General features: G+C 50.5%; 3 protein-coding genes across 9 annotated transcripts; 1 reads left to right on the forward strand and 2 right to left on the reverse strand.

Moving 5' to 3' along the window:
* The first annotated feature begins 282 nt into the window (after positions 1-282).
* On the forward strand, positions 283-78,131 carry DYNC1H1 (dynein cytoplasmic 1 heavy chain 1). 2 transcript variants are annotated; one of them, XM_047864560.1, is made up of 78 exons: positions 283-687; positions 9,209-9,296; positions 11,440-11,613; positions 11,851-12,106; positions 12,495-12,681; positions 14,265-14,536; positions 14,628-14,855; positions 22,553-23,629; positions 24,286-24,465; positions 25,914-26,063; positions 28,300-28,446; positions 30,940-31,080; positions 31,674-31,850; positions 31,988-32,098; positions 32,184-32,303; positions 32,795-33,034; positions 39,609-39,764; positions 39,892-40,005; positions 40,447-40,557; positions 40,634-40,843; positions 41,021-41,167; positions 41,375-41,541; positions 41,641-41,814; positions 42,750-42,915; positions 42,997-43,185; positions 43,278-43,472; positions 44,099-44,381; positions 44,606-44,706; positions 45,245-45,404; positions 46,453-46,696; positions 46,871-47,054; positions 47,342-47,554; positions 48,296-48,534; positions 48,706-48,862; positions 50,591-50,818; positions 51,300-51,530; positions 51,803-51,943; positions 52,370-52,603; positions 52,694-52,900; positions 52,979-53,100; positions 53,594-53,759; positions 54,714-54,877; positions 57,743-57,872; positions 59,435-59,568; positions 60,002-60,116; positions 60,221-60,382; positions 60,464-60,678; positions 60,791-60,995; positions 62,255-62,428; positions 62,542-62,661; positions 62,805-62,925; positions 64,037-64,232; positions 64,561-64,678; positions 64,767-64,982; positions 65,585-65,797; positions 65,908-66,035; positions 67,643-67,796; positions 68,463-68,609; positions 68,704-68,854; positions 69,365-69,618; positions 69,703-69,837; positions 69,927-70,021; positions 70,193-70,367; positions 70,530-70,605; positions 71,172-71,332; positions 71,530-71,641; positions 71,744-71,804; positions 71,892-72,015; positions 72,137-72,250; positions 73,143-73,313; positions 73,495-73,712; positions 73,807-73,910; positions 75,516-75,727; positions 76,104-76,257; positions 76,861-77,003; positions 77,120-77,288; positions 77,432-77,559; positions 77,780-78,131. In XM_047864560.1, the coding sequence occupies exons 1-78, from the start codon at positions 432-434 to the stop codon at positions 77,906-77,908; spliced, it is 13,941 nt and encodes a 4,646-aa protein (XP_047720516.1). In that variant the 5' UTR covers positions 283-431; the 3' UTR covers positions 77,909-78,131. The 2 variants fall into 2 exon arrangements, with proteins under 2 accessions (XP_047720516.1, XP_047720514.1); XM_047864558.1 differs by having other exon boundaries at positions 77,432-77,674; positions 77,707-77,806.
* Positions 78,132-79,385: 1,254 nt separating this feature from the next.
* Positions 79,386-93,810, reverse strand: LOC125168997 (uncharacterized). 6 transcript variants are annotated; one of them, XR_007153386.1, is made up of 8 exons: positions 93,670-93,810; positions 93,238-93,314; positions 92,199-92,268; positions 84,978-85,037; positions 84,039-84,169; positions 83,275-83,325; positions 80,323-80,862; positions 79,386-79,498 (listed from the first exon to the last, which is right to left on the reverse strand). XR_007153386.1 is itself a non-coding variant. In XM_047864561.1 (6 exons), the coding sequence occupies exons 4-6, from the start codon at positions 84,141-84,143 to the stop codon at positions 80,329-80,331; spliced, it is 690 nt and encodes a 229-aa protein (XP_047720517.1). In that variant the 5' UTR covers positions 84,144-84,169; positions 84,978-85,037; positions 92,199-92,268; positions 93,238-93,333; the 3' UTR covers positions 80,054-80,328. The 6 variants fall into 6 exon arrangements, 1 of the variants encoding a protein (XP_047720517.1); XR_007153385.1 differs by lacking the exon at positions 93,670-93,810 and having other exon boundaries at positions 84,951-85,037; positions 93,238-93,336; XR_007153387.1 differs by lacking the exon at positions 93,670-93,810 and having other exon boundaries at positions 79,386-79,501; positions 93,238-93,335.
* Positions 93,811-106,001: 12,191 nt separating this feature from the next.
* On the reverse strand, positions 106,002-111,806 carry HSP90AA1 (heat shock protein 90 alpha family class A member 1). The gene is made up of 11 exons (XM_047863969.1): positions 111,648-111,806; positions 111,102-111,263; positions 110,641-111,007; positions 110,142-110,275; positions 109,531-109,851; positions 109,160-109,325; positions 108,813-109,003; positions 108,550-108,697; positions 108,047-108,315; positions 107,351-107,684; positions 106,002-107,201 (listed from the first exon to the last, which is right to left on the reverse strand). Exons 2-11 carry the CDS (start codon positions 111,261-111,263, stop codon positions 107,092-107,094), a joined length of 2,202 nt encoding a protein of 733 aa, XP_047719925.1. The 5' UTR covers positions 111,648-111,806; the 3' UTR covers positions 106,002-107,091.
* Between the last annotated feature and the right edge of the window lie 28,055 nt (positions 111,807-139,861).

Here is a 139,861-nt window from a genome sequence, read left to right on the forward strand (position 1 = left end):
CTGTGTTGTTCAGCCACAGCACCGAACAAGAGAGATACAGTCCCTGACCACCCCATACCGCCCACGAGCCAAGCCAAGTTCCCATCTTCAGGGTCTGCGATGCGGGAAACGCGGGACGCGCCCAGCATGGGGACTACAGATCCCAGAAGGCTGCGCGGCGGCGTCGCCGGGCCCGCCCGCGCGCATGCGCAACGTCGTGACGCCGGGGCGGCGAGCGGGCGCTAGTGGCTGAGGCGGCGGGTCGCGGGCGGGGCGGACCGGCGGGCGGCGGCCTTTAGGGCGGAGCCGGCGTCCGCTCCCCTCAGTCGGCCGCGGCTAGCGGACGGTCGGGTTCCGGTGCCCGTTTCTCTCGCTCGCCGGCTCGGCGCTCGCTCTCGTGTGGAGCTGCGGCCGCCTGCCCAGCGCTCCCTGCGGGTCCCGAGCGCGGCGCCATGTCAGAGCCGGGCGGCGGCGGCGGCGAGGACGGCTCGGCCGGCCTGGAGGTGTCGGCCGTGCAGAACGTGGCCGACGTGTCGGTGCTGCAGAAGCACCTGCGCAAGCTGGTGCCTCTGCTGCTGGAGGATGGCGGCGAGGCGCCGGCCGCGCTCGAGGCGGCGCTGGAGGAGAAGAGCGCCCTGGAGCAGATGCGCAAGTTCCTGTCCGACCCGCAGGTCCACACGGTCCTGGTGGAGCGCTCCACGCTCAAAGGTGCGGGGCCGGGCGTTGGGCCCGGGGGGGGGGGGGCAGGGTCGGGGTCCGGGGGGAGGGTCGCGGCCGGGGCGGGAGCGGCCTCGGGGCTGCAGACGCCCCGCGGGATGGGGCCCAGAGGCCGCCCGGCGAGGCCGGCGCCACACCCCCTGCCAGGCGGGAGTGGCGGGGGTGCCCCCTTCCGGGTCGCGGGGAACGACGAGGGTGCTCCCTGTCTAGCCGTCACCCAAAACAATGGGATCGCTTTGTCTGCTCGGGCCTCAAGATGGCCGAGTTGGGTGGAGACAGCGTCTCCCGGGCTGAGCGCGGGCGGAGGCCGCATCCCGGCCTCCAATGTCACATGAGCTTTTCGGTTTCGATTTGTGGCCGCGCCAGGCCGGCCTCGGGAGGGATGTGTCAGGGGCAGACCCGCGGAGCCGTGCGCAGCCTGGGGGTAGGGGTCGGAGCTGGGGGGGGGGGGGGAGCCCTGGCGGGCGGGCGTCCCGGCCCTGCCCCGTCGGAGCCAGATGCTGAGGCCCACGCAGTGACAGGGCCGGCCCGGGCCCGGCGCGGAGCATCCCTGTTCAGGGTGGATGCGCGCTCCCAGGGCTGCCTCTCGGTCCGCACCGCGTCCCTGCCGCCTGGGCGTATTGCCCCATTTCACACGCCAGCAAACAGGCTCAGGCGAAGTGACGCGCCCAAAGCCACCAGCCGACTCCCCTGCCCGGGCTAGACTCAGCATCTCGGTGGCCAGGACACTGCTGGGTCTCTCTAATCACACCCTTGGGTCACTGGAATACTTAGGTGATCCTTAATGACCCTGTAACATTTGAGTCTAGTTTGCAGGTTTTTTTTTTTAAAGAGAGACTCACTTGGGGACAGGGAGCAAAAGGGTTGCACATTCCAGCGGTCTCCTCAAATAGGGACCTTCCCAAAGGCGGCTAGGTTCGTCTTGAGAATCGAGCTTGTCTTCAGGGAGAGCTTCTGGACTCACTAGGACCCCTAAGATCTGGCGGCACAGTTTGGGTGTGGCGCCGCCCGTCTGGGAACTCGGGGGTGTCCGGGTACATTTAACCTTGGTACTGAGGGGCTGGCCACCGTGTGAAAATGTTTGCGGGGCGGCTCTGTACTGTCCCAAGACCCGCTGTCCGGGTCTGTCAAGAACAGAACTCGCTACCTGTCTCCCGACCTCCCCCACCCCCCCACCCCCACGCCCATGCTAATGTTTATTTCTGATAGTTTGTTTCTTTCAAAGGCTATTCTGGGTACTCGAGAGAGGCTTCATTGTAGCTTCTGCTTGGGTGGGAGGGTGGGAGGGTCAGAGTGTGTGAAAGAATATGTTTTAGATTCACGTGGAGTGTTCAAAGCAGAGGAGCCATTCCGAGGTATTTTTAGACTATTAATGTTGTTTAGGGTTTTCTGTTATGTTTAGGGTTATGTTTCCAGCATGGAAACCACTAGTGTTAAAAAAAAAAAAAATTTCACCCACCTACTCTTTTTCAGGAAGAGTGTGTATTTAGTCATGATAGAAAATTTAAAGTGTACAGATAACGAAAAAATCACCCGGAGTCCTTCGACCCAGATATAACCACTGTCAGCATTTTGGAATCTGTCCTTGTGGTCATTTTTCAATGAATATACATTATTTTATTAAAGTGTGTCTTAATTTGTGTTAAATCACTGTATTTTGAGTAGTTTGACCTTGACCAATTCTTGATCGTATTTTCATTGCAGTTTATGTATGAAAATTGGTGGTTTCTACGTTGGGTCTCCGTTTCTTTTTATGGAAAAAAAATAGTTTTTGCTTCTAGATTGGCTTTTCTCAAACGTTGGAACCAAACTTTGCTAAAATTATTGGGAAGCCCTATTTCTGTAGTATGCTTTCTTGTGCAGATCATCTGTTTTCTCGATGGCATATTTTCATATTTCAGTCCAAGCATCCAAATCTTGGCTCCATAATGACTTGCACTTTTGAGCGTTGACTGAGGAATGAGGGTGTCTAAAATTGAAATCCTACCTCATTACTGTATGTATAAAAATAAAAAATACTTCCAATAATTCAACCTGTCTCTAATTTATTTTTCACTTAAGAAATTTAAAGAGAGAGTATATGGTCCCATCAGTCTTATTAGCATCCTGACTAAACTAGCATAAGGTATTTAGACATCAGTACAGACCCGGGCACTTGATAAGGAGGGCTGTCTTCCGGGTGAGTTTTGAGTTAGCATCAGCCTTTGTACATTTAATCAAATGTGAGCATCCAGTACTTAGTTGCAGTGAAAAAGTAGGTTTGCTTTATAGTGTGGAAAACAGATGTGAATTGTTTAAACGGAGTAAAGACCATCAACAAGAATGAAGTCCTGATGTAGTGAACAGGGAAATTGCTTTTATTATTCCCTTTTTTTATTCCCCCTTTTCATAGAAAGAATTTTCCAAACACTTGTAATTGAATATAGACGCATTTATTTTTATTTCTTTTTTTTTATGGTTTTTTTTTTTTTTTTTTTTTTTTTTTTGAGAGAGAGAGAGAGAGAGAACACATGCGTGAGTGGAGGAAGGGCAGAGAGAGGGGGAGACACAGAATCCCAGGCAGGTTCCAAAATGTCAGTGCAGAGCCTGATGCGGGTGGAGCTCCCAAACCCTGAGATCATGACCTGAGCCGAAGTTAGATGCTTAACCGACTGAGCCACCCAGGCGCTCCAGAAGCATTTTTATATGAAGATATCTATTTTTTAACTACCCCAGCTAGCTATAAACTTTTCTGCTAGAGTACAGTATTCCTTGAAGTGTAGAGTAAAGGTTGTGAATTTAACAGTTTATTTTGCTGTGAAAGGATTGGAGGGTTGGTGGGAAGAGGAATATCAAATTACAGCTCCTGGTCCGAAAAACAGAAACCTCTTGTCTGTAATTCCTGGCCTGTAGGAAATTGTTTTCTTCCTAGCGTACTTCTAAAATTAGAGCCAGAAAGGTCCTCATCACTTAATAGGCATTTTATAGATTTAATGATGTTCTGTAGCAGTTTTCACCTGAAGTGCGTTTTTGGTTGGGTGGTAAAAAGGTAGAAGCAGGTGAGAGACGCTTCAGCCTGCAGCTGGGGGTGCCAGGATTGTCTGCGGGCTCCAGCTTGTTGGTGACCAGGCTCAGATCTGGTGCTGTGGGTTTTGGGTTTCGTCTACACTCAGGTGTCTTAGCCTTGGACCTTGGAGCTTTAAGACTGAGAACAGTGACTGCCTTTGGTCACTGCTCCTAAGGTTGGGGTTCCAGTTTATCCTAAAAGACGTAATTTAGGGGTTTTACATCTTCGTAGTGCAGAGATGGCTAGGAACAAGAATGTGAAAGAAAGCTGGAACCTTTTGCAGTACTCATCTTCTTAGAGATATGGCAGTGTGGAAGGTTTTCATGGGGGATGTTTTTGCGGATTTTAAAAATTATTTTTCTGTGGACTTAATTTCCCTAAAGGATGAAGAAATGATGACTAAAAACTATGCATTTCTGGCCTTTGCTTATTCCTCCAAATGGTAAAGTAAAATGGTTAAGAAATTAACAGAAAGGATTTTCTGGGACACGACGCTGTCTTGTCCCTCAGCCTGGGTTCCTGCTGTCCTGTGCTGTCACGCTGTAGGTGTGCACCCTTTGTAGGACAGACCAGTCTGCAGCCAAGATAAGTTTGAATGCAGTGTAGCATAGGAAGTGACATCATGTGCAGCGTGGGGACAAAGCGTCATCACTTCTTCTTAAAAAGTAAAGACGGAGGGAAAGTCTGTTTGCCGGCATCGTGGAGTGTTATGTGGGATCCGCCCCTCCCTTCACATTTCAGTTTTTGTTTATTCTTTTTTATTTTATTTTGAAAGAGACAGCGTGCGGGGAGGGGCAGAGAGAGGGGGAGAGAGAGAATGAGAATCCCGAGCAGGCACCACACTGTCAGCGCAGAGCCTGATGCAGGACTTGAACCCAGAAGCCTCGAGATCATGACCTGAGCCAAAACCAAGACTCAGGACGCCCGACCCACTGAGCCACCCAGGCGCCCCCCTCCCTTTACGTTTCTAACGGTGTTCCGAATGGAAGTCTTCAGGTTCGAGAGAAAACTCAGACTTTCCCACCATGCCCTGAGCCTCACACCAGAGCGTGGGGTGGTCGTGGCAAAGAAGTCACAGCCCCTGAGAAGGAGGACGAAGGGGTGATGGATGTTGAGGTGACAGGAAAAAGCATCAGCCGCTGCAAAGGGGGAGCTGAAGCAAACATGTGAGAGAGAAGGGGGAGAACGTGTGACAGTGATCAGTCCAAATAACGTGGTGCTTGTATGCTGTGGATTTTAAGAGGAAAAGAAGACGAAAGATAAGCAGAACCAGGAACATGTAACAAGTAGCCTGGTAGTTTGAGCCAAGGAAAACAGCCGCTGCCTGTGCTGGATGGGACGAGGCTTGCCCTGTGGCTGGGGGAGGGTGGGAGGGCAGGGAGAATGGAGGGAGTGACCACGGACCCATGGAGTGGGGCAGCCTCGCCTGTGCCTTTACCAGTTTGCGGTGCTCCTTTTCCTTTGTGAAGCATACCCGGTCCCCCTAGGAGAGGAAGGGTGAGTCTTAAGATAATCGAGTGCACGTCTTTTTATATTCGTTAAATGAGACATAATGCTCACCTAATCACAGCGTAATGATACAAATCACTCTTGGTTTGAACTGCATTAAACCAGTCTTTCAGTAGAAATATACACAGATTAGTGCTAATTGATGTTTTAAACATCTCTACAACTCAGAAGTTAACCCGAGACACGTGCACAGGTCACTAAATATGTACTAATGTAGCTTGTAGCAAAGGAACTCATGTAGCAAAGCTCCCCACTTCTGTATTGGTACTTTGATTCTTGGAACGTATTAGCAGGCAGTACAGTGTTGGGCCATCGTGTATTAACCAGTAACTTCCCTGGCATTAGGAAACTGATTCAAACTTTACTGAAAGCAGTATTGCCTGCTAAAATATGCAGATTATGTTTGTATGTAAGCTTCTAAATATAGCAGGATTAATAGCTTCTTTGTTGTTAAGAATTATCCATGATCTTTCCTCGTCTGAACAATTTTAAAAAATGTTTCGGCAGAAGTAGAGTGTCAAACTATTATTATTTGAAAGATGTAATAATTTACAGGGAGGCAAAAAGGTTAATTATTTGTTGGCAGTTTATTAAACAATGATATAAGTTCTTTCTACTAAGAATCGGGCGTTTGATCTCTATGGAGAATAAGCATTAAAAAACGAATCCAAAATGTCTTCTATGATTTCCATAAATTATTATCATCAAGAGAAGTTAGGGTTTTAACAAAGCAGTAGAGGGTGCCTATCGGATACCCTTGTGTGAGGACGGGGTCTTTGGGCGTGCCTTCCTGAGCTCAGGCGGGGTTCTGTCGCATTGCGGTAGCCCTGGTGTAGGGCTGGGAGCTGGGCGTTCCCAGCAGTGTCGTGGCGGAGCTGGGCCGTGACTCATCGCCTGGCGTAGTGCCCGCTTCCTTTAACCCTGTCTGCGTTAGGAAGTACAGGCAGTGTGGCCAGATGCTGCATCCAGCTGACACGTTTTCTGTGTGATTTTATTTTGTGTAGATGTGAATCTTGTATCAGAGAAATTATTCACTGTTGCGTGTTTAGTTATGTCAGTAATTTCCTTTGATTTTTGAATATCACTTTTATTTCCTAGATATTGTTGGAATGCTATTTTGACGATATATATTTTATATAAATCCTAGAACAGCGTTCAAAAAATTGAGAGAGGAAATATTTCATAATCCTACCACCCTGACAATTAATTATTTTAGTTTGAGAGTATTTACTTATGCTCTGTTTCATGGGTTGGATTTTAGAGATGGCCATCATATGTGTGGTTGGTTTCAGGCAGTATGATCTATCCTATCTTGTGGTATATCCATATTTTGGTAGTTAAACCAGATTGATTTATTTAGTTTCTTTTATTTTCCCCCTAAGTTAGTCAGGTTTAAAAAACAGCTAGGCATTACCTGGCGTACAAGACTGTTTTGCCACCTCCTCTCCCTTCCTAAAATTATACTAAAAGTAATGTTTTGGAAGTTATTGTCTTCTTGACAGATATGCTAATATTTTTTATTTTCTAATATAAACTTTGTATTTGTTTCACCTTAAAGCTAATGAAGTAAACAGTTTTTGCTCAGACCCTGTATACCCAGATTTTCAGTTTTTGGTGCTTAAAGAACCTGTATAGACCTCCTAATACCCCACCCTCCCCCTCTGCTGTCCGTTGCACTTATTTTTTATTCTACATTTCAGTTCCAGTGTAGTTAACGTACAGTGTTATCAGGTGTACGATACAGTGATTCAGCAATTCTGTGCCCTATTCTGTGTTTACAATAAGTGTACTCTTAATCCCCTTCACATATTTCCACCCCCTACTCTGCCCATTTTACATGTTGAATTTGAAACCCAGAGGAAGAGGGGCGCCTGGGTGGCTCGGTCGGTTAAGCATCCGACTTCAGCTCAGGTCATGATCTCATGGTTTGTGAGTTCGAGCCCCGCGTCGGGCTCTGTGCTGACAGCTCAGAGCCTGGAGCCTGCTTTGGAATCTGTGACTCCCCCTCTCTCTCTGTCCCCTCCCCAGCTCATGCTCATGCTCTGTCTCTCAGAAAACAAATAAACGTTAAAAACAATTTTTTTAATTAAAAAAAGAAACCCAGAGGAAGAAACATGACTTTTCTAAGATCACTTAGCTAACTCTGCTGCCTTTGCTATTACATCATGACTTCAAAGTAAAGGTGAACTGCATACATCACGTTAATCCTTAGGTAGTAACTTTGCTGATGCCGCTACTTCACACATTCCCTGTCCTTGGCATTTGCTTAGGCAGTTCCGTGTGGCTGCAAAGATAATTCACCTGGAGCATTTAGGCAGCGAGTGCATTAGTACTAGATCTAGAGGTTTGGATTATTTCTAATTCTTTCAAGTTTTAAGTTTTCTTTTTTTTAAGTTTATTTATTTTGAGGCCGAGAGAAGGGGAGGAACAGAGAGAAAGGGAGAGACAGAATCACAAGCAAGCTCCGCACTGGGGCTCGAACTCACCAACCTTGAGATCATGGCCTGAGCAGAGACCAAGAGTCAGACACCCAACTGACTGAGCCACCCAGGCCCCCCACAAATTTTAGTTTCTCAGTTGTGGTTTTTAAATTATTTAGACATTTTGTTTACATGCATCTTGAGCTATCTTAACTATTCCATTAAGCTTGAATTCCAGTAAGTTTGTTTGTTTGTTTATGTTTATTTTTGAGAGAGAGTGCTCTAACAGGGGAGGGGCATAGAGAGGAGGGTTACAGAGGATCTGAAGTGGGCTTTGCACTGACAGCAGTGAGCCCAGGTGATGTGGGGCTTGAACTCATGGACCATGAGATCATGACCTGAGCCAAAGTTGGACATTCAACCGACTGAGCCACCCAGGTGGCCCTTCCCCCGCCCCCCCCCCCCCCCCCCCCATCCAGTACACTTTTCAAAATGGCCTCGCTGCATAATGAGCCTCCTGGGTGGCTCAGTTGGTTGAGCATCAACTCTTGATTTCGGCTCAGGCCATGATCTCATGGTTGGTGGGACTGAGCCCCTCATTGGGCTGCGTGCTGACAGCACGGAACCTGCTTGGAACTTTCTCTCTCTCTCCCTCTCTCTGCTCCTCCCTTGCTCTCTATCAAAAATAAATAAACACATACATCAAAAAATAAAAATAAAATGACTGCTGTGCTTAGTGTTTGCAGAGCCGAGTCTAGCATGGCCCCTGCCCACAAGAGCTCACAGTAGGGGAGTAAGATGCATCCATACATCAGCCCCGGAGCAGGCTCTGAAAAGTGGTATCTGAGCAGAGGGGAGGCTGGGTGAATGCCTCTCCGTGACCCCAGGGATATTCCTTCATAATGGTTTTCTTGACGGGTGTTTGCCCTGGGTGGGGCTTGATGAGGGACTGGGCAGGCCGTGGACTGGGGAGGACCCCTGGTTTGGAATCACAAACTTCTGAGTTCTCCAGACAGGTGTCTGAGGGCAATTTACTTAAATTTCTTACTTGGAAAGCATGGGTAATAATAGTCATGCCAACCCTTACGGGGTTGTCATGAGGGTTAGATGTGTGACATACCTAAACTATTTGATAAAACACCTGTCACGTAGTGAGTGTTGGGTTATGAATGGAGTGCACAGAGTGGAGAGCGCCTTCTGTGTTGGGAGTGCGAGGGTGAGACTGCTGGGAGGGGTGGTGAGCTATCTTACCAGGGCCAGACCCTGCTCTGGTACCTCCAACACCCCAGGTGCTCCAGTGCCTGCTGGACTTACAGAAAAAGGAGTAGAGGTACGGGGAGTTCACTACCTTGCCCAGGATTGCACAGCAAAGTGCCTGGGTCAGGATTCGGAAAAAAATGGGGAGGAAGGAAAAAGTCATGTGGGTGTTTCAATGTCAGGTTGCAGTAGGGTGAGGCTAATCATTCTCTAAGCTTTTGATAAATTAAAAATTGGTAATGGTGACTTGAATTGATACAGTATTTATTATGATTTGTAGAGGATGTTGGTGATGAAGGCGAAGAAGAAAAAGAATTCATTTCCTATAATATCAACATAGACATTCATTATGGAGTTAAGTCCAATAGGTGAGTAAAGTGAATACACTGTTGTCTTGTATTATAAGCTTGTGAGACGTGAATATAGATCTTAACTGACTTAGACGAAGACATTAAGAAAACACTCAAGATTTCTGCTCTTTAAATCAGTATCTTTGAGTTCACGTATTGAAATTCAGAGGATTTCCAAGTCAGTATAAGCTCTAAAATATTCTTATTTTAATTGCTATGTCATGGCATCCATTTTAGTATTGAGCCCATAAATGTATTTAACGTATATAATAACAATTCTGAGGTTATATCTGCATTTTCATTATTATAAATAACTAGTAAACACCTAGTAAAGATTCTTAGGTGGAGGTCTGATTTTTCTTAGTATAAAGAAAGAAAGCATTACCGGTTGAGATGCAGTGTGTCCTTAAAATCTTTAATGCATGTGACCAGATCTTTCCAATCTTCTAGAAGAGCGGTGCCAATTTACACTCCAGTAGACATATCCAACGTTTATTTATTTTTGGGACAGAGAGAGACAGAGCATGAACGGGGGTGGGGCAGAGAGAGAGGGAGACACAGAATCGGAAACAGGCTCCAGGCTCTGAGCCGTCAGCCCAGAGCCTGACGCGGGGCTCGAACTCCCGGACCGCGAGATCGTGACCTGGCTGAAGTCGGACGCTTAACCGACTGCGCCACCCAGGCGGCCCTTCAGTAGACATATCCAAATTTAAATATGTAAATGCTTAATTTATACTGTGTTTGCTTTTTAAACCTTTTTATTTTTAATAATTTCAAGCTTACAAGAGTTGCATGAACTATATATAGTTGATATCAGATATCAGTTGTTAACATCGCCCCGTTTGCACTATTGTTTTCTTTCCTGAACCATTTGAGAGTTAGTTATAGACAACCTGCTCCTTTATTCCTAAATACTTCAGCGTATGTCTTAAGAACAAGGATATTCCTATTCATAGCCTCCATACAAGTTTTAAATTCATGAAGTACGGGTACAATAGTATTCTTGATGTACTGTGTATATTCAAATTGTCTCAATAATGTCCCTTCTAGTAACTTCCTTGATCCAGACTCTAACTCTGTGTCTTTCGTGACATTGACATTTTTGATAAGCACAGACTAGTGGTGATTAGATTTCGGTTTGTACATTGTTGGCAGGGATGCTATTAAGACGTCTTCCTTTTCAGTGTGTCACCGCAGGAAACTTCAGTGACTTTTTAGAATAATATAAAGTGTTACGTATAAAGTACTGGCCTGGGAACAGAAAACTCAAATGCTATTTTTTTAAACTATTAATTTAACTACCTTTGAGCACCTGTTACGTGTAAGATATGGCAGTAGGTATACAGAGAAAACTTGGTTCCCAAGAAGCTTGTGGTCTTTTGGGAGGAAGATTGGCTTGGCAGACACACAACTGACTGTACTGCTTGGCGAAATCTTAGAAGTGCAGAATACCATGAAACAAGGAGATTGGAGAGAGTGATTCTGGTTAGGGGAGACCCCAAAGTGTTGTAATGCTGGAATTGGGTTTTGAGGTTTCCTTGGAATTTCAGCAGCTGAATGTAGATTTCTTAAGCAAAGCCACAGAGGTGCATAATGTTTAGAGAATGGGACATCTGTTCTCAGTTGTGTCTTGGGTAAGGAAGAAGGTACATAACGAGATAGAACCGGAAGAGTTGGTTTAGGCCAGGTCGTGCGCGGCCCAGAATGCCCTCTTGTCACTTTAACCTGTGGGTGGCTTTTGTTTATTCAAGCCGACGTGTGACTTAATGCCATAAACGAATGGTACCAGCTGGCATAAGATCAGAGTTAATTATGTCGTGACTTGTAACTTGCAGTTGCTATAGAGGTTCGTTTGCGTGAGGCCAAGATTATGAACTCAACCCTTACATATGGGACAGATTGACTTTGCCTGGTTTCATGGTCACGTGCCAAAACCTTAATCTTGATTCGATCGATTGTTCTCACATAAGCGAGTAAAGAAAGGTAAGCAATGTATTTCAGTGTCAGAAAAGGGACCATCTGATCTATTCTTACCGTGATTTTTAAATTACAACATTCAAATGAATTTTTAATTTGTGTGCGATACAGAAAGGGAGACAGTTACCAAAACTATTTAGGAGTGAGGCTCTTTGTTCTAATTTCTTCTTTTGCTTTCTTTTAGCTTGGCATTCATTAAACGCACTCCAGTAATTGATGCAGACAAACCAGTGTCTTCTCAGCTTCGGGTCCTCACACTCAGTGAAGACTCACCGTATGAAACCTTGCATTCTTTCATTAGCAATGCGGTGGCTCCTTTCTTTAAGTCCTATATCAGAGAGTCTGGCAAGGCAGACAGGTAAAAACCATTTTTCCTTTGTTGGTTTGAATGTCCTATTTCCCTGAGTGTTCTCAGGAGACCACGAGAGATAATGTAAAATTCGGGACTTGGGAAGGCAAGGCTAATATTCCAAAAGGACATAAATCTCTTGCTTTAATAAGATGCATATTATTAATGTTTGACAGACTTAAAATAATAGGGTCTCTTGGGAGACCAACAGCACACTAAGTTTGGAGTCTTTGTTAACTTTTTTAGGGATGGTGATAAAATGGCTCCCTCAGTTGAAAAAAAGATTGCAGAACTTGAAATGGGGCTCCTTCACTTGCAGCAGAATATTGAAATTCCAGAGATCAGCCTGCCAATTCATCCCATTATTACAAATGTGGCAAAACAGTGTTACGAGCGTGGAGAAAAGCCAAAAGTTACAGACTTTGGAGATAAGGTCGAAGACCCAACTTTTCTCAATCAATTACAATCAGGAGTTAACCGCTGGATCCGAGAAATTCAGAAAGTAAGAGCACGGTGTTGGATGTATTATGTAAAGTACTTCACTCTTTTTTAATGTCTCTCAGAAACTGGCCTGCATTTTTGTCATTGAGGTAAAGTCTCTGATGATGTTAGCGGTGCTCCCCTTTGTCCTGGGAATGCCCAACCGAGGGCTAACGTTGGCCCAGGTAGAACGGTCAGGGTACAGTGTGGTTATTTAAATGTTCGCCCTGAGAGAGCGTTGATTTCAGCTCTCTTATACCTTTGCTTTCAAGTTAAGCCACTTGCAATTGACGGAAGAAAATCTACTTGAAATACAAAAATCAAGTTGTAATGCATGAGTTTAATTAATGATATTTTTCTACTTTTATTTAAAAATAGTGAATACTCTTGAATGTTATTTATCTTTAAAGGTGACCAAACTGGATAGAGACCCTGCCTCAGGAACAGCCTTGCAGGAAATCAGTTTTTGGTTGAACTTGGAACGTGCACTGTACCGCATACAGGAGAAACGAGAGAGCCCAGAAGTCCTACTTACTCTGGATATCTTGAAACATGGCAAGCGTTTCCATGCCACTGTCAGTTTTGACACTGACACAGGTAAACGCTGGAACTAATGATGTGATCAGTAAGAGACTAATCTGGCTTTTGTGAGACCATACTGATAATTTCAGTGAAAATCAATGAATGGACCATCTTCCCTGTTTCCTCTCTCGTATCTCGTCTCCGTTTCCCCCAGTTCTAGGTAATGACGGTAATTTTCCCACATACCTTCCTGCCCCTTCAGGAGTCGTGAGGACATGTGCCAATTTCTAGACCTGAGTGTAGAGAGCCTTGGGAGTTTCCCTCCTGCTTCTCAGTTACTTGGTTTCTTGAGTAAGCAGTACTTTTTTAGCATAAAGTCAAGTGTGCTTTTGACAGTCCGGGCCGGGGGACGGTTGACATTAAGCGGAAGTTGTTTGGCCACAGGGCTGTGGAAGGAGAGCTGGTTGGGGCTTTCTCTTCCTCTTTTACCTGCCCCTTTTCCCTGTTCAGCCTTCCTCCCTGTTCTGAAAAGTGGCCAAGACGAGTTTACTTTTCTGAATGGACAGCAGTGTGAGTGACATTGTCTTGGCACACTCTGGGCACTCAACTGTTTGAATGAGCAGGCATGTTTGGGCATTTCTCTCCAGCTCTGCCCACCAGGGAATGTTAGAGCAAGGAGTCAGGGCTGCGGTAGTTGTCGTGTTCTTTTCCTTCCCCTCCAAAAAAAGGCGTGCTGCCCACATTTGAAATGTTAGGGGAGGTTCTAGGTAGAAACCTTCTAGTTGCTTTGGTCACATTGCACGTGTTACCTGAGCATTCAGTAATGCTGAAGGTTATGCCTTGAAATTTAGATATACCTCTGAAACTTTTACTCCTTCCCCCCTTTTTTTTTTTTTTTTTAATCTTAATGTTAGAAGAGTCAGAAAGTAGACTAGGACCCAGGTGTTTCTGTGATTCTGTGTCCGTAACACACTCCCTTCACTTGAGCTGTGGGTGTAACATTTTCATTTTAGTGTTCCTAAGGATGATAACACTGTAGTTCTTCTAACCTTAATGTTATTCATAGAACATTTCGATGGTATAGAAAGCAAGAAAAGAAATCACCCGCGGCCTTTAACGTATGCATGAGTTGACTGATGTTCTTAAAAAAGCAACAGTGAGGGGCGCCTGGGTGGCGCAGTCGGTTAAGCGTCCGACTTCAGCCAGGTCACGATCTCGCGGTCCGGGAATTCGAGCCCCGCGTCGGGCTCTGGGCTGACGGCTCAGAGCCTGGAGCCTGTTTCCGATTCTGTGTCTCCCTCTCTCTCTGCCCCTCCCCCGTTCATGCTCTGTCTCTCTCTGTCCCAAAAATAAATAAACGTTGAAAAAAAAAAAAAAAGCAACAGTGAGACCGTCCGTTAATTAACAGAGGATCATCCTGTTAATAACATGTTCCTTTTTTTCAAATATAAATGGTTTCGGTGTCACTGAATCTTCAGCAACGTGAAAGTGTTCCGTCGTGAGGCTGTATTTCAGTTTCCTTACCCAGTATTAAGCTGTAAGCAGTAGCCTCTTCATTGTATCACTTTCTTTAAATTAAGATGTGATTGACATACAACATTACGTTATACCTATGTTACCTTACATGCAAACCATTCACTGTTTCTTGGTCAATCCAGGTCTAAAACAGGCTTTGGAGACTGTGAATGACTATAACCCCCTGATGAAGGATTTTCCTCTGAACGACTTACTGTCTGCCACTGAGCTGGACAAAATAAGGCAGGCTCTCGTTGCCATTTTCACCCATCTGAGAAAGATCCGAAACACAAAATACCCCATTCAGAGGGCACTGCGTTTGGTGGAAGCGATTTCAAGAGACTTGAGTTCTCAGTTACTCAAAGTATTGGGCACCAGAAAATTGATGCATGTTGCTTATGAGGAATTTGAAAAAGTAAGTTTTAATATATCAGAAAACCAGCCTCAGGCACCGAGATGAAAACACGGCTGTAATAACAAGCCTCCTTTCTAAAATTATATCCTAGGTTATGGTCGCATGCTTTGAAGTCTTTCAGACTTGGGATGATGAATACGAGAAGCTTCAGGTGTTACTGAGAGACATCGTCAAAAGGAAAAGGGAAGAAAATCTAAAGATGGTGTGGCGAATCAACCCTGCCCACAGGAAGCTTCAGGCTCGCCTTGACCAGATGAGGAAATTTCGACGCCAGCACGAACAGCTGAGAGCTGTCATTGTCAGGGTCCTGAGGCCACAGGTATGCGTCGCATTTTAAAACTGCATCCACGGGTGGTTTTTCGAACCCCTTCTTTCTTTTTCTTAGAATGCTAATGAACTGCTGCTCCCTCTGATTCGCACCAGGTGCCTGCGTATTCCCTCTGCATCCTGTCCCTGTCCTGTCGCTGATGTAGGGATTCTGTACCTTCAGTCTGACTACTCCTCCCGTTCTTCCCTCCCTGCAAAATGCGTGAATTCCGGAGCCAGGCTTCCTGGGTTTTAAATCTTAATTCCACCGTTTAACGAGCTGTATGACTTGGACATGTTTTTTAACCCTTTTCCCAGATTCCTCATTTGCAAAATGTAGATAATGATTGCATATGCCTGAGATTTACTTACCTATTTATTTTAATTTTTTACAATTTATTTTTTAAGTACTCTCTACACCCAGCATGGGGTTCAAACGTTTACAACCCTGAGATCAAGAGTTGCACGCTCTTCTGACTGAGCCAGCTGGGCCTTCCTGTACCTGAGATTTATTAAAAGAATTGAATGACTCCTTTTCTTTGGACGTGCTTTTTTTTTCTTCTCAATTCACCTTTCTTTTTTCTTCAACAATTTCTTTTCTTTAAAAAATCCAGTCCAGATGGGGTGCCTGGATGGCTCAGTTGGTAAAGCGTCTGACTTCAGCTCCGGTCATGATTTCGCGGTTCGTGAGTTCGAGCCCCATGTCGGGCTCTGTGCTGACAGCCTGGAGCCTGGGACCTGCTTCGGATCCTGTGTCTCCCTCTCTCTCTCTGCCCCTCCCCTGCTCATGCTCTGTCTCTCTCTCTCAAAAATAAACATTAAAAACCAGTTTAAAAAATCCAGTGCAGAAAGAGAGTGTGGACTGATCCACACTTGACACTTGAACACCATGGGGGTTAAGGGTGCCAACTCCCTGTGTATTCTCGAAAATCTACGTGTAGCTTTTGTCTCCCTAAAAAGTTAACTGTTGGGGCGCCTGGCTGGCTCAGTCAGCGGAGCATAGAACTCTTGATCTCAGGGTTGTTAATGCGACCCCCACAGTGGGTGCAGAGATTACTTAAAACTAAAATCTTCAAAAACAACAACAAGAACAAAAAACTACTGATAGCTTACTGTTGATCAGAAGCCTTACTGATAACAAAAAAGGCTGATTAACATATTTTGTATATCATATATGTTATATACTGTTTTCTTACAGTAAAGTAAGCTAGAGGAAAAAAATGTTATTAAGAAAGCCATAACAGGGGCGCCTGGGTGGCGCAGTCGGTTAAGCGTCCAACTTCAGCCAGGTCACGATCTCGCCGTCCATGAGTTCGAGCCCCGCGTCAGGCTCTGGGCTGATGGCTCAGAGCCTGGAGCCTGTTTCCGTTTCTGTGTCTCACTCTCTCTCTGCCCCTCCCCCGTTCATGCTCTGTCTCTCTCTGTCCCAAAAATAAATAAACGTTGAAAAAAAAAAATTAAAAAAAAAAAAAAGAAAGCCATAACAAAAAGAAAATATACTGTGCTGGATTGAAAAAAACCGTGTGGGGCACCTGGGTGGCTCAGTTGCTTGAGCTTCCGACTGTGGCTCAGGTCATGATCTCATGGTTTGTGAGTTTAAGCCCCACATTGGGCTCTGTGCCGATAGCTCAGAGCCTGGAGCCTGCTTCACATTCTGTGTCTCCCTCTCTCTCTCTCTCTCTCTTTCTCTGTACCTACCCCGCTCATACTCTGTCTCTGTCTCTCTCTCTCAAAAATAAATATTAAAAAAGTTATTTAAAAAAAAAACACCTGTAAATGAACCCGCAGTTCAAACCTGTGTTTTCAAGGGCCAATTATATGCAGACGGGATTGAGAAGTTAGCCAGTACATGTCAAAGCCAATATATAGCCAATGTTATAGACTCTAGGTGGGTGCATCTGGGTGTTCAGTCTGTCATTCTTTCAGCCCTCTTGCAGTTGAAAAATTTTTGTAGTGAAACGGTGGGGGATCCAGTCTAGAAACCATGGCATCCAGGAAGCTTTATTCACTGCATTAGGAGTGCCTGCTATTTGGGGTACATTGTGGTTTGTTTTGTTTTGTTTTGCTTTTTAATGAACATCTTTTTTTTCACGTTTTTTAATTTATTTTTGAGAGTGGGGGAGGGGCAGAAAGGGGGACAGAGGATCCGAAGCGGGCTCTGCGCTGACAGCAGAGAGCCCAACGCAGGGCCCGAACTCACGAACCACAGGATCATGACCGGAGCCAAAAACGGACGCTCAACCGACCGAGCTACACAGATACCCCTGGGTACACTGTTAATAATGAATCCTCAGCATCTTTTTACTTAGTGCTCACTTCCTGATGTGTGTGCTGGTTTTAAGTGTTAGCCCCTTATTTTACATGTGGGAGATTTGGTTCTAGTACTGATTCCTTCTAGCCTAGGTCTGTTGTTGTTGTTTCTAAATCCGAGTTAGTTAACATAGAGTGCAATAACGATTTCAGGAATAGAATTTAGTGACCCATCTCTTACGTATAACACCCAGTGCTCATCCTAACAGGTGCCCTCCTTAATACCCATCGCCCATTTAGCCCATCCCCCGACCCACCTCCCCTCCAGCAACCCTCAGTTTGCTCTCTGTATTTAAGGGTCTCTTATGGTTTGCCTCCCTCTCTGTTTTTGTCTTATTTTTCCTTTCCTTCCCCTGTGTTCATCTGTTTTTGTTTCTGAAATTCCACATATGAGTGAAATCATACGATATTTAACTTTCCTCTGACTTATTTTGCTTAGGATAAGACACGGTAGCTCCATCCACATTGCATATGGAGGCAATTCATTATTTTTTATGTCTGAGTAGTACTCTGTTACATATATATATATACATATACATATATATATATATATATATATACCACATTCTTATTCATCAGTCGATGGACATTGGGCTCTTTCCATAATTTGGTTATTGTTGATAGTGCTGCTCTAAACATTGGGGTGCATGTGCCCCCTCAAATTAACATTTTTGTATCCTTTGCATAAATACCTAGTAGTGGAGTTGCTGGGTCATAAGGTAGTTCTATTTTTAGTTTTTGAGGGACCTCCACACTGTTTTCCAGAGCGGCTGCACCAGTTTGCGTTCCCACCAGCAGCACAAAAGTGTTCCCCTTTCTCTGCATCCTCGCCAACGTCTGTTGTTGCCTGAGTTGTTAATGTTAGCCATTCTGACAGGGGTGAGGTGGTATCTCAGTGTGGTTTTGATTTGTATTTCCCTGATGATGAGTGATGTTGAGCATCTTTTCATGTGTCTGTTAACCATCTGGATGTCTTTGGAAAAGTGTCTATTCATGTCTTTTGCCCATTTCTTCATTGGATTGTTTATTTTTTGGGTGTTGAGATTGATAAGTTCTTTACAGATTTTGGATACTAATCCTTTACCTCATATGTCATTTGCAGATATCTTCTCCCAATTTGTCAGTTGCCTTTAGTTTTCTTGCTTACTTTGCTGTGCAGAAGCTTTTTATGTTGATGAGGTCCTAGTAGTTCATTTTTGCCTTTGTTTCCCTTGCCTCCAGAGACATGTCTAGTAAGAAGTTGCTGCAGCTGAGGTCAAAACAGGCAGTTGTTGCCTGTTTTCTTCTCTAGGATTGTGATGGCTTCTTGTCTTACATTTAGGTCTTTCATCCATTTTGAGTTTATTTTCATGTATGGTATAAGAAAGTGGTCCAGGTTCATTCTTCTGCTTGTCACTGTCCAATTTTCCCAACACCATTTGCTGAAGAGACTGTCTTTTTTCCATTGGGTATTCTTTCCTGCTTTGTCAAAGATTGGCCATGTGTTTGTGGGTCCATTTCTGGGTTCTCTATTCTGTTCCATTGATCTGAGTGTCTGTTTTTGTGCCAGTACCATACTGTCTTGATGATGACAGCTTTATAATACAGCCTAAGGTATGGAACTGTGATGCCTCCAGCTTTGGTTTTCTTTTTCAGGATTGCTTTGGCTGTTCAAGGTCTTTCCTAATTCCATACAAATTTTAGTATTGTTGCAGCGCCTGGGTGGGCTCAGTTGGTTAAGCGTCTGACTTTGGCTCAGGTCACAATCTCGTGGTTTGTGAGTTCGAGCCCCACATCGGGCCCTGTGCTGACAGCTCAGAGCCTGGAGCCTGGTTTGGATTCTGTGTCTCCCACTCTCTCTTTGCCCCTCCCCTGCTCATGCTCTGTCTCTCTCCATCTCTCAAAAATAAATAAATGTTAAAAAAAATTTTTTTTTGGATTGTTCTAGCTCTATGAAGAATGCTGATGTTATTTTGATAGAGATTGCATTGAATGTGTAGATTGCTTTGGGCAGTGTTGACATTTTAATATTTGTTCTTCTGATCCATAAGCATGGAATGTTTTGCCATTTCTTTGTATCTTCTTCAGTTTTCCTCCTAAGCTTTGTATAGTTTTCAGTGTACAGATCTTTTACCTCTTTGGTTAGGTTTATTCCTGTATATTTTATGGTTTTCGGTGCAATCATAAATAGGATTAATTCCTTGAATTCTCTTTCTGCTTTCTGCTACTTCATTATTGGTGTATAGAAATGCAACTGATTTCTGTATGTTGATTTTATATTCTGTGACTTTGCTGAATTTGTGTATCAGCTCTAGCAGTTTTTTGGTGGAATCTTTTGGATTTTGCACATAGAATGTCATGTTGTCTGCCAGTAGTGAAAGTCTGACTTCTTCCTTACCGATTTGGTTGCCTTTTATTTCTTTTTGTTGTGTGATTGCTAAGGCTAGGACTTCCAAAACTGTGTTGAACAAAAGTGATGAGAGTGGATAGCCTGGGGTCTCTTAACCCTTTTTTCCCATGTACTTCTTAGCGTACATATTTCAAGAAGTCATTTACATTTTCTTTTTATTTGTAAGTCATGTGGTACATACCCTTTATATCAGTAAAATTAATGATAAACTTACATGTGCATGAATACGTTCTCAGAATGTTTTTATTGGAGTGTTTAGTAGTCTGTTCACATTTAACGTTGTCATTGATATGGTTGGATTCAGAGCTGCCATTTGCTATTTGTTTCCTGCTTATCTCACTTTTTGCTCCTCTATTTCTCTGCCCGCTCCTCTTGTGTTATTTTTAGTATATTATTTTAATTCTTCTATAGACTCGTAGCTTTATTTCTTTGAATTTTCTTTCTTGGTGATACTATAGGGATTACAGTATACATCTTTATCATGGTATGTATACACTCTTACTTCCAGTAAACTATAGGAATCTCATACCGTTATAGCTCTGTTTCTTCCTTGTCATGTATATTACATCTTTATGTGTTATAAACCCAACAATACAGTGTTATAAGTTTTGTTTTATTTTTTATTTTTTTAATGTTTACTTATTTTTGAGAGAGAGAGAGAGAGAGAGAGAGAGAGAGAGAGAGAGAGAAACATGAGTGGGGGAGGAGCAGAGAGAGAGGGAGACAGAATCTGAAGCAGGCTCCAGGCTCTGAGCTGTCCGCACAGAGCTCAAAGTGGGGCTGGAACTCTGAAGCCGTGAGATTATAACCTGAGCCAAAGTCGGATGCTCAACCGACTGAGCCACCCAGGCGCCCCATAAGTTTTGTTTTAAACAGTCACATTCGTTTTAGAAAAATTAGAAGAAGAAAAGTAATACATATAATCTTTTACATTTGTGCACATATTATCATTGGTCTAGTTCCCTTCATTCATTCGTGGACCTGAGTTACTGTCTGGTGTCTCTTCCCTTTAGTTTAAAGGAATTCTCATAGTATTTCTTGTTCCATAGGTCTGCCGACAACAAATCCCCTCATTTTTTGTCGATCAGGAAAAATATTTCATTTTCATACTTGAAGGATCGTGTTTCTGGATATAAAATTCTCGGTTGACAGCAAGTTGTAAATCTCCCCAGACTGTCCATTCTTAACAGTGCTCCCCGAGGGTCTCCATAATTTATTACGCCGGCCCTTCTCAGGCTCTCCCATTTTCCGAATCTCCCCTTGAAACATTGCTGTTCTGCTCCCACCTCAAAGTGCAGAATGCAGGTTTTCGCTGCCTGAGCTGGGGATGGGAACACCTCCGGGCAAGAAGGCCAACAGCTGTTATTTATCTGATTTGGTAGCCCTTTGTCATGAGAAAACACATCTGTTTTCTGCCTTTGTTGGCTGCCTTTGGTTTTTCTCCATTGTCCTGAAAAAACTACTTTGAATAATTTTGTTCAGTTTTTGCCCTCATACTACCGTTACTAGGAATACTTAGAATGTTTTTAAATGCAGAAAATAAAATGTATGAGTTTACAAAGGAGCAATTACCAATAAATTAGAAATTTATTAATTAAATTAATAAAATCTAGTCATCTGTGTGCTCTTCCATGAACACTTAAAATAGCAAGATCTAGTGAGGGGCCATATTAATACCATAATTTTGAAGTGATGAGCATAAGCAGGATTTCAAGATATAGGAGCACATGGGTGGCCCAGTGGATTGGGCATCTGACCTCGGTGCAGGTCATGATCCCACAGCTCATGAGTTTGAGCCCCACGTTGGGCTCTGTGCTGACAGCTCAGAACCTGGAGCCTGCCTCAGATTCTGTGTCTCCCTTTTTTTCTGCCCCTCCCCTGCTCGTACTTTGTCTCTCTCTCTCTTTCAAAAATAAACATTAAAAAAAAAAAGATAGGTACACACATAGTGAAGAAGCACTTTATTGGTGACAAAGCCACAGAACCTCAAGGGACTATGTGTGACTGTTGTATGTATTCATAATTATAGGAAATGCTAAATTTTAGTTAGGGGTTAGTGAAAATAATGATGATAATTTCCCCCAAATTCCCAGACCATCTGAATTTCATCCAAGACATCTGTGGACCCAGATGAAGACCCCCACCTGGCTTTATAATTCGGTGGGAGTGTGGGCAGGAGATATGTGTGGAAGTCTGACACCTGACGTAAAGCTCACGCTCTGTTCTGCTCTCTAGGGGGGGCTTCAGGGAGTGGAATGGGGGATTCTTCTCTCTTCCTGAGCGTTTATCTATCTATCCCTCTGCTGAGGTATTTATTCACGAATTATAATTAAAGTTTTCAGAATCAAAAGGAAGGGGCACCTAGGTGACTCAGTCAGTTAAGCGTCCAACTTTTGATCTCAGCTCATATCATGATCTCAGTTTGTGAGATCAAGCCTCGCATCAGGCTCTGCGTGGACAGTGCGGAGCCTGCTTGGGATTCTCTCTGTCTCTGTCTCTGTCTCTCTCTCTCTCTCTCTCTCTCTGTCTCTCTCTCTCTCTCTGTCTCTCTCTCTCTCTCTCTCTCTGCCTCTCCCCTGCTTACACGTGTGCGCTCTCTCTCTTTCCCTCTCTCTAAATAAATAAACCTGGAAAATCATTTAAAAAAAAAAAAGAATCAAAAACGAAGACTATGTTGGACACCGAGTTTGCACATAGCTCTCCTCTGAATTCCTGAGCTTTTCAGTGCAGTTTTAATTGTAGACAAAACACTGAAGAGGCAAATACTCAAAGCCCAGGTTTTAACATGTTATTTTAGCTTCTCAGGCACCAAAACTACATTGTCAGTAGATCTTTATGGGAAGAGTTAGAATATACTCTGTGGTATTTTTCGTGGTCTTGTTGAGTTGTGGTTCTAAAACATTTGGCTAAAAGTTGAAAACTTACAGAGCAGACTGGCTGCACTCCGGGTGCACAGCCCGATGGCAGTCTTTGTGCCGTCAACCTTTCTGTCACGAATCCTCCTCTTTCAGGTCACGGCAGTCGCACAGCAGAACCAAGGAGAAGTCCCCGAGCCTCAGGACATGAAAGTGGCGGAGGTTCTCTTTGATGCCGCAGACGCGAATGCTATTGAGGAGGTCAACCTCGCCTACGAGAACGTCAAGGAAGTGGACGGGCTAGACGTCTCCAAGGAAGGCACGGAAGCTTGGGAGGCTGCCATGAAGAGATACGATGAGCGGATCGACAGGGTGGAGACCCGGATCACCGCTCGCCTTAGGGATCAGCTTGGCACAGCCAAGAACGCTAACGAGATGTTCAGGATTTTCTCCAGGTTCAACGCGCTGTTCGTCAGGCCTCACATCCGTGGGGCCATCCGCGAGTACCAGACCCAGCTAATCCAGCGCGTGAAAGACGACATTGAGTCTCTCCACGACAAGTTCAAGGTCCAGTACCCACAGAGTCAGGCGTGTAAGATGAGCCACGTGCGCGACCTGCCCCCGGTGTCGGGCTCCATCATCTGGGCGAAGCAGATCGACCGCCAGCTGAGCGCCTACATGAAGCGCGTGGAGGACGTGCTGGGCAAGGGCTGGGAGAACCACGTGGAGGGCCAGAAGCTGAAGCAGGATGGGGACAGCTTCCGCATGAAGCTCAACACTCAGGAGATCTTCGACGACTGGGCCCGGAAGGTGCAGCAGCGCAACCTGGGCGTCTCGGGGCGCATCTTTACCATCGAAAGCACCCGGGTCCGCGGCCGAACTGGAAACGTCCTTAAGCTGAAAGTTAACTTCCTTCCTGAGATCATCACGCTTTCAAAGGAAGTTCGAAATCTCAAGTGGCTTGGTTTCCGAGTCCCGCTGGCGATTGTGAACAAGGCCCATCAAGCAAACCAGCTCTACCCATTTGCCATCTCGCTGATCGAGAGCGTCCGCACCTACGAGCGGACCTGTGAGAAGGTGGAGGAGCGCAACACCATTTCCCTTCTGGTGGCCGGCTTGAAGAAGGAGGTGCAGGCTCTGATCGCAGAGGGCATCGCGCTGGTGTGGGAATCCTACAAGCTCGACCCCTACGTGCAGCGCTTGGCGGAGACCGTCTTCAACTTCCAGGAAAAGGTGTGTTGATCTCCTGTTCCCTGGGAATGAACTGAACGCGGAGACAGCTCACTCGGTTCACCTGGTAGCTCTCTCACAGAAGGCCTTCCTGACGTGTGTGGCATTGGGCCGTGTGAGCTGAAGGGGAGAGGAAGCCCTTTTACTTACTGTGCTGTTTGATGGTGCTCTGGGAAGGCCGTTAGGTAACTGAGTTTAGAAACCAGCGGAGAGATGAAGAACACGGGAGTCTGACGGAGCAAAATGAGAGCTTTACTACTGATACAGCTACGCGGAGAATGGGGCTCTGGCCGTCAGTCCCCCTAGACCTAGATTTGCTTCCCAGACCCTAGCATAGCCGGATGGTCGTAAGCCGTCTGGCCTACAGGCTGGCGCTTGCGACAGAGAAGGCACTGAGCGGAGCAGACTTCTCATTCAGAGGTCACCCTTCCTGTGAGCAGGAGGGAGTAAGGGGGAGACCTTGATTAATTTCCATATGTTTTCCTTCCCTCTGTGGAAACACAGGAGTGGGAATAAGTGTTCTTACACCAACAGATAGGATTAGCTATTCATGGAAAGAACTCCTTTACCGTGAATATTTGTTCATTGAGAAGAATGTACACAAACATAAAGGAATAGAGTGAATGGCTGTTTTAAATAATAAATGTGCCTTCCTTTAGGTGGATGATCTGCTAATAATAGAAGAAAAAATCGACCTGGAAGTCCGTTCCCTGGAGACTTGCATGTATGATCACAGGACTTTCTCAGAGATCTTGAACAGAGTTCAGAAAGCCGTGGATGACTTAAACCTGCACTCCTATTCCAACTTGCCCATCTGGGTCAATAAGCTTGACATGGAGGTGAGGGATGGGAGTGTTATCCTGGTTTTCATTTTTCTACTAGCAATATAAGGGTGGACCCTATTTTGTAAGTTCATTAGTGACTGAAAAGTATTTTTCCATAGAAATTACCATCAGCGGTCCAGTTTCCCCTCCAGAAATCCCATTTAGGTAATGACAGAGCTGAGCTGTGTGGTTCTAGCGATACTCCTGTCCATTCCAAGTTGAGGCGGTGAGGTGGGGGGATTCTCTTTATCTTCTGAATACCTGACAGCTTCCTGCCTGCCCTTCCCTGCTCACCTGATAAAGGTCGTCTTCCCTGGCCTTCCCCTCCAGGCATCCTTCTCTGACACTCTGCCCCTCTCGACCACCCAATTTAAATGCCTGGGGGTGCCTGGCTGGCTCAGTCCGTAGGGTATGCAACTCTTGATCTCTGGGTCATGAGTTCAAGCCCCACGTTGGGCCTAGAGCTTACTTTAAAAAAAAAAAAGAAAAGGAAATGCCCAGTAACCACCTCATTCCTCTCGTAGAGGATTGGGGCTCACTCCTGTAGGGGTCTGCAGGGAGGTTAAAGTGCACATGTGTTTGAAACATACTTAACACCACATGTGGCTTTCTCATTGCTGGACATCAGAGAGCATCCGTGGAGAATCCCGGGAAGTGGGATATTTCATGACGGAGCTGCTCCATGGGCGGTGGTGGTTAGGCAGCTCTGAAGCACCTTAGTTATCCATTTTAAAGAGAAAGCCTGTGACCCACAAAGGTGCAGTGTATCCACACGTGGAACACTGGCGGGGAAAATTAACAAAACCCACTCTTCTGAATCTACTGAAAGTCTCGGGCTTTGTCACAGCTGCCCTTCCAGCATTCCCAGGAAGGTTTTGTGGCCCAAGACAGACTCTGCGCAAAGATGTATAGGTGTTCCGTTCGTAGGAAATTTACTTCTCTCGTTCTCGATCAAGCGAGACTTTTTTCTTCGCTTGTTAAAAGAAGATGGTCACCTGTATGTGGTGACTTTGCCATGTACATAAATATGAAATCATTATGTTCATCTGAAGCTAATAGAATGTTATATGTCAATCATATGTCAACTTCATAAAAGAGAAAATGGTTTATTCTCCGCATTATAGATTGCTAGTTTTATCTCTGAGGCTACCAAGAAACTACTTTTGTTTTATAAATTTTCTAGTACGTTGAGGGAACAGCAAGACTGTGACTACATCCGCTGCATTTGTATCCATCTCCTTGTCCCTGACAAATCAGAGGGTTGGTGGTTAGGTTAGCCCCCAGATGGAGGTCAGGGTCTCTGAGTCTGGGAGAGGCACAGGAGGGGGAGGGGGGGATCAGGCTGCGATGAAGGGTGTGGTAGCAACTGTCATCCTCCACCTGAAGCGTCGGCTTTCTATCTGACATGCTTGCCCACCTGCCTTTTGGAAGGACACTGTTTTCTGACACTACTTTCCCTGTAGATTGAAAGAATACTGGGCGTTCGCCTACAAGCTGGCCTAAGAGCTTGGACCCAGGTGCTTCTTGGACAAGCTGAAGATAAAGCAGAAGTTGACATGGATACAGACGCACCACAAGTTAGTCACAAGCCTGGTGGGGAGCCAAAGATTAAAGTGAGTATTTCCCATGGCGTCCGATTTGCTAGTAAATCGAACAGAAGGTTCTCCCCCTTGAAAAGTACCAATGAGAAAGCCACTTTACAGTGGAGAAACCTGACAGATACCACCCCACCCTCTGTGCTCTTTGTCCCCACACCTCCCAGACTCGTTCTAATCATGAGAAAAGGTCAGACATCCCTTACAGAACACCTCACCAGTACCCTTCCAAAGTGTCAAGGTCGTGAGAGAAAGACAAGGAGGAACAGAGATGTCACAGGTTGGAAGGGGTTAAGGCATGTGACGAGTAACTATGTTGTGGGGTCCTGGGAGATCTGACTGAAGTCAGGATTTTAGTTAGTGTTGTATCAATGTTAATTTCTTGGTTTTGGTAATGGTCACGTGTTAGATGTTAACTTTACAGAGAGTTGGTCAAGAGTGCATGAAAACTCTTCATACTTTCTTTGCAACTCTCCTGGAAGTCTAAAATAATTTCAAAAACAGACATTTTTTTTTAAATGGGAAATAAATTTTAGAAAAAAATCTACACTTGGGGGTGCCTGGGAGGCTCAGTCGGTTAAGCTTCTGACTTGGCTCAGGTCATGATCTCATGGTTCGTTGGGTTTGAGCCCTGCGTTGGGCTCTGTGCTGACAGCTCAGAGCCTGGAGTCTGCTTGGGATTTTGTGTCTCCCTCTCTCTCTGCCCCTCCCCCCACTCGCGCGCACGCGCGCGCGCGCTGTCTCTCTCTCTCTCTCTCTCTCTCTCTCTCTCTCTGTCTTTAAAAAATAAACATCAAAAAAAATTTTTTTAATGGAAATTGGAAAAAAAACTACACTGGAAAAAAATCTCTACTTTCCAGGCATACATGCAAGAAACCATTTCAAGTACTGAGGGTAACCCAGTACAAGGAAAATTCAGACTCTGACACTAAAATGCCACTGTTTTCACACAATCTTCTCAGTCATGGAAGAGTGTACCAGCACAGTGGCCTCCATGCAGGACAGCACTCTTGGTCCCCAAGCCCCCCATTTCCCATTTGAGTGAAGGAGTGGCCAGCTGGAGCCCAGCAAGCTGTCTAGAAAAGTGTGTTAATTCAAGCTCTGCTAGTAGGTCCTGTCTACTAATCTGGGCATCAGTTACAAAAGTGTCTGCCTTACAGTAGTTCATTAAGCCATACATTTGTTTTAGGTAGTTTATTGCATTTGTGTTCAATTTACCAGTAAGACTACCTCACAAAACAGAGGTCTAAAAGAACTAAAGGTAAAAACTTTGATGTGGGAGAAACAATTGGCTGCTTTTTTCCTACCCAGACGTTACCTTCTCTTTTTTTTTTTTCCTCTTAATGCTTGAAAAATGTTTTCGGTTTTGAATATTGCACATTTATTCCCAAAGCATACTTTTTAAAATACAGAGATGCAGACAAGCAAATGGGTCTGTGTAAGCCAGAGCAGTTACCCAGTGGAGGTGGAGGTGGAAATCTTGCTCAGCTTAAAGCAGGCACTGGCAGGTGGCACAGACTCACCTTGACTCCTAAACCTACGCCCGTGCTGCATGTCTGACAGCTAATGCCAGTCTCGTGTGGCTGCATCAGTGACACAGGGTTGTGAGGTCCTGAGGTCATTATGTCCAGAGATCACCACGCATATTAAAGCAGATGGTGCCATTGAGCACCCATTGTGTGTTCAGCACCTACGCACAGGGGATCCAGGAAGCGCCTAAGCAGTGCCTGCCCTCTGGCTTCTTATCCTCTGGGGAGGGCCGTGCACCCCACACATGGGCTACAGCAGACCATGACGTCCATTAAAGTAACAGACCCGTGGTTCAGACTCAAGTAGGTTCATAATTCAGAGGGAGAAAAATATTACGCATCAAAACCACTTTTTTTACTTTGAGAAAGTACTTTCCAGAAAATTCATTTAAAATTATTCTAATGCTTTGTATGATAAAAATAACTAAGCTGTAATTTGTATACTTTTTACCCAATTTTGAATTTAAACTTTCCTAGCACCTGATTGTACTTGAGGGAATTACTGAGTGACGATCACGTACGTGTATATCCAGTACCGTTTGATTGAAGGTAGCCCCTGGAGGCGTTCGGTAATTTATTAGTACATCAGTGCCATGCTTCAGCGTTGGATTTTTAATCCAGAAATGATCACCCTTCTTGTGAATCCTGATTCTGGTGGCACAAATGCATGAAAGCCTATTATCGAAATAGATACTTGAGTAAGAAATGAAATCTTCCCTTTACAGAATGTCGTTCATGAGCTAAGGATAACCAATCAGGTCATCTATTTGAACCCGCCCATCGAAGAGTGCAGGTACAAGCTGTACCAGGAAATGTTTGCCTGGAAGATGGTTGTGCTGTCTCTGCCCAGGATCCAGAGTCAGAGGTACCAGGTGAGCCTTCCGGGGACTCGCACCACATGGCCTCTGCCCAGGCCTCCCTAGGGCCCTGGGGCACCACCTCTCCTCCACATCCCTGGACATGGTGCTCTCCATACGTCGTTCAAGACTCCCGACTTGGGACTCTGCATTCTAAGGGAAAGCTAGAGGAAGGCTTATGTGACTTGGCATTTTTCCCCCGTGGCTGCTTTCCCAAATCGTTGCATCTGCAGTTCTGATTTCAGTAGTCTCTCAGCAATTCCCCCCATGAACCCGTCTTTTAATTCCTCTTTCTCCCCACCCCCACTTTTTAATATACAAGTTTGTAGATACACACAAAAGTAGAGGGAATCTCATGAGTTCACATCAGCCTGCTTTGTTTATCATGTGGCCAATTTAAATTTTTATTCCTTTCCCTCCTCCTTCTCCCCACCAGACTATTTTAAAACAAATCCCGGATATACTCTTTAATAAGAGTATCAATAATAATAACGTGCTTTTGGAGCAAAAGGAAAACTGAAAAGACTGTTTAGTTCCTGGTCTGAGCAACATTACTTCTAAATAAGACTGGTGGTTTTCAAATAAGCAGATTTCCATAACCTCTGTTGTAACAGGCTCTTCTAGAAAATCTCAGCTTTGAATATAAGCAGCATAGGCTCAGTTCTGAGGTGTTTTCGTGGTAGCAAGCCCCCTGTAGACTCAGCCTTGGTGGTGACCAGCTAATCCGAACCGAGCTATGAACCGTTCCTTTCGCTCTGGGAGTGTGCAGACTGCAGGATATTTCTCGTCAGGTGTCTGTTCACACTGCTGTCCTGTTGTCTCCACACTGAACCAAACAGAAGCCAGCCCCTCTTACGCTGGAGCCCGTGCCCCTGCTCTGTGGCCCAGCTCCCCTTCCCTCTGCTGAGCCTCCTGTCACCCTCTAGCCACCTTACTTCTCAGCTCCCCCTGGTGAAAACACAGAGAACTCGTCTGCACACCTGCTCTGGGTCCAGCCCCTCAGGCATCAGGGTCACAGGCGTTTCCCTGCTGTTATGGCAGGCTTCTCAGCCCTTGAGAAGTGGCAGTGGCAGGATGTGACGGTGTGCACCCCACCCCCACCTCCACCGCCTGCTTGATATGCTTGTTCCGCTTGGCTGTCCTGGTTTTCCTCCCACCTCACTGGCCATTGTCCTCTGCGGCTCTTCCTTGGCTCTCTCTCTTCCGGCTCCTACTGTTTGAGTGCACTCTCCATCCCCAGCACCTGTCTCACCTGGTCCATTGCCGGCCAGATGGGACAGCTGGGCTCATACCTCCAGCCCGGCCTTTATCCTGAGCTCTAGACCCATCTCCCCAGCCCGCCCCCCGGGCATCTCCACAAGACTCGTGGGTGCGAAAACTGAGTGTGTGTCTGACCCCCTCCCTCAGACTAGCTGCCACCCCCACTCCTTTTCTCTGCCTTCAGCCTGCTCAGGGCCAAGCTGAGGTGTCACCCTTGCCTCCCACTGTTTCCATCTGCAGAATTAACCCTGATCTTCTTTTTCCCACGTCCACTGATCCCACTGGTCCAAGGTACCATCATCCCGCACTTGGATTCTTAAAGTTCCCTTCTGACAGGTCTCTGTCTGCCTTTGCCCCCTGCTAAAACCTGTTTTCAGCACAGCAGCCAAAGTCTTAGATTTTATGTCAGTCCCAACACTTCTTCCCAGAGCCTGTTGATGGCCTCTCGTGTCACTCCCCATGAAAGCCCATGTCCCATGGCAGAGTGCTGGGCCCCACGTAATGTGCTGCTCGTTGCTTCTCTGACTTGAGTGCCAGTGTCTCCCTCGCTGGCTCTGTGCCAGACACACTGGCCTCTTGCTCTCTTCACATTCCAGGCAGGCTCCTGCCCCTGGGCCTTTGCACTTGCTGACCTCCCTGCTCAGAACCCCCAGTAGCAACATACTGACAGGGCTCACTCCCTCCCTCTCCTGGTCCTGCTCAGTGAGGCCTTCCCTGATCTTCCCCAACCCCACACTCCCAGCCCTCCTCTTTCCTGCTTTATCTCCGTGGTACTTCTCACCTGCTGAGAAGTATCTCTCCTCCCACAGAGTGTAAGCCCATGTGAGCAGAGTTTTTTGTCTGTTTCTTGTGCCCACAGCAGTGCCTGGCAGATAGCCAGCACTCAGATCATTGAAACGATGCATGTGTCATCGCTTCCATCATCCAAGTCGGTGTAAATATTTGGTCATGGAAATCTCCATTCTTTGGACATTGCCTTTAATGTTCTGCTCTCAGATGAGATAGGTCTCAAAGTGCTCTGTAGCGGTTTTTGGATTTTCTAACTTGTGCTTGATCTGATGTCCCTTCACTGGGTGATGAGTTGAGGAGGCCTCTGATTTCTTGTGGCTGGGATGTTCCAGCAGATGTTCCAAATGCCATTTGTATAGCGGGCTCTTCCTTCGGTTCGTTTGAATTCAGCGAAAGGTGGCTCTGAGATGAACATCTTTGTACACACTGCTTGTGTTTCTTCTGGTTCTGCTTGCTTAGGTGGGTGTTCATTACGAATTGACTGAAGAAGAGAAATTCTACCGGAATGCTTTAACGCGGATGCCTGATGGCCCCGTTGCCCTGGAAGAGTCCTACTCTGCGGTCATGGGCATCGTGACTGAGGTCGAGCAGTACGTCAAGGTGAGAAGCTCCCCGTCTCGTTGAAATACATTGCAGAGTGTGTTTAGACATAGTGAATATGAGGTCTGATGAACACGGGAGCCGAAATCTATGTAATGTGTGTCTAATATGATGTAATTGATGACACTTGCTTATTTTTTTTTTTTTTTTTAATTTTTTTTTCAACATTTATTTATTTTTGGGACAGAGAGAGACAGAGCATGAACGGGGGAGGGGCAGAGAGAGAGGGAGACACAGAATCGGAAACAGGCTCCAGGCTCTGAGCCATCAGCCCAGAGCCTGACGCGGGGCTCGAACTCACGGGCCGTGAGATCGTGACCTGGCTGAAGTCGGACGCTTAACCGACTGCGCCACCCAGGCGCCCCGACACTTGCTTATTTTAAAGCAGCCAGTGAATGGTAGGACAGAGCTTACAGAATATTAACTATTATTTTAGACAGCAATAAATGTTATTCCTTTTTAAAATAAAAATTTGGAGAACTTGAAGTGAATTTTTCTGACAGTATTGACAACAAGTGAGACGTGAACCTAATGCGTGTGAACATTCTGTAAGAGGCCCAGCTGTGCTATTTGACCCTCCCGTCCACCTGCAGGTCTGGCTTCAGTACCAGTGCCTGTGGGACATGCAAGCCGAAAACATCTACAACAGACTCGGAGAAGATCTCAACAAATGGCAGGCTCTCCTGGTGCAAATACGGAAGGCCCGAGGAACTTTTGACAATGCGGAAACCAAGAAGGAGTTTGGGCCAGTCGTCATAGATTACGGCAAGGTGAGCTCTGTCCCCCCGGGGCAGGGGGTGGAGGTCGCTGTCAAGACAGCGTCTGTGGGTGACAAGGACGCGTGGAAGCGTAAACACCCCGGCGCGAGGGACTGACTATCTGCTGTCCTCGGCTCGTCCACCCACAGGTGCAGTCCAAGGTGAACTTGAAGTACGACTCTTGGCATAAGGAGGTTCTCAGCAAATTTGGGCAGATGCTCGGGTCAAACATGACAGAATTCCATTCCCAGATCTCGAAGGTGAGGAGGCGGGATCCTGGCCGTGTCGCGAGTCTGCCGCCAAACCCTCGGCTCTGTGTTGAATTCCTGTGCTCTCTCCACACAGTCACGGCAGGAGTTGGAGCAGCACTCGGTGGACACGGCCAGCACCTCGGACGCGGTGACCTTCATCACCTACGTGCAGTCTTTGAAACGAAAGATAAAACAGTTTGAGAAACAAGTTGAGGTGAGCTCCGTGAACAGTTAAAATTCTCATCGTCACCTCGTGAGGCACGGTATCAGAAATTAGGTGCCTACAGGCCACCACCATCTCCCTGACAGCCACCTGATGGGCTGCTTGAGGGCAGGCACTGGCATCCTGGGGATCTGCATTTTAAACAGCTCTCGAGGTTTGAGGTCCACTGTGTTTTGCCTTTTAAAATCTTTTACTTTAGTGGTTGTTCTTCGAGTCCTCAAACTTGCATTCTGTTTATAATTTGGAAGGAGGGGGTGAACCACAGCCCAGCGTGCCTTCAATCCTGTCCGGGCCCCCCGGCTGCAGGCGGGCCTGGGCCCCGCTGCTCCCTGAGCGCCGTGCTCTCAGCGTGGAAGGTTTCTGGAGAAGAGCAGACGTTGTTGTGTGTTCCGTAGCCACACGCTGTCTTCCCTTTACGTGGGAGTCTGACGACAGTCTCTGTGATTCGAGAACTAAAACCACCTGTGTTCTGACTCGCGCAGCTCTACCGCAATGGCCAGCGCCTGCTGGAGAAGCAGAGGTTCCAGTTCCCGCCCTCCTGGCTCTACATCGACAACATAGAGGGTGAGTGGGGGGCCTTCAACGACATCATGCGGCGGAAGGACTCCGCCATTCAGCAGCAGGTGGCAAACCTGCAGATGAAGATCGTGCAGGAGGACCGGGCCGTGGAGAGCCGCACCACCGACCTGCTGACGGACTGGGAGAAGACCAAGCCTGTCACGGTGAGTCCCGCCAGCGTCACAGTTTGCCCTGAGCCCACAGCGTGATTCGGTGCCTTTTCGCCCAAACTTAAAAAGGCTTTGCTGTGGATTAGCTTCCCCACTTATGAGGACTCCTCCTTTTTGTAACTGAAACTTGCACGTGGTCTCTTTGAAAAGTGAAAGCCAATGGAGATCTCTTCTCACCCAGAAACCCCTCATGACGAGCATGTAAATCATGAGGTGGTTTTAAAAAAGTTTTTTGTTCCTAAGCTATCCTTTTATTGAGCACTAACTGTTCTGTGCAGTGGGGATGGAGCAGTGAACAGGAAGGACAGGAGCCCCCATCCCCATGGAGTCACATTCCAGCGGGAGACGCAGGGAGAAACGAGCAAGGAAAACGCGTGTTCGAGTCAGGTGGTGCGAGGTGCCGTGGGGAAGGGCGAGAGCTGGGAGAGAGAGAGCGGTGTTGGGTGTGCTGCCGGGAAGGGAAGGGGTGGGGGGTGGTAAGACCTGAGGGAGGGAGAGCAGATGGTGAGGGAGGACTTCCGGCAGAGGTGACGTCGAGTGCGAGGCTCGAGCAAGTACATAACAGCATACCTGGTTTTCCAGGGCAGAATTCAGTGTCATTTATTTATACATAGAAACATAGGCAGTAAAGAGAAGGGGGAAGGTGGTCATGGGACTTTGAGTGTCAATCTGGTTTTCTAGTTTGGGTGTCACTGATCCACACCAGGGCTGGTGACAGGTCTAGCCTCCCACCATCTACTCCGTAGAGCTCTGTGCTGCCTCAGCCCTGGCTGTGATGCTGCATCCAAAGGTCCTGTTTTGTGTTCAGTTTTGGTTCAAGGGCCTGTGTTTTTTTTGTTTGTTTTTTTACATGAGTCTTGTACTTGTTTTATTATTTTTTTTAATATAATTTATCATCAAATTGGTTTCCATACAACACCCAGTGCTCATCCCAACAGGTGCCCTCCTCAATGCCCATCACCCACTTTCCCCTCCTCCCAACCCCCCATCAACGCTGTTTGTTTTCAGTATTTAAGAGTCTCTTATGGTTTGCCTCCCTCCCTCTCTGTAACTTTTTTTTCCCCTTCCCCTCCCCCATGGTCTTCTGTTACGTTTCTCAAGATCTACATATGAGTGAAAACATAAGGTATCTGTGTTTCTCTGTATGACTTATGTCACTTAGCATAATACTCTCTAGTTCCATCCATGTTGCTGCAAATGGCCATATGTCATTCTTTCTCATTGCCAAGTAGTATTCCATGATATATATAAACCACATCTTCTTTATCCATTCGTCAGTTGATGGACATTTAGGCTCTTTCCATAATTAGGCTAATGTTGAAAGTGCTGCTATAAACATTGGGATACATGTGCCCCTATGAATCAGCACTCCTGTATCCCTTGGGTAAATTCCTAGTAGTGCTATTGCTGGGTCGTAGGGTAGTTTTATTTTTAATTTTTTGAGGAACCTCCACACTGTTTTCCAGAGCAGCTGCCCCAGTTTGCATTCCCACCCAACAGTGCAAGAGGGTTCCCGTTTCTCCACATCCTCTCCAGCATCTATAGTCTCCTGATTTGTTCATTTTAGCCACGCTGACCGGTATGAGGTGGTATCTCAGCATGGTTTTGATTTGTATTTCCCTGATGAGGAGTGACATTGAGCATCTTTTCATGTGTCTGTTTGCTATCTGGATGTCTTCTTTGGACAAGTGTCTGTTCATGTCTTCTGCCCATTTCTTCACTGGATTATTTGTTTTTCAGGTGTGGAGTTTGGTGACTTCTTTATAGATTTTGGATACTAGGCCTTTATCTGATACATCATTTGCAAATATCTTTTCCCTTTCTGTCGATTGCCTCGTAGTTTTGTTGATTGTTTCCTTTGCAGTGCAGAAGCTTTTTATCTTGATGAGGTCCCAGTAGTTCATTTTTGCTTTTAATTCCCTTGCCTTTGGAGATGTGTCAAGTGAGAAATTGCTACGACTGAGGTCAAAGAGGTTGTTGCCAGCTTTCTCCTCTAGGGTTTTGATGGTTTCCTGTCTCACATTCAGGTCCTTCATCCATTTTGAGTTTATTTTTGTGTATGGTGTAAGAAAGTGGTCTGGTTTCATTCTTCCACATGTTGCTGTCCAGTTCTCCCAGCACCATTTGCTAAAGAGACTCTCTTTTTTCCATTGGATGCCCTTTCCTGCTTTGTCAAAGATTAGTTGGCCAGATTAGTGGGTCCAATTCTGGGTTCTCTATTCTATTCCATTGGTCTACGTGTCTGTGTTTGTGCCAATACCATGCTGTCTTGATGATTACAGCTTTGTAGTAGAGGCTAAAGTCTGAGATTGTGATGCCTCCTGCTTTGGTTTTTTCTTCAAATATTACTTTGGCTATTCGGGGTCTTTTGTGGTTCCATACAAATTTTAGGATTGTTTGTTCTAGCTTTGAGAAGAATGCTGGTGCAATTTTGATTGGGATTGCATTGAATGTGTAGATAGCTTTGGGTAGTATTGACATTTTAACAATATTCTTCCAATCCACGAGCACAGAATGTTTCTCCATTTCTTTGTGTCTTCTTCAGTTTCCTTCATAAGCTTTCTATAGTTTTCAGCATGCAGATCTTTTACATCTTTGGTTAGGTTTCCTCCTAGGTATTTTGTGGTTCTTGGTGCAGTTGTGAATGGGATCAGTTTCTTTATTTTTCTGTTGCTTCATCATTGGTGTATAAGAATGCAACCAATTTCTGTACATTGATTTTGTACCCTACGACTTTGCTGAATTCATGTGTCCGTTCTAACAGACTATTGGTGGAGTCTGTCAGGTTTTCCGTGTAGAGTATCATGTCATCTGGGAAAAGTGCAAGTTTGACTTCGTCTTTGCCAATTTTGATGCCTTTGATTTCGCTTTGTTGTCTGATTGCTGATGCTAGGGCTTCCAACACTATGTTGAACAACAGTGGTGAGAGCGGACATCCCTGTCGTGTTCCTGATTTCAGAGGGAAAGTTCTGTTTTTCCCCATTGAAGATGATATTAGCTGTGGGCTTTTCTTAAGTGGCTTTTATGATGTTTAAGTATGTTCCTTCTGTCCCTCCTTTCTTGAGGGTTTTTATCAAGAAAGGATGCTGTGTTTTGTCAAATGCTTTTTCTGCATCTATTGACAGGATCATATGGTTCTTTTCTTTCATTAACGTGATGTATCATGTTGATTGATTTGCAAATATTGAACCAGCCCTGCAGTCCAGGAATGAGTCTCACTTGATCATGGTGAATAATTCTTTTTATATGCTGTTGAATTCAATTTGCTAGTATCTTGTTGAGAATTTTTGCATCCATATTCATCAGGGATATTGGCCTGTAGTTCTCTTTTTCTGCTGGGTCTCTGTCTGGTTTCGGAATCAAAGTAAATCTGGCTTCATAGAATGAGTCTGGAAGTTTTCCTTCCCTTTCTGTTTTTTGGAACAGCTTGAGAAGGATAGGTATTATCTCTGCTTTAAATGTCTGGTAGAATTCCCCAGGGAAGCCTGCTGGTCCTGGAGTCTTATTTGTTGGGAGATTTTTGAGAACTGATTGAATTTCTTCCCTAGTTATGGGTCTGTTCAAACTTTATTTCTTCCCGTTTGAGTTTTGGTAGTGTATGGGTGTTTGGGAATTTGTCCATTTCTTCCAGATTGTCCAGTTTGTTGGTGTATAATTTTTCATAGTATTCCCTGCTTGTATTTCTGAGGGATTGGTTGTGATAAATCCATTTTCGTTCGTGATTTTATCTGTTTGAGTCATCTCCCTTTTTGAGAAGCCTGGCTAGAGGTTTATCAATTTTATTTTTTCAAAAAACCAACTCTTGGTTTCATCGATCTATTCTACTGTTTTTGGATTCTATGTTATTTATTTCTGCTCTGCTCTTTATTATTTTTCCTTCTGCTGGGTTTGGGGTGTCTTTGCTGTTCTGCTTCTGGTTCCTTTAGGTGTGCTGTTAGATTTTGTATTTGGGATTTTTCTTGTTTCTTGAGATAGGCTTGGATTGCAATGTATTTTCCTCTCAGGACTGCCTTCGCTGCATCCCAAAGCATTTGGATTGTTGTATTTTCATTTTCATTTGTTTCCATATATTTTTTAATTTTTTCTCTAATTGCCTGGTTGACCCATTCATTCTTGAGTAGGATGTTCTTTTACCTCCATGCTTTCAGAGGTTTTCCAGACTTTTTCCTGTGGTTGCTTTCAAGTTTCATAGCATTGTGATATGAAAGTGTGCATGGTACAATCTCAATTCTTTTATATTTTTGAGGGCTGTTTTATGACCCAGTGTGTGATCTATCTTGGAGAATGTTCCATGTGCACAGGAGAAGAAAGTATATTCTGCTGCTTTGGGATGTAGAGTTCTAAATATATCTGTCAAGTCCATCTGGTCCAATGTATCATTCAGGGCCATTGTTTCTTCACTGGTTCTCTGTCTAGATGATGTGTCCATTGTTGTAAGTGGAGTATTAAAGTCCCCTTCAGTTACCACGTTCTTATCAATAAGGTTGCTTATGTTTGTGATTGTTTTATATATTTGGGGGCTCCCATATTCGGCGCATAGACATTTACAATTATTAGCTCTTCCTGATGGATAGACTGTGTAATTATTATATAATGCCCTTCTTCATCTCTTGTTACAGCCTTTAATTGAAAGTCTAGTTTGTTGCTTTCTTTTGACTTCCAGTAGCATGATAGATAGTTCTCCATCCCCTCACTTTCAATCTGAAGGTGTCCTCAGGTCTAAAATGAGTCTCTTGTAGACAGCAAATAGATGGGTCTTGTTTTTTTTATCCATTCTGATACCCTATGTCTTTTGATTGGAGCATTTAGTGCGTTTACATTCAGTGTTGTTATTGAAAGATATGGGTTTAGAGTCATCATGTTATCTGTAAGTTTCATGCTTGTAGTGATGTCTCTGGTACTTTGTGGTCCTTGCAACATTTCACTCACGGAGTCCCTCTTAGGATCTCTTGTGGGCCTGGTTTAGTGGTGATGAATTCCTTCAGTTTTTGTTTGTTTGGGAAGACCTTTATCTCTCCTATCCTGAATGACAGACTTGCTGGATAAAGTATTCTTGGCTGCATATTTTTCCTGTTCATCACATTGAAGATTTCGTGCTATTCCTGTCTGGCCTGCCAAGTTTCAGTAGATAGGTCTGCTACTACCCTTATGTGTCTATCTTTGTGTGTTAAGGCCCGTTTATCCCTAGCTGCTTTCAGAATTCTCTTTATCCTTGTATTTTGCCAGTTTCACTATATGTCGTGCAGAAGTTCGATTCAAGTTACATCTGAAGGGAGTTCTCTGTGCCTCTTGGATTTCAATGCCTGTTTCCATTCTCCAGATTGGGGAAGTTCCCTGCTATGATTTGTTTAAGTACATCTTGAGCGCCTTTCTCTCTCTTCTTCTGGAATTCCTATGATACGGATATTGTTCCGTTTGATTGAATCACTTAGTTCTCTAAGTCTCCCCTCATGATCCTGGATTTTTTTTTTATCTTTTTCTCAGCTTTCTCTTTTCCCATAATTTTATCTTCTAATTCACCTATTCTCTTCTCTGTCTCTTCAGTCCACAGTGTGACCACCTCCATTTTATTTTGCACCTCATTTATAGCATTTTTTAATTCATCATGACTATTTTTTAGTCCCTTGATCTCTGCAGCAGTAGATTCTCTGTGCTTTATGTTTTTTTCAAGCCCAGCAATTAATTTTATGCCTGTTATTCTAAATTCTTGTTCAGTTATGTTGCTTTTGACCAATTCTTTAGCTGTCACTTCTTTCTGGAATTTCTTTTGAGGAGAATTCTTCCGTTTTGTCATTTTGGCTAGTTTTCTGTCCCTTGTGAGTTTTAAAAGCTTGTTTTGTGCTCTGCACCTGTGAGCACTACAATACTAAAGTCATACACTGTCCAGGGCCTGGAAGGGCTCCTGTTTTAAGGAGATCTTCTCTGTCATTAATCCTGGCACTGTAGCTCAGGCAGAATAAGTATTGATCAACAGGTGAGATTCTGATCACCAAAATTTGAATATGTTTTCTTGCCATTTTTTGCTAGTAATGTGTTCTAGTTTAAATTTTCGATGATATTTTATATAGTCATTCTCAAGTTACTAAAATTAAGAGTAAGCCAATAGTACTTTAATGGTCAACTGGAGGCCGTTTCCCTGAGGACTACTTGATTTCTCATTCTTGTCTGCGGAACTGATGTAACAGCTGTGTGCCTCGGGAGTGCGTGGCCAGCAGCCTCCCGAGAGCCATGTCCCCTCGGGTCGGGAGCATCCTGCTCCAGGCCCCAGTCTGTCCTGACTCCTCTCTTCTCGTCTCCCAAGGCACTCAGTGAGACAGTGACTAAACGGAGAGGTGCTCCACCTTTCTCCTTCATACCTTTATTGACTTCAGACATGGAAGTAGAAGTTAACACTCAGTGATGTACATGAACTTTAAGTGTACATCTTGCTGAAGATTTACATGTGTGGACATGTTCAGGGAATCACAGATTTCCAGACTCCCAGCAGGTGCTTTCCACCATTTCAGACCCAAAGCATGCACCTGTCCTGGGACCTCGCCCTGCAATTGTGCATTTTGACTGCTTTCAGGGCAATCTCCGCCCAGAGGAGGCGCTTCAGGCTCTTACCATATACGAAGGAAAGTTCGGCAGGCTGAAGGACGACCGGGAGAAGTGTGCGAAGGCCAAGGAGGCGCTGGAGTTGACCGACACGGGGCTGCTTAGCGGCAGTGAAGAGCGCGTCCAGGTGCGGACCGCGGGGGTGGGGCTCCTCGTCCTGAGTCTGCCCTTGACCAGGGCCGCGTCAGGGGCTCTGCCAGAGCCGCGGTGGTTTCTGCATGCTTAGTCTCACTGTTCTACTGTCGTGATTTCAGGTGGCCTTAGAAGAACTGCAGGACCTCAAAGGCGTTTGGTCGGAACTTTCCAAGGTCTGGGAGCAGATTGATCAGATGAAGGAGCAGCCGTGGGTTTCCGTCCAGCCTCGAAAGGTACACCTAAAGGAGATGTGGTGTGTGTCCTCGTATGCTGACGGTCGTAGACCACTCAGGAGCTTCGCAGGCAGGGAACTGTATTGTGCATCCTCAGAATGTCACATGATGGTCATTTAGGATTTATCTGGACTGATGTAAAATTTGTTTGGAAACCATTTTTTTTTTTAAGTTTTGTTTTTATTTTTGAGAAAGATACAAAGAATGAGCGGGGGAGGGACAGAGAGAGAAGGAGGAAGAATTCCAAGCAGGCTCTACCCTGTCAGCTCCACCCGATGCGGGGCTTGAACTCATGAACTGTGAGATCATGACCTGAGCCACAGTCAGAGTCACACTTCATTTCCTGAGCCACCCAGGCACCCCCAGAAAACATTTTTTAAGATAATTCACCATTTAAAGAAAGTTGGCAAACTAAATATCATTTTGTGTTCCTCTTGACAGCTTCGACAAAATTTAGATGGCCTCCTGAACCAGCTGAAAAACTTCCCTGCCCGATTACGGCAGTACGCATCCTATGAGTTTGTCCAGAGGCTTCTGAAAGGCTACCTGAAGGTAGTGGTTCGGTGCTGGGGTCGTGGTGTCTGTTAGGAACACGGCTGCACGGTAACCTTGCTTACTCTCTCCGCAGATAAACATGCTGGTGATTGAACTGAAGTCCGAAGCACTCAAAGATCGCCATTGGAAGCAGCTGATGAAAAGACTTCATGTCAACTGGGTTGTTTCTGAGCTAACCCTTGGCCAAATCTGGGATGTTGACTTGCAGAAAAATGAAGCTATTGTCAAGGATGTGCTGCTTGTGGCACAAGGGGAGATGGCTTTGGAAGAATTTTTGAAGCAGGTGAGTAAATAGACTGATAGCCCCATTTATGTCACATTTCAGGCTGTGAGGTCAGTTTGAGCTGTGTAAAAACAAGAGCTTCATCTGCGGTCCTTTTGTCCCCATAGCACTTAGTTGCTTGTATACCTGGCAAACACCCACATACTAATAAGGTGCCCCTTTTTGGTTTTAATTCAGATAAGAGAAGTATGGAATACTTACGAGTTAGACTTGGTTAACTACCAGAACAAGTGTCGCTTGATCCGAGGTTGGGATGACCTCTTCAACAAGGTCAAAGAGCACATCAACAGTGTCTCCGCCATGAAGCTCTCTCCGTACTACAAGGTACCCTTGTTGGGCAGGCTTTCCCTCTCTGATCAGGCTTTCCCCTGAAATTTCTCTGTAATACTTTTGACTGGCAGTTACCAGAAGCCTGTTTTTTAAAGCGTGAGTCAAATAACTTGACATAACCTGCAGTTTTTTTACTAAGTTTTGGCCTATCTATGAGTGAATCGCTTAGCAGCTGGGCTCTGCTTCCCATCTGCCTACTAGGTTTTCGAAGAGGATGCCCTGAGCTGGGAAGATAAGCTGAATCGGATCATGGCTCTCTTTGACGTGTGGATTGACGTGCAGAGGCGGTGGGTGTACCTGGAAGGCATCTTCACGGGAAGCGCGGATATCAAGCACCTGCTTCCGGTGGAGACCCAGCGGTTCCAGAGGTATGGCCTCCAGCTTGGGTGCAAAGGAGCTGAGGGGTAGGTGTGACTGGTGACCCTTCTTCACGTAAAGGCTAACGACACTTTTGATTTGATTCGTAGTATCAGCACGGAGTTTTTGGCTCTGATGAAAAAGGTATCCAAGTCTCCCCTTGTAATGGATGTTCTGAATATCCAGGGGGTACAGAGGTCTCTGGAGAGACTGGCAGACCTGCTAGGAAAGATCCAGAAAGCATTGGGAGAATACCTGGAAAGAGAGCGATCCTCTTTCCCCAGGTAAGATGATTGCTTTGACTTGCGCTGAAGTCGAGTCCAAGTTCAGGAGCCTCCCCTCTCCCCTGTGGGTCTGTGTGTTAGTCGCTTTGACATCAGAAGTTTTGTTACTAGTAACAAAATGAATGTTACTCCCTTTCCGCGCATTTATTCCTTTTTTAAAAAAAATGTTTATTTTAGAGCATGTGTGTGTGAGAGTGAAAGGGCAGGGGGAGGAGCAGAGAGAGAGACGGAGACACAGAATCTGAAGCAGGCTCCAGGCTCCGAGCTGCCAGCACAGAGCCCCACGCGGGGCTCGGACACAACGGACTGAGTCACCCAGGCGCCCGTATTCCTAATTATAATGTTAAATGATTCCTCACTTTCTGTCTTGTGTTTGTTTATTAAGCTTCATTGAAACTATTATCCACCCTTTTAGGCAGCTTGCATCTCTTAAAAGTTTAGCTCTGATTGTTTTCCAAACGGCATTTCTTCCTTTCTGAATAGTTTGCTTACTGTAAATTGAACAGGCTTTTATTTATTTTGTTTGTTTTGAGAGAGAGAGAGCAAGGAAAGGAAACAGAATCCCAAGCAGGTTCCTTGCTGTCAGCCCGGAGCCCGATGGAGGGCTCAGTATTACGAATGGTGAGATCATGACCCGAGCCAAAATCAAGAGCAGATACTCAAGCTACCTAGGTGCCCCTTGAACAGGCTTTAAAAAAATACGTTCATGAAGTAAGATGAATGGCATGAAGTGCATGGAATCCCTCTTCAGTAGCTTGTTCAACAAACGTGTGTCCTTTGCTGAGGGCTGGAGGAAACTCGGACCTAGTTTAGATTGGAGATTGTCCATCAGCATCCAAGTCTAGTTTCCCTTCCTGTAATTTGAAGTTCCACTTTGATGCACCTTATTTATGTGTATGTGACATTTTACAACTTGAATGCTATTTTAATTTTAGGTTCTATTTTGTGGGTGATGAAGATTTGCTTGAAATCATTGGCAACAGTAAGAATGTAGCTAAGTTACAGAAACATTTCAAGAAAATGTTTGCTGGCGTTTCGAGCATCATCCTAAACGAGGATAACTCTGTCGTCTTGGGCATTTCCTCCCGTGAAGGAGAGGAGGTAGTGAAGTTTATGATTGTAACTTAGAATGCTTCTCTCCTGCCTTTGTACATCTTAATTCTTGTATCATACGTATTTCAGGTTATGTTTAAAACTCCTGTGTCGATTACTGAACATCCCAAAATCAACGAGTGGCTCACGCTGGTAGAAAAGGAGATGAGAGTCACACTGGCTAAACTTCTGGCTGAGTCTGTTACAGAAGTTGAGATTTTTGGTAAAGCAACTTCGATTGACCCAAATACCTACATCACTTGGATTGATAAGTACCAGGTAACGTGTAGTAGAAGTGGGCCAGCGGAGAGGCGGATGCACCGGCTGGTCTCCAAGACGATCCTTTGGGTCTCGTGTCTCCTGTCTTCCAGGCCCAGCTTGTGGTTTTGTCAGCCCAGATAGCCTGGTCTGAAAACGTGGAGACAGCTCTGAGCAGCATCGGCGGAAGCGGTGACGCGGCACCTTTGCACTCCGTGCTGAGCAACGTGGAGGTCACCCTCAACGTGTTGGCCGACTCGGTCCTCATGGAGCAGCCACCGCTGCGGAGGCGGAAGCTGGAGCACTTGGTTAGTCCCGCGCCTGCCTGACTCACTCCTCACCGGTTAGGCCCTGCCTTCAGTGCAGGCAGTCAGCGGAGATCACGCCTGGGAGCGCTCTTACTGGTGGTAGGGAGAGAAGGAGGTGGTGCATTTGTGAGCTCTCTGGTGTGGGTATCGCTCTACTCTGTTGAAAGGTAGCCTTGGGGGAGCAGGGGAGTTATGTGTACACATCCTGGGGAAGGGGAGGCGGGGAGCCTTGACCAGGATTTTTGCCTTTGCTTGTCAGCCCCTTCCCAGAGAGGCGCCCGGGTGTGCCTGCACCGGTGTTGCGGCCAGCCTGGAGGGGACAGACTGGGGACAGAGACAGCTGTTCTCCTGACACATTTCATGCTAGTTAGGTCTTCGCTTGACGTTGGGTGTTTTTGTTTGTTGATGGTTTGGTTTTGCTGCAGCTCTTGATTCTGTGTAATTTCATTGTGGGAATGACAGTGCTGTTTTTGGAAGGGAATTTGGATTTGGAACATTCACTGAAAGCTATTGCAACTGGATCTTGAATCTCAAAAGTCTGCTAAATGATCACGTGCCCAGGAAATGCAGTGTCCTTGCACTACTCCAGTTTATGACAAAGTCTTAATAAGTGACTCTGTGTTCAGATTACAGAGTTGGTTCACCAGAGGGACGTTACACGCTCCTTGATCAAAAGCAAGATTGACAATGCCAAATCTTTCGAATGGCTCAGCCAGATGCGCTTTTACTTCGACCCTAAGCAAACCGATGTGCTACAGCAGTTGTCGATCCAAATGGCAAATGCCAAATTTAACTATGGTTTTGAGTACCTGGGTGTTCAGGACAAGCTGGTCCAGACCCCCCTCACCGACCGCTGCTATTTGACCATGACACAAGCCTTGGAGGCCAGGCTGGGGGGGTCCCCTTTCGGTAAGTTACTCCACAGACCTGGACAGATGGAGAGAGTAAATGCAATTTGTAAAGATTAAATCAACGATTTTAAATGTATTTCTTAATTACGTAGCTCATACGTTCTAGAACCTCAGATTTGTCTGCAGTTGTTACACGTCCTTTGATTCTGTAAACAAGCTGGGTAAGGCTAACGATACCTCCCTGTGGACTCAAGTACTCAGTCACTCTTCTTCAAACAATAGGGCCGGCCGGGACTGGGAAGACAGAGTCCGTCAAAGCTCTTGGCCATCAGCTTGGACGCTTTGTTTTGGTCTTCAACTGCGATGAAACCTTTGATTTCCAGGTGAGAAGATTTCTGAGTCCACCTACAATCTAACGGCCTGAGAGGGCAGCTGGGGAGTACCACGCCTGGACCCCTCTCAGGGCTCCTGGCCTCACGGCTTGGCACGGCCCGTCTGGCCTTCTGAGTCCCAGGGATGGTGTGGTTTTGAGTGGGGTGTCCGACATACCTGCTTCGGTGTTGACTTGAGCTGCATTGTTTCTGGAAGAGACGGTTAGTGTCTGTGTGTGGGAATAAGTAACTATGATGGAAAAGATTTTTTTAATCAACAAAAAGGGGCAGAGTAAAAACAGCTCTATCTTTGGAATCGGCACAGGAGGAGACAAGGTGTGATGCCCTACGTCTGTACACAGACCATCGCCATTGTTAGTGAAGCACTTCTGTGTGCAGGCCCCGCACCTCCCGTGGGAACCTGATGTCACGCTCACAGCCACCCGGGGGGGGGGGGGGGGGGCGGTGGTAGCCCAAGGTCCCGCCGGATCAGGGCCGTGGAGCCCGCCCGAAGCAGGTGGTTTGAGCTCCTGTCTTTGTTCGGTTTCAGGCAATGGGACGGATCTTTGTGGGGCTCTGCCAGGTGGGTGCGTGGGGCTGCTTTGACGAGTTCAACCGCCTGGAGGAGCGGATGCTGTCAGCCGTGTCGCAGCAGGTGCAGTGCATTCAGGAAGCGCTGCGCGAGCACTCCAACCCCAACTGCGATAAGAGTGAGACTTCCCTTTTCCTCTGCACGTTACTTAGCGGCTGTGGAAGGAGAGTCCACGGGGGCTGGGTCACACCTGTGATTGGAAACGAGTGAGAGTTTCACTTCGCTCCCAGGACTCACTATTGCAGGCAGGGCGGCGGGGCCCGGGATAGCACTGCACGAGCAGTTTGCGTTCTCCGGACCAGAGCGGCCCAAAGCCCTAGCTGTCCTTCCCCCGGTGAGCGAGAGTCCCTGTGCTCCGTCCCTCACTGTCCGCCCGCACTGAGTGTTGGGCCGGTGAGGGCTCTCCCTGCTCCCCCTGCACGCCCACAGAGCCAGCCTTGCTGCCGCCTGTTGGCAGAGTGTTGTCACAGGGAGCTTTAGGAACACGCCCTCTGTCACCATAGGATGGCCTTCTGAGAGGCTTGAGGACTGCTTCCCCTGCCTCGGGCCACACGAAGCCGGGCATGCCCGGCGGAGGCAGGGTGCGTGCTGGAGGAAGCGATGACACCTGTGGCGGACAGGGCACATGCAGTTAATTTGCGGGGTCACTTTTGTCCTGCAATAATAGGAACTTGTCTTCCCAAAGGCCCTGTAGACCTCCTCAGTGGAAAAGGAGTGTCTGAGAAAGCAGTACCCGTGTGCTCAGTGTTCTCTCCAAGGAATAAAGTTCAGTTGTGGGCGGTGGTGGTTTTGGTCAGTCCCCTGAAAGGGCAGTCTTCGTGATCAGAGCCCATCAGCTCTGTGGCATGGATACGTTTTTATATCTGCACCTACCATTGCGCCGCATTTCTATCCCTGCATTGATCTTGTAACACACAGCAATGCACGACAGAATATGCACTCCCCGCCCCTGGTGACGTGTCCCACGTTCCCAGAGCTCTCGTGTAGGTGAGGTATATGAAGGTGGCCGACGTGCTGGTAGGAGGGCCAGAGAGGGGCTCCCCTGCGGTCCCGGCCTTTGGGCTTTAGAGGCCAACGGGGAAACAAGTGCTTTGTCTGGGATTTTAGGGAGATTTTAGTGTCGCTCTCGAACATCACAAGTCTCAACCCTGTTCTCTGATTTTCAGCCTCTGCCCCCATTACTTGTGAGCTGCTCAACAAACAGGTGAAGGTGAGTCCAGACATGGCCATCTTCATCACCATGAACCCCGGCTACGCAGGCAGGTCCAACCTTCCCGACAATCTGAAGAAGCTCTTCCGGAGCTTGGCCATGACCAAGCCCGACCGGCAGCTCATCGCCCAGGTCATGCTGTACTCACAGGGCTTCCGCACTGCTGAGGTCCTCGCCAACAAAATCGTCCCGTTCTTCAAGTGAGTACCCCAGACTTACCCGTTGCCGTGTCAGTAGCGTGTGCAAGACGTGCCCTTGAAGGGTCATTTCTGCAATCGTGGCACGTCTTCCCAAGTGTGTGTGTCTGATTCTCGATGTTTGCTTATGTGGCTATTGAGAGTGGACTGTTCCAAGGTAGAGCTCTTCCCTTGCAGACTATGTGACGAGCAGCTCTCCTCTCAGAGCCACTATGACTTTGGTCTTCGAGCTTTGAAGAGTGTGCTGGTTAGTGCGGGAAACGTGAAGAGGGAGAGAATTCAGAAGATTAAGAGGGAGAAAGAAGAGCGAGGGGAAGCAGTTGATGAAGGAGAAATTGCAGAAAATCTACCTGAACAGGAGGTTTGTACACGTGTTGTTTGAATCACTCACACCGTAAACACTAGTATTCAAGTTCACCCTTTCAACCTCCCAGCCGTGGCCTGAGAGTTCTGTTGTGATTCACATGTGCTGGGATGGGCGTGTGGAAGATATTGATATTGGTGCGGTGAACTGAGTGAGGACCACGGGAGCGTGCTGAGTTGCTCTGTCACCGACAGCCACGTCTTCCGTACCTTCTGGGGATACGGCAGTGGCCGTGCGAGCCAGGCTCCCCGCCACTCAGGGCTCGGTCCTTTTGTCGCCGTTAGATTCTGATACAGAGTGTCTGCGAGACGATGGTGCCCAAGCTGGTGGCAGAAGACATCCCGCTGCTCTTCAGCCTCCTGTCAGACGTGTTCCCCGGGGTCCAGTACCACCGGGGTGAAATGACCGCGCTTCGAGAAGAGCTGAAGAAGGTGTGCCAGGAAATGTACCTGACGTACGGAGACGGAGAAGAAGTCGGCGGAATGTGGGTCGAGAAGGTAACTGGCCCCCACACACTGTGCAGCCACAGCAGCCGCAGCCACTAGGAGAAGCCACACTTAATAGAGCCCTGACCACGAGGGCCAGGGAGGCACATCCCCTGGTTTATGAAGATTTGAGTTGGGGCTTTTTTCTTAACTTTGACGTAGACCTAACAATTTAGCTGAAAACCTCACTTACGTAGTGTGGTTCGTTCTCTGGAAATGCTGACTGAGTGTGCGATCGTAACAGAAAGTATTCACACCAATAAAAGTTCTACTTACAAGACTTCCCAACATCGTAGATTAAGAACATAAATCTGCTAATTGGCACATGGTTTATAGTCCTTAGTGGCATTCTCCATTTCGTTCTTGTGGGAGATTAAAAAGTATATTATCACACAAGCTGCCTGCTGAGCGCGAGCGATGCTGTGCTGGGTCACACAGATGGCTCATCTGTTGGGTCTCTGCCCTCTCTAGAAGGGATCTTCTGTGCCTCTTCTGAGGCAGGTTGGTAGTCACCCCCTCTTCCACTGGCTCCCAGCCTTCCCGGCTTAACAAAGAACTCCCCACAATTTAGTTAAAACCTTTCTTGAAATGTTTTTTGTCGGTGCGGCCCACATAATGTCTGCTTTAAAAACTCGAGTGCAGCACTTGCTGGCCTTTAGCACATGTCTCCTGTTTGCTGCCACGAAGAAGGGCTGAAGAACCTTCTCGTTCTTTCTCTGGAGTGGTCAGGATGTGATGTCTTTGGCTCTGCAGGTCCTCCAGCTCTACCAGATCACCCAGATCAACCACGGCCTGATGATGGTGGGCCCCTCGGGAAGTGGGAAGAGCATGGCTTGGCGTGTTCTCCTGAAGGCTTTGGAGAGGCTCGAGGGCGTGGAGGGCGTGGCCCACATCATCGACCCCAAAGCCATCAGCAAAGACCACCTTTATGGAACCCTGGACCCCAACACCAGGGAATGGACGGATGGGCTGTTCACACATGTCCTGAGAAAGTGAGTTAACCTTGATTCCAGCGAGCGGGACCTGGGTGCTCTGTCCTTCTGTTAACAGCGGGTGTTACTTTTCCAACCAAAGACTGAATGAATGAAAATGCCACTGCGGAGACTGTTGCAGAGTGAGCGTTTCTAATCTCAAAAAGCTGTTTCAAAATCCTTCCAAACCAGGATCATAGACAACGTGAGGGGCGAGCTACAAAAGCGCCAGTGGATTGTCTTCGATGGCGACGTGGACCCCGAGTGGGTGGAGAACTTGAACTCGGTGCTGGATGACAACAAGCTTCTGACTCTGCCAAATGGCGAGCGTCTCAGCCTTCCGCCCAATGTAAGTGGCCTCTCATGGGGTATCAGACCAAATATCCTGTGTGCTCTAGAGGGCAGGTTCCAGGTTCCACAGTGTAGTGGTCGGTTGTGTAAATAGTTTTCAGAGTTGACTGAGTCTCCTTGTGCTAGATTTTTCCATTCCCGTGGCCAGTGGGAAATACTTCTATAGAACTTATAGAAACTTTGTACTGTTGCTAAATGTTAACCACGCTCCGTGATTCCCAGTTAATGCTCCAAACCCAGCGTTACGGGGTTGTCAGTAGGATTTGTGAAGTTCTCGCACATCTGGGAAGTGGTAAAATGAGTAACTTAGACATGGAAGCTTTCCAGCCTAGCCCTTGGAAACGGGCATTTGGTCCAGGTCCTGGACACATCACTGGATAGATCAGGAAACGTGGGTGGGCCTGGCATGGGTTTGCATCCTACTGAAGGTCCAGCAGGAAAAAAACAGACAAAAGCCCTTGCTGTCCTGGGGCGTACAGTCTGATGTGGAAAACAGACCCTCAAGGTAGACAGTGTCGAGTGCTCAGGAGAAGATGAGCTGGAAGGCAGTGGTTGGTGCTGGCGAGAGCCGGAGGGTACGTGGTCAGGGATGGTGACGCGGAGGCATCACCTAGAAGTGTTTGGCATGTGAGGGAGCCGGTCCCGTGGGCCTCCAGATAGAGGGGGGTTTGACTGGGGTATGAGGAGCGAGGGGAGAAAAGGCGGCTGGACCAGAGACGAAAGGGGCCAGATCAGGTTGGGCCCAGGGCAGTGTAAAGACTGTCACTTGCCCGTTGGGTGAGTCGGGAGCCCTGGGAGTCTGGATCACATCCCTGACTGTCGGGTGGAGAGTAGTTGAAGAGGACGTGTGGGAGCAAGGGGACCATCTAGAGGCTGCGAGGTGGCCCAGGCACAGCTGTGGGGCAGGCCGGGCGAGCTGGCTGCACGGGAGCTGCTGAGTTGTGGTGTCATTTAAAGTTCATGCTGACGGGACTCGCCGAGGGACCGGCGGTGGGCGTGAGAAAAAGGGGGCGGTCGCTTCACAGGAGCACCTGGTGATCATGAACCTGTGAGCCAGCAATAGTGGTTGTCGTCACTTGAGAAGCCAAGCCAGTGATGCCTAGTGCCAGTCTGGAAATGTGCGCTTAGCTCCGCCTGTGTCTTGACACGTCAGGTCTCTCTGTTACAACTCGTTAGGCAGTAGATCCTGACTATCGTTGGAACGAGACTGCTCTCCTGTGAGGCGTGTCGGCACTGAGGTTAGGGCTCTGGAATCAGACCGTCTGCTTTGAATATCAGCTCCACTTACCAGCAGTGGGACCTGGGGGAGGTACCCAGCCCCATCTGTGGAACAGGGACACTGCGCCTGGCTCCAGGGATGGGTGTGAGGGTCGGTGGGTCCAGGCAGGGAGCGTGTCGCCGTGCCCGGCCCAGGGTAAGGCTAGCGCACATCCCCAGCTGATGCCCCCTCCAGCGGAGCTGTGTCTTGTGTCCGCCAAGGGCTGGTCCTGTGGGCTCACCTGCTCTTCTCCCCACCACACACACTTCCTACCCAGGTCCTTGTGGAGGGCCTTTGGTAGGTGCTGTAGTGATGACAGCCGTAGACGGTTTTGCTTTTTGAAATAAGTGCAGAGAAACTAGATTTAATTTAATCGCTCTTTCGATGTGTGTATAGGTAAAAGAATTTTAACACCCCAGTTTCTATCAAACCTACAAAACTAAACCTGCTCTGTGTTTTCTCTTCAAGGTGCGAATAATGTTTGAAGTACAGGACTTGAAATACGCCACTCTGGCCACGGTGTCCCGCTGCGGCATGGTCTGGTTTAGTGAGGACGTTCTCAGCACAGACATGATCTTCAACAACTTCCTGGCCAGGCTGCGTAGCATCCCGCTGGACGAAGGGGAGGACGAGGCCCAGCGCCGGCGCAAGGGCAAAGAGGACGAGGGGGAGGAGGCGGCTTCCCCAATGCTGCAGGTACGAGGGCTGGCACCGCTCTGCCAAGTGCAGCGGCAGATCTGCAGCTGGCGGGGGGCGGGGGCTTCCCGCACAGTGAGGTCAGGTGTTCCACCCCCGAGGGTCTAGAGGCCAGGGGGGGCCGTGGTGCTGCTCATCCGTGGAAGCTGGGCCCTCAGCGTTGTCGTATGGCAGTGCCTAACGAAGAAGCAGTATCAGCTGCCGAAGTGAAGACCCGTTTAGGAAACTTTAAAGAGTTCTTGTAGTTACCTGACTTTTCTCTGCAAATTGACGAACAGCTGCCTTTTTCCATTACAGTGATGGACTAAGGATTGATCACTGAAGGTTATCCAGAAAAGTGTGTGTGTGTGTGTGTGTGTGTGTGTGTGTGTGTGTGTGTGTGTTTACAGGCCATGTGACTCTCTCCCGGGCCTAGGTTAGACTATATGAAAATCTCCGGGGTTTTTTCAAAACGACAGACATCATCTACTGCTTCTTGCAGATCCAAAGGGATGCGGCCACAATCATGCAGCCGTACTTCACGTCCAACGGTCTGGTCACCAAGGCCCTGGAGCACGCCTTCAAGCTGGAGCACATCATGGACCTGACCCGTCTCCGCTGCCTGGGCTCGCTCTTCTCCATGCTCCACCAGGCCTGCCGCAATGTGGCCCAGTACAACGCCAACCACCCCGACTTCCCCATGCAGATCGAGCAGCTGGAGCGCTACGTTCAGGTCAGCGAGCACCTGCATTGCAGGAGAGGGGGCTCGACGGGGCTGGGGCACGGATGGCCTCTGTGTCTGCGAACCTCCTGAGACAACGTGCCTGCTTGGGTGTGTTCTCTTCCCTGGGAACAGGGTCAGGCTTTCATGGGGGCCGAGAAAGGTGCAAGCATGTCCATGATCCAAGAACACTGGGAACCACTCTTTTCGAGGTTAATGTTGCCATAAATGTCTTCATTGTTGAAATTTTATTTAAAAACGGATCCCGTTCTCTCTTTAAATAGCGATATTTGGTTTATGCCATACTCTGGTCCTTGTCTGGAGATAGTCGGCTGAAAATGAGAGCAGAGCTGGGTGAATACATCAGAAGAATCACAACGGTGCCGTTGCCCGCTGCACCCAACATACCGATTATTGATTATGAAGTAAGTCCATGAAGGAGTGGCCTCCCTGCCTTGACCTTGACATGTTGGTGTAATTCGTCCTGGAGACACCTCACCATGAGCTTAATCTTTATTTCTTTTTTTTTTTTCTTTATTTGTTTTGAGAGAGAGCGCATGCGTGAGTGGGGGAGGGGTAGAGACGGGGAGAGAGAGAATCCCAAGCAGGCTGTGCACTGTCGGCACAGACCTCGCGACCTGTGAGATCGTGACCTGAGCCGAAACTAAGAGTTGGACACTTAACTGACTGAGCCACCCAGATGCCCCATTAACCTTTCCGTTTCATCAAAGGATACTGTCCTTTGCTTTATGTGGCATAAGGAGAGCAGTTCTGGTTTATATGAAAGTGAGCAAGTCTCTAAGTGCGGGGTGTGGCTCCCGGAGTGACCCGCACCCCTTCTCTGGGTGCAGGTGTCCATCAGCGGAGAATGGTCGCCATGGCAGGCCAAGGTGCCTCAGATTGAAGTGGAGACACACAAGGTGGCGGCCCCTGACGTCGTCGTGCCAACTCTGGACACCGTCCGCCACGAAGCCCTCTTGTACACCTGGCTGGCTGAGCACAAGCCGCTGGTCCTGTGCGGGCCCCCCGGGTCTGGCAAGACCATGACCCTCTTCAGCGCCCTCCGGGCCTTGCCCGACATGGAGGTAAAGCGGCTGGGAGGTGGGCAGCAGGCCTTTCGGTGCTCACGTACGGGATGGCGCTTGTAACGGTCGATTTGCCTCTTCCGTCTAAAGGTTGTGGGTCTTAACTTCTCGAGTGCTACCACTCCAGAGCTCCTGCTGAAGACCTTTGACCACTACTGCGAGTACAGACGCACCCCCAACGGTGTGGTTTTGGCCCCGGTGCAACTTGGAAAGTGGCTGGTGCTATTCTGTGATGAGATCAACTTGCCAGACATGGATAAATACGGGACACAGAGGGTCATATCCTTCATCAGACAGGTTTGTGTACATCCGCAAGTCCCCACTGACCTCGTTCACATTTGCCATTGATGTGCTGACCCTCCCGCTTTCCCTCAGATGGTGGAGCATGGAGGCTTTTACCGAACCTCAGATCAAACGTGGGTGAAGCTGGAGAGGATCCAGTTTGTCGGGGCTTGTAATCCACCCACGGATCCTGGAAGAAAGCCCCTCTCTCACAGGTAACACACAGCTCCGTAGACAGCACTGGCCTCACACACACCCCTGTTCCAAGATTGTTTTAAACGTAGCACAGCAGAAATCTGGTTTTGGTCGTAAAAAGGTAACAAAATGCTGATTATCGTAGGGTGGTTCCTGGGCTCCTTGTGCCGTGCTGCAATACTGGAACACACACTCAAAAATAAAAGCACTGACTCTCTGGGTGGTAACGAGCTAACTGCCCCAGACCTGTCTGTGGGGCCACAATGAGGCTGTATCAGCCTGCGTCATTTTCCCATTTGGGGTTGGCTCTTTTTGAAAGTTTTTTGCACCTACTGTTAGTGTCGGCGCCCAGGCCCCAGCAGTTTGTGCGTGATCTGCGCGAATGGGGACGTGAGGCCTGTGTGGGTGGATCGGGAAGCAGCCCTGGGTCTGGGCCCGGGCCGGGCCGGGGCACTCTCCGCTCAGGCACACTGCTGATCAGCTGGGAAGTCTGAGCCGGCCGTCCTCACGCAGATTCTTGCGCCACGTGCCGGTCGTGTATGTGGATTACCCGGGACCCGCCTCCCTGACGCAGATCTACGGCACCTTCAACCGGGCCATGCTGCGGCTCATCCCGTCCCTGCGCACGTACGCGGAGCCACTCACCGCCGCCATGGTGGAGTTCTACACCATGTCTCAGGTACGCGGGGTCGGGCGCTGCTAAAAGATGGAGCTTTATTTAGAGCTCTTGTTGAGCCGGGACTTCCCAGAGCCTGTCCTCAAATCATTCTACCAGGTACCACGACTGCAGACGTTTCCCTTTTTTTCTTGTTGCCCTTGTCTGCACACGTTACATACAGTATTTTTTACAAAATCGGTACTGTACTCCTCAGTTTCTCAAAGGACACGGACACTTGTTATTACAGCACAACCATGGGTGTGCGTGTGGTTATTTGTAATGATGATGTGTTGTCAAACTGCTCTCCGGGCAGCTGGACCACCGACGTGGCCGCCAGCATCGTCTCCGTCCACCACCCTCATTACCGCTTTCAAACCGCCTGGTGAAAGGAAGCGGTTCTCCCTCCTGCTTGGGACTCGCGCATCTGGGATGCCTTCCGGTTTCGGTGCCTCCCGGGGCACTGAGAGCTGCTGGCCACCCCCCATCCCCAACCAGGCACAGCCGCCCTGCTCCTCCCCGATTGCCTGCACATCCAGTAGTGTCCAGAAGTGTCCAGTACCCTTCCTGGTATTTAGTTTGCTTTTCGTTCTGTGGAACTGCAACTTTTCCTGCAGAATTTTTAACATCATCAAGTGTAAATCTTTTTTTTTTTCTTTGTTCCTGCTTTTAAAATCATGCTTAGGAAGGCTTTCACTGAACTTAGGAATTACATGCTTTAAAGTCTTTTCATAAGAGCATTGTTGTAGTTTCGTTAAATAGAATTAATTTTAACATAAAAGTGAGCAACTTGGATGGAACTTTGTTCCAGATAGTTGTCCAGTGGTTCCAACGTTGTCTACTAATTCATCCTTAAATTTTCTAGGGTTTAGGTTGTCTGTTTTGAATACAAAAATGTTACACAGCACTTGATCTCTTAACCACTTTTCATGTGTTTTAAGGGATTTATACATACCTCCCACTTTTCTGAACCTGCAGGAGAGATTCACTCAGGACACACAGCCCCACTATATCTACTCACCCCGTGAGATGACGAGGTGGGTACGAGGGATCTTTGAGGCCCTGAGACCTCTGGAAACCCTGCCTGTGGAAGGCCTCATTCGGATTTGGGCACACGAAGCCCTCCGTCTCTTCCAAGACAGGTAAGGCCAAGGATGCGGTTAGCTCCTTGCTCCGCCTACACTGATGCTTATGGCCCTCCGAGTTAGGCTGTGTGCAGGGCTGGCCTGCCCAAGTTTGAGCCAGCCTCTGTTGGTGGTGGAAAGGGGCAGAGGCGGCAAGGGCAGCCTTGGCGTCTGAGCACAGCCACCCCCAGCATGATGGGTGTCAGGGCTCAGGGACTGCCCACCACCAGTAAGGGTAGGTAGGTAGGGGGCGAGGCACTTCCATTAAGCTCGGTAACTCTCATGCCTGTGCCCCATAACCTTGTCCAAGCTGGAGTTTTCTGGCGAATTTAAACGCTTTCTAGGAGCACCTGGCTGACTCAGTCGGTAGAGCGTGCAGCTCTTGATCTTGGGGTCATGAGTTCAAGTCCCACACTTGGCATATAGATTCCTTTAAAAAAAAAAAAAAAAAGTAGGAGCCCCTGTGTGGCTCAGTCGTTTGGGCATCCGACGTCGGCTCAAGTCATGATCTTGCAGTCCGTGGGTTCGAGCCCTGCGTCGGGCTCTGTGCTGACAGCTCGGAGCCTGAAGCCTGCTTCAGATTCTGTGTCTCCCTCTCTCTTCTCTCCTGCTTGTGTTCTGTCTACCAAAAATAAACATTTAAAAAAAAAAAAACACCACCATTAGATGCCTTCTAGCGACTCCCTGGCAGGTGGTTTCCATAACCAGCTCTCCTCACCCTTGAACTTTATTCACATCAAAGGGTTTGCAGCTCTGTCTCTTTATCTGTTGGCCTCTTTTCTCAGGTCTTGCCTTGTAGATTCTGAGTTTGGGGACGAGCTGCTCGTGACTGTAGTGATCAGTGTGGACCATGAAAAGTTTTGTGGTTTGAGTCCCAGGAAACACCACAGTGGAAAGTTGAGTCTTTACCTCTTGAGGGATCTTGAAAATTACTGACGTTTTTAAGCCAGAGTCAACTTCTTGCATTCTTTGGAGTCCAGTACAGTCTTCGTTTTACAGTAGATTCTTAATTTTCCTAGTTTCTGCCCTGTTAATTTTTTTTTTTTTTAATATTTTGTGTATTTTAGCATAGTTTTTCAGGCTCATTTTAGATCGGTGAGGAAAAGTTAAATTTGTGTTACTTTAGTTCTAAACTTCTAAAAATTAATTCTTGGCTCAGTCAGTTAAGCATCCGACTTTGGCTCGCTCGGGTCATGATCTCACGGTTCGTGGGTTTGGGCCCCACATCAGGCTCTGTACTGACTGACAGCTCAGAGCCGGGAGCCTGCTTCGGATTCTGTGTCTCCCTCTCTCTCTGCCCGTCCCCTGCTTGCGCTCTGTCTCTCTCTCAAAAACAAAAACCATTTTAAAAACATTTTTTAATAATTCTTAATTAATTTACTATTTAACACAGCGTCACAGTTTCCTTTCTTTGGGGGAATGTTCTGCCTGTGAATCGGGCTGCTCAGAACAGTGCAGGAGGTCAGGCCTCTTGTGGCCGGGCAGGTCCCCTCGCTCACAGGGTAAGTGTGAGGTGGCCGTACGCAGAGGACATAGTCCCTCTGACCGCTCGCAGTCCCAGGTTTATGTGGTTGGTCAGTTAATGTTACTCCTGGGAGAACCCAGGGCAGATGGCTCCCTCCAGACCGAGGGTATGGACTTGTGTGTCCAGCGGCTGCACCTCCAGACCAGTGAGTCCTGCCTCCGGGCAGCTCTTCTCACCTGAGCTCACGAGGAGTCTCAGAACTTGCTTCATCGTAGGTCTCTGGCTCTCACACCGGGCTCCTGGGAGTCCACTGAGTCACACAGCAGCCCCGCCCCAGAGCCCAGTGCACGGCATGAGCGAAGCAAGTGGGGGAGGGGAGCAAGGAACATCGTGTTAACTTCTTTTTATTTAAAACAAAACAGAACAAGAAAAACTTCTAACCCTCTCTTTTTTAATAATGAAGAAATTTGATGGGGGCGGTGCCTGGGTGGCTCAGTCGGTTAAGTGTCGACTTCAGCTCAGGTCATGATCTCACGCCTCATGAGTTCAAGCCCTGCGTTGGGGGCTCTGTGCTGACAGCCTGGAGCCTGTTTCAGATTCTGTGTCTCCCTCTCTCTCTCTCTGCCCCTTCCTGCTTGTGCTTTTTGTTTCTCTCTGCCTCAAAAATAAATGTTAAAAAAAAATTTTTTTTAAATAATGAAAAATTTTGAGCTATAATTTCACAGATTTCCCAAAATGCCAGAGATGAAGTTGTATTAAATTCCAATTGGCTGCATTAACTATGTGACCCGCAACTGGTAGCCTGAGTGTGTCATACATTCAGCTTCACAGGAGGTGCTCGCCACCGCCCCCCCCCGCCCCCCCCCCCCCGCCAGCCCTTCCATGTGGACTCGTTCAGTCTTACCTGCTTCGTCATGGTTTCCTTTATAAGCCCTGGGTCTCTGGCACTGCGTGTGTTGGCTGTCCCCCTGTTTCCCTGTGACCCTGGGAACTTTGTATTAGGCAAGCGTAGAAACTAGAATCACGTTGGCATGTTGTAAATCGATGTGATTAAACACTTTTAGAGGAATTTTTTTTTACTTGTATTTTAAGTAATCTCTACACCCAACATGGCACTCACCCTCATGACCCCCACATTAAGGGTCGCATGTTCTAACTGAGCCAGCCAGGCGTCCCCTAGAGGAATTTTTTTAATGTAACGGTGCCATAGGTTTGAGGGGTTTTATGTTTAATAACATTTTTAATTGTTTAAGCTGTCTGGAGTTAAGATTCTTAGGTTTTTCCATTGGGAGAAAAATGAAAACTTCCGGTAAAGGCTAATTCTAGCCCTTGGAGTTGCCCACAGCCCCAACAAAACGGGGTGTTCTCTCAGCACGGCTCCTGTTTGCATTGATACACACATGGCTCTTCTTCGACAGACTCGTGGAGGACGAGGAGAGGCGCTGGACAGACGAGAACATCGATATGGTTGCTCTGAAGCACTTTCCCAACATAGACAAAGAGAAGGCGATGAGCCGGCCCATCTTGTACAGCAACTGGCTGTCAAAGGTAACAAGTTGTCATTTCAGAAATACTTCCTTCTGCCCTTTCAGTTAGATTTCTCTTCTTGTCAAACAGACCTTTTTCCCAAAGTACCCTGTAAGCAAATCATTGGTTCCAGGCACGATGCTGATAACTTACGGTAGACTGTCCCCGGAGTGTGCCCAGGGCTGGCGGGCCGGCCGTGTGTTTCTCATCCCATGAGATGGTTGCTGCCAGAGTCATGCAGTCCCACCCATCAGGGGCCAGGCTTCGGCGTGTTTGCAGCAAAAGGAGTCTTCCCCTTGGCTTTCACTTCCCTCACACTCCAGAAATGAGCCAATTGTGAATAATCCATGTAAAAACATTTCCTATACTGTTATACTATACAAAGTTGACGCTTCTAGAATAGTTGTGAGCTGTTCTTTTTCTGAAAGAGAGTAGGATTTTTAGTAAGGTGTAGTTTCAATGTGCATTCCATTCAGCAGGTAGTTCAGGCACAGGGATGAGGAAAATCTTGTAGAGAGCGCACAGTCCAATGGGGGGGAGAGAGCAATGGAAACAGCTCCGTCTGGAGAGATCTCAGTAGAGCTGACCCTGATATTGGCTCCTAAAGGGGCTTGTACACCTTTGTCAAGAAGGGCTTGCCAGGCAGAGGGCCTGACAGAAGCAAAGGCACAGAAGCAAGAAATAGCAAGACAGGTTTGGTGTTGCTAGAATTTTCTGTGTGTTTCTGGACTCCAGATACTAATCGTTCTCATTTATAGGCACCATCTTCTCCCAGTGGCTCATCTGTCGCCGTCTTTATGGTGTCTTCTGACAAGCACATGTTGTCAGAGTTCTGTCATTTAAACCCATAATCCGTGTGTGTGTGTGTGTGTGTGTGTGTGTGTGTGTGTGTGTGTGTGTGTGGAGTGAGCTACAGGTCTGTTTCCAGTTTTCTCCTGGGACGTCCTGACCCAGCGCTATTTGTTGGATGATCCCTTACTTGGCAGAATCTGTCATTATGGGTTCCCTGCCTGCACAGGTCTATTTCAGAGGCTCTGTCCTGCTCTGTTGCTCGTTTGTCACTCCTTGTGCTCAAAACTGCATGACCTTGATAGATAAGGACAACGAAGTCTGATAGGATAGGCCTTCACACCTGGTTCTTCTTTAGGGCGATCTTGACCTGACCGTCCTTGGCCCTTTCCTCTTGCAAATGAAGTTTAGAATTGGCTTGTCAAGTTGTGCTAAAACCACCCCACTGTCCACCACTGAGATTGTTTGTGGCTGGGATCGTATTCACTTTCTCTGTCAAGTTGAATGGAGCTGACGTTTTTACAGCAGTTCACTTATCCCTGCACGGTCATGGTTTCTGTCTTCTTCATTTATTCAGGCCTTCTATGAGGTATTTCAGGGACGTTCAGTTTTCTCTACAAAGATTTCCCCTGGTTTTAGATCGAGTCCCAGCTAACTTACATTTTTGTTGCTATGTTGTAAGTGATACCTTCTCGTATATTTTAAAGGTTTTTTGGCACCTGGAATTGTAATTGACTGGTATAATACAGAAGATGATTTCTCTTAGTAATTGGGTCTTAATTCTTTTTTTCTAGGATTACATCCCAGTAGACCAGGAAGAATTGAGAGATTACGTCAAGGCTAGGCTGAAAGTCTTCTATGAAGAAGAACTTGATGTTCCTCTGGTCCTGTTCAATGAAGTGTTAGACCACGTGCTCAGGATCGACCGGTGGGCTTTTTGTTGTTACAGCCTCTCTGCTCACCCACGCCACTGTTCACTAGTGGCAGGGGATCCTCCCAGCCGACTTCCCCTCACCTCCACCTCTGCCTTCTCAGCTAAGCAACCCCCCTCCCTTCTAAGTCCCACTTCTCCGTCCCTTACCTGCCTCCCGCACACTCGCTCGGCTCCTGCTAATAGTCTGTTCCTGCCATGACCGACACCTCTTGTTAGATTCTGCCTTGTGCCGCCTGGGTGTCTGGAGGATAGGACCATGTCCCCCACTAGGCCTGGCAAATAGCAGTCGCTCAACAAGTGGTTGACTTACCAATTTAAGTTAAAATACCTTAGAGATGTTGTAGGTTAACTCCTGAGAAAGTTTAGGACCCGAGTGTCAAAAGGAGAACAGAGCCTAAAACCCTTTTATCTTTTCTGATGCTGTCAGGATATTCCGCCAGCCTCAAGGCCACTTGCTTCTGATTGGTGTCAGTGGAGCAGGAAAAACCACCCTGTCCCGTTTTGTGGCCTGGATGAATGGTTTGAGTGTGTACCAGATTAAGGTGGGTCTGGTCGATGCCTCTTACTCCCAGCGACAGTTTCCCGTGTGCGTGAGCACACGGCTCCCTGAATGAGATTGGACCTAACCTGTCGACTGCTTCCGCAGGTGCACAGAAAGTACACCGGGGAAGACTTCGATGAAGATCTTCGGACGGTGCTGAGGCGTTCCGGCTGTAAGAACGAAAAGATAGCATTTATAATGGATGAATCCAACGTGTTAGATTCTGGATTCCTGGAGCGAATGAATACCCTTCTGGCCAACGGGGAGGTACGTGCCACGTTGCGTGGTGTTGGGTGGTGGTGTCAGCTTCCCAGGGCCGGTCAGTCGTAACGCCCTCTCGTCTGTTAGGTCCCCGGCCTCTTTGAAGGAGATGAGTACGCCACTCTGATGACCCAGTGCAAAGAGGGGGCCCAGAAGGAGGGCCTGATGCTGGACTCGCACGAGGAACTGTACAAATGGTTCACCAGCCAGGTCATCCGCAACCTCCACGTCGTCTTCACCATGAACCCGTCCTCGGAGGGGCTCAAGGACCGCGCGGCCACCTCCCCGGCACTTTTCAACAGGTGGGCCAACGTGTGCTCGGCTCTGGGTTACTCTGGGTTACAACAGCCGATTTCTTCTCAAGGGACAGACCTGGCTCTTGGGAGCTATTTGAGACGTGGGCATCTTTTGCAGGTGTGTGTTGAACTGGTTTGGGGACTGGTCCACTGAAGCGCTGTATCAAGTGGGCAAGGAATTCACGAGTAAAATGGACCTGGAGAAGCCGAATTACATCGTGCCTGATTACATGCCGCTGGTGTATGACAAACTCCCACAGCCACCGTCACATCGGGAAGCGATTGTAAACAGCTGTGTATTTGTTCATCAGACTCTTCACCAGGTGGGTTGTTTCAAGGTCCTGGAAAAAGCAAAACTAACCATCGTACTGACGTAAATCGATGAAGACGAGACCCTAGGGTATTGCATATTAGGCACAATGCCATTGCTCGCTGCTAACTCTTTCGGTGACACATCCTCCTACTTACCAGGCTGCACCTCCTGAGATCCTTGACCTTCGCTGCTCTGTGGATTCTGCTTCCGTAAAGCGTTCTACTCTGCTTTCCTTTTCTCGTTGCCGCTAGGTGCACGGGTCCTGGTTCTCTATCCTAGGCCAGGGGTTGGCATACTTCTCCTGTAAAAGGCCAGATAGTTCATGTTTGAGGCTTCGTGGACCAGGAGGGTCTCTTGACTGCTTGGCCCTGCCTTGATACACAGAGCCTGCACGGCCCGCACGGAAACGGGTGGGTTTGGCCGTGTGCCACTAGTACTTCGTCTGCAGAAATGGGCAGCGGCCAGGTCTGGCCCACTGGCCAGGGTTTGCTGTCCCTTGCTTTAGGCTCCTCATCATGGAAGAGTCCCATCTGCTCCCATCTGAAAGGCATTCGTAAAGACCACTCTGAGCCTGTGGGCGTCCAGTCGACCACTACCCTGCCACCCCCTGCCATTAACCTGCAGGCTGCCTCCACTTGCCTCTGGAAGGTAGCCCTGCCCTGGCTTCCTTGGCTGGGCTCGTGTCCTCGTGCCGTGGCCGGAGAGGCCGGAGCAGCTGGTCCCGCGGAGCCGCGCCTCTCGCCCTCTTCCTGGTGCCACCTCTTACTTTGGTGTCCGTGGAAAATAAGCAGAAGGCCTAGGAGGCACAGCATTACACAGTGCCCCCCAGCTGTACACGTGTGAGGTCGCCAGGGTCATCAGAGGTTTGACGAGCGAGCTTAGGGGTTCCCGGGGCTCCCTGAGATCTTGTAGGAGGCTGAGCTGAGACCCCAACTCAAGTGTGACTCCTTTTTTTCTCATGTGTGTTTATTTTGAGAGAGAGTGAGCACGTGTGCGAGGGAGGGGGAAAGAGAATCCCAAGCAGGCTCCGTGCTGTCAGTGCAGAGCCTGGTGCGGGACTCAGTCTCACAAACCGTGAGATCGTGACCTGAGCTGCGACCGAGGGTCAGATGTTCGACCCACCGAGCCACCCGGTGCGTCTCAAGGGTGATTCCTCGGGGCTGGGTCCCTGCCCCAGGTCACTCGGCAGCCTACAGAGCAGTTAGCGTTTGGAGGGCAAATCGCAGAGAACGTCCTCGAGAGCGAAAAGATTTCACTGTTTTCTCAAAGGCTAATGCTCGGCTAGCGAAGCGAGGGGGCCGGACGATGGCCATCACACCTCGCCACTACCTGGACTTCATTAACCACTACGCCAACCTGTTCCACGAGAAGCGGAGTGAGCTGGAGGAGCAGCAGATGCATTTGAACGTCGGGCTCAGGAAGATCAAGGAAACTGTCGACCAGGTACGTCCATCCCGGGTGCTCGCTTTGCTTGCGGGCAGGGGGCTGGCGTGAGGACCCCTTTCCGGGAAATTTCTGTGCGGCTTTGTCCCCCTGACGCGGCGCCCGTCCCACAGGTGGAGGAGCTGCGGCGCGACCTGCGTATAAAGAGCCAGGAGCTGGAGGTGAAGAACGCGGCCGCCAATGACAAGCTGAAGAAGATGGTGAAGGACCAGCAGGAGGCCGAGAAGAAAAAGGTGCTTGCCGGGCGTGGAGGTCTCGTCCGGGTGGGCTTCAGACTGCTGGGTGGGGGCGGAGCGCCCAGCGGAGTGAGGACCGTTGCTCGGGTCGCACTCGGCAGCACGGCGCGGACCGGTAGCTGAGCCGTCCCTCTCACCAGGTGATGAGCCAAGAAATTCAGGAACAGCTGCACAAGCAGCAGGAAGTCATCGCAGACAAACAGATGAGCGTCAAAGAAGATCTCGACAAGGTGGAGCCTGCGGTCATTGAGGCCCAGAATGGTACGTCATAGCTGTCGGGGGTCTGGCTTTCTAGAAGGGGCATCTTCTGTCCATGGGGCTGGCTGTGCAGCTTGGGGCTGTGCCCGGGTTGCCCCCAGAGGCGCGTGCGTGTCTGGAAGCATCACTGGCAAATACCTGAAGGTTTTTCTAAACACCAAAGACGGTCTTCATTCCTTAAAGCAAATCCCCACGGGGCTCTCTGCTTCCACCAGAGCCGAGCCCCTCTCATAGGAGACAGTTGACAAAATATGTTTTACGTGAATACGTTTGTTTTTTAATTTGACAATAATTACATGCAGACGCTATTTATGAATCCGACTGGAGTTTCACCCAGAAATGCCTTGAAGTGTGTAGTGTCGTCTTGGGGTTATCTACGCGTTTTCTGGCCAGACCAGCGAATGCTAATTTGCGTACCCATGGCAGTCGCTGCCCATTCCTCATCGACACGGGCTCCTGCGGGACACCATAGCGCCTGGGCCAGGATCTGGGCCGGGATCCGGCCCAATGCCTTGCTCGCTCGCGGCCCATCAGCGCCTGTTTCAAACGTGCGCTCTTCCTGTTACACCATCCAAACTATAGATTTTCCTTGAGAATCTAATTTCGAAGGGAACTTAATTTTTACTGCCGAGTAACCAGTGAAAAAGTGTTTTAGTAAAAGTTCAGACTGGAAAAAGTGCAGTTTAGCTTGTAGAAGGCGTCGGCCATCCTTTTTTTAGAGCTGTTAATTCTACATATTCAGCCAGCCAAGCAGACAGCTTCTAGATTATGGCAGAATGTAAATATTGTTGCTTAAATTGTGTAAGGTAAGTACATAATTGAAATGTGTCAACGTTTTAAGTCTTCATGGGGGTAAAGGAACTAACGGGGACCCGTGAGACATCGCCAAAGGGCAGCTTCCTGCTTTTTACGGAATGTTCAGTGTGGCCTTTAGTGCCGGGAGAGCTTCAGAGTTATTTAAAAGGCCAGCTATTCCAGGGGGTTTAAAGACAGAAAGTCCCGCTCGCTGCAGCCTTCTGAGCGGTGGCCTCCTCCTCGTCGGAGCCACGGCTCTGCTGTGCCACCGCACCTCACCTGCTTGCCCTCCCGCCCCTCCTGCCACCGTGGTGCCCAGCCGTGAAGTCGATAAAGAAGCAGCACCTGGTGGAGGTGCGATCCATGGCCAACCCCCCTGCCGCCGTGAAGCTGGCGCTCGAGTCCATCTGCCTGCTGCTGGGCGAGAGCACCACAGACTGGAAGCAGATCCGCTCCATCATCATGAGGGAGAACTTCATCCCCACCATCGTCAACTTCTCCGCAGAGGAGATCAGGTGAGCGTCGCCAGGAAGCAGGAGACAGCGCTCCGGCATTGAGAGGTTTCCCTGCTTTCGCGCGGCCCTGTCACCGTGGCCTGTTGTGTCAGAAGGTGGCGTCCGTTACATCAACTGCACAAATGCCTTCTAAGCCATTTCACTCAAAGCTGGCGTTGGGCACTGACGCCCGTCGGGGGAGCGTGGGGGCGGGAAGGTCAGAGACCACCATCCCCCGGAACACGGGTGGTCCAGCTCATCCTCCGTGGTCACTGGGGCAACAGATGAGAACTGGCCTTTAAAATCTTCTGCCCCACACGTGCTTAGAAACACAATCCCTCTTTTGCAGCGACGCCATAAGGGAGAAGATGAAGAAAAACTATATGTCCAATCCAAGCTACAACTACGAGATTGTCAACCGGGCCTCCCTGGCCTGCGGCCCTATGGTGAAATGGGCCATCGCGCAGGTAAGTGGCGTGGCCGGGAGCTTCCGTGGGAAAAGTCCCCTCCGGTCCCGTCACTCGGGAAGAGTTAATTACCGTCTGCCTTTTTCAGCTCAACTACGCCGACATGTTAAAGCGGGTGGAGCCCCTGCGCAACGAGCTACAGAAGCTGGAGGACGACGCTAAGGACAACCAGCAGAAGGCCAACGAGGTGGAACAGATGATCCGGGACTTGGAAGCCAGCATCGCCCGCTACAAGGAGGAGTACGCAGTCCTGATCTCGGAGGCCCAGGCCATCAAGGCAGACCTGGCCGCTGTCGAAGCGAAAGTAAGTTTGTCGCCGGGCGGGCGCACTCTCTCTGCCGGCTCCTCTCAGTTCTTCGTGGGGTCTGACATGAGGCGCTCCTGGTGCCTCATACACATTCCCGCGTGTGTGCCCGCCTTCTTGTCTGCCAGCCAGCTCTGTCCCCAGAGGGCCTGCTGGCCTCCTGGGTCACCGGGCTGCGTTAATTAGGACAGGTGGACACCAGGGGGCGATCTGAAGCCAACCTGTGGGGTCACCAAGGACATGGTTGTCCGAGTCTTGCATTCACTGCTGTGTCCATCGTCATGCCCACACTCTTCCTGACTCCCCGGAATATTCTCCTCTCCTGCCAGCAGTGTCTCTTCTCTCTAGGCCAACCCCCACCTGCTGTTCTGTCCACCCCGCGCCCTCTCCCTGCCCCGTCTCCACTCACGCACGTGTCTCAAGGCTACCCCTGCTTCTCTACACTCTCTTGAGGCCTGATTAGATTCTGAGGCCCGTATCATCCTTAGTCGTGGAGGAGCTGGGTCCTCTGTCCTCTGGGCCTGTGAACAGCCCTCCCAGAGCCCTGTGGGGGGAACCAATTTTCACTTTCTGGTATAAATCCTGTTGGATCTTCCCCGTAGGTCAACCGGAGCACTGCTCTCCTGAAGAGCTTGTCCGCCGAACGTGAACGATGGGAAAAAACAAGTGAAACTTTCAAAAACCAGATGTCCACCATCGCCGGGGACTGCCTCTTGTCGGCCGCGTTCATCGCCTACGCGGGTTACTTTGACCAGCAGATGCGCCAGAACCTGTTCACCACGTGGTCCCACCACTTACAGCAGGCCAACATCCAGGTAACAGGCCATGGGGTTCTGGCCTGGCGCCCGGTCAGCCGTTTCCACGCTGGCCCGGAAACAGTGCGCCTGGAGCTTTGAGGAGGAAAGGTAACCGCCCTCACTTTCAGTTCCGTACAGACATCGCGCGGACCGAGTACCTCTCCAACGCCGACGAGCGCCTTCGCTGGCAAGCCAGCTCCCTACCCGCTGACGACCTGTGCACGGAGAACGCCATCATGCTGAAGCGCTTCAACAGGTACGCGCTCGTGCACAGGGAGCAGCTTGGAAGTCCTTATGTGCGGCGACCCCGTGGTTTTGTGTTTCTTCAGAATACATCTTTGAGGAGATGAAGGGAAACTTGGAAATGGGCGAGCACGCAGGCAGGCCCAGCGCTCGTCTCTGATCCCACCCCCGCTTCCCCACCGCCCGAATTGTTCTGCAGCGAAGGCCTCTCGTGCCACCTTTCAGAGCTGATTGGCGGGCTGTGTGTCGGGGTGGACGACAAAAACATAATTACAAAAATATTACAAGAACTGAAAATATTTAGCTAAAGAGAGTTAAGGGAGAAAGTGGCACCCAGTTTGTGGTTTAAGGAGGCCAGAGTTAGAGGTGGAGGGTGACTTCAGGGAGGGCAGGCTTGACACTGGCTCAGGGGGTCCTCAGGGCCCACCCCACGTACAGGGCCACACGCCCTGAGGCTTGACCCTCCTGTGTGGCAGCTCTTAAAGCCAGACGCCGTCAGTGGTTTCTGACTTTATCTCCACATCTTGAAGTCTTTCACGGTCCCAGGGACACGTAGAGGATGAAGCCCCTTGCAGGTGTCATTTGATTTTATGAGCAAATCCTCAGGCCCCACCAGCGGCTCCATGTCTCGCCAGATGTGCTGGTGAGGTTATCGGTCCATCGGTGTGGTCTGCGCAGAGCTGGATTCACCTGAATGGGAAGTACACACACCCCTACGTGCTTATTCAACAGTAGCTTGGCCCACGTGAAGCATGACAAGTGTCAGGACAGAATGTGACTGACAGACTGAAAACGCCTCCCGTGCCCCTCAGTAGGAGCCAGTTAAGCAATTACGGTGCACCGCCGTAGTGGACGGCTGGGGTCCTGCAGACCAGGCCTTTCCGAGTGTGCGTTCAGAGAAGGCTCCAGCAGACCGTGCGCAAGGGGAGTGGGTGCCGCATCCCCGCAGACGCACGTGCCCACGCACACACGTGTCTGCAAACACCTGACCCTTCCCCGAGTAGACAGGTCAGAAACTGGTAACAAAAGCCAGAGGAGGGAGGCGGTTCTTCTCACCGCACGCCCTTTTGTAGCTTCTGGATTTTGTACAAGCACCTGTGTGCATTATGATTTTTAAAAACTAATTGGTCATGCACGTGACTCTGGACAAATCCCTGTAGCCTCTTAGTGCCCCATCTTCCTCACGTGTAAAACAGACGTGCTCTCAGTACCTTCTCATAGGCTTCTCCTGAGGATTAAGCTGTGTCTGCTATTTGTCAGGGTCCCTGGCGGCTTGAGCCGTCTGTACCTGTTAGCGGTAGGTGCTGCTGAGCATTGGTTCTGGAAGGGCAGTAGTACACGGAACGGTAATTCTAGCAGAGCGCACTCGGCACCTGGAGAAAAGCGCGTGCTGGATGCTTAGAGAAGAACCTGTGTCCCAGCAGAGAAAGAGCTTGTGACTCTGGCCCTGCTCCAGAGAGTGCGTGACTCTGTTAGCTGCTTGCAGAAGTGCTTCCGGAAGGCTTCGGCATCAAGGATTTGTTACGGTTGTCTGGAAGCTGCCCTTGAGTAGTGGGAACAACCTTCCCGTCGTCTCGTTGTGGGCTCCTCGAGCCTGCACTCATGTGGCCTCACCCTCAGGTACCCGCTGATCATCGACCCCTCTGGCCAGGCCACAGAATTCATCATGAATGAGTACAAGGACCGCAAGATCACGCGCACCAGCTTCTTAGACGATGCCTTCCGCAAGAACTTGGAGAGTGCGCTGAGGTTCGGGAACCCCCTTCTGGTGCAGGTGTGTGCATCCGGCCGTTGGTGTGGAACAAAACTAGATTACGTGATGTGAACAGGGGTAGTTTTTTACCTTTGTAAGACTTCCTTTAATGTCAGAAAAAAAAAAAGCTTTACAATTGTTCTGTAAAAAGCGAATCCAAAAGAAAGTGTTTATCTGTCGTCACCGTCCACTAGAACTTTCTGCACTGATGGCAATGTTCTGCTTTGTGCCATCCAGGATGGTGGTAGACACGTGTGGCCAATACGCTTAAGGAACTGAATTTTTTATTTAATTTTTTTTTTTTCAACGTTTATTTATTTTTGGGTCAGAGAGAGACAGAGCATGAACAGGGGAGGGGCAGAGAGAGAGGGAGACACAGAATCGGAAACAGGCTCCAGGCTCTGAGCCATCAGCCCAGAGCCTGACGCGGGGCTCGAACTCACGGACCGCGAGATCGTGACCTGGCTAAAGTCGGACGCTCAACTGCGCCACCCAGGCGCCCCTGAATTTTTTATTTAAATCAGGCCGTCACAGGTGCTGGTGGCTGCCGTACTGGATGGGGAGGTCTAAGCGGTTGGGTAGCTTCTGCGGTGTGTTCGTCTGGTTAGGTCAGCGTCAAAACAGTTATTTGGGCGAAGATACATGTTGTAAAACCCCAACCATGAAACTTCCTGTGTGTGCGTCTAGGATGTGGAAAGCTACGATCCGGTTTTGAATCCAGTGCTGAACCGCGAAGTTCGGCGAACTGGGGGGAGAGTGCTGATTACCCTCGGCGACCAGGATATAGACTTGTCACCATCATTTGTCATCTTCCTGTCCACCCGAGATCCAACCGTAAGGACCGGGGCACTTGGGATTCACATCTGTGGCGGCGCTCTGTGTCGCAGCTCCGGTGACAAAGCGGACTGTTCTCTTACCCTTGTGGCAGGTGGAGTTTCCGCCAGACCTGTGTTCCCGCGTTACCTTTGTCAACTTCACGGTCACCCGCAGCAGCTTGCAGAGCCAGTGTTTGAATGAAGTACTTAAGGCAGAAAGGCCTGATGTGGATGAAAAGCGTTCCGATCTTCTTAAGCTTCAAGGTACGTTTCTGGCTCTGTAGCTTTGGGAGTCTTGGAGCAAGCTGGGGGCTGAACTTCCTTTCTTTCTTTGTAAGTTTATTGATTTTTGAGACAGAGGGGGAGAGAGCGAGAACCCCAAGCCGGTGCTAGGGGCTTGACGTGGGGCTCGACGTGGGGCTCAAACCCACAAACCGTGGGATCATGACTTGAGCCAAAATCAAGAGTCAGATGCTTAACCTTAAGACTGAACCACCCAGGCACCCCTGAGGGAGGGGCGGGGGGGGCTGAACCTTTTTTGTACTGTTTTCAAGTTCATTTTGAGAGAGAATCCCAAGCCAGCTCCGCACCATCGACGCAGGGCTCGATCTCACAAACCGTGAGATCGTGACCTGACTGAGCCACCCAGGTACCCCTTGGAGCTAAAATTTTAATTAAGGTTCTAGAACATGTCAGGTTTATTCAGACACTCAGGGGAGTTCTCTTTCTGGAAGAAGCAAGCGGTGCAGACTCTGGACGTTGTGACCGTTTCAGGAGAGTTCCAGCTGCGTTTACGCCAGCTCGAGAAGTCTCTGCTGCAAGCTCTGAACGAGGTGAAAGGACGCATCTTGGACGACGACACCATCATAACGACCCTGGAGAACCTCAAGAGAGAGGCGGCCGAGGTGACGAGGAAAGTGGAGGAGACGGACATCGTCATGCAGGAGGTGGAGACCGTGTCTCAGCAGTACCTGCCGCTGTCCACCGCCTGCAGCAGCATCTACTTCACCATGGAGTCCCTGAAGCAGGTGACCGCGGGAGCCACCCGCCGCGGGATGGTGCTCGCTCTGTGCCCTCCTGCCTAATGGCCGTCGCCCGCTGCTTCCTTTCAGATCCACTTCCTGTACCAGTACTCCCTCCAGTTTTTCCTGGACATTTACCACAACGTCTTGTACGAGAACCCGAACCTCAAGGGCATCACAGACCACACGCAGCGCCTCTCCATCATCACAAAGGACCTCTTCCAGGTAGAGAGCCCGGCGCTTGGCTGTCCCCAGGGAGGGAAGGTGGGAGGTCGTTCTCCGGGGACGGCAGCGTCTCCCGCTCTTGTCCCCAGGTGGCGTTCAACCGGGTGGCCAGAGGCATGCTGCACCAGGACCACATCACCTTCGCCATGCTGCTGGCCCGAATCAAACTGAAGGGCACCATCGGGTAAGGCCGCCGCCCTGCTGCACTTGTCCCCGCAGGGCGCTGTCATCTTGTAGGTTGTCTGCTAGCATCTGAAGGGCTTAAAGAGAGGAAAAAAGTCTTTGCTGTTACCGCTCTTTTAGTGAGTGCAGAAGTGAATCTGAGACCCTTGCTAACTCGTTGCCCCCTTCCCAGGGAGCCCACCTATGACGCCGAATTCCAGCACTTCCTGAGAGGGAAGGAGATCGTCCTGAGTGCTGGCTCGACGCCCAAGATCCAGGGCCTGACCGTGGAGCAGGCCGAGGCCGTTGTGAGGTTGAGCTGTCTCCCTGCCTTCAAAGATCTGATTGCAAAGGTTCAGGCCGACGAGGTGAGTGTTCTGAACGCGTCCCAGCCTCTTCCCAGGAAGTTGGCAGTTAGGAATTGCATGTGTCGTGCGCACACGTCAGCCGTCTGATGTATTCATCCCAACTTCTCTGCCCACAAAAACGGGCTGTGCTCCGTGGCGACGCTTCTCCCGTTGTGTCCACAGCAATTTGGCATCTGGTTGGACAGCAGCTCCCCAGAGCAGACGGTCCCGTACCTCTGGAGTGAAGAAGCCCCCTCAAGTAAGCCCACATCAAGGCCTCCCTGGTGTTTTCATTCTGGACCCAAATGTAAAATTGGGCTTTGCCGCCTGAGTGAAGGGACACCTCCGAGAAAGTCACCAGTTCCTAAAATAAGTGTCTCGGTGTAAAATCTTCAGGTCCTAATTCGTGTTCCCACTCTTGCTTAAAGACCAAGAGAGACAGGTAGGAAGACCATTGCCCGATGTTAAGGGAGAGGTTGGCTAGTTCTGAGTGTAGTGCCCCAGGCCCTGTGCTAGCCCGCCTCGGGCCAGTGGGCAGGGTGTCCACGGCCACGGGGCAGCAGGGACAGGGCTGGCAGTGGAGTCACGTGAAGTTGGTAACTGCCACCGTGCCCACAGAGAGGCCCATGTGGTAGACGTGAGCACAGGTGTGTCCAGGGGCTTCGCTGAAGACAGGAGGGTGGCAGTTCTCCTTGGGGCAGAGAAGACCAGAGGTGGCGGCATGATTCTGAGCTGTCATCCGAGCGGGGACTTGTAGCCAGACCAGTCCCAGCGGGGCAGTCTGGGCCGTGTCCTCCCCACAACCCTCCACATGCCTCGTTCCAGCACCCATCGGGCACGCCATCCACCGCCTGCTCCTGATTCAGGCTTTCCGCCCTGATCGCCTGCTGGCCATGGCCCACATGTTTGTTTCCACAAACCTCGGGGAGTCCTTCATGTCCATCATGGAGCAGCCTCTTGACCTGACTCACATCGTGGACACAGAGGTGCGGCTCTGGCTCCCAGCAGGCTCGGGGGGGCCTCACCTGGCGCCGTCTTGTCGGGCCATTCACCTGCTAGACTCCCACCCTGGCCGGCTCCCAGCCCCCGCACCTTGGGGCCGGGGGAATCTTCGCAAGGCCCGCCCCACAGGCCTCTCCTCTCCACAGACTCCCGGTCTTAGTGCTGACCTCTGCATCTGCAGGTAAAGCCGAATACTCCTGTCCTGATGTGCTCTGTGCCTGGGTATGACGCCAGCGGGCACGTCGAAGACCTTGCAGCAGAACAGAACACGCAGATCACTTCAATCGCAATCGGTAAGGGCACTTGGTGGGTTTTTCGGGCTGAAGCCCCTCAGAACTCACGGTGGACACTGAAGTCCAAGCCTGCCGTGCTGACACTAAGCTTTCTGGCACCAGGCTCGGCCGAAGGCTTCAACCAAGCAGATAAAGCCATCAATACAGCCGTCAAGTCCGGCAGGTAGGCCTGTCTTGTTTGAAAAAGCCTCGGTTCCCAAGAATCCAGAGCAGAAACATGAAGTGTAGCTGTGGCTCTCGCTTCGTGCAGGTGGGTGATGCTGAAGAATGTGCACCTGGCCCCGGGGTGGTTGATGCAGCTGGAGAAGAAGCTTCACTCCCTGCAGCCGCACGCCTGCTTCCGGCTGTTCCTCACCATGGAGATTAACCCCAAGGTGTGTGCTCGGCATGTTGCTCTGAGTGCTGGTTTGCCATCTTTCTGACCTGCAATCGTGTGTGTGTAGAGCCGAAGCACACAGTTAACCAGGGCACTGACAGGAACAGTGTCTTCCTCAGGTGCCCGTGAACCTGCTCCGTGCAGGCCGCATCTTCGTGTTTGAGCCACCCCCGGGGGTGAAGGCCAACATGCTGAGGACATTCAGCAGCATCCCCGTCTCCCGCATTTGCAAGGTAAGCGTCGCTTTCTCCTGGGGCACTTTCTCCGGACAAGCCCAGGAGACCAGGTCCCTTCAGCAAATTCGGAAGTGGGTCCCCACGTCTCCCAGAAACACCAGAATGGCTGATAACCCTGGAAATTGTACTACTTAACTGTAGGCAAAATTCCCTTCCTGTGAACAGATTGAAAAGTATGCCTGCACGGTGTCCTGTTGTGAGGGTGTGACGGCCAGGCTCCCAGGAGAGCAGACGCCCCCAGTGCAGCTCTAACCAGAGCCCAGATTTAGGTCCGGGGTAAATGAGAATCCTGCACTCCTGACCATGGTCCCCTGAGGCTGGGCAGTGCCCTCCGAGGCTCCAAAGACCAAGCTCGTGGGCAGAGGAGAGGAATTCTGAAGTACTGTTTCATTTTGTGCTATAATCCCCCTTTTCTGGCCATTTTAGATTTGTTTTCTGTATCATTTTCTACAGTTGAATAATTTATCTTTACAGCGTTATTGGATTACATCTTAATTAACAGGAAAAGTAGCACTTCATTTCTGGCAATGGTATTAGTGTTAACGGTACTGCGTCAGAAGCCCTAAAGTTCAGTGTGGTTCAGGGTGAAAAGCTCTTTTTATTTTTGAAAGAGAGACAGAGCACAAGCGGGGGAGGGGCAGAGAGAGAGGGAGACACAGAATCGGAAGCAGGCTCCAGGCTCTGAGCTGTCAGCACAGAGTCCATCGTGGGGCTCGAACCCACGAACCACGAGATCACGACCTGAGCCCAAGTCAGATGCTCAATGGACTGAGTCCCCTGGGCTCCCCCAAAAAGCTCTTCTTAAAACTTTGTTAGAGAAGCTGCACTGTTTTCTTGGAAAGGATGTTGCTTTCTAAGGGTTCCGTCTTTGATAACCTTCCTCACCCAGTCTCCCAATGAGCGTGCTCGCTTATACTTCCTGCTGGCCTGGTTCCATGCCATCATCCAAGAACGCTTACGATACGCACCCCTGGGGTGGTCAAAGAAGTATGAATTTGGGGAGTCTGACCTGCGGTCGGCCTGCGACACGGTAGACACGTGGCTGGATGACACGGCAAAGGCAAGTGCGGGCTGCCGTGTCAGATGGGAGGGGACGCTCGGGAGCGCGCACGGCTGTGGTGGCCGACGGTGGGGGTCGTGTTCGATGTGGGTGTGAGGAAGGACTCGCCCCACCAACAGAGGGACCCGGTGTGCCGGTTCCCCTCCGACCTGCCCCCACAAACCCAGCTTTCCTCACACAGGGCAGGCAGAACATCTCGCCAGACAAGATCCCGTGGTCCGCACTGAAGACCTTGATGGCCCAGTCCATCTACGGCGGGCGGGTGGACAACGAGTTCGATCAGCGTCTGCTTAACACTTTCCTGGAGCGTCTGTTCACGACGAAGAGTTTCGATAGTGAATTTAAGCTGGCCTGCAAGGTCGACGGGCACAAAGACATTCAAATGCCCGACGGCATCAGGTACGGGCCTACCTCCTGTGACCCAGACCCCAGCCGTGCCCGGCAGTCCCCGGCGTCACCCGGGGTGGCATTTCCCAACGTGCTGCTTTTCTAGGCGAGAGGAGTTTGTGCAGTGGGTGGAGCTGCTCCCCGACACGCAGACGCCCTCCTGGCTGGGCCTGCCCAACAACGCGGAGAGAGTCCTGCTCACTACCCAGGGTGGGTACCCCACGGGCAGCCCCTTCCCTGTGCCGACCAGGTCAGGCCTCAGGCCTTGGCCTGCCCCCTCCCTCCGCTGGCCCTTCCGATCCTGGCCCCTCCTGGCTCTGTCCCTGGGGAGGCACGGGAACTGGAGTGGGTCCCAGCTGGTGCCTCCCCTGCAGTCTAGGCTCGGTCTGGACAAAACTTGGTGTTTCGGTCAATGAGGTCTGGAAGTTACATCTAGGGCATCAGCTTACATTCAGACATGATTTCTTCTGTTTTGCCTAAAAGAGTCAAAAGACACCTGGTATTATGTGAAGTTTTAAAACTGTTAGTTTTTATCAGGATACTTCTCAGAAGATTTTTCTTTCTCCTTTTGTTCCCAAGAGTATTCAAGAACTAGCTAATGCAGAGGTTTTCAAAGTATGGTTCTCAGCAGCATTAACCTCACTGGAATTTCTTAGAAATGCAGATTCTCAGGACCTGCCTCAGACCTCCGCAGTGGGAAGTAGGGGCCCAGCCCCCTGCTCCAACAAGCCCTCCGGGCAGCTGCTGTGTCTGCAAGCTTATGAACGGCTGATCTAACCCAGACTTCTCTTTATGGGAACCGGGCCCAGAAAGAACTTGTGATTTCCCCAAACTCACACAGCTAGCTGAGGGGACAGGATCAGACAGTTCCCTTCGGGCCATCTCCCCACTCTGCACAAGAACCCCTACTTACCAGGCTTGCTCTCTGAGGACAACTTTGAAGGCATGCCAGGCTACCCCACCCCCACGAGGCGGCAGAGGTCCTGTAAGCCACCGAGACGAGACGCTGGCCTGCTGTGCGAGTTCGAGGCCTCGGTGCAGGGCAGGTCCTGGCAGGTCCAGGGTTGGGCCCGAGTGCTCTGTGGTACGACAGCCTGTACGGAGATGAGATCACGTAGGGTATTAACACCCAGGGGACTGGTTTGTAGGATTTGTCGCTCACCCTGGCTGGCCGGAATGCCCTCCCTGTCCCTGTACTAACAAGCTCCCGCCGTCACTCCAGCCTTCTGCTGGTCACACCCAGTCCCACCTTCAGATAGCACTGAAGGCTTGGCTGCTGCCCACCCCACATGGGAGCCCGTGCCAGCCTGTCCCCTCTGGTCCGGCCTTCAATGCCACTCAGGAACTGGACTTCGAGCACTCCGGGACCCTGTGAGGGCGAGGGTGAGGCCAGGCTTTAACGGGACGGGGGCCGGTGTTCGAGGTGGAGCAGGGGGGCAGACGGCCCAGGGCACACGGAGTTAGCGCAGTAGCCTTTCTGGCTGGCGCCTGGCATGCCCCAGAGCCCACCCCTCTGCAGCCGCGGTCGGGGCTCTGCCAGCCTCACGGTGAACTCCGAGTCTTCGAGCAGCCTCGCTCTCGTCTTTGGCGCTCAGGCTGCTGGTTCAGCCCCAGCAGCCGTGACCGGATGTGGCGGTAGTTTTCCACTGCATCTGCCACCTCATCTTTTGGCCCGGCCGCTTTCTGAGCTTCAGAAACGCGTCCTCGCTCGTACCTCATGGGTAGGCGTGTTCTGTGGCCTCTGCATTCAAATCCTTCTTCCTCTGATCTCCCGCCCGTCCCCCTCCCTCCGTCACCGGTGGGTTTACGGCCCAGGCGTGGACATGATCAGCAAGATGCTGAAGATGCAGATGCTGGAGGACGAGGATGACCTGGCCTACGCCGAGACGGAGAAGAAGGCCAGGACGGACTCCACGTCCGACGGCCGGCCCGCCTGGATGAGGACCCTGCACACCACCGCGTCCAACTGGCTGCACCTCATCCCCCAGACGCTGAGCCACCTCAAGCGGACGGTGGAGAACATCAAGGTGCCGGCAGTGGGCGGGGCTGCCCCTTGGCGGCTGTGGCCCCGGAGGGCTGGACGGACGGAGCTCAGTGTAGTCCCAGCGGGCCCCCGGGCCCAGGTTCGGGTGAGAGGGGGCGACCCTGTGAAGCTGGCCAGAAGCGCTCTACGAGGTAGTCCGTCCGGGTACGCTAGGCCAGTGGTTCCAGGGCCCAGCCCGTGGCAGGCTTCCGACCAGCTTCGCCCGAGGCCCGGGCCCAGGGCGAGCTCAGGCGAAGCCGTGAGCTCCCGGGCTCCCCGCGGGGGACCTGGTGTGGACGGGCCTGCCTCCCACGGGAGAGGGGGCCTCTCCCTGACTCTCCCCTTCACCCTGGCCTTCCCGTGTCTTTGAACAATTTTAGGACCCTTTGTTCAGGTTCTTTGAGAGAGAAGTGAAGATGGGGGCTAAACTACTTCAGGACGTTCGCCAGGACCTTGCGGACGTCGTCCAAGTGTGTGAAGGGAAGAAGAAGCAGACCAACTACCTGCGCACGCTCATAAACGAGCTGGTCAAAGGTACTGGCCCTCCCGGGCGTGCCCTGGGGCCCGGCCCCCCACGTCCGCCTCACGGGGCGCCGAGCAGGGCGCACCGGGGCCAGGTGGCTGCTGCCCTCCGGCGTCGGCAGGTCCCGCCCGGCCTCGCACACGTTGCCATCTGCACAGACCTCCCTGTGAGGGCAGCTGGGGGTCAGGCTTCGAAGGGCCCAAGAATTTGTTTTTCCTACTTGCTGGGCCCTGAACGTTCCCTCAGATCTTTACCGCCTTTAGGAGGGTGGCCACCACAGAGGAAAAGTGGGGGACGTGAAGGATACAGGGAGCGAGCACCCAGATGTCTCAAGAGCCTGACCTGCCGGTGACGCCCAGCCCCTTCCGTGATGGGGGTTAGCAGCTGCGGTGTCCCTTGGGGCCACTGGGGTCCTCCATGTACACCCCGTCAGCCACACTGAACTGAGCAGGGCAGAGGTGGTGCGGGCCCAGCCAGGACAGGAGACGTGGTGTGGGGAGGGGGCGGGCGGAGTGCTCGCGCGCAGGCGCAGCTGGGGAAACAGGCGAGCTCTGGCAGGTCCGAGCACCTGTGCCGGGGATGTGAGAACCGAGCCTGGGTCACCTCGCTCGCAGGGATCTTGCCTCGGAGCTGGTCCCACTACACGGTGCCCGCGGGCATGACCGTCATTCAGTGGGTGGCCGACTTCAGCGAGAGGATCAAACAGCTACAGAACATCTCTCTGGCGGCTGCGTCTGGCGGCGCGAAGGAGCTGAAGGTGGGGAGCGGCTCCTAAGTGGTGCGGGGGAGGGGCAGCCCCGGGGCCGCTCGGGGACAGGCACAGATCCCCTGTGGCTGGTGCTCGCCGCTCACGGGGGCCCCTCCTTCCCGCAGAACATCCACGTGTGCCTGGGCGGCCTGTTCGTGCCCGAGGCCTACATCACCGCCACCAGGCAGTACGTGGCCCAGGCCAACAGCTGGTCCTTGGAGGAGCTCTGCCTGGAAGTCAACGTCACCACGTCCCAGAGTGCCACCCTCGATGCCTGCAGCTTTGGGGTCACGGGTGAGTCGGGGTCCAGGTTGGGTGCCGGTGTGGCTCCCAGTCCGTGTCTGAGGTCGCGGGAGGCAGCACGCCAGGGCCGGGCGCGGTGTGACAGATTCGGGCAGCCTTTCCCACGGGTGACAGGGCCTGACTTCTCCCCGCAGGGTTGAAGCTCCAGGGGGCCACGTGCAATAACAACAAGCTGTCGCTGTCCCACGCCATCTCCACGGTCCTCCCTCTGACGCAGCTGCGCTGGCTCAAGCAGACCAACGCAGAGAGAAAGGCTAACGTAGTAAGTGGCCCCTTCCTGTCCCTGGGGTTGGCAGGGGCCGTGCGCACAGCCGCGAGTGATCAGGTGCAGCCATCGCCCCCCTTCCCCCGGGGCCAGCTCGTCACTAGGACCCCAGGGCCACGCGGAGGCAAGCCGCCCCATCACCAGGGCCACTGTCCACCATGCCCGCGGTGTCCTGCCTCTCCCGAAGCCGGCAGTAAGGCCCTGCCCTCTCCCCCAGGTGACCCTGCCCGTCTACCTGAACTTCACCCGTGCGGACCTCATCTTCACGGTCGATTTTGAGATCGCCACCAAGGAGGATCCACGTAGCTTCTACGAGCGTGGCGTCGCCGTCCTCTGCACGGAGTGAAACCCGACTCCCGGTCCCTTTTCTGTAGTAACTATTTAACGTTTCTTCGTCATTAAACCGTTCGGAAGGAGTGGACTTGTCACAGGAAAGTCGTTGGTTCGAGGTTGGAGGAAGCGGACTGGAGGCTGAGGGACGGGACGGTGGGAAGAGGAAGGACTCGGCTGTGTGCCTGGGAGGCTCCGTAGCCTGGTTTGCTCGGGAATAAAACACTAAGCACGATCCAGCTCTCGCCTCTTCTGTCCCCCTCTCCTCCCGGCGTGGAAAGTGGGGGCCCGTTGCAGACACCAGGACAACTCCCCGTGCCTAGAGCAGTTCTGGCCGTCCTGACTTAGCACCCTGCAGGCTTGGGCCTGCTCACAACCCCTCGGGTGGTTTCTGTGTCACGTGAGGGTCCTGACGCCCCCAGGCAGCCTCCACCCATCCCGTGTCTACCCCCCCACACCCCAGGGAAGCAGCTGGTTCCCACGAACTGCTCACTGTTCACACCGGACGTGATGCGTGTGGGCTCCTTGTGAAACTGGGTTGAGTGCCTTATGGCAGCTCCTAGGGTTGATCAGCGACCAGCTGAGCCTGAGCACAGGCCCCCCCCCCCGCCCCCCCATGACAAAAGTCTATTCTTGCTGCTGGTCCCCCCCATGAGCAGGGCTCAACCACCAGCCGGGTGAGGAGCCGGGTCTGAGTGGGTGCCTAGGCACCTGCCCCTGACGCCGACCCGACCTCTTCTGGGCAACTGCCAGGCTCCAAACATCCCCAGGGCTTGGCAACCAGTCTCCTCCCCACCCGGTTCTGGAATGGTCTATCAGGGATCCTGGGAAAGCCGCCTTGCAGTCCAAAGTTCTACTTGATTGAAAATTGAGGTCCGTTTTAAAGGTTCTTCTCTGAACCGATAAATAAGGTTTTTTAGTTTTTCTGCAGCGGTATTCCCGAACAGGGCTATAGGCTGGGACCAGGCCCAAGGACGGATGAGGGGAGCCCACAGAAAGGCCGCCATGGGCATCTGTCCTGCCTACCTCCTCTGCCCACCCAGCACACACAGGTGAGGGTCCCAAGCACGAGAGCAGCCGTGCCCTCCCGGCACAGAGCAAGTTCCTGAACAGGGAGGACCGGACGCCAGTCCAGAGGCCCTGAGCGGGAGCCGCTGCGCCTACTGGACGCCTGCCTGCTGCCCCCGAAAGCCCAGTGTGACCGTCCTGGGCCCCAGGGCCTCTGAGCCTCGCCCCACTGCAAGCCCGGCCTGTGGGGGCCTCGGTGGGGGGGGGGGGGGGGGTGGACCCCACCTCTGGGACCACCCACTCACCGTCCAGTCGGGAGGGTCGGACCGAAGAGTGGCCACGGCACTACTCATCCTTAGCGAGCAGCGCTGGCACACAGGCCAGAGGGCCCCGGAGCCGGGACAGCGGCGCGCCTGTGCCCGGGCCGGCCCCCCGTTACCCACCTCGCACCCCGGCGCCCCGCCCACCCGCAGGAACGGGCGCTCTTCTCCTCGGGCTTCCCTTTATTGGCACTTGGGAACAGCACGGTCCTGGGGGTCCCGGGGCGTGTGGGCAGCGGCCAGCCGGCACTGGCGCCAGGCTTGTGCTCAGCTCATGCCTGCTGGGGAATAAAAGACTCAGTGAGCAAACGCCCAGAAGCTGGGAAAGGGTAAGAGAGCCACTGCCACCCCATTGTTTTCAAATGGCACGTCAAGAAGGGGGCGCCTGAGTGGCTCAGTCGGTTAAGCGTCCGACGCTGGCTCAGGTCATGATCTCGAAGTTCGTGGGTTCGAGCCCCATGTCGGGCTCTGTGCCGACAGCTCAGAGTCCGGACCCTGCTCCAGATTCTGTCTCCTTCTCTCTCTGCCCCGGTCTCTCAAAAATAAACATTTATAAATTAAATTTAAAAAAGCACATCAAGACCATGACGCTGTCAACAGCCAAAACCAACTGCTCAGAAAACCCTCTGTGAACACAGTGACAGAGGAACGGAAACGGGGACACGAGGCAGCTGGTCAAGGTGCCGGGTGGGCAGTTCACACCAGAATCCACCAGTGTGTTATCCTAAATATTCTTACCTTGTTGTGTCAGCAACCCCCAGAGCCCCTCCTCTGTCCACCCCATCCCCCACTCCCCCACCCCCCTCAGCAGATGCGCCAGCAGGGAGAACAACGGGTACCACGAATTCGGGTTTTTTAAAAAAATTGTTCCACCAACGCATAAATATTTAGTAAAAGTCAAGAAATGCTCGGACTCGGGAAGCGGGTTCCACGAGGGTCACACAGGACCTTTCCTCCACCGGAAACCCGTTTGTAAGCAAACAGGTGGGCACCCAGGTGTTCATTGTTTAAGACACGCAAAGGGCAAGTGTTCCATTGATACAAGTCCGTCAGCGTTGGCTTTGGCCAACGGGCACCTCCTTCCCGAGCCAACTCCGCTCACCTCGGTCTAGGCCACATACTGCTTCTTCCTCTTCCTTTTCTCGGGCTCTGCCAGTAAGAGTTCCAGTTTCCTCTTGAAGAGGATGAGCTTGGGCCCCTTGTCCTTCTCACTCCCAAGTCTGGGAGGCGGCCGGGACCCTCTGGTCCTGCCCTGCGTGTGTCTGCCGGGCTCAGAGGGCTCCGCGGTGGGGAGGAGGGGACCGGCTGCCCTGGGCCACCCCTCCTCCGTCATTCTCCGGTCCTCTGGGGCTCCGGACGGCCCGGCTGGCCACCCTGGCGCCTCGGGGCCGCTGGCCTCGACAGGCCACATGTCCACGTCGTCGGCCTCCGGGGACGCAGGGCCCCAGCTGGCAGCTTTGAGGAGGCGGTCTGGGATTTTTGAGGCGAGAGGATCTTCTACGCGGACCTCTCCTGGACTCCTGGAGGTCGGTGCGTGTGAAGGCACAATACAGGTCACGTCGCCCGGACAACAGGTGCTGAGACTGTAGACAGAATGGCTGGGGGGATCTTCCGAAGACTGGCCGTCGTAAGGATCTAAAAACTGACGACATCATTTATTTCTGAGCCAATTAGCAATTTCTACCAGGGTAAAGCACCACACACTTGTCACGCGCAGAAGTTCCTCTTTCCATCACTGATGGTGGCAAATTTTGCATATCTGCCTTGCAATTGTTAAAAATGCATTAGATGGGCACCCGGGTGGCTCCATCAGTTAAGCGTCCGACTCGATTTTGGCCCAAGTCATGATCTCACAGTTTGTGAGTTCGAGCACCGCGTCGGGCTCTGCGCTGAGGGACTTTGTCTCTCCCTCTCTCTGCCCCTTCCCTACTCGATCTCTCTCTCAAAATAAATAAACTTAAAAAAAAATAAATAATAGGGGCACCTGGGTGGCTCAGCCAGGTAAGCATCTGACTTTGGCTCAGATCACGATCTCTCGGTTCACAGGTTTGAGCCCTGCCTTGGGGTCTGTGCTGACAGCACGGAGCCCGCTTGGAATCCTCTGTCCCCCTCTCTCTCTGCCCCTCCCCAGCTGGCACTCACTCTCAAAAAGAAACATTAAAAAAATAAAAAATTGGGGCGCCTGGGTGGCTCAGTCAGTTAAGCATCTGACTTCAGCTCAGGTCATGATCTCACAGTTCGTGGGTTCAAGCCCCGTGTCGGGCTCTGTGCTGATGGCTCAGAGCCTGGCACCTGCTTCAGATTCTGTGTCCCTCTCTCTTTGCCCCTCCCCTGCTCGCTCGCTTTCTCTGAAAAATAAACATTAAAAAAATTTTTTTTAATTAAAAATAAAAAATGCATTAGACAGATACCCCATAGCATCCAAAAGGCCTGAGGGTCCACCATCACTGGGAGCCCAATCTGAGCCCCATAACTGAAAGCCCTTATCCCAGTGCCGTGCACAGGCCGGTCCACACCACCAGGGGCCCGGGAGGGCGCTGTCTGAGCTCACTTCCTCCCAGAGTCGTTTTCCTGGCCTGCCTGCCTCAGGCTCCCTGACCAAGGGGTGCAGACACGTGCCCCTCACCAGCCACCACCCCCACACGAAGGGCTGTCCAAGGCGGCCCAAAGGGGCTGAGATGAGCATTTAAGTCCAGTGGTCACGGTTTTCAAAGGTGCCCGCGCTCTGTCCTCAAAGGCCACGTGTGCAGGTCAGCAGCTGGCCGCCTCTTTGTGACCGCTGGCTCAGGGGGCCTTGGAACTCTCTGGATCCCTTATCACACGGCTCCACTGCGTGTACCCAACCTCGTACCCGAATTCCTTGACCCGAATTTCCTATTTCTGACCTGACCTCGTACCCGAATTTCCTATTCCTTACTCTAGCTTTTTACCCTCCTGCCGAAGTGGCTCTGGCAGCAAGGGTCTCCAGGAAAGTCTAAGGCCCCGCGACTGACCATCGTCACTTCCCCCACTGACAGTGGGGAGCTGCACCCCTGGTAACTCCCAGCGCTGCGCTGACCCCCCCCCCCCCCCAGCTCCGCCAGGGCCCCGTGAGGACCAGTAAGGTGTTCCCCTCTCACTGACCACAGACGGGGCTTCAGTCACACCCTGAGAAAAGGCCCCGGGGCTGAGCCAATTCAGGGACCCCCATGGGGTCATCTCACCTGGGTGGTGAAAACCTCCCGAGAAAGCTCATTTCTTCTGTGGACAGTCAACGCTGTTACGGAGTCCCCAAAACAGGGAATAAAATAGCTAACAGCATAGTCTGTAGGCAACGGTAATCATTTCAGATTCAGAGACCGCTCAGAATTGTTGGAGTTCACAAAGCCAGCATCGTGGGACCCCCCACGATGGCCTCAAGGCCCAGGCCCGAGGGGGTACCCGTGTGGGGGAGGCTAACGGTCTCGGCCTGCGAATCAGCCAACAGCATCCATACTTACAAACCAAGGGATGCCGGGATAGGACGTTTATCCCCTGGCTAGAATGGTTTGGGTCAGAACGGCAGGACAGCATGACCTGGTGCCTCAAAGCACCATGAGACCAAATATTCACCATCCCCGAACTGATTATGGAGATTGCTTTTAATTTCGATTGAATTTAATCTACCCCAGCCGGTAGAATGTGCCACTCTTGATCTCCAGGATGTGAGTTCGAGCCCCACGCCGGGGGTAGAGATTAATTAATTTTGAGATTGCAATTACTCAAACTTATGGCCTTGTCAATCTTCCAGGGGAAACTACTTTGAGTCTTTTTCTTACTTAAATGTTTTGGGGGGGGGCGGGGGTGGAGAAAAAAAAGGAAACATCCGTTTAAATATCAAAGTGAAGCTCCGCCTCACATATAGTAACTCCATTCTTAACCAGAAAAGGGCACACACAGCAGGTCCCAAACCACTCTCCTTGCAAAGTCCTCCTTGAAGGGTCGGCCCGTGGCTGGTTCTGGGGACTTGGATTTGGGGAGGGCTCCACTGTCCTCTAAGTGAGGGGACTGGCTGCTGGCCCATTCTATCACCTACCTCTCTCCAGATACCTTCAATTAACTCCATGTGATTCTTTTTGTGATTGGCCTGGGGAAATTTAAAGAAACAAAGACAGGCGGTGCTGAATAATCCTTTCGATGAAGGCAGGCGGACAGCAGCTCAGCGTTCAAGAGCAAGGGGCAGAGAGAACCCACGCCCGTGGGTCCCGCCACACCGGACACTCGGCGGATGGCGGCCCTCGGGGGCGGACAAGAAGGACTTCCCTGGTCTGAGGGACTAAAATGCAAACGTGGGCCGCCATGAATAGGAAGAGTAGAACCAGGAATGTGGCAAGAGGGTGAATTCAGCAGCTGGATTTAACTGGGGAGAGAGAACCCTGGAACTTACTCTAAACCCAAAGCCAGAAGATCATGGAAGATACTAGACCATCCGTCCTAACCCCTTCCTTTACAGATGAGGCCCAGACAACAGCCAGGCCTTGCTTGCTCAGGGTCCCTCGAAGAACCCGGGGCTGGCACCAGATATTCTAGAACCCTCCTTGCTAATCCCAGGCTGCTGGGAGAAAGCAGCTCTTGCTTTTTCTCATCGACAGACTCCCAAAGGACAGGAGATTGAACACCCCTGCTTTTGAGAAGAGAAGCCCCGTAAAGATGTTACCAAGAACCGCTGAGAATACCATTTCCACAGAGGGTGCGGGCCCAGAGCAAGGGTTCCTGGTCTGGGGCACACGGGGTCTCCCGCCCTCCCCGCCCTGCCCCCATGTCCACTAGCAGGGGAGGGGGCGTCAAGCAGGAGAGCACCTTGAAGCGATGGGGTGTGTTCCTCCACCTCTTCTGGAAGCCGGCCCTGGTGCTAGCAAACGCTGCCCTGATGCAGGCGGGCCGGCCGGACCTCAGACCAGCCATGGCCGGGGCCTGGGCTTTTCACTTTGCTACAAAACATCAAGTTCACAGGGACAAAGCACAGGTCACTGGTTGCCGGGGGCGGGTGAGGGCTTGGCCACAAAAGGGCAGGAGGGAACCTTCCGGAGCTGTGGGACTGTGTGCCTCGGCTGTGATGGCGGTCGCTCTGTAGGACGCATTTGTCAGAGCCAGAGCTGCGTCCCAACGGGGCTGGGTTTCACCGTGGGTGCTACCTCCCCAAGACAGATCTAGAGTTTTCTGAAAGCGTTTTAGGGAACCCGCGGGCAGCTGGTGGCGGGGAGTGTAGCCCGTGGGCTTCGCCTCTGTGAGGGGAAAACTCCTTTGCCCCAAGAAGCTCGGTCTTAACAAGCTCATTGGAAATGTCACACATTCAGTATGGAAACCAATTTGACAAATTTCATAGTTAAAAAAAAAGAAACAAAAAAAAGAATATCTTATTTTACGAGGAAAATATATTCTTTAATTGAGGCTTTCATTTTTATTACGCTAACTACTATCAACAATTTCAATTTCTTTTGAAATAAAGCACAGATAAATCTAGGGGCAAAAAAAAAAGGGAATGTCACACATTCATTGACACTGAAAGTTCTAGACTGTTGGGGGGGCACCCACTCAGCTCAAATGTCCTCCTCCCCCTTTAACAGGTGAAGAACGTGAGCCCGGGATGGGGACTGACCCACCCGAGTCAGAGAGCTTTTCCCAAGTGTGAGGTTGTTAAAAAAACAACTTTTTCAAAAAACAACAGGCACCCAAAGAAGAGCGAGAACAGCAAAAAACAAAACAACTTACCCAGAGCACGAGGGGCTGCAAACCTACCTCCGCGGAGTCTCATGTCCCTGGCTTTCAAGAGTCCTCGCGGGAAGGCACCGCCAGGCCCTGAGGGGAAGCGCCACAGTCACCACACGCACGCCTACCTCCAGCTTCCCAAAGTGGGCTCCGTGGCACACCAGTTCCGGGCCAAGGTCAGAGGAACAGGAAAGGATAAAAACAGACCCTAAAGCACAAGGCACATTAGCATCTTCAAGGCTAGAACGGTTCCCAGCAAAAATCAATTTCTTTAAGGGGCGTCTGGGTGGCTCCGTCGGTTGAGCGTCCGACTTCAGCTCGGGTCATGGTCTCGCAGTTGGTGAGTTCGAGCCTCGGGTTGGGCTCTGTGCTAACAAACAGCTCGGAGCCTGGAGCCTGCTTCAGATTCTGTCTCTCTCTCTCTCTCTCTCTCTCTCTCCCCGCCTCCCCTGCTCATGCTCTGCCTCTCTCTGTCTCTCAAAAATAAATGTTAATAAATATTTTTAAAAAATCAATTTCTTTAAGTATTAACTGAAGTCCGTCTGTACTTCCTTCAGATGTCATTAGCTTTCACCTCGCCTCCTCTTTCTGCCCCCGGGTCCCACCCAGGACACTACATTCCATCCAGTGGCCACTCAGTGGCCACATCCTCTTAGGCCCCTCTCGGCTGTGACAGCGCCTCAGGCTCTCCTCGCTTTTGATGACCTGGACGGTTCTGAGGACCGTCTCGTAAGATGTCCCCCCACGGGATTCGGCTGACATTTTTCTTCCGAAATCACTAGGACTGTGGATTTGGGGAGGCCGCCCCCAGAGGGGCAGTGCCCTCATCGCACGGGTGTCACCATGAAGTTTTACAGGGACCTCGCCGTGGCCACCTGGCTGGCATGGCACCTGTCGGGTTTCTCCCTCCCGGCCCTCCTGGGACACGGTCACGCCGGCCACCACACTCAACGACTGGAGATTCATGCCCCCGCGCAGACAGGGAGCGTCTACGGGGCTCCCTCCGCGTGGGAGATTTTTCTACCTGCTTGTTGATTTACTCAATTACACTTGGGTTATAATAAATACGACAAGAGTATGTGACTCTTGATCTCGGGGTTGTGAGTTCCGGCCCCACGTTCAGCGTAGAGATTACCGAAAAAACTAAAACATTTAAAAAGAATAACTACATACATGCTACGCGATTTAGTCCCGTTTTGGCCGGAACTCGTTCCGTTGACTCCTGTGTCCCTGTGACATGTCCAAAGCAACTTAACTTTGAACTCCGAAGGAACGCGTCCTGTTTCTCAGTGCTCTCTCCAGGCCAAGTGCAAACAAAAGTACCAAAAAAGTGAAATTATAACAAGTAGAGGAACCAGACCCCTCTTTCCTCCTCGCTTTCTCTGACGGAGGTACAGGCCAGGGTCAGTGCCAACCCCATGTTTTCTAGACCAGCTGGTTGGCACCGTGTTAAAGGGCTTCTTACGTACTTTTTAACAAAAAGGTATTTCATGCGTGTGGTTAAAAAAAAAAAAAAAAAAACCACCATTAAACATCATACAATAAATACACGAGGTCCCCCAGATGCTGACTGTGGGCCACCCTGTGCGTCCCCAGGACATGCAGAGTGGATCCACATGCAGGCTTTTTTTTAATGTCTACATGTTTGTTTATTTTGAGAGAGAGAGAGAGAGAGAGAGAGAGAGAGAGACAGAAAGAAACGTGGGGGAGGGGCAGAGAGAGAAAGGGAGAGAATCTTAAGCAGGTTCCACGCTCAGTGGGGAGCCCGATGTGGGTGGGGCTCAATCTCGACCCTGGGATCACGACCCGAGCCGAAATCAAGAGTCAACCGCTCAACTGACTGAGCCACCCAGGCGCCCCCACACGGGCTCCTTTCTACGCACTTGTCCACGTGGCGGGGCAGGACTCTATCTCGTGATCTGTCCACAGGATGTAAGGGCTATGAGGCTCGGCCCTTTACCCAGGCTCGGCCCTTTACCCCAAGGGCTGCCGCTGCCTGTCCCCCCACAGCTCCCGGGGGTGGGGGAGGCTCATGATTTCAGGGGAGCACGTGAGGCCTAAGGCAGGCTGACGGTGCTGGGCTTGTCCTAAAAAAGGCCTTCCTGCCGAGAAGCTGCGAGAACGTCAGCCCGTCCCCTTGGGCTGCATGTTTGAAAATCTCCTAATGAAGAGTTGAGAAGTCACCACCTCTGCCCTGAGAGCCACCAAATCCCTACCTTCGACCGAGTCCTGGGGGTTAAGCTCTAACCCTCAGTGCCGCTGCCCACCCTGTATCTGCCCAGCTACACACGCCCACTCGCGCGCACACACGAGCACCTGCACCCACGTCCCTGGCCCCAAGGCCCTCCTCCCCCCCCCCCCCCCCCCCCCCCCCCCGCCTCTGGTGACCCTGGTCTCCACCTCCCGGCTCCGTACGCCCGGGCCTCGCCGCCGGTCCTCGCCAGGATCTCTAACAGGTTCTCCCAACTTATTTGTCCAAGGTCAGCCGGCTGACCTTCCCCAAACCTGCCCCACCGCAGCCCTCCAGGCTAGGCACAGGCCGCTCTGCTGATCTTGCTGTTCAAGCTACAGTCTTCCCATCGCCCCGACCCGTTCCCTTCCAAACCCCACGTCCCGTTCATCAGCCAGCTTCCAGATGAGCCCAGAATCCCATTGCTTTCTCCCCACTTCCTCGCCCCAGAGCAACGCTGTTAGAGCTTGGCTGGCATCACACAGTATCCCTCCTGCCCCCTGTGGCCTCCCGGTCCCTCCCAGCTCCTCTTGTCCACCCCTCCACGGCTGGCGGTCCCCCCTCACGGGCTGAGCCCCTCACTTCTAACCTGTCTTTCCACTGAGGCCACCCTCCCACGAGGCCTCGCTAGAGGCCCCCCAGCTCACATCCCAACCTCCCGCTCAAGCCGCCTCTTCTCACGCAGGCGCACAACACCCACCACTGCATTTTTCTCCCTGGTCCCGGTCACTCTAGCAATCTCCGTGCCCTCCTGCTCTCTCTCTGGGATCGGCAGCCCCTTTCAACCGACTCGAACGCCGTCACCTGGACTTTTTGCTTCTCCGTCCACAGCCGTGTCCCCAGAGCCTGGCACAGCACTGACCACGGGGTCGATGCTCAACAGGTATTTCCTGGAGGCCTGTGTGCGTGCATGTCCCACAGGCGCCCTCATCCGCTACGTCCCCGGCCAAGTGCATATTTTTTAATATCCGGTGGTCATGGACAATTTTACTTTTTTAAATTTATTTTAATGTTTATCTATTTTTGAGAAACAGAGTGCTAGCAGGGGAGGGGCAGAGAGAGAGGGAGACCCAGAGTCTGAAGCAGGCTCCAGGCTCCGAGCCGTCAGCACAGAGCCCCACGTGGGGCCTGAGCTCAGGAACCGTGAGATCGTGACCTGAGCCGGAGTCGGCCGCTCAACTGACTGAGCCCCCCGGGCGCCCAGCGGTGCATTTTCCTCCAAGAGGTGTCCCTGCTTCAGCGGTCTCCAGTGTAGCTACAGTGACACCACCACCAAGACCTGCCACCCTGCCCCAGGCCAGACAGCAGCTCCCATTTGCCAACTGCCAGATGGCTAAGAGTCAACGTGGTAATTTGACATTTGCTACAAATTGAACGCTTGGCCAATTTTCCTAACAAAGCTTTACAATGTTTGCTTTATAAATAGAACGTTTTAGTGTACTAATAAAACACTGGAAAATAAACAGCAAAGGGGTGGCTGGGCGGCTCAGTCGGTTGAGCGGCCGACTTTGGCCGAGGTCATGATCTCGAGGTTTGTGGGTTCGAGCCCCGTATCAGGCTCTGGGCTGACGGCTTGGAGCCTGGAGCCTGCTTCTGATTCTGTGTCTCCCTCTCTCTCTGCCCCTCCCCTGCCTGTGCTCTCTCTCAAAAATAAGCATTTTAAAATTTTTAAATAAAAAAATTTTAATGAATGAATGAATGAACGAAGAGCCATTTTTACATTTTTCTAATCACAAGGTTAAATGCTGGCCAACAAGGCAGGAAGAGGAAAAAAAATGATGGGCCAAGACCTCCCCCAAACAATCCAAAGCCCCAGAGACTAGGGTGACCTCCTCTGGGAGGGAGGGGGCAGGAGAGGGGGCGGTCCAGGCCCAGGACTCCTTAACCTTAGCTTCAAGCTCCCTAGGACCTGTCCCCAGCCCCTTGTCACTCCACCCCTGGAACCACGTCCAGGAAGCGTGGCCCTGGGGGGTCAGGCCCACTCCCTAGCTGAATGAGGCTGGGTCTGAAGGTTCCTGCCTGGAGTCCAGGAGCAGGGGCTACAAAGGCAAAGTGAGGTCCAGACAGCCAGCTCCCGAGGGGGGGCCTAGGGGCAGACACGCCGGTCTGCAGGAAGGAGGAAGAGAACACACGCAAAATGATCTTTCGGCCAAGAGGAGTTCCGCGAGTGTATTCTCAAGATGTAGGAAAAAAGGAGGAAAAATTACGGGGAGGCCTCATCCGCCACCATCAAGAGGCACGGTGGGGTCATCAGAATTCGGACCGGGTTTGTTCTAAGTTGGCCACTAAGTTGATCTCAGTACTGAAGTAAATTTTGCTTTTCTGCTTTAAAGGAAAAACACATTTTAAAAGTTGTCTCTTGGGGCGCCAGGGGGCTCAGTCGGTTAAGCGGCCGACTTCGGCTCAGGTCATGATCTCGCAGTCCGTGAGTTCGAGCCCCGCATTGGGCTCTGTGCTGACTGCTCGGAGCCTGGAGCCTGTTTCAGATTCTGTGTCTCCCTCTCTCTCTGCCCCTCCGCCGCTCATGCTCTGTCTCAAAAATAAATAAACGTTTAAAAAAAAAATTAAAAATAAATAAATCAATCAATCAATCAAAAATAATAAAAGTTGTCTCTTGGGGCATGTGGGTGGCTCAGTCGGTGAAGCGTCCAACTTTGGCTCAGGTCACAATCTCATTCTTCGTGGTTTCGAGCCCGACGTCGGGCTCTGGGCTAATAGCTTGAGCCTGGAGCCTGCTTGAAATTCTGTGTCTCCCTCTCGCTCTGACCTCGCCCTGTTCACGCTCTGTCTCTCTCTCTCTCAAAAATAAACATTTAAAAAATTTTAAGTTATCTCTTAACAATATTCATTAATATCAACAGTTCTAGTTCAAGAACAGGCACCCTTTCCTTGCAATAAAATTTGTTCTGAAAGAATCCTCAAACTCCACATCCCCAAAAGTGATATTTTTTTAATGTTTATTTATTTTTGAGAGACAAAGAGAGACAGAGCATGAGTAGGGGAGGAGCAGAGAGAGAGGGAGACAGAATCCAAAGCAGGTTCCAGGCTCTGAACTGCCAGCACAGGGCCCGATGTGGGGCTCGAACCCACAAACTGTGAGATCATGACCTGGGCCGAAGTCGGATGCTTAATCAACCTAGCCACTCAGGTGCCCCATCCCCAAAGTGGTTTCTAGGCGGATTGGCTTTATTCGGGTGGAGATAGGCAGTGGTAACATGGTCTATCATTTCACAGGAAGCTCTGTCTTCATTTTCTACCTGCTTGAAAGAAACTAAGATCTGGTCCAGACTTCAAACATCTGAGCCCCCCTTCCTGGCCCAGGAACCTGGGAGAGCAGGAAGCTGTTGAGGGTTGCTCTTCACAGTATAAACACCACTACCCCCAAAACATACACATACACACACTCTATGTCCCTTTTTTCTACATTTATTTATTTATTGGGGGGGGGGGGGCAGAGAGAGGGAGAGAAAGAATCCCAGGCAGGCTCCGTGTTGTTAGCAGAGCCCATGAGACCGTGACCTGAGCGAAAACCATGAGCTGGACACTTGACCAACTAAGCCCCTCAGGCGGCCCCCACACTCTACGTCCTTTAGACACATGCCTGTTAGGTGTGGCTTCGTTATCTCCATGCCCAAGTCCCTGGGCCAGGGTCAGTGCTCAGGAAATATTCATTCAAGTGTAATAGTCTCAAGTGAAGTCAGAGGAGTGTCTGGGTGGCTCAGTGGGTTAAGGGTCCGACTTCAACCCAGGTCATGATCGTTGGGGAGTTCGAGCCCCACACTAGGCTCTCTGCTGTCAGCACAGAGCCTGCTTCAGATCCTCTGTCCCCCTCCCCTCTGTCTCTCAAAAATATTTGAAAAAAAAATTTTAAGAACAAAAGAAAGTGAAGTCAGAGACTGAAAATTATCCTCCTTAGTCCTACCCTTTAAATGATGGGGTGGGGGGTGGGGGCATGAGGGTCTGTACTTTGGTACACAAATCACAGAGGTATTCTTTTTTTAATGTTTTTTTAAACTTTTTTAAAAAAATTTTTTAATGTTTATTTTTATTTATTTTTGAGACAGAGAGAGACAGAGCATGAATGGGGAAGGGTCAGAGAGAAGGAGACACAGAATCTGAAACAGGCTCCAGGCTCCGAGCTGTCAGCACAGAGCCTGATGCGGGGCTTGAACTCATGGACTGCGAGATCATGACCTGAGCCGAAGTCGGCCGCTTAACTGACTGAACCACCCAGGCGCCCCTTTTTTAACTTTTTTAAATGATTGATTTTTGAGACAGAGAGAGACAGAGCATGAGCAGGGGAGCGGCAGAGAGAGAGGGAGACACAGAATCCGAAGCAGGCTCCAGGCTCCGAGCTGTCAGCACAGAGCCCGACGCGGGGCTCGAACTCATGGACGGTGAGATCCTGACCTGAGCCGAAGTCAGACGCTTAACCGACTGAGCGGTTACGCTCAGTATTTACTTATTTTTGAGAGAGTGCAAGTGGGGGGGGGGGGGACAGAGAAAGAGGGGGACAGAGGATCCCAAGCAAGCCCTGCACTGACAGCAGCGAGCCCAATGTAGGGCTTGAACTCACAAACCGCAATATCAAGACACTCAACCAGCTGAGTCACCCAGGTGCCCTGGGGTTGGTTTTTTTTTCCCTTTTCCCCTCCCTCAGTGTTAGATTTTATGATGGACACCTTCCTACCATACTTGATATTACTTTGGCCACTTTTTCGTGCAATTATTCTGAGCTGTAATAAAAAGGAAAGACAGTGGATTTTTTTTTTTTTTTCATATTCCTTACGCCAACTGAAAAAAAGGCGAAAACTTATAACTCCAGGGCACCTGGCTGGCTCAGTCCATGAAGCCTGCGACTCTTGCTCTTGGGGTCATGAGTTCAAGCCTCACGTTAAGCACAAAGATGACTTAAAAAAAAAAAATCACAATTCCCATTCCAGACAATGTTGACCAAGCTTTAAAGGGGGGAGGGGAGGGGGGGACACACATGTTTCAGATGAAGCCAATTCTCACCCTACCTTGTTTATCTGCGAGTCGACCTCTCCAAAGCACCTGGGCTTGTATCAGAATCCATCAGATCACCAAGTTCTACAGCCAAAATAAGAACCGCTATTCAGACTGAAGGAATTCACAGAATTCCTGGTCCTGGAACACAGGACCTCGGGATTTTATTTCTTATTTTAAATCAGGTTGCCCTCAAGGAAACTACGGGTTAAGATGACATTTTGGAGAAATACTGTGTAGCTTTGCAGACGAACCCCAGGGTAATTCCCAGGTGACCCAGAATTTTCCTGTGGGTTTGCAGGGGGAGGGGAACATGTCCACCAAGCTGTTTCATGCGTGAGGGCAAAGCAGGGTCAGCCCGGGGCCACCCTCCCACCCTGACCCTGACCCTGGGCAGAGATGGCCCAGCGCCCACCGGCCCCCACCCCTCCCCACATTGGAAGAAGGCTGGAGGCACCCCTTCTTAACCCCTCACAGGTAACGCCTGGAGGGAAATGGAGGTCCCCCCCCCCCACCTCCGTCCTCACCACACACTAGGCTCTCACTGCCCTGGAGGCCTGACTCCTGGAAGATTGGCTGCCCCTCCATAAGGGGAAAAAGTGGGGGGGGGTGGGTCTCCAAGGCAAGGACTCCCGACCCAGGCGGTGGGGCACCAACCCCCCAGGGAAGGCTGTCCTCACTCCCACGGAACCCCCCCCCCCCCCCGCAGGATCTGGACCCAGCTGCCTCGGCCCCTTCTTGCTGGCGGAAGCCCACCCGCGTCCTACCCGGGCCCACGCGGCTCTAGCGGCCCCCTGCGGGGCCAGCAGCGGCGGGGAGGGCGCACCCGGCCAGGCCCCTGCGCCCCGCACCTGCGCCCCCCCTGCCGGGGCTGGGGCTGGACGGGAAGAGGAGCCCCCGACGTAGCGAGGGCGTGTCGTCCCTCCGGTCGTCGGGGCCACCGGCAATGGGCTCGCCACCCAGGTGGGCCCGGGCGAGGCTCCTTCAGTGCCGCCCAGGTCGGAATTCGAGGGTCGGGCGCGCGGGGCGTGCGGGCGGGCACCGCAGACTCACCTTCTGAACGGCTTGTCCATCTCGTTCCCGGCGTGGTCACCGCCGAGCCCCGAAGGGGCGGGGGGCTGTGGCCGGACCTGTGTGACGTCACAGACATCTCCGCGGCGACGGGGCGAGCGGCCCCTCCCGCCCCGCCCAGACCCCCGCCCCCCGCGCCCCTGCGCCCCGCGCCTCGGAGCCGCCCTCCCGCGCTCCCTTCGCGGCCACGGAAGCCTTCCTGAGGACATCGCTTTGTCGCGAAATCTTGAGCGACTCCCCTGTGCCCCGGGATGACGTCCAAACCTTTTAACGCGCCCACCCGCCGCCCCCCTCCGGCGGTACCCGAGGACTGCTCCCGCCCCCGGGCGGCGGCCACTTCCCATCGCCCAGATTGAGGAGGGCCGCGAGCCCCTCCCCCAACCACCCCCAGCCCGGACTTCACCCCGCCCCCACCTCTGGCTTCCTTAAACCTGGGGAGCTGAGTTTGGCGCCTCCTCCAGGAAGCCTTCCCGGACCACGGAAGTTACAAGCCCCTCCCCTGCGTTCCCACCGCCGGCCGGATCAGCCTGTGTGGAAGTGGCCCAAGGATTTCTACTGGCCCACGAGTCCATGCGCCTAAGGGTTCCAATCCCAAGGTCCCTTCCCCCCACCCCTCCCCCACGGTGCCCGGCACAGTAACCGCTCAAACATATGTTTTGAATGAATGACAGGAATTGGGGAACTGGATACGCCGCAAATCCTGTTAGCTGTGAACTCGCTAGCTTCTTTGGTAATTTAAAAAAAATTGTTTACGTTTATTTATTTTGAGAGAGAGTACATGCACATACAAGAACAGAGGAGAGACGGATACTCAACTGACTGAACCACTCAGGCGGCAGGCCCCCTCCCGAGCCAGCTGGGATTTTGACAAGGACTGTGTTGAATCCGTAGGTCGATTTGAGTAGTATTTTGCCACCTCAACATGATGTCAGATGCTCAACATCACTAATCACCAGGGAAATGCAAATCAAAACCCCAATGAAAGGGGCACCTGGGGGGCTCAGCCAGTTAAGCCTCCAGCTTCAGCTCTGGTCATGATCTCCTGGTTCGTGGGTTGGAGCCCCGCGTCGGGCTCTGTGCTGTCAGCTCAGAGCCTGGAGCCTGCTTCCCATTGTGTCTCCTCTCTCTGCCCCTTCCCTGCTCGTGCTCTGTCTCTCTCTCTCAAAAATAAATAAACATTTAAAAAAATGAAAGGGGCGCCTGGGTGGTTCAGTCAGTTAAGCATCGGACTCTTGGTTTGGGGCTCAGGTCATGGATCTCATGGTTGTGGGTTCGAGCCCCCTGTTGGGCTCTGCACTGACAGTGAAGAGCCTGCTTGGGATTCTCTCTCTTCCTTTCTCTCTGCCCCTCCCCTGCTCAAGTCTCTGCCTCTCTCAAAATAAATAATTTAAAACCTCAAAAACAGGGGCACCTGGGTGGCTCAGTCGGTTGAGCGTCCGACTTCGGCTCAGGTCATGATCTCAGGTCCGTGAGTTCCAGCCCCAGGCCGAGCTCTGTGCTGACAGCTCGGAGCCTGGAGCCTGCTTCGGATTCTGTGTCTCGCTCTCTCTTTGCCCCTCCCCCACTCATGGTCTGTCTCTTTCTGTCAAAAGTAAATAAACATTTTTAAAAAACCTTAAAAACAACTTTTTTAGCTAAAAAAAAATACAATGATGTGTCAGATTCCAATGAAGTGTTACTAGGTATTACTCAGCCATAAACAGGAGCGAGATCTTGCCATTTATGACAAAATGGATGGACCTAGAGGATACTTTGCAAAGTGAAATAAGTCAGATAGAAAGAGAGAAATTGCAAACAATTTTCACTTACATGTAGAATCTAAAAAATAAAACAAATGAAAATAAAAAGCAGAAATAGATCCATAAATACAGAAAACAAACTGATATTCACCAGAGGGGACAAGGGTGGAGGGACAGGCAAATGGAAGGGGAATGGGAGGTACAGGCTTCCATTAGGGAATGAATAAGTCAAGGGGACAAAATGTACAGCATCGGGAATATAGTTAGTGGCATTTAAAAAAAAATTTTTTTTTAACATTTATTTATTACTGAGAAACAGAGACAGAACATGAGCATGGGATAGGCAGAGGGAAACACAGAATCTGAAGCAGGCTCCAGGCTTCGAGCTGTCAGCACAGAGCCCGACGTGGGGCTCGAGCCCACAAACCACAAGAGCATGACCTGAGCCGAAGTTGGACGCTTAACCGGCTGAGCCACCCAGGCGCCCCCCCCCCCCACCTTGGTCAGTGGTATTGAATAGTGTTGCATACTGACAGATGGCAGCTACACTTGCTGTGAGCCCAGGATAATGTATGGACTTGTCCAATTGTTACGTGGTCCACCTAAAACTAATGCAACACTGTGTGTCAACTAAAATAAAATACACACACATATTATGACTTCCAATCCATGAACATAGGATGTCTTTTCATGTCTTTCAACAACGTTTTACAGCTTTCAGTGTGCAAATCTTGTGTTTCTTTTGTTAAATTTATTGCTAAGTATTTTCTTCTTTTTGATGCTTTTGTAAATGGAGATATTTCTTTTTTAGATTTTTTTTTAACATTTGTTTATTTTTGAAAGACAGAGCGTGTGGGGCGCCTGGGTGGCGCAGTCGGTTAAGCGTCCAACTTCAGCCAGGTCACGATCTCGAGGTCCAGGAGTTTGAGCCCCGCGTCGGGCTCTGGGCTGATGGCTCAGAGCCTGGAGCCTGTTTCTGATTCTGTGTCTCCCTCTCTCTCTGCCCCTCCCCCGTTCATGCTCTGTCTCTCTCTGTCCCAAAAATAAATAAAAAAAAAAAAAGTTGGAAAAAAAAGAAAGACAGAGCGTGAGCAGGAGAGGGGCAGAGAGAGAGGGAGACACAGACTTGGAAGCAGGCTCCAGGCTCAGAGCCATTAGCACAGAGCTTGACGCAGGGCTCGAACTCATGAACTGTGAGATCATGACCCAAGCCAAAGTAGGACGCTCAACCAACTGAGTCACCCAGGCGCCCCAGTGGAGCTGTTTCTTAATTTTATTTTTGGTTTGTTCATTGTTAATATATAGAAATACAATACATTTTTGTATATTGATTTCATATCCTAAAACCTTGCTGAACTGGTTGTTCTAATAAGGGTGTGTGTGTGTGTGTGTGTGTGTGTGTGTGTGTGTGTTCTCCTTAGGGTTTTCTACATGCAAGATTACGTCATTTGCAAATAGAGATAATTTTTACTCCTTCCTGTCCAATCAGGATTTTTTAAAATTTATTTATCTTGATTAACTGCACTGGCTCAAACCTCCAGTATAGTGTTGACTAGAAGTGGTGGAATGGGCTTCCTGTCTTCTTTTTAATTGTGCATTTAATCATAGACCAAGTACCTTGAGTATGTTTGAGTTATAAAGGTATGTTAAGGAAAAGATGAAATACTTACAGATTAAATGGCAGGATGAGGGGAAACAAAAGGAAAAACGAACTATTGGGACCTCATCAAGATAAAAAGCTTCTGCACAGCAAAGGAAATTATCAACAAAACTAAAAGGCAACCGATGGAATGGGAGAAGATATTTGCAAATGACACATCAGATAAAGGGTCAGGATCCAAAATCTATAAAGAACTCATTAAGCTCAACAACCAAAAAACAATCCAGTGAAGAAATGGGCCAAAGACACGAACAGACACTTTTCCAAAGAAGACATCCAGATGGCCAACAGACGCATGAAAAGATGCTCAACATCACTCATCATCAGGGAAATACCAATCCAAATCACAGAGAGATACCACCTCACACCTGTCAGGATGGCTAAAATGAACAACTCAAGAACCAACAGATGGGGGCGCCTCAGTGGCTCAGTTAAGCGTTCGACTTCAGCTCAGGTCAGGATCTCACAGTCCATGAGTTCGAGCCCCGCGTCGGGCTCTGGGCTGATGGCTCAGAGCCTGGAGCCTGCTTCTGATTCTGTGTCTCCCTCTCTCTCTGACCCTCCCCCGTTCATGCTCTGTCTCTCTCTGTCTCAAAAATAAATAAACGTTAAAAAAAAAAAAAAAAGAACCAACCGATGACAGCAAGGATGCGGAGAAGGGGGAGCATTTTTGCCTTGTTGGTAGGAATACAAACTGGTGCAACGCTCCGGAGAACAGTATGGAGGTTCTGCCAAAAATTAAAACTAGAGGCACCTTATGACCCAGCATTGGCACAACTAAGTATTTATCCAAAGGACACAAAAATGCCAATTCGAAGGGGCACATGTACCCCATAATTTATAGCAGCACTATCAACAATAGCCAAATGATGGAAAGAGTCCAAATGTCCATCAACCGATGAATGGACAAAGAGGATGTAATATATATATGTATATTCACACACACACAAAAGAATATTACTCAGCGATCAAAAAGAATGAAGTCTTGACATCTGCAACAATGTGGATGAAACTAGAGGGTATCATGCTAAACGATATAAATCAGGCAGAGAAAGACAAATATCGTATCATTTCATTCATATGTAGAATTTCAGAAACAAAGACCGATAAACACGGGGAAGAGAAGGAAAAATAAGATAAAGAGAAAGAGGGAGGCAAACCATAAGAGACTCTTAAATACAGAGAACGAACTGAGGGCTGCTGCTGGGGTGTTGGGTGAGGGGATGGGCTAAATGGGGGATGGGCATTAAGGAGGCCACTTGTTGGGATGAGCACTGGGTGTTATATGTAAGTGATGCATCATTAAATTCCATTCCTGAAGCCATTGTTACACTATATGTTAACTAACTAGAATTTAAATAAAAAGTAACAAAAATAAAGGATACGATGAAATTCAGGAATTGCTTCAGAAAGCCTGGGGGGGGTGGATGACGGAGGGTTCCTGCGGTGTGGATGGGCCCAAATGGCCATGATCCGTTGACTGGACAATGATAGGCACGTGAGCTTCCATACTAGTCTATCTACTTTGTACCTTTGAAAGTCACATATGTAGAGCCAAAAAGAAAGAACTAAGAAAATAAGGAGAAAAGAAGGGAAATAGAAATCCCACCGAGGAACCGGAGCCCTGGGCAAGAATGCCGGAGCAGCCGTGGCCTCCACCATCCAGGTAGAAATATCTTCCCCAAATGGGCCATATCGCATGCCCGGCCTCCCTGCCCCGTGGTGCCACCTGGCCTGTAGGCTAAGACTGGTTGTATCCCTCAAGTCTCTTCTAACCTAGAGCTGTTTTAGTTTGTTTTAATGGCATGGATTTATGGAAGAGACCAGGCCAGATATCCTGCAGAATCTTCTGGTTTTGTCTGGCTGCTTTCTCAAAGTGTTGTTTAGCTTGTCCCTCTATCCCCCTCTCTCCTGTATTTCCTATTAACTAGTTACCAGGAGAGTCCCCATTTATTGGACAATTAGGCTATGTCCAATGTTTCCATACTGCAGTCTTGCAAAGAACATTCTTGTACATTTCCCCTTGTGCAGGTGGGTAAGACTTTCTCTAGCACCAGCCAAGAAGGGGAAGTAAGTTCTTCCTTAGAGACACCAAATTGCTCTCCAGCGTGACTATCCGTTCACACTCCCACCAGGGCTACACGTGAGTGCCCGTTTGCCAGACTCTAGCCAAAATTTGGTGATGTCTGACTTAAATTTCTGCCATTCTGATGGGTGTAAAATGTACCTCCTTGTATTCGGTTCCCCTTTTGTGATCACCAGAGACCTTCTCACATGTCTGCTGAACTTCCAGGCTAAGGAAGGGCATTGAGACAGAAGAATCCATAGGATGTAGGGGAGTTGCAAAATAGCGTGCTTTGCTATATCCACAATGAATGGAATTCACATATTAAGTGTTTTATTGGTTTCATCGGTTCAACTATTTAAAATTTTTTTTTTTTTTTTTTTTTTTACTTTTGAGAGAGAGAGACAGAGCGTGAGCAGGGGAGGAGCAGAGAGAGTGGGAGACATAGAATCTGAAGCAGGTTCCAGGCTCTGAGCTGTCAGGCCAGAGCCCGATGCGGGGCTCCAACTCACAAGCCGTGAGATCATGACCCGAGCCGAAGTCGGATGCTTAACCGACTGAGCCACCCAGGCGCCCTGGTTCAACTATTTTAAAAAGCAGGTAGCTGAGGGGCACCTGGCTGGCTCAGTGAGAGAGCATGCAATCTTGACCTTGGAGTTGGAAGTTCGAGCCCCACATTGGGTGTAGAGATTACATTCATTTATTTATTTATTTATTTATTTATTTAAACACATTTTTAAAAAATCTAAGTTTATTGATTTATTTTGGGAGAGACAGAGACAGTTGGGGATGGGGAGAGAGAGGAGAGAGAAAAATCCCAAGTAGGCCCTGCACTGTCACGTGGAGCCCAATGCGGGGCTCGAACTCGCCAACCGTGAGATCTTGACCTGAGCCCAAACCAAGAGTTGGATGCTTAACCGACTGAGCCACCCAGGCGCCCTGGTTCAACTATTTTAAAAAGCAGGTAGCTGAGGGGCACCTGGCTGGCTCAGTGAGAGAGCATGCAATCTTGCCCTTGGAGTTGGAAGTTCGAGCCCCACATTGGGTGTAGAGATTACATTCATTTATTTATGTATTTATTTATTTATTTAAACACATTTTAAAAAAATCTAAGTTTATTGATTTATTTTGGGAGAGACAGAGACAGTTGGGGATGGGGAGAGAGAGGAGAGAGAAAAATCCCAAGTAGGCCCTGCACTGTCACGTGGAGCCCAATGCGGGGCTCGAACTCGCCAACCGTGAGATCTTGACCTGAGCCCAAACCAAGAGTTGGATGCTTAACCAACTGAGCCACCCAGGCACCCAAGATAACTTTAAAAATAAAAATAAAACCTTAAAAAAAAAGCAGATAGCTGATTTATCCTTTTTTTCTTTCTTCACTCTGATTTGTTCGTTATTTTTAAACCTGGAATTAAAAAAACACACACGGTGTTGCTTTTGGACTACATTTCAAGCCCTAGAACGTCACTGGTCAAGTGTTGAAGCCTTAAAGAACTTCCGTAAGAAGCTAACGTATGTTCCGAGCAGACAGATACACTTGGCAGACAATACGCTCAGCTTGCTGGCTTTGCAATAACATCATGGAATCTTTGTTCAGAGTTTGATGGTGCTATTAATATACCGTGACTCACTAAGAGCTCTGCCTCCTGGAATGTTCCTCCCGGGGAGGTGAAGCCATGTTCCTTCCTATAGAAGAATAATCTGTAATCACACTTTCAAAGGTTTGAGTAGATCTGGAAGGCTTGGAAAAGGGAACAAAAAGCCTCCCGAGTTGTACAGAATTAGTTACACAAATTGCCGTCGACACAGAAAGGGGGGAATAGCCATTAAATCTACTGGTTATCCATTCACTCCACAAGTATGTATCAGGTGCGCCAGGCTGGCGGCGGGCACACGGGGCCCGTGCCTTCCTTCGTGGGCAGATGGGGCCGTGGAAAGGCGAGACCATCAACGAAGCCTTGAGGGACACTGGGGACAAACGCCGGAGAGAAAGGGAGAGCGTGGCAGGGGCTTTTGTGAAGGAGGCCACCTGCCTGGTGCAGAGGGTCACGAAGACCGTCCCGGGTGAAGGGGCGCGTGGAGGCCTCTAGAGGGGGCAGCCGGCAGTTTTGAGTTGCCCACCGCTGTTCTGGGGACAGTCCCACCACGGGAGGCCAGAGGCCTGTGTCCCAGCCTCCCTTGCCCCTGGGACAAGCCGCGTAACGAGCCTCAGCCAGTCACACGCTTTGGATGGGCTCTTTGACCGGAGTGGCCGGGGTGGGAAGAAGCCGGGGTCTGTCGACAGTGTGTGTTAAAAAAATTTGCCATTTTGACCATTAAAAAAAAATGTTTTGGGGGCACCTGGGTGGTGCAGTCGGTTAAGCGTCCAACTTCAGCCAGGTCACGATCTCGCGGTCTGTGAGTTCGAGCCCCACGTCAGGCTCTGGGCTGACGGCTCAGAGCCTGGAGCCTGTTTCCGATTCTGTGTCTCCCTCTCTCTCTGCCCCTCCCCCGTTCATGCTCTGTCTCTCTCTGTCCCAAAAAATAAATTAAAAAAACGTTGAAAAAAAAATTAAAAAAAATGTTTTTAATGTTTATTTATTGGAGACAGAGAGAGACAGAGCATGAGCGGGGGAGGAGCAGAGAGAGAAGCAGGCTCCAGGCTCTGAGCCGTCAGCACAGAACCTGATGCGGGGCTTGAACCCTCGAACCATGAGATCATGACCTGCGCTGAAGTCAAGAGCTGGACGTTTAACCCAGTAAGCCACCCAGGCGACCCCAAAATGACAGCTTTATTGAGATCCAATTCACATACTGTACAATTCATCCATTTGAAGCGTGTACTTCAGGGTCACCTGGGTGGCTTGGTCAGTTGAACGTCCAACTTCAGCTCAGGTCATGATCTCACGGTTTGTGAATTTGAGCCCCGCGTCAGACTCTCTGCTGTCACTTCAGAGCACGCTTCGGATCCTCTGTCCCCAGCTCCTCCCCAGTTCGTGCTCTCTCTCTCTCTCTCTCTCTGTCTCAAAAATAAACATTAAAAAAAAAAAAAGCGTATGCTTCAGTGATTTTTGAGTATAATCAGTTATTCAACCGTCACTGTAATCAATTAAAAAATTTTTTAACGTGTATTTATTATTGAGAGACAGACACAGAGCATGAGCAGGGGAGGGGCAGAGAGAGGGGGAGACTCAGAATCTGAAGCAGGCTCCAGGCTCTGAGCTGTCAGCACAGAGCCCGACGCAGGGCTTGAACCCACGAACCGCGAGATCATGACCTGAACCGAAGTCGGTCGCCCAACCAACTGAGCCACCCAGGTGCCCCACTGAAATCAATTTTAGAACACTTGGAGCGCCTCAGAAAGAAACTCTATAGTCCTCAGCGGTCATCCTCAGCCGCCCTCCCCTGCAGCCCCAGCCCATGCACCCATGCACCTTCTTTCTGCCCCCATGCATTTGCCTGTTCTGGAAATTTCGTGTCAGTGGGATCCTACAATAAACATGTGGCCTTTTGTGACTGGCTTCTTCCACTTAGCACGTTGTCAGCTTCCATCCATGTTGTGGTATGGATCAGCACTTCATACATACCTTTTTATGACAATAATACGATATCTGGAACGATTTTCCATTGTACGGATCACACTTGGTTTATCTGTTCCTGTGTCGATGGACATTTAGTTTGTTTCCACCTTTTAGCTGTTCTAAGGCTACGAAAACGTGCGTGGACATTTTCGTGAACATTTTCATTTCTCCTGGGGGGACACGCAGTGGGGAATCGTTGGATCCAACGGCAAGTCTCTGTTTAACTTCTCAAGGAAACTGCCAGACTGTTTTCCAGAGCAGCGCCGTTTCACATTCCCAGCGGCGGTGCAGGAGGGTCCCGATTTCTCCACATCGTCACCAACATTTGTTACTCTCTCTTTTCTCTGCTTGTGCACGTGTCTAAGAAACCCCCAAATCCGGGGCGCCTGGGTGGCTCAGTCAGCGAGGCATCCAACTCGATTTCAGCTCAGGTCACGATCTCACGATCGGTGGGACTGAGCCCCTCATCGGGCTCTGCGCTGACAGCATGGAGCCTGCTTGGGATTCTCTCTCCCTCTCTCTGCCCCTCCCCTGCTCATGCTCGCTCTCTCTCTCAAAATAAATAAACATGAAAAAAAAAAAAAAAGGAAATCCCAGAATAAAAAGAAAAAATAGAAGAAATTGGAAACTGAGCGCGTGCGTGTAAACTGAAGTGCTCTGGCTGGTTTATTAGCAAACACTTGACTGCCACACGCTGTCGTGCGTATTTGGGGCAGATAGTGAACAAAACAGAGAAAGGTGGCTAATTCAAACTCAGGACAGCTTGAGCTGGCTCTCGCTGAACCGCCATCTTTGGAGGACTTGCCTCCCTGTCCTCGGTCCTCAGAGACGACCGAGTGGCAGTCGGCGTGCTCTCACTCTCGTGCCGTCCCCCCAGGTGGCCCCGCGCGCCTGCCCCCTGGCACCTCTTCCCCCGCGGGTGGGACGGGGTGGGCTTGCATGGAGTAAGGGGCCACTGGGATGAAGACCAGGCAACCACAAGGGACAAGGTGGCATAACTGCCTTACCACTTCCTGGTATTCAGGCCACTCCTCCAGGGGTGGGCCCAGGCCCCGCTATTTTGAAGAGGCCGCCCACGGGCTACTGCCTTCCCACCAGGTCAGCTGTCAGCCAGAGTCTCCATCTGATCCCGGTCTGAGGCCGTGGCTAATGGCTGGTGTCCAAAGGCCCACAGTCACTCACTTTTTCACCCTCCAGCTTCCTCGTCTCTAGGACCGTGTGTGTGTGAGTCCCTTCCCCAGACCAAGTGTCCAGCTTTATGTCAGCGGTCAACCTCTTCTAGAAGCTTCTGCAGGACCGCTCCCACCACAGAGCCCCTCCTTGCTGTGCTGGTACCTCAGCTGGAGACGCCGTGGCCTTCACGGTGGCCCCCATAGGTCAGCTGGCCTTCTGCAAGGACGCCGTTTTCGTGTGTGGCCCACCGAGCCATGCTGGGCTAGTTCTTAGTGGGGACTCAATACAAACTTGATGAACGTGTGCCTGCTAGGAATTCCTAACAACTGAGAAGACGGAGAGAGAATGAGGGCAAAGCAGTGGAAGAAAACTTCCCAGAGGGCATGAGGCTTCGGTCAGGCTGGGGCTCGATTACAGCCCCCAGCAGCGTGGGGCAGAAGGGAGCCTGAGCGAGGGGACCTCGTAGGACTGGCAGGAAAGGCCCTGAGAGTCCTTTCCAGTACAAGCCGTGTCACTGAGCACTTGTTCACCAGGCACCTGTTGAGCCCACTACCTAGAAAGTGCCAGGGGTTTCTTTCAGGCAGTCTTTTCTTTTTTTAAATGTGTATTTACTTTTGAGAGACAGAACGTGAGCTGGAGGGGGGCAGAGAGAGAGGGCGACAGATTCCAAAGCAGGCTTTAGGCTCTGAGCTGTCAGCACAGAGCCCCACGCAGGGCCCGAACCCACCAACCGTGACAACATGACCTGAGCCGAAGTCAGAAGCTTAACCTACTGAGCCACCCAGGCGCCCCCAGGCATTATTATTTCTAATTTACAAATGAGTTCAGAGGTGTGGGAGGCCCAGTGACTTGCTTAAGGTCACTTTTGAACACCATGAGACTGCCTTCCATACTTGTTTTCATTTGCTATTTAAATAAAAGACACCGTTAAAATTCACCCATTTTCAACTCAATGGATTAAAAAAAAATTTTTTTTAAGTTTATTTTTGAGAGAGAGACAGAGCACAAGCAGGGGAGGGACAGAGAGGGAGACACAGAATCTGAAGCAGACTCCAGGCTCTGAGCTGTCAGCACAGAGCCCAACGCGGGGCTCAAACCCACGGACCGTGAGATCGTGACCTGAGGGGAAGTTGGATGCTTAACTGAGCCACCCAGGCGCCCCTCAGGTCGATGGATTTTAATATAGTCATGCAGTCATCACCTCATCAGGTTTCTGGACTTCCAGCGCTCCCCCAAAGTCCCCTCTTGTCCCTCTGTAGTCAACCCCCACCAGGACTTCTGGCCCTAGGCACCCTGCTGACCCACCTCCTGCCTTTTCTAGAACTTTGTGAAAAAGAATCAGACCATGTAGTTTTGTCTGGCTTCTTTCCGTAGGACACTTCTAGCAAGGCACCCCATCCTACTATTGTTTTCCAATGCCGAACGTTCCCTCTCTCCGCTCCGCAGTGTTTGGTGGGCAAGTCTTGCAAAACCTTTGTAAAATTTGTTTAGCTTGTTACTGAGTCTTTCAAGAGTTAACAACAGCTTGACGCTAAGTTCAACGGATTTCTGTGTGTTGATCGCCTATCTTAGGGTTTTGCTTAAATTCACATATGGTTCCGGTTCCGTCCTTGTAGCGTCCTTGCTGGTTGTGCATCAGCCAGCCACGTAACCTGGGAAAAGCCTTCACCTTTCCTCAGATGGGACCAGTTCCGGAAGGTGTGAAGCAACACTGGATTTTGAGGCCACCTCTGCATCTCCCCCGCCGCGTGGAGCACCCATCTTCGGTGGGGGGGGGGGGGGGGGGGTGCCACATGGCGTCACTGGGTGATGGTTCTAGACACAGCACTCACACCTGCCTTGAGCGCTTTCTCAGTGACCCAGGGAGGAGGCGTTCAGTTGGATCACTTACACGCAGGTTCTCCCTTTGTGGATTCCCTCAAACACCTCTTCCTGCAGGCTTCAGCTTTCTTACCAGACTAGGGAGAAACTTGCCCTTCAAGGCCTCCTACCGGCCACTTCCGCTCCCTCCTAACTGGGAACATCTTCCCCTAAATGCAGAACAGCCAAACAACTTTGGGGATCAACCTGGACTCAGATACTGACCCCTCCATGTAAGCAACTCCCGTTTGCGGGAGGAGAGGAAGCTCTACCTCAGGGGATTTTAAGGATCGAACGTGACTTCCGTTCACCTGGCACTTAGCAGCCGTCCTTCCACCGCCCCAAGTTCTCTCCCAGCCCATCCCCCTAGATTCTACGTCACGGTCACGGTCTGCAGGTGATCTTCGCCCCCAAATCCCGTGTGGACCCACTACCACCCACGTGCCAAAACCAAAACCACTCAGCTTTAGGACCGGAAGGCTGATTTAGTCCCTGCTGCTCCCAGCGGGGAACCCCACCGACCCGGCCGGTTCTCCCCACCCCGCCTGCTGCTGCTCACTGCTGCTGCTCACAGGGGTCAGAGACCACCCTCCACGCATCTCGCCGGAGGCTCAGTGGAGAGCCAGAGAGTAAGCGGATTTCAGATGGGATGGAATTAGAGTTGCTAAAGAACGCGGGAGACACAAGGCTGAGGTATTAAGGAGCTATATTTAGGGCATAAGGCAGGTCTTACAAACACTACGGAAAAGCCGTTTGGACGTAAAAATCCAAGGAGAAAGGAGTCATTAGGAAACGTAACACGGGACACAGAACGCGTGTTGTGTGACGGTCCCTTCTCTTCCGTGTGGTTCCAGAATATGCTCCCGACCCCAGAGCCGCCACCTGAGCGCGCACTGGGAGGGTCACAGACGACTTCAGGCCGGCAACGTCAACCACCGCCCTCCGTCTCCCGGCAGGCACGTGTGCACCCCAATTTTTTACAACCCGGGCCGCCCTGTATCTTGGAACCCCACTTCCCCACACAAAACATTTTCGCAGAGCTTTTTTTAAACTTGTTTGTATTTGTTACAACCTTTTAAAGCAGAATGTGTCTCGAGCACTACATTTCCACTCACGAAACTTGTGGAGTTACTTCCCAACGGCTTTCCAACGCGCCTAAGCAGCCTTCGGATTTCGCTACTCTAAACAACGCTCTTCTCTTTGGAAAACGAGCCCTATAGTTACTCCCATCAAGTTGGGTCGGTTTAACACGCTAGTTTCTAGAGGCCTGGTACATGCAGCAAATAACTACAGGGGACAGAAGATTTGAAAAGTAAACCCTACAAGGTGAAAGTTGTTTCAACCAAGATTTTTCTTTTAAACACCAAGGTATAGCTCAGAACACTTCAGTGACAGACGAGTTTGGTCTTACTAGGGAATCCACTTGTCGCGAACGCTTCAGACCACGCGGTTCACGGGAGGTTACGTACACCTTGCGACAAACGTTACCTTGTCCTGGAAGAGCAGCCAGCGTGGCACTAAAAAAAAAAAAACAAAACAAAACAAAAAAAAAAACAAAACCCAAAAAAACAAAACAACTACCCGGGCTTTAGTTTCTACGCATCACAGTATCACACTCGAACAGAAAGAAATCTTATCTTCCCCGTAAGTAGCTCTCGTCATGCCTTACAGATTTTTAAAACGTTAACAAAAATAAAGGAAAACATCCTTGAAAATAGATCGTCGGAGGGAACGGGATAAAGCATCGAGTACATATACAAGGAATCCTCGGGGCGGCGCTCAGTCGACTTCTTCCATGCGCGACGTGTCGTCGTCGCCTTCCAGGGGTGGCATCTCCTCGGTCACCGCAGCACTGCTGTCGTCGGCGGTGGGGTCATCTTCGTCGATACCTTTTCGGAAAGGAAACCCTCAGGTTACACGGTCCCGAACCGGCGCATGGCGTCAGCCCGGCGCCACTCTCAGGGGGGCTCTTGCGAGATGACCTCTTTGTCAGGGGACCCTAAGGGGTTTCTCACACAGGGTGCCTGGCAAAGCTTACCCAGACCAAGTTTGATCATCCTGTAGATCCGGTTAGCGTGTGTCTGTGGGTCTTCCAGACTGAAGCCGGAGGACAGGAGCGCGGTTTCGTAGAGCAGGATGACCAGGTCTTTCACGGACTTGTCGTTCTTGTCCGCCTCCGCCTTCTGCCGCAAAGTCTCGATGATGGAGTGGTCGGGGTTGATCTCCAGGTGCTTCTTCGCTGCCATGTAGCCCATGGTGGAGTTGTCCCTTAGGGCCTGGGCCTTCATGATCCTCTCCATGTTCGCCGTCCAGCCGTACGTGCTCGTGACAATGCAGCACGGGGAGGTCACCAGTCGGTTTGACACAACCACCTGCAATGAAAACGCCAAGTGAGGACTGGGTCTAGAAAAGTCCCTCTACCACAGTTTTATCATAAAACGGACGAAGGGACTCCCGCTACTGTATTCACAAAATGCGGAACACCACATGCAGACCCAAGTACCCACGACCCTCTTCCTGCACATCCTGACACCTTTTAGCTCCTTCAAGACGGTAGAGGGCCTTCCTGCTCATTTAACGGGCCTAATTTTCCACTTGTGTCCTACTGTAAAAGCCGAGAGAACTTGGGAGAAAGGGGCCGTATGTTCGGACAACCTGAAAAACAACCTACGGGCCTTTCAAGATCACGCCCACAATTAGGAAACCCAAGCAGAAGGAAACCACGTTCACCCACCTTTTCCACTTTTTTCTCCAAGATGTCCTTCATGATCTTGCACAGGTTTTCAAACTTTGTCTTCTTCTCCTCCTGTTTCTTTTTCTCTTCTTCATCTTCTGGAAGTTCCAAGCCCTCTTTGGTGACGGACACTAAAGTCTTCCCCTCAAACTCCTTCAGCTGTTGGACACAGTACTCATCGATCGGCTCGATCATATAGATCACCTCCAGACCGTGCTTCCGAAGACGCTCCACAAAGGCCGAGTTCGCCACCTGGTCCTTGGTCTCCCCTGGGGCATTAGTAGAAAGTTACACCTTCGCTTAACAGGAAGCGGTGTCGCTTCCTCCGGACTTTTCCCAGTCTCGTCAGCTCGAACCACAGATGCGCCCACAGACGTGGCGCACGTGGTCTGGCCGCGGTTAGTACCCAGGAGTTGACACGGGACCCCACGAGCCTAGGGAACACACCCACGGTCGCCAGGCGGTGCCCGGAACGAGGCCACGACGGCACGCCGCTCGCTCACCTGTGATGTAGTAGATGTGCTTCTGGTTCTCCTTCATCCTGGTGCAATAGTCCTTGAGAGACACCATCTCGTCACCAGAGGCAGACGTGTAGTAGCGCAACAGCTCTGACAGCTTCTTCCGGTTCTGGGAGTCCTCGTGGATTCCGAGCTGAAAGACAACGTTCGCGTCAAGTCTCCTCCGTGTCAAAAAAAAAAAAAAGTCACCGAGAACCAGAGAAGCCGGTTTGATTACCGCTGGGAAGGATCAGGCTCTTTCCACGAACCTTAATGTTCTTAGAGAACTGCTCGTAAAACTTCTTGTAGTTCTCTTTGTCTTCGGCCAGTTCGGTGAAGAGTTCTAAGCACTTTTTGACCAAATTCTTGCGGATAACTTTTAAGATCTTGCTCTGCTGCAACATCTCCCGGGAAATGTTCAGGGGAAGATCCTCGGAGTCCACCACACCTCTAATGAAATCTGGGAAAAAATAAAGTCGTCCCCGGGACAAAAATCAACAAACTCCTACACCCCAAAAACCGAAGGGGATTTCCTGCCCCACAGGCCCGAACCAACGCCCCGGAGCGGAGAGGTCCCCACGCTCGGACTTCACACCCGATCGTCCTCGGTACTCACTCAGGTATTCCGGGATCAGCTCCTCGCAGTTATCCATGATGAAAACTCTGCGCACGTACAGCTTGATGTTGTTCTTTTTCTTCCTGTTTTCAAACAGGTCAAAGGGAGCACGTCTTGGGACAAAAAGCAGGGCTCGGAATTCCAACTGTCCTTCGACCGAAAAATGCTGTAACAAAACACACGCCAAACCATCAAGCAATGACGCAAACGACTTTGACTTCAACTAGAACTCTCGCGGCGACAACCGAAAGCACTTCCAGAGAGAGGTCAAGGGCTGGGATGGCCAAGTGCTCAGCTACGACCCTCGATTTGACAAGTTCCGACAAGCCACCTGCAGAAGCAGACCAGCTCTGAAGCACTGTGACACTCACCTTCACTGCCAAGTGATCCTCCCAGTCGTTGGTCAAGCTCTTGTAAAATTCTCCGTACTCTTCGTTAGTAATGTCGTCAGGGTTTCTGGTCCAAATAGGTTTGGTCTTGTTCAGTTCTTCTTGATCGATGTACTTCTCCTTGATCTTCTTCTTCTTCTTCTTGTCTCCGTCCTTCTTTTCTTCCTCCTCCTCATCGGAACCAACATCTTCTATTTCAGGCTTGTCATCGGACTCCTTCTCTTCCTTTTCTTTTTCTTCCTCTTTCTCTTCCTTTTCTTCAGCCTCGTCATCACTGACCTCTTTATCCCGCTCCTTCTCCACCTTCAAAAGAACATGGGAGATCACGTCACCTTTTGCGTTCTGGAACTAAACAGAGCGTATGCGCTTATAACCGAAGCCCAAATTAATCAGCCACGCTCAAAGGTTTGGTTAAATAACCAGAAAACCACTCAGTAACGTTTAACGCGGCTACCTAAACAATCCTGGGTACCTTAATAGTACAACAGAACTTCAGACTAGCCGGGTCAACACAAGTTTGGATTTTTCCCTCAGTAGTAGATTCAAGAACCACCTTAGTTTGTTAACTTTACATAAAAAACAAGGACACTCACAAAGAGAGTGATAGGATAGCCGATAAACTGGGAGTGTTTCTTCACAATCTCCTTTATTCTTCTTTCCTCCAGGTATTCCGTTTGGTCTTCTTTCAGATGCAAGATAACCTTTGTTCCTCGACCCATAGGTTCACCTGTAAAGGAAGGAAAAAAGCGGACTCCACCTCAATCTGAATGGGCAAACCAAAGTGTTAGGGGGGGGAAAAAAAAAATCACAATTCACCTCCCAATGCCATCCACACCCAACAGCTTCTGAGCACGTTTAGGAAAGGGGGTTAACACTGCTGTGGATGAAAGGCGTCCCATGGGAGTTTAACTGCCTTGCCCGAGCAACATCAGTAACCAGATCCCTACCATCGCACCATCATGTGCTTACCAGGCATGCTCCCGAAGAAGCCAACGAATTTTTGCCAATTCCACAGCATCTTCAAAGGCCCCCTTCCTACAGCACCCGACCCTCCCCCGCGTGACCGAGTAAATCATTCCACCAGGTGCCTACCTGTATCAGTCCTGACTGTGAACGACCCTCCTGCAGAAGACTCCCAGGCGTACTGCTCATCATCGTTATGCTTGGTGATCACCGTCACTTTCTCGGCAACCAAATAGGCAGAATAGAACCCGACACCAAACTGGCCGATCATAGAAATATCTGCGCCAGCCTGCAAAGCTTCCATGAACGCTTTGGTCCCAGACTTGGCGATAGTACCGAGATTATTGATCAAATCGGCCTTGGTCATGCCAATCCCGGTATCCACAATAGTGAGGGTTCGATCTTGCTTGTTTGGAATGAGATTAATGTGCAGCTCTTTCCCGGAATCTAACTTGCTGGGATCAGTCAAGCTCTCGTATCTGATTTTGTCCAGGGCCTATCGGAGAAACACATGCCGGTGAGCACAGAGCTCCCGGAGGGTGGGACGCACACAGGGGGACCGCGACCCCGTTCCCCAAGCCGACACTCACATCGGATGAGTTGGAAATCAGCTCGCGCAGAAAAATCTCTTTATTCGAGTAGAAAGTGTTGATGATCAGGGACATCAACTGGGCGATCTCCGCCTGGAAGGCGAACGTCTCCACCTCCTCCTCCTCCATCGGCTGGTCTTGGGTCTGGGTTTCCTCGGGCATCTGCAGAGGCCGCGGGGCCGGTTACGCGGCGCCACAGGCCTCCGGGAGGCCCGGCCCGCCGACAAAGGATGACCTCATTTCCAGCTGCGACGCCGAGGCCCGCGCGCACGCCGCCAACGGGCGCCGCAGGCCCGCGGGGACCCCCGCCCGGAGCCGGAGCGCCGGGGCCGCGGCCGGGCGGGGGTCCCCGCGGCGCGCCCTCCCCACCGCCCCTCCGGGCCTCCGGGCCCTCGTACGCGGGCGGGGGTCGAGGCCGCAGCAGGCCAGAGGCCTCCGCCGCCCAGAGTAGTGCCGCGCCGCCCCGCGGGGCCCGGGGACCCCCCGGGAGCCGCCTCCGCGCCCGCCGCCCCCCCCCCCAGGCACCCCCCCCAGTCGCCCCCTCACCTCGGCTAAAGGACCACACGGGCTCCGCGACGACGCAGCACCAGGACGCAGAAGCAACTGGCGCGCCGCCCCCGCGCTCCCTTTATATAGACGCGGGCCCGCCCGGCGCGCGGCGCCTTTTCCAGAAGCCTCCCGAACCTTCCGGAAGAACCCTCCCCAACCGCCGCCGCGGCCGCGCGCCTGCGCCTGCGCCCTGGCCACGGCCCCGCCCCTCCCCCGGGCGCGCGCGGGCCCGCCCCGAGCGCTCCACCCCCAACGGCCGCCGCGCGCGTCCCCGCGCCCGTCTCCGTGCGCCTGCGCAGCCCGGAATTCTCGCGAAGGTCTGGCGCCTTCCGGGGCTACCGCCCCCAGCCCTGCCTCCCGCCGGCGCCCCTGCCCCCTCCACCCCGGGCGTGCGCCGCGAGCTCGGCGCGCGCGGGCGCAGTGGCGCCACCCAGGCCCGGGACCGGGTATCCGCAGCCGTTGCCTCTCTGAAGTCTGTAGAAGTAATTTGCCCTTCTTAGACGGTGTCCCCAAGCGGTGTAGGCTTCGGGACCCTCGGCGCCAGCCACCAGGGGCCCCGGGCCAGTTCTAGGGCTCTGAGGCCGGGGTCAGGGTCTCGGGGAGAGAGGAGTCCGGCCCGCAGGTATACGCCTGGGGCAGTGATCAGAGGCTCGGGGCTGGGGCTACGGCCGAGGGTTCGGGAGTCCCATGCCACACCTCTAAGGCCGGGGCAGCGACTCTGGGTTCACGGTCCTGGAAGTGGGGCAACAGGTGCCCGCCAGAGCCTCGTGGTGCGGAGGCCCCTCCCCCTCCCCACAGCCTGGTTAAGGGGTGCCAAGGCGCTGGTCGCTGACAGGTGTGAGGGGTGACCGGGGCATGTGCGTGCGGTGGCCAGGCCGACCCCTCGTTTGTGCCCTGAAGCAGGGGAGCCTCCAGCGACGCGGGGGTCTGTGTGGACCAGGGGAGCCCCTGGAGCCTGGTCGGACTCCAGGGACCCGGTTCTGACCGTGGGACGAGGAGCGAGGAACACCAGCAGGTGACAGGGTCATCCCCTGCCTCTCCCCCGTTGCCCTGGAACCTCCAAACGCAGGCCGTGGCTGGGGTCGGGGGCTGGTCCTTTTCTTAACGCGGTGCACAGGGGGAAATGTTGACATGGACCCTTAGGCCTGGCTTCTCCAAACCCATGCTCCATCCCTTGGGGCTTTCTACCTTTTTTTTTTTTTTTTTTTTCTTTTTTCTTTTCCTTTAGTTTGAGCAGAATTTAGCGATTCTTCACTTACAATATCCAGGGCTCATCACAAGTGCCCTCCTTAATCCCCATCACCTCTACTTGCTTTTTGGTTTGCCCTGAAACGGTGTCCTTCACACTAGTCTGGAGTTTCCGGATCGGTGAACGAATGCGTGCTCGCCCAGTACACCCACCAGAATTTTGTAAAGCCCTTTATTGCCTGTTTTACGTAACTTGAGATATCCATATGAAGTATCTAGTTCGCGGTTTGGGGGACTAACTTGCTCCCAAAGCCAATTTCTAAATGGGGATTCCTAAGGGATTTTGAACAATGGCAGGTGAGAGTCTTAAGAATCTTGGAGTGGAGGGGCCCTTGGACGCCACCCAAGCCCATACCAGGTGGCTTCCGATTTGAAGGACCCCGCCTGGAGCACTGTGTGTCCCAGAAAAAGAGCTCAGCCCTCGGCTCCTTTGTCGCTAGCTCCTCCCAGCACTCCGGCCTCACCCTCCCCCGGGAACAATCTGGAAGCTCCTTACGTTGTAAACAAACCCGACTGAACTCTCCTTCCACTTCCTCATTTCCCGGAAAACCCACTCTTCCCCGAACGGGGTTTTCAAAGTGGGGCTTGAGACCCACCGCGGGTGTGTGAAATCGAGGCAGGGGCGTCTTGACTGGCATTAAAAAAAATAGAATGGAAACTTCCAGCCACGTGGTCAGGGGAGGCGGGGGTTGTTATGCATTTGCTGGGGCACCTTGTAAAACGTTATTTGTGACCCCCATCTGTGTCTGGGAGCTCTTGGCCGGGTTTTCCCTGCAGCCTGGGCCGGGAGGGGGCAGGGGAGAGGAGACCAGGAGGAGGGGCAGTTAGCAGGCTGGCTCTCGCAGTGCCAAAGCCCTCTCCACCTGGACCGAACAGGGGCACTCCTGCTCCCGACCCGGAGACCTAGCCCACTTCTTCCTTTCCACCCCACTTCTGTCACAGCCCCGGGGAAGTTTCAGGTTTCTTGTAGGTGAGCCATTCAAGGCCCCAGCTATGACATTCTCGGTTTCTGGAGACTTCACCTGCCTCCGCTCCACAGAACTCAGCCCAAGGTCACTCCTGGGATCGTTGTTGCCCAGCTGATTCCAACTTGAATAACCCTCCCTCCTGCCACATCCTCCTGCCTTTTCAAGCTCTCTCCTGACTGCCTTAGTCACTAAGTAAAAAAACTTTCTCCTCCTGCCTCCTCTTGGCCTCTGGGCCACAGGTTACACCAACCCCCATTGCCCTGGGGATCTCTGCCTCAGTTCCACCACAGCGTGCTGGCTGCCCCGCCCCCCTCTCCGGCCTTTCTCTGGAGCTGTTGGAACAGGACCTCTGTGCAGATGATGACAGAGAAGCCTGGGCCGGGACCATTCTGGTGCCACAGCTGGACACTGAGCTCACTCACTGCCCCACCTGGCTGGTCTTCTGGGACTCACTACTCAGCTAGCCGGCTATCCCACCACCTTCTAGAACGCCCAAGCATCCCCATGGGGATCTGGTGTGAGCCCTGCCGTTTCTGCCTCCTGAATGCCTCTCGAATCCGTCTGCTGCTTTCCATCTCCGTTGTCCACTTCCCTCCCCAAGCCCCTCACCCCTGTCACCACAACCAGTGGCTCGTGGAAAAGACCTCCATAGCCACCTAACTGCACCTGTCTCCACCCTGTAGCCTATGGTCCCCCATGCTCCTTGTCACTCCTTTCTAAACTTCACTGTGAACTACCCCCACAGGGCTGCGCACAAGTCATTACACTGAAGGAAACCTACCAGTCACTGATGGAACTTTAGAAAATGCAAGCCTGGACACCATTCCCTCTTTTTTTCTTCTGAGTAATGTCCCCGTGGACTGTCACCTCCATCTCCCCAGGGGCCCTTCCCATCCCGACTTACCTATCAGGCCCAATCCCCTGTATAAATAGGTTCTCAGAGTGTGAGACCCCCCCCCCCTCCCCAGCGTGGCGTGTGCTCCTCCACTCCAGCCAGTCCTCTGACCCCTGCTCTCTCGTGCCCCCCTCACCTCCTTTTCCACCCAGTCTCCTCCTCCTCCCTCCTCTGGGTTCTGATCACCTATCCACATCCTAAATATTTGTGGAACTGGTCCCAAAGTGATCTGCTGTCCAGGGAACCTGACCATTTTCTTTCTTCACTTGAACCCTCCGGTGTCCCTCTGTTAAGCTGGAACGCAAGACTCTGTTGGAATGCTGGACTCTGGATCCAGGGGCTCTGGATTCAAGTGTCAGATCTTGAATCTACCTGCCCATGTGACCTGGGCAAGTCGCTGACTCTGTAACATGCCTGCCTCTGTAACATGGGCATGAGAAGACTGTGCTTGTAGGGTTGTGAGCCTTACGCGAGCAAAGTCTGTTTTGGGAAATGACCCAGCACAGGGCCTGGCACATGGTAACTGCACGAAATAAGTAACTTTTCAGTTTCCCTTTGATTTCTTCTTTGACCCACAGATTATCTATAAATGTGTTAGTTGCTAAATATTTGGCGGTTTTCCAAAAATCTTGTTGTTGCTGATTTCTAGTATTTCATTTCATCGTGGTCGAAGAACATAGTCTCCATGATACAAATCCTTTCAAATTTATTGGGACTTGTTTTATACCCAGATTACGGCATATACTGGTAAATATTCTGTATAGAAAGTCATTACACTGAAGGAAACGTACCAGTCACTGGTGGAACTTGAGAAAATGCAAGCCAACCTTTAGTGACAGAAAGCAGACCTGTGGCTGCCCTGGGGGTGGGGGTGGGGTGGCAAAGGCAGGGGTAGGGGGACAGGTGCACCGAGGAAGGCTGAGGCACCTGTTCACGGTCTGATTTGCAGCACGGTTGCACAGGTGTACAACTATGTCGAAACATATCAGGTCGTGCTTAACATGCAGTTTGTTGCATGTCGATTATGCGTCACAACGCTGTTTTTTAAGAGTTGATCTTGTGTAGCAAACACCAAGGAGATAGGTTCAGAATCGAGTTATCTAGGGAAATTCAGTGGTTCATACTTTGGAAACAGACACAGTTGACTTGGAGGAGCGTGAGTGCAGGTCTGCCTCTGGACCATGAGCCCTGTCCCTGCCACTTACTGGCTGTGTGACTTTCAGCAAGCTGCCCAACCTCTCTGTGCTTCGGTCTTCTCATCTCTACATTAGTGATGATCGCAGTGAAGACACAGAAGGATGCTGGGAAAGCCCGTAGGGCCGGGCGTGCAGTGAATGCTTGAAGGATGATGCGCCGTTCGTTCTCTTAGTGGGGAGTGAGGAGACAGCCCCAGGTCACGGTGATGCTGTCCTGCACTTGGGCCCCATCTGCTGGATTTGGGCTCACTGCTTGGGAGGGAAGGGGAGGGCTGAGAGCACGGCCCCACAGGAAGTGAAAGGATGGGACGTGGAGTGACCAGGCCGTATGTTTTCGAGTTGGTCCTAAAGTGGATTTCCACACAGCGCGCCAGTTTCCCCCTGACCAACCACAAAACCGGGGGCACTTTGGTACCCAAACCATTCTTCTCCCGGCAAGTTTTAACCTGCCCTTGGAGGCCCGGCCTGGGCAGCCATTCCTGGAAGTCCCAGATGGGGTTGATAACTTCCCTGTCAGTTTGCACACGCTGTCACCAGAGGGAGGTGCGGCAAGCCTTCCCTTGCCCTCCTCTCCCACTGGTGTCAGCAGAATGTGGCCATTTGACAGGGGAAACAGTGTCCTGTTGTTCAATGAGAACCGTCTGTTTTTTCTTAATTTATTTTGAGAAAGAGAGAAAAAGAAAGTGGGGGAGGGGGAGAGAGAGGGAGAGGGAGAATCCCAAGCAGGCTCCATGCTCATCAGCACAGAGCCAGACGTGGGGCTCGATCCCACGAACTGTGAGATCATGGCCTGAGTTGGACACTCAACCGACTGAGCCCTCCAGGTGCCCCGAGCACCATTTGATGCCTGTTTACTGAAAGCCCGTGTCCAGGCCCTGGGATGCAGTGGGTGTGACGTCGGATCACTACATGCGTGGTGGAGACAGCCATGAGGCCATTGGCAGGTGAACACACAGATTTATAAACCGAGGAGCGCTGGGAGGGTGTGGGGGCACTGCCCGAGGCTTCTCTGAGAACTGACAGTGGTGTTAGCTGCTGGAGGGGGAAGGGGGGAGGGCATCTGGGAAAGAACAGCGTCTGCAGAAGTGAAATCTAGAAGGAAGACGGGAGTCTTAGGGAGGAGTGAGAAGGCAGACAAGGAAACGGAGGCTGGAAAAGCCTTTCTGTGGGGTGGGTGGGAGGGGGGACACAGCCTGCGGGGGGGCAGGGTGGCTGTCGCAGCCGAAGCAAGAGGTGGGTGCCAGATCCCGCAGGGCACTGTGCCAGGGGACTCGAAACGTGGCCCGACTGCCCCAGGGGCCTGCATTCAGATGTCCCACTCTGCCACGTGCATGGACGTCAGGCCCAGGGAGAGCTGAGTAGGGCCGGAAGCCCCCGAGCTGGTGGGTGGGCACGGGCAGGCTTGCGAGAGAACAGTCCAGGGGAGGTGAAGGAGCCCACAGGACCCCACATGAGGGATCCCGCGTGGGGGACACTGGAGTGGCCACAGCAGCAGGTGGCCTGTTTGGTGTCACCATGTTGGGCTGAACCGGCTGTGGGGCATCCGAGGGGATGGGCATCCAGCGAACGGGACTGGGGGGCTGAACAGGAGTGTGGCAGGAGGGGTGGATGGGAAGGAGGGCCGCTGGATCTGCTTGGAAGGCCTTCCCCAGGAGGTGGTCTCAGTGTAGTGAAGAGCTGGGAACTTGGAGCGACAGGGGGAGGCTGCGTCTGTTGGTGGGGGTGCGGTGTGACCCCCTACCAGGCCTCCCAGTCCCCCTCCTATGAGCCCCCCCAACCCCCCAGGCAAAGAGTTTCAGGCCGAGCCTTCAGGGGCTTACATTCTAGTGGGGGAGGGACAGACTGTAAACATGCAAATGACAAGTGGGACAGTCTGGGCCACTGCTTCAGGCCTCAAAGAATGGGCGTGGTCTCGAACTTCCTGGAAGCACCGTCACTTTCCCTTGACTCACCTTCAAACCCTGTGAGTCAGCTTTGACTCATCCCTCGGCCCCCACATTCTGACAGCTGCCAAGTGGGCTGGATTTTTCCTTTAAAATGCCCTTTCCGTCCGTGTTCAGGGTCCCACCCCGCCCCAGTCCCTCAGCCTCCAAGCCCTGGCCCCCTTAGCTGGCTCTTGCTGGATTCACCTGTTCCACATTCCTGTTCTCATCCGCCCACCTCCCAGGGCGGAAATGTCCAAGGGTCCCGGGGCACCAAGCCAGCCCCTGCACAGGCGTTCAAGACCCGCGCCCCGGGCTGTCCAGCCCATGCCGCCTCCAGGCCCCTTGCCGCTCTGCCCGAGACCCACATCCTCCCCATCTCCGCACCTGACCTTGGTGCTCTGGGGCCTGGAATGCTGGCTGCAGGACCCCCTCTCCCCCCATAGACCATCTCCAGGGGGAGGCAGCACTGTCAGCCTGTCCAGGTGGCCCGGAATTGAGGACGATTATAGCCGAGAAGCAGGTGCAGAGGAAGGCGGGGAGGGGCAAGAATATGTTGCTGCATCGTTTTCTGGTTCTGTTCCAGCCGCCCTCCTCCGTTCTCTCAGCCTCCACAGGCAGCCGGAATGACCCCCTTAGGCGAAATGATCGCCCTCAGGTGAAACACCTTCACCGAAGAGAGTATTGCGGCAATGCAAGGACTTGGTGGTCTGGCCCCGATCCTCTTTCCCAGACGCTCCTCTGCCCACTCTCAGTCGTCCCCCAAACATGCCTGGAACCTCAGAGCAGCTCTCCTTGTCAGACCCTTCTCTTCTCCAGGTAGACACAGGACACGCACGTGTCTACCAAGCTCAGCTGGGAAATCCCCTCCTTCAGGCCAGATTCACTCTAGAAACCTCCTCCCCTTCCCACGGGGCTGAATTAAAATGAGACTTTGTCTTCCTCACCTCGTTGCCCGCTCCCCCCCCCCCCCCATCCTCCCACCGACCGGGCTGCAGAGAGGGCAGACAGCTTTCCTTCCGGGTATGGAAAGGAAAGGCTAGGGGTCCGTGTTTGAAGGCACCAGGTTAGAGCCCTTGGGCCCAAAGGCAGTGACTACACTTTGGCGCCATCTACCGGCCAGTTGATGGGTTGTTTGGGGTCTAATTGGAAATGACTTCCGTTTTCAGGGATTTCTTGTTTCTTTATTTCTCGCGAACAAGATAATTAGGAAAGAGAATTATGTGAGATCCAGTCGGGATCACCGTCATTAATGTCTCACCCTGAAAAGCTCACGGCAAAGCTTCCAGCCTTTCAGTGAGCAGGGAAGAAACTGTCTATAAGAAAACAGGAGGCAATTTTCTGAAATGAAAAAAAAATTGCATGTATTTCACTACTAAAACCTCACACACGAAGAAAGGCTGGCCCTTTAAAGGACTTAAAAAAATTTTTTTTTCAACGTTTTTTATTTTTATTTTTGGGACAGAGAGAGACAGAGCATGAACGGGGGAGGGGCAGAGAGAGAGGGAGACACAGAATCGGAAACAGGCTCCAGGCTCTGAGCCATCAGCCCAGAGCCTGACGTGGGGCTCGAACTCCCGGACCGGGAGATCGTGACCTGGCTGAAGTCGGAGGCTCAACCGACTGCGCCACCCAGGCGCCCCATAAAGGACTTTAAAGGCAAAGTCTGAGTGCCAACATGGAGAGTTATTGTGTCCAGCCTTCCCTGCTCCTCTCCTCGACCTCCCTTGGGTGGATCTCTCTTGGGCTATCAGGGAGCTAACCCCTGCTCCCTTCTATCACAAGGGCAGAGGTGAGACCCACCGGATGCAGCTTCTAGCTCAGCCCGTGGAAGGACAGGTCCAGCTGGCCCTGACAGGTCCCAGAGGGGCTATTGATTCTGATACCCCCGGGGTGGGGTGGGGTGGGGTCAGAAACCAAAATTGGGGCTGGGGGAATGAGCAGGTATGACATCCCTGGCTGACAGTTCCTTTCTGTCTGCAGTGAGGCAGGGGTCATCTGCCTGTAAGGATCCTGCCCATGTGGCCAGCCGACCAGGTGGCGAGCACCTTGGTCTGCCCACGTTGCCACAAACGGGGTTGTCATTTTCAGCGCTGACTCCCTTATAGGGTCCTGAACTGGGCTTATCAGGCCTTCCAAGAGCTGGTCCTGCTGCTTCGCCCCTCACCCCCAACTGCTGTAATCAAGTGGCTCCCTGCCCCCCAGCATCCTTGGCCCTTTGATCTTCCCATTCACCTGCCTGGAGAAGCCCACTCCTTTATGAACCCCACAGGAGAGGTGTCTGCTCCTTTGTCCTTCTGTTCCTCCTGATTTGGGGGCGTCTCTTCTCTTTGTTTTTTAACTTTAATTTTTATATATTTTTCTAGAGGTTTATTTACTTTTGAGAGCGTGAGCAGGAGAGGAACAGAGGGAGAGAGTGGGGCAGCAGATCTCCGAAGCAGGCCCTGCACTGAGAGCAGCGAGCCCAATGCAGGGCTCGAACTCAAGAACTGCGAGATTGTGAGCTCAGCTGAAGTTGGTGGCTCAATCGACTGAGCCACCCAGGCGCTCCTAATTTTTTATTTTTATTAGAGAGAGCGTGTGAGTGGGGGAGGGGCAGAAGGAGAGAGAGAGACTGAATCCATGCTCCGCGCAGAGCCCAACTTGGGGGTCGATGCCACGACCCTGGGATCACGACCTGAGCCGAAATCAAGAGTTGGATGCTCAACCGAGCCACCCAGGCACCCCAAGTGTCCTCCTCTTGAAGCCTCAGTTTCCTCATCTGGAAAAATGGGGGTAGGGATGGGACAGTTGAACCAGGTACCACTTGTCTTAATGTGGTTTTAAATTCTTTCACTGGAGGACAGATGGACTGGGGTCCAAGCGCATTATTCACTAGAAGTGCACAATGAATGAGTCACTGGAAACTTTACACATTGCAGCCCCTGGTACCTTCTCCAAAGTTAGGGCAGACAAGCATATACATGTTTTACTTCACTGTGTCTCAGCGAATGTGTGGTGGCAAATCATAAAGCCAAGTTCAGGGTTCAAGCTGCTACTGGCTACATAATGAGAACGATCTAAATTTATAAGCTACTTCACAATTCCTCTGAGCAGCGCTACAACTGCAGATGATATGCTGCCTACAAACTCAGAGCCCTTTCAGCAACTCTGCCTGTCATTTAGAAAGACAGGATGGGGGCACCTGGCTGGCTCAGTCGGTGGAGCACAGTGACTCTTGGTCTCAGGGTTGTGAGTTCAAGCTCCACATCGGGCTGTGTGCTGACAGCTCAGAGCCTGGAGCCTGCTTTGGTTTCTGTGTCTCCCTCTCTCTCTGCCCCTCCCCCGCTCATGCTCTGTCCGTCTCTCCTCAAAATAAATAAACGTTGGGGCGCCTGGGTGGCTCAGTCGGTTGAGCGTCCGACTTCGGCTCAGGTCATGATCTCACAGTCTGTGGGTTCGAACCCCGCATCGGACTCTGAGCCTGGAACCTGCTTCAGATTCTGTGTCTCCCCCTCTCTCTGCCCCTCCCCCACTCACGCTCTCTCTTTCTCAAAAATAAACATTACGAATTAAAAAATAAATAAAAATTCCCCCTTTAAAAGAGAATCGTTGGTGAACGTGAACGTCCCAATTTTTGTCCTTGTTGAGTAAGGATGGCAGCAGTGGGGGGGGGGGGGGCAGGCTCACAGCGAGTTCTCTCCGGATTCAGATCATGTGTCAATGATAAAGAGGGACCGCATTAGCAGCCGTGTTGGCCACCCTGCCTAAGATATAGACATTATCGATAATGTTGAACTGTTTCACTACATGCATACGGGTGTCCTTAAGTGATGGATATTTGAATTTAAATAAAGACCTGGTTAGCACATGTATTCTGTGACTTCTTTTTCTCGGCACGATGTTGACTTGTGCACCACTCCTCTCTCCTGCTGCAAAGTATTCTACCACAGGGCTCCACGACAATTTGTACGTCGGTTCTGTTGCTAGACATCTGGGTTGTTTCCAGACTTCTGCTATCGTAAACAGTGCTGCTATGGATATTCTAGTAATGTTTTCTGGTTTCGCTGGGTATTGAACGCATCGATTTTAGCAGATACAGCCAAATTGTTTTCAAAATGATGTTATCAATTGACACTCCCAGCAGAAAATGAGTCTCTCTCAACCCACTGTCACGATCACCTGGTGTGCCATTTGAACATTTTTTTGCCAGTCTGGTGGCTGTCAAATGGTACCTTGCCTTTATGGGCACAGATCTGAATCCCTGCTCTGTTGTCAGGCTCCGGGGTCTTGGGGGGATTAATTTCTATGGGCCTCAGTTTCCTGACCCATGAAGTTCCCCTCTAGATAAATGGACTACTTTCAAAGACGAATAGACCCTGACATTGGGGGGGGTCCCCCGGAAACCGCTGGGTCCTCACCCACAAACCATGAGAACTTTCCGGTCGGTATTTTAGTGTCTCCTTCTCTCGTTCTAGTTCTGAGCCCTGGGTGTGGCCCTGGCTGGCAGCTGTGAACGCCCTGATGACCAAGGGAAGGTCAGTCTCTGCCTGTCCCTCTGCTTCCAAGACCGCCCAACACTGGGGTCACTGCCCCCTCCTGCTGCTTTCTTGTCCCACTCCTTTTTTCTGCATGACACACACATGTATCATCTTTAATTTTTAAGTTTATTTATTTGAGAGAGCGAGTGGGGGAGGAGCAGAGAGAGAGAGAGAGAGAGAGAGAGAATCCCAAGCAGGCTCTGCACTGTCAGTGCAGAGCCCGATGCGGGGCTCGACCCCACAAAACCGGGAGATGGTGACCTGAGCTGAAGTCGGATGCTCAACCGACTGAGCCACTCAGGTGCCCCGACACGTGTAGAATCTTTCCCGCCATCTATGAGGGGCTCCTGAAGGAGCAGAGGACACCCACTGTGTCTAACCAGAGGCAAAAGGGACATCCCTGGGCACCAAATGTGACAGTCCCTCTGTGGCTCAGCTCCTTCTGTGGCTCATTTTGACTTTTGGATCAAGTCCAAAGTCTTCGGCACCACCTTCCTGGGGCCCTACCTCCATTTCCCTGCTCATCTGCTGCCACTACCAACTCCCAAGACCCCCGCATGCCGCCTCCCAGCTGTGTTCTTTCTGTGAGCAGGTGCTCAAGGTGTGGCTCTGGGAGCCATGGGAATGGGATTGTTTTTCTGCTCTTTCTTCCCATAGCACTTTTTCCCTGCATGTGTGGTAGCCCTGTACCGTCATTATGTCATGTGCTCTCCAGGCAGGGACCTGGTACCCTCTTGGGCATTGCTGGGGCCTGGAGTGGGACCCGAGGAGCCACTACTGCAATGAAAGAAGACTGGGCAGACAAGGGGAACAACAAGAAGGTCACCGTTCTGCCATTCTGTGGCCCTCACCAGGTGGGCTGGATGGCTGGTTAACTTAGGTAGAAATGTTTGTTTATTTTAGAGTGACAGTGTGCAAATGTGAGCAGGGGAGGGGCAGAGAAAATCTTTTTTTTTTTAATGTTTATTTATTTTGAGGGGGGGAGGGAGCAATCAGGGGAGGGGCAGAGAGAATCTTTTTTTTTTTTAATGTTTATTTATTTATTGGGGGGGGGGGAGCAATCTGGGAAGGGGCAGAGAGGAAGGGAGAGAGAGAGAGAGAGAGAGAGAGAGAATCCCAAGCAGGCTCTGAGCTGTCAGCCCAGAGCCCGATGCGGGGTTCAAATTCACCAACTGTGAGATCATGACCGGGGCTGAAATCAAGAGTTGGACGCTTAGGGTGCCTGGGTGGCTCAGTAGGTTAAGCGTCTGACTTCAGCTCAGGTCATGATCTTATGGTTCGGTTTGTGAATTGGAGCCCCGCATAGGGCTCTCTGCTGTCAGTGTAGAGGCCACCTCCAGTCCTCTGTCCCTGTCTCTCTCTCTGCCCCTCTCCGGCTCTCTCAAAAATAAATAAACATTAAAAAAAAAAAAAAAGTTGGATGCTTAACCAATTGAGCCACTTAGGTGCCGAGAGAGAGAGAGAGAGAGAGAGAGAGAGAGAGAGAATATCTTAAGCAGGCTCTAGGCTTAGCACGCAGCTGACATAGGGCTCCATCCAGGACTCTGGAATCATGACCTGTGCGGAAATCAAAAGTTGGAGGCTCAACTGACTGAGCCACCAAGGTGCCCTTAGGTAGAAAAGTTTAGAATAGTTAATTTTAAGCCTTTGTCCGTGTACCATTAACAATATAAAACAATGTAAACAATTTCAAGCCTTGTCCATGGACCATTAACAATATAAAACAATGTCAACGACAGGAATGGCTGATCTCGTAGAACTCTGTCCCTCTGCCTTAGCTCCAGCTGAAGCCTGAGGACACGGCGGGTGGCGCCCGGGGACCTGGAGGAACCGACAGCAGGGAGAGGAGTGGTGGATCCTGAAACACACGCCCAACGCCCGAGGAAGAGTCAGGACTTTCTCTGGGCGCTAGTGAACAAGAGCCCTGATGGCAACACAAACCCCACAGAGCCATGGAACAATCTGCTGGTAAAGGTAAGGCCAACCCTGGCGATGGTGGTGCCGGGATTTCTCTAGGCATAGTAGGAAAAGAGTTCAAGCCAAAACTGGAGGCCTGCCTTGGGATCGTGGCCACCGAGTCATCCGGACCCAAGCTGGCAACAGAGCACAAAACACTGGCTGGGAGGAAGGGGGGGAGAGAGGCTTTGTGGCAGGAGACTACCCCCCACCATTAGGCAGAGATAGATCTAACACCTGTACTGAGCACCTGCTGCGTGCCAGGCCCTGTAGGGGGCACTGGATGAACGTGGACCTGGCCCAGCAGGGCACACTCTGGCTTCCATAGACTCTCCCTGTAACCATCAAGTGGACTGAAATACATGCTGTGTTCTCTTCCTACTTGGAAAGCCAACTTGGGAATCCAAGCGTGGGTCTGAAAGGCAGACTGTCGCGATCAAGGAGCTGGGTGACTTCACGGATGCTGTTTGGCACATACCCGCCTCCCGAGGGACTGAGGAAGGTGGCACTTCTGCTGTGGGGCGGGCGCTGGCTCTCGGTCCGGGCTAGAAGGTCAGCAGCCAAAACCAGGACGTGTTTATTTTCCCAGGCTCCATCACAGCTGTTCTGATGATGTAGGCAAGCTGCACCGAAGGGCGTAAGGTTCCGGCTGGGTTCTCAAGTTGGTGGCTCCGGGCAATCCCCCTTGAAAGTCCCTCAGGAAGGCACCTCACCGGGGCCATACAGGCGGCCTCTTTGTAGCCGAATGCAACAGATTCTCCGCCAGCCTGGAATGGGTGTCGGTGCTTCTGTGAACTCTGGATGGGGTGGGGGCGCACACTGGATTTTAGGGGCCAAGCGGACTGAAACCCAAGTTTCTTTGCTCTTGGAATCACACGAGGGCGCAGCTGACGATGCCCAGGGCGTCCGCACACAGGGTGGGCGTGATCCCCGCGCAGGTGACATAGCTGTGCCACGTGCAGACTTCAGAGAGCCGAGTGCCTGCGCGGGTCAGTCCCCGGAGATCACGAGCTCTACTCGGTATCGAGGGGCCCCGGAATCAACCAACCCGGCTCACATTCCGGCTCTGCCACACACTTGCCTTGTGAGAGTCTCTCTATCAGTCGAATGGGGGTAACTGTACCTACTTCCTGCGAGTGTTCTGGGGATGAAGTTCGATGAAGTACGGACAGTGCCTGGTATGCAGTCAGTCCTCAGGGGCAACGTGAATGTGCCGCCTGGTTTGGTCTCAGAAGCGGCACCGTTACAAAGAGCCTCTCGGGAGGGGCTGCCCTTCTCATCAGGAAGAAAACCGTTCTCGTGAACAAGCCACTATAAGCAGGGGGGGCCCTCCCGCCCCGAGCAGGCCGAGTTTCTGCCAAGCGGCCCGGAGGCCCCGGTCACCGGCCGGCGGGGTGGACGGCTGCCACGTGCCCAGTGCCTGTTCCTCCCTGCTCTTTGGTTCCTCCCTGCTCTTTGTTCTTTGGTCTCACGGGGCACTCCTGACCCATCCTAGCCTGTGACTCCGGTGGGGCGACCCATCTTAGCACCTCACCCTCCCACAGGGTGGGCACCCGTCCCCTGGCTGTGGCCACCGGTTCAGGAAAGGATCAGACTGCAATCGGACCCATCAGAGCCCTTCGCTGGGCCTCTTCCGGCTGGAATTGGTGGGAAAGAGCACATGTGCTCCTTTTCATCTTCAAGGTTATACTGAAGCCCCCAGGGAGAGGTGGAGAGAAGAGATGGCTGGTGAGAAGCTTTCGAAGATGCAGGCAGGGAAGCCCCCCTGCCCCCACATCTCCCGTGGCTCGGTCGGGGGAGGCAGTAACCCGTTTCGTTTATGATGAGTGTGTGTGTGTGTGTGTGTGTTCCTGTTTCTGGCAACCAAAGGAGCTCTGAATGGTGCACCAGGGCTCCCAGGCGTTTGCTGTCTGGTGGGTGGGTGTGGGGAGGACCTCAGAATGATTTTCTTTTCTTAAGAGAGGCTCAGAGTGCCTTACAACCTGAATAGACGAACCTTATTTGCTAGGGAGGCAGGATTCCTGGGTTGAATAAGAAAGGAATCTGATTAATGACTCTTAAATGCTATTGACATTCAGTGGCAGACACTCTCGGTTGTGCAGTCATTTCCAACAGCCTCTCCCTGAACCGCTGGGAAGCTGAACACACACTGTACTACTTGCTTTTCCAGCCTCCAAGCCGGCAGGGTGCCACGTGACCTGGTCCCGGGAAACAAGGCAGAAGTGCAAGTCTGTCTCTGGTGGGGGTGTGTCTTAAATGCTTTTCTATTATGATTTGCCTCAAATAATTTTTAGAACTTAGTGGATGTACAAAAATAATGAAAAAATAGCAGATTTTTTTAATTATAAAATTTCTAGTTTCTTTTTATTCTGGATAAAAACAAACACAAGAAAGTATTTCAAACTTTCCAAAATAATTTACAGGGCAGATGAAAGAACGGACAATAGGCATTGCAAATGCCTGGTATTCCTTCTACGAGGCAAGAGATTTCATTCAACCTTCATTTGACAGACACTGATCTAGGTCTGGGGACTCCAAGATCCAGAAGACCCACTTCCTGTCCTGGGACCTCACTGCTGGGGAGACAGACACAAGAACAGGGAACTGTAAACTCTGATGTAAGTGCTATGATAAAAATAGGCTCAGGGTGTTATGGGAGCACAGTGAGGGCCAGAGAAGACTTTCCAATGACAATGACACCTGAGCGGAGTCGTCAGGGCCATCTGGTCAGGGCAGAGGCAGGGCATGCAGACGGGGGCCCTACTTGTGCAGAGGTATAAAGGTGAGGAGCGTGGGGCGGGAGCAGCACGCTGTGTGGGAAGGTGGTCTGTGCAGGAGGCAGGGTCCGTCTGGAAGGCCTGGGCCTGCCCTTGGGGAGTGTGGCCTCTGTCCTACAGGAGACAGTGGGGGGGCAGGGAAGGGGGTATGGGTATCAGTGTTGTAGTATATCTTGCAGGATGGTGGACCTGGGATTTGAGGACTGCAAACCTGGGCGCAGGGAGACCATTAGAAAGCTGGTGCAAGGGTCCAGGTGGAGAAGGGGAGACGCCCGTGAACCAGGCGCCTGGCATGAGTCATTTACACCCCACGGCACGGGCGTGAGATTCACCTTCTCCAGTTCCTTATTTAGAAACAGACCTCCGGAACGATGGTTCTTGACCTCTGAAAGCACCGGTCCATGCAGCCATTCAATTGCTTCTGGAAGTTTTTTTGCTATTCTCATAGAATGGATATCAAAATTCATTTTGATCAAAGTATTTCATTAGCTTTTGACTTTCAGTGGGCAGAAAAGAGCCACCATTTAATCAAGAACCTTTTGTTCTGTCAGCTAATATCAAGTGAGGAGCTTCTTTAAAAAGAAATCCTGATTATACAATCATGAATAATCATGATGGAGATAAAGAGAGAGAAGTAATAGAGGAGTCCAGTGTGCCGGCATGAGCTCCCTGTTGAGCTAATTTTTTTGAGAGGATGAACAAAATATAGAGGAAAGGAAGCATAATCAGAGATGAATCCTGGAAAATGACACGATCCTGAAAAACACTGTCAGGAAGACTATGCTCTGGTTTGCTGGAAATCCCAAGGGAAACAAAAAAAAGGCCTTTACAGTCACTCTTAGAGCAAGAAGAACAAAGGGGCAGATCCACGGCCTAGGGGGTGATGCGAGAAGGCAGATACCCTCCCCTTCATTTCAGCAACGTTCAGGCTCCCGACAAGCTCGGTCCTTCCAGAGGGCCTGGGGATGGGGACCCTGGAAGCGACCGATGCGGGTGGGGGGCAGGGTAACAACCAGCACCCCCACGCCACACTGTCGTTTTTCCACGTGGAAGGACTTCTGGCATTTCCACAACTATATGGAATTCTTAACCTTTCGGAAGCATTGATTTCCTGTGGCTGCTGAAACGAATTATCACAAACTGGGGGCTTAAAACAAGACATGCATTCTCTCACAGGGCTGGAGGCCAGACTCAGGCTAAGGGAGGATCCTTTCTGGCCTCTTCCAGCTGCTCCTGCTCCAGGTTTTCCTCAGCTTTGTGGCTACACTGCTACGGTCTCTTGCTATGGCCTCCCTCCATCTGTGTGTAGCCTCTGCCTGTGTCTCTCTCTCCTCTGCCTGTCTCTTTAAGGACACTTGTCATTGGATTTAGGGTCCACCTGGCTAATCCAGGATGATCTCATCTCAAGATCCTTAACTACATCTGCAAAGACCCTTTTCCCAAATAAGGTGACACAGATGTCACGGGGCCACCATTCGACCCACTGCAGGATCATAAACCACCTTCAGGATCTGATGAGAGCTCATGAACTCTGAATCATGTCAAGTTCCTGGAAGCCGAGGCTGAGACAAGGGCTCTTGTACAAGTTATGTATGGAGGGAGCGCCCCAAGAAGGGGCGTGAGGAAAGCAGGCTTGGCAGGGGACAAAAGCTCAGCAAGAGGTGCCCTCAGCTGGAGAATAGCTTCCTCCTGACCTCCGAGATGCCCTGGAGCGTGAACTGCACTAGAGCTGTTCCCATCTGGAGGCAAGAGGTGGCCTCTGTACCTCCAAGTCCGTCAATTTCCCCTGGTGGGAGGCAGGTGTCGTCTCTCAGGCCAGGAACTCCCTTTAGGGCAAGGAGGATTCAGCGAAGGAGTGGGGAGACGGGAACACTCATGGCAGCCCTTGGGGGTGGGTCACAGGGATCTATCTGGTCAAGGACCTACAACATCTACTGTAGGCTTTCTAGAAAAATACCACATATGGGGCGCCTGGGTGGCTCAGTCGGTTAAGTGTCCGACTGCGGCTCGGGTCACGATCTCACGGTTCGTGGGTTCGAGCCCCGCATTGGGCTCTGTGCTGACGGCTCGGAGCCTGGAGCCTGCTTCCGATTCTGTGTCTCCCTCTCTCTGGCCCTCTCCTGCTCACACTCTGTCTCAATCTCTCTAAAATAAATAAACATTAAAAAAAAATTTTTAAAGAGAAATACCACACACACACACACACACACACACACACGCACACACACACCATTCAATCTCAGGGACTTCACAGACCCTTTAAAGGCATGGAATCCAGGTTGCGGGCTTGTGTCCACTTCTAGTCTCTTAGCCCACCTTGCTCCCTTTCCTCCTTTCCCAGAGGAAATGACTGGTGGTGTCTGGGAGGCGGATGGAATCACTCCTCTTCTGCTTGCCCACCTGCAGAGCCAGCATCCTGCCCTCAGGAGGGGCCTGCTTCAGGGCGGGTGAGATGAACTCACAGTCCCTTTGGCCACAGATGCACAGCCCTCCTTTGTAATCAGCTTTTCAGTATGAAAGCTGATAGCTTTATCTCCACCTGTCCAGCTCCTACGTCTCTCAAGTAGTTCTGAACTCAGGCAGGGACACGAGAGACTGTTTACAAACCTCCTAAGACCCCGAGTCATCTCATCAGAGACAGTGTCCCCCTTGAAGTATGACCTGTGGGCTGTCAACTCACGGACTGCCACCCGACCCCTCGCCCCAGGACATGGCGCTTCCTCGCTGGTGAAGCTGGCCAGCAGGGCGGTCGGCTGACCTCGGTGTGCGCCGTGATGGACAGAACTTCCGTTCTGGTGCCGACGCGCGTCCTCGCACACCGGCACCTGGAGCGGCACCGACAGAGGCGGCTGTAGATGAATCTGGGAGGCTGAGCCCAGGGGGGCTGATGAGACAGGTGGGCACAGACTGAAGGGTTCTCATCTGAAACAGGGAGAACACGGTGACACGTTAAAAAGAGGCAAATCTGACTCAAAATAATGCAATGGTAACAAAAATGATCAGTGGGTTCGCCACCATCGCTGTGTCGCGGGCTTGGATCCTGGAGGCCCGATAGCGGCGACGGACGGGCACGAGGGCTGTCTGGGGAAGGACGCAGAAGTACTCGCGGGAAAGAGGACACGACAGAGTGGAAAGCAGGGAAGGTGGTCCAGAGGGAAGTCCTGGGAGCCAGATGTGGGAGTGAGTTCGATTGGGAGCAGAACAGGGGGCTGGTGCGTTCTAAAGAGCAGCTGGTGTCATGGCCCTGGGTCGGGGGGGGTGGTACTAAGAAGGGAAGGACTGCCACAGAGGGTCCCTCACTGGCCCGGGCCCCTTGGAAGGTTCTAGCAATATGCTCCTGGTTTTGTAAATTCTGAAGCATTAAGCTATTTCACTGCAAATGGCCAACACCCCCGTCTCTTTCTGCTCCATTTCCACTCCTATCAGATGGCTACACTTAGTTTAGGTGTGGTGGGCAGTTGCTGACAAGACTCGGTGGCTTCTCTGGGTGGTCAAGGGTGGGGGCAGAGGTTTCAAGGAGAAGCGAACCTGTCCTAGTGCGCCTGGTGACAGACATGTGTGAGATGCGGGGGGGAGCAGGTTTGAAATGCATGAAGCCAGGAGGTAGCTGGTGGAAAATTCTCCCAGTTGCCATGGTGTGAGAATGTAAGTGGAGGATTCGGTTTCTACCAATGCCTAATCAGAACGGAAGATCTCTTCTTTCGGGGGGCCTGGGGGGCTCAGTCGGTTCAGCGTCCAACTCTTGATTTCAGCTCGTCATGATCCCAGGGGTGTGGGATTGAGCCCCACGTTGGGCTCTAAGCTGAGCGTGGAGTCTGCTTGGGATTCCCTCTTTCCCTCTCTCTCTCTGCGCCCTCCCCCCCGCTCCCACTCACCCTCTCTCTCCCACTCTCTCTTCCCCTCCCCTGCTCCCACTTGCCCTCTCTCTCTAAAATAATTTAAAAAAATCCCTTTTGTTAGGAATATACTCAGTAACACTGTGAAAGTAACTATAAACACATCACACAATTTTTTCTGCTTGGAATTATATAAAATAGATTTGATCACGATTCCTGTGTCCTCTGCACAAACCGGCAGCAATACTGTAGGTAGCCAAGTACCTCCGTGTGCCAAGTCTTGCATTCTATACATCCCAGTCTACTGGAATGCAAGCCTGGGTGCCCGATGCACCTTAGTCTGATGAATTCTGGCCTGCTAAACTGTCCCAAAGGCAGCAAAACAACCTCAGAAACAAGTGCTCTGTGACAAACCTCCCACGCATTTTCATTAGTATGTCAAAGTATGAATTATAAGAACAGTTTGGTAACAATAATGTGGTGCAATATAACACCGTGGTTGAAACACATTTGAATCGTTATTTGTACGTCTTAGTTTCAGATCAATTTTGTATATTCTTTCCAAATTATTTTTTAATTATTTATTTTTGAGACAGGGAGAGACAGAGCATGAGCAGGGGAGGGGCAGAGAGAGGGAGACACAGAATCTGAACCAGGCTCCAGGCTCCGAGCCGTCAGCACAGAGCCTGACGCGGGGCTCGAACTCACGGACTGTGAGGTCATGACCTGAGCTGAAGTTGGACGCTCGACCAACTGAGCCACCCAGGCGCCCCTCCAAATAATTTTTTTAAGCTTATTTACTCATTTTGAGGGAGAGAGAATTCCAAGCAGGCCTCGCACTGTCAGCACAGAGTCTAATACGGGGCTTGAATTCATCACCTGAGCTGAAATCAAGAGTCAGACACTTGACTGAGCCATCCAGACGCCTCTATTCTTTTCAAATTATTTATCACACCAAAATTCAAATATGATAAGAAGGTAAGCTACGGGAAGCAAAATGCATGAAGTGAAAAAAAGATGAACAGAAAGTTAAGAACATTACAACATTACAATATACTTATAAATATAAAGTACAATGATCACTGTATCACAGTGGACACAAAAAATTCTTTCGGTCAAAATTGCGAAGATAAGGAAAAAGTTATGACAGCCAAGGAAAGTACATGATGAAACTTAAAATCATAGAGATAAAGATTATGAGAATTAGGACACTGCCATACAGGAAACAAAAAGGCAGAAGAAGACATAAAGAACAAGTTGGTACATTCAACAAAATGTACATGAAAGCCAGCAGCAGCCTTCTGGTGAATGTGGTAACTTCACCATAATCTTTCATTATGGCCTATTTACAATAAGGATCATATTTTTAAAGTTAGCAATTATACTTTTTTGTTTCCAAAAGCTCTTCTTTACACCTAGGTTTTTTGTTTTTTAGAGAGAGAGAGCAAGAGAGGGCATGAGGTAGGGGCAGAGAGATTGAGAGAGAGAGAGAGAGAGAGAGAGAGAGAGAGAGAGAGAGAGAGAGAATATGAATCCCAAGCAGGCTATTAGCACAGAGCTGGACGTGGGGCTCGATCTCACAGACTGTGAGATGGTGACTTGAGCCAAAATGACGAGTCAGACGCTTAACCGACCGAGCCCTTACAGCTAGGATTTTCACTTGAGCAGCTATGGGAGTGCTGGTGCTGCCATTTACGGAGATGCAAAGGACTGGGGCAGAAGGACTTGGAGAGAGCACCAAGAGTCCTGTACTGTTTTCCGTCTGAAGGAACTGGCAGCACGACTGGATCATAGGTGACGTAAACACTTCTAGGCTGTCAAACAGCTCATTAGCTTCCTATGCCTTTCCTTATCTTTTTATACATGTACTACCTTAAAGCTGTTTGTGGCAACATGGAGATGGCCTGCTCAGATCCCCTTCTAGAAAGGACCAGCTGCCCAGATGCACGGAGTGGGGTTAAGCTGACAAGCTCCATCTCAGCTTTTAAACAGAGGTCATACGATTTCTGGGGTATCTCCCAGCCAATGATTGGCCAGACGTGGTAGCTAAGGGCACTCTCTTTATGGGCAGTCCCTAGTCAATGACTCAGCCAGACAGCAGTACAAGGGTCTAGCCATTTCCACCGGACACAGGACCCCTCCATCAAGGAATCTGCTCTAGATTCCTACTACTGGGCTGGCTGGGACTCTACCAGGTCTGCACTGCCATCTGATGGCACTCACCTTCACAGGTGTTATTCTTCAATAAACCTTTTGTAGTCCTAACTCCATCTCAGCATCTGCTTCCTGGAGAACCCAACCCGTGACACTATTAGAGACCAAAATACAACCTCCTTTTTCAGCTCTGTGCCATGTATCAGTAAGATCATAGGAAAGATTAATTTGGAATATGTATTAGTCAGCTATTGATACGATAATGCTGAGTAACAAACTACAGGAGCTCAGAAGTATACAATAAGCATTTATTTCTTGCCCATGCATATGAGAGTTAGCTGGGGTGGCTTGGCCTCAGGCTGCAGGTCTATGGAACAGCTCTGTTCCATGAGTCACATTCTAGGACCTGGGCTGAAGTCAGAGGGAAGCTCTGCCTCTGCCAATCATGGCAGATTATTGGAGTGTAAGAGAGCAAGCCCAAATGCCCATTCACAAGCACATTTCAAGCCCCTGCTCCTATCATGTTTACTCACATTGACTAAAGCAAGTCACATGGCCAAGTGTGAAATGAAGGGGTAGAGAAAGACCCGACGACCTGGAGGCCATGGCAAAGGGATTGGAGACTATTACGGGGACTGATAATTCACCTACTCCCAGTAATGGTTCATCAAGTTGGTGTAAGACTCAACATAACCAGGGGCACCTGGTTGGCTCAGTCGATAGAGCATGTAACTCTTCATCTCAGGGTCATGACTTCAAGTCCCACATTGGGTGTGGAGCCTACTTAAAATTAAAAATTAAAAAAAAAAAAGATTCAACATAACCATACTTAGCTCCTACTTCCCAGTTACGCATCCATTCTGGAATACTATTAATGCTTACTGCAGGGTTTTTTTCTGGGTTTAAGGCACATAGAGCTATAGAGATAACTGGATAATTATAAGATTCCTGGGGGACTCCTAAAGATTATTCAGATTAAAATATTTTCTGGATGTACAAAGGCAAAATCTAATGCTCCTCTATTGTCATATAAATTGTCATCTAATGCTCCTTTATGTCATATAAAGATTGAACATGCGGGGCGCCTGGGTGGCGCAGTCGGTTAAGCGTCCGACTTCAGCCAGGTCACGATCTCGCGGTCCATGAGTTCGAGCCCCGCATCAGGCTCTGGGCTGATGGCTCAGAGCCTGGAGCCTGTTTCCGATTCTGTGTCTCCCTCTCTCTCTGCCCCTCCCCCGTTCATGCTCTGTCTCTCTCTGTCCCAAAAATAAATAAACGTTGAAAAAAATTAAAAAAAAAAAAAAAGATTGAACATGCTTCCTAGTTCAACGGAATCTGTTTTAACATTTTTGGTAGAATATATACTGTGAATCTGCATTGCTATTAAATAGCTGTTTCAGGATATATACATTTAAACTACTTTATTGAGGGAATTTGACACACAGAACGCTGTACTTATTTAACTTAATGGATATAACTTGGTAAGCTTCAGGATATTGATGGACATTTTTCTAATGATAGCCTTGATCTATGTCCGTGTGGACAATGTAGACATCTAATCAATCATGTTCTAGTGTTCTTGAATCTAATCTACTACATGGATCATAAATACCCGTCTTGAATCTGTTTTCCAAACTTATAGGATTATTAGAATATAGCAGAATGTTCAGAATTTATTACCTTCATAGTTCTTATTATGATTTAAATTTATTTAATTTATTTTTATTAAAGATTTTATTTAACATTTATTTATTTTTGAGACAGAGAGACACACAGCATGAATGTGGGGAGCGTCAGAGAGAGAGGGAGACACAGAATCTGAAACAGGCTCCAGGCTCTGAGCTGTCAGCACAGAGCCCGACGCGGGGCTCGAACTCACAGACAGCGATATCATGACCTAAGCCAAAGTCGGATGCTTAACTGACTGAGCCACCCAGGCGCCCCTAAAATTTTTTTTTTTTAATGTTTATTTTGAGAGAGTGTAAGCAGGGGGAGGGACAGAGAGAGAGGGAGAGAGAAAATCCCAAGCAGGCTCCACGCTGATGACGTGGGGCTCGATCTCATGATATTATGATCTGAGCTGAAACCAAGAGTCCGATGCTTAACTGACTGAGCCACCCAGGTGCCCCCAGGTACTTTTAAATTACCAAGAGATGCTACTGACTTCCTGTTATGGTGGATGCAGATTTAGCTCTTTTACCATTTACAACCCCAACCATTACATGCCTCCCTTTTTGGATAACTTCCAGTTATTCCGTCAGTAATTGCCTTGCGTTTATGTTTGCATTGTTTTGTTTCATATGAACATTTTTCCTAAAGTCGCCAACAGATCCTTCAAATACCTATCAATGTAACATTTTCAGAACACTTAAATGCAACGGATCACCTATTAATTTCCTAGACCCCTCCTTTTCACAGCCTTCCATCCTTCTGCTCCAACCTAGGCCTGTTGCACATCCGGGCGATTCCTTTTGCTGCTCTTCTCAGTTAGAATCCTTACTTCCTAGATCCCATGTCTTCTTCTCTCTTGCTTTAGCTCGTGGTTTTGCAGAAGCACATTCTCTGGGGCACATGGCAAATATGGGCAGGGATGCCGGCGGTCGTGTCAGCTGGTGCAGCTGTTCTGGAGAGCCATCTGGCAGTTTCAATCAAATGAAGACTCTGTGAACCTTCTGACCTAGCAATCTTGCTCCTGAGCACGTATAAAGGCAAAGGCTCACAGGGGTCCATACGAGGACATGTACGAGGATGGTTGCTGCAGTACTGTTTATGTATTTGTGTGCATAAAGATTTCTGCAGATAACTGTATACCTTGTCACTCCTTAATAGCAGTCTTTTTGGTTGATGCTGTTGGATTTTCTAAGTACTTGATCATATCATCAACAAACAGCAAAAGTTTTACTTTTTTCCCAATTTTTATACATCTGATTTCTTCCTCTTGTCTGATTGCTTTGGTTAATACTTTCAGTACAATATTAAATGGTGGTAGAGACGGAAATTCTGGTCTTGTCCTGACTTTAGTAGGACAATGGGCATTTCATCTAAATTTTATTACACAAATGGATTTCTTTTTTACTTTTTATTTTTATTTATTTATTTATTTAAAATGTTTATTTATTTTTGAGACAGAGAGAGACAGAGCATGAACAGGGGAGGGTCAGAGAGAGAGGGAGACACAGAATCTGAAACAGGCTCCAGGCTCTGAGCCGTCAGCACAGAGCCTGACGCGGGGCTCGAACTCACGGACCTCGAGATCATGACCCGAGCCGAAGTCGGATGCTTAACCGGCTGAGCCACCCAGGCGCCCCTACTTTTTTTTTTTTTTAAATGTAAATCCTAGGGGCGCCTGGGTGGCGCAGTCGGTTAAGCGTCCGACTTCAGCCAGGTCACGATCTCGCGGTCCGTGAGTTCGAGCCCCGTGTCAGGCTCTGGGCTGATGGCTCAGAGCCTGGAGCCTGTTTCCGATTCTGTGTCTCCCTCTCTCTCTGCCCCTCCCCCGTTCATGCTCTGTCTCTCTCTGTCCCAAAAATCAATAAACGTTGAAAAAAAAATTAAAAAAAAAAAGTAAATCCTATACCCAATGTGGGGCTTGAACTCATGACCTCAATATCAACAGTCATATGCTCTACCAACTGATCCAGCCAGGTGCCTTTCATCATTATTGTATTTTTAACTTTCTTTTTAAATTGTGGAATGATTCATACATACATACAAACACACAAGAGTGTATATAAAATACATACGTATGATTAAAAAGAATAAAGCCAATACCAGTGTCCCATCACTCAGGCTAAGAAAGAGCATTCCTAGAGGTGTCTGGGTGGCCCAGCCAGTTGAACTTCCCACTTCTTGATTTCGGCTCAGGTCATGATCTCACGGTTCGTGAGTTCAGACCTCACATCTGGCTCTGCACTGACAGTGCAGAGCCTGCTTAGGATTCTCTCTCCGCCCCCTGCGTGTGCCCTTTCTCTCTCAAAATAAATTAAAAAACCCCAAAACATTACTAGGTCTTGGGAGCTCCCTAAAGTCTAGGTCTTAGCTCTCCCTAAGGTAGTTACCATCTTGTCTTTTGTGTTACCATTTTGTATTAGATGGGGGGTAGGGTGCAGATAAAGTGCTGTAGCAAAGATATTCAAAGATATTGCATTAGAAAATGAAGTGTTTCTTTTTCACATTTAGACTGATGGGAACAGGCCAGGTTGGTGGGGCAGCTCCTGCTCTGAGCGGTCATACTGTCTGTGTGGCTGACGCTGTGTCATTGGCACTTCTGGGTGGCAGCCAGCAGTAAAGGGAAAGAAAAATTATGGGAGAGGCACCCTAGAGTTTTAGACCCACACCCAGAAGGAGCACATCACTTCTACTTAGGCTCACAAACAAGACTTTTGTCATACAGCCATCCACATGCTGCTCGATTACAACTCTGTAACCAGGGGAGATGGGGAGAATGGGTTTTGGTAGACAAAACCCATCACTCATTCCTTTGATTTCCTTTGTAGTTTTACCACCTTTGTGTGTACCTTAACAGGATCTTTCAGTAAACAAAACAAAAAACTAAATGGCAAGCACATATCTACTTGTGTTAAGGGAAAGGCAACATTGCCACTATCAAAATGAAGGCTTCCAGGAAAATATAACTAGAGGGCTACATCATAGTCTGGCTTCTGCTTCCCTAACTGCTTACAGGACCCCTTCTGGGTAGGATCAGTGGGCAATGGTGCAGAAGGGTTCACACAGCAGGCCCAAGACCGCACTCCTTAGAAAGGTCTATTTGCTTGCAAGGTTGGCCCATGGCTGGTATCTGGGAACTTGGATCTTAGAAGTGTTCCCATCATTCTCTAAATGGGAAGAGTAGCCCTTTGTGCAAAAACTGTGCAAATATCATTTCTATGTTGAACACCTGCTTTCCTTCTGGGACTGTGGAAGTTTGGTATATGCCTGTATGACTGGCCTCCAATAAAAACCCTTGGTGCTAAGTCTCTAATGGATTATCACAAATTTGTTGCGGGAGGAATTAAGCATGTCCTGGGTGACTCCACTTGGAAGACTCCGGGCTCATACCTGGTTTCCTCTAGACTTTGCCCATGGCCTTTTCCTTCACTGATTTTGTGTCCATTCACTGTAATAAAGCAAAACCTTGAGTCCTCCTAGCATATCACTGAACTTGGGGGTGGTCTTGGAGAACGTCTGCAGCAAGGTTATGAAACCTGGGAAACACAGAGGTCACCACAGCTGGAGCGTTTGACTGGACTGTGTCTCTTAGGGATAGTAGCAAGAGCAGTGGGATCTGCTGTACTGTCCGCTCCTTAGTTCATTCTGCTACTCCTGCTCAGGAGTAGGTCGGAGTAGAATTATTTCTATGGTGTGAAATGAAGGCTCTTAGTTAATGCTGGTGGCAGGGAATGGAAGGGAGGGCAGGAAATTCATTAGTAGAGGGTCCAGGCAAACCGAGTACAGATGAGGATCTGGGCCAGGACAACCAGGGCACTCGGTCCCTAGACAAAATGGTACAATGGCAGTGGGCATTGGCACCTGCTCCAATCTGAACTGGCTGCCCATTACAGCTGATGCACAACCATTATCACCATCTTCCTAGGGGTCCCCTATGTCTTTCCCTCTTGTTTCTGTACTGCTTGCCTTTCTTGTTTTGGTGGAGCATATCCTCTCATGCCTTCCTGGGAAAGGGTACATGGAGGGTAAACTGTTTGAGACCTCACATGTCCAAGGTCATGAACAATCCACTTGATTGATGGCTTTAGTTATAGGCTGGAAGAGACTTTCCCTCAGAATTTTGGAATTATCTTTCCACTGTTCTCTTTCATTCAACAAATTTTTATTGAGAACCTAACGCATGCCTGGCAGTGCTCTAAGCACTTGGGATACATCTGTGAACAACAGAGACTAAGATACAGAGAGACAGAGTCAAAGGGCTTATATTCTAGGTAGAGTTCTGGCTTTTGGTGTAGTTGCTGAGAAGTCTGAAGCCATTCTGATTTCTGATCCTTTGTGAGGTTTTCTCTCTCTGCCAGCTCGTGGGATCCTCTCTTTATTCCAAGTGTTCAAAGAGTTCACAACATTGTGCCTCGTATGCATTTATTTTCATCCACTTTGCTGGGTACTTGGTGGGCTCGTTAGCTCTGTAAATCCGTGTCCTTCCGTTCCGGACATTTTTCTTGAACATTCTGTAGATGATTTCCTCCTCCGGTGTTTGGATGCTGGACCTCTCAGGGTGGCACTCTTTCTATCTCCTTCTCCTAGGATTTATCTGGTTGCTCTTCCTGGGAGACTTTCTCAATTTTCCTTTTCAACCCTTCTAGTGTTTTTATTTCTGCTACCTACATTTTTAATATCTAAGAGGTTTTATTTTCTTAAAAAAAATTTTTTTTAGTGTTTACTTTTGAAGGAGAGAGACACAGAGCACGTGGTGGGGCAGGGGCAGACACAGAATCCGAAATGGCTTCAGGCTCTGAGCTGTCAGCAGAGCCCAACACGGGGCTCAAACTCACGGACCCCAAGATCATGACCTGAGCGGAAGTCGGGCACTTAGAAGACTGAGCCACCCAGGTGCCCCGAAGTTTTTTTTTTATTTTCTAAAGTTTCTTATAAAAATGTCCTGTTTGTTTCATAGATGTAATATGTACTTACCTGAGAATGTCAGCATGTTTTAAAATTTTCATCTTCTTGCCTGTTTTTTCCAACACTGCTCCCCCTCCCCCCAACCTCCTGCTCCCCGTTCATTTGT

This window comes from Prionailurus viverrinus, chromosome B3, assembly GCF_022837055.1.
Source record: "Prionailurus viverrinus isolate Anna chromosome B3, UM_Priviv_1.0, whole genome shotgun sequence".
Classification (NCBI taxonomy): Eukaryota; Metazoa; Chordata; class Mammalia; order Carnivora; family Felidae; genus Prionailurus; species Prionailurus viverrinus.

What these genes read in the sequence shown, in the direction of transcription:
- DYNC1H1 (XM_047864558.1), top strand. Translation starts at nt 432, where the DNA reads ATGTCAGAGCCGGGCGGCGGCGGCGGCGAGGACGGCTCGGCCGGCCTG. An exon ending in CAGTTTTGACACTGACACAG is followed by an intron (nt 12,682 to 14,264) that starts GTAAACGCTGGA and finishes TGGTCAATCCAG; the next exon opens with GTCTAAAACAGGCTTTGGAG. An exon ending in GTGGGGAGCCAAAGATTAAA is followed by an intron (nt 26,064 to 28,299) that starts GTGAGTATTTCC and finishes TTCCCTTTACAG; the next exon opens with AATGTCGTTCATGAGCTAAG.
- LOC125168997 (XM_047864561.1), bottom strand. Translation starts at nt 84,143, where the DNA reads ATGGCTGGTCTGAGGTCCGGCCGGCCCGCCTGCATCAGGGCAGCGTTT. An exon ending in ACACACCCCATCGCTTCAAG is followed by an intron (nt 83,326 to 84,038) that starts GTGCTCTCCTGC and finishes AAATTTCCCCAG; the next exon opens with GCCAATCACAAAAAGAATCA. An exon ending in TTGAAGGTATCTGGAGAGAG is followed by an intron (nt 80,863 to 83,274) that starts GTAGGTGATAGA and finishes TGATGTCGTCAG; the next exon opens with TTTTTAGATCCTTACGACGG.
- HSP90AA1 (XM_047863969.1), bottom strand. Translation starts at nt 111,263, where the DNA reads ATGCCCGAGGAAACCCAGACCCAAGACCAGCCGATGGAGGAGGAGGAG. An exon ending in GCTATCCTATCACTCTCTTT is followed by an intron (nt 109,852 to 110,141) that starts GTGAGTGTCCTT and finishes GTTCTTTTGAAG; the next exon opens with GTGGAGAAGGAGCGGGATAA. An exon ending in TGGAGAAAAAAGTGGAAAAG is followed by an intron (nt 107,685 to 108,046) that starts GTGGGTGAACGT and finishes TTTTCATTGCAG; the next exon opens with GTGGTTGTGTCAAACCGACT.